Source organism: Hordeum vulgare, chromosome 3H (genome assembly GCF_904849725.1).
Source record: "Hordeum vulgare subsp. vulgare chromosome 3H, MorexV3_pseudomolecules_assembly, whole genome shotgun sequence".
NCBI lineage: Eukaryota > Viridiplantae > Streptophyta > Magnoliopsida > Poales > Poaceae > Hordeum > Hordeum vulgare.
This window is the reverse complement of record NC_058520.1, coordinates 52,953,877-53,098,055: the sequence shown is the minus strand read 5'-3', so window position 1 is coordinate 53,098,055 and position 144,179 is coordinate 52,953,877.

Below are 144,179 nucleotides of genomic sequence, written 5' to 3'. Positions count from 1 at the left end.
TTTCTGTTTAAGTTTTGTGTTGTGAAGTTTTCAAGTTTTGGGTGATGTTCTCATGGACAAAGGGATAAAGAGTGGAAAGAGCTCGAGTTTGGGGATTCCCAAGGCACCCCAAGACAAATTCAAGGACACCAAAAAGCCTAAGCTTGGGGATGCCCCGAGAAGGCATCCCCTCTTTCGTCTTCAATCCATCGGTAACATTACTTGGAGTTATATTTTTATTCACCACATGATATGTGTTTTGCTTGGAGCGTCTTGTATCATATGCATCTTTTCTTTTTGTTGTGTCACAATCATCCTTGCTACACACCTTTTGAGAGAGACATGCACTCATCGTGATTTTGCTAGAATACTCTTGATCTTCACTTATATCTTTTTGAGAGTGATCTCTCTGAGTAACTTGCTAATTGGCTTGTGCTATGAAAGCAGACCCAAAGGTGATAGGAATCCAAAGAGGATACAATAAAACTTCCATCTTCATGTGCATTATTAGAAAGAGAAGTTTAATTCCTCTCAAATAATTTTGAGATATGGATTTGGTGATACTAAGAGTCAGTTTAGTAGGGTGTTGTGAATCTAGAAATACTTGTGTTTAAGTTAGTGATTCCCGTAACATGCACGTATGGTGAACCGCTATGTTAGGAAGTCATAGCATAATTGATCTATTGATTGTCATCCTTTGTGTTGCGGTCGGGATCGCGCGATGGTTAACACCTACCAACCCTTCCCTTAGGAATATGGGTTTAGCACTTTGTTTCGATTACTAATAAAAACTTTCGCAATAAGTATGTGAGTTCTTCATGACTAATGTGAGTCCATGGTATAGATGCACTATCACCTTCCACCATTGCTAGCCTCTCTAGTGCCGCGCAACTTTCGTCGGTGCACAAACCCACCATATGCGTTCCTCAAAACAACCACCATACCTACCTACTATGGCATATTCATAGCCATTCCGAGATATATTGCCATGCAACTCCCATAGTTCCATCTAATGACTTGTGTCGTCACTTTCATATTGCCATTGCATGATCGTAAGATAGCTAGCGAGTCATACGCCAAGCTAGATCGTTGCACATCCCGGTACATTGTCGGAGGCATTTCCTATAAGAGTCATCATTGTTCTAAGCATTGAGCTTTGAGTAAATTAAAGTGTGATGATCATCATTCTTAGAGCATTGTCCCATGTGAGGAAATAAAAAAAGAGGCCAAAGTTGCCCACAAAAAAAATATGGAAAGAGGCCAAAGAGCTTAAACAAAAAAAAGAGAGAAAAAGAGAGAAGGGACAATGCTACTATCTTATTCCACACTTGTGCTTTATAATAGCACCATGTTCTTCATGATTGAGAGTTCTTGATTTGTCACCACCGTATGCTAGTGGGAATCTTCGTTATATAACTTGGCTTCTATGTTCCAATGATGGGCTTCCTCAAAATTGCCATAGGTCTTCGTGAGCAAGCAAGTTGGATGCACACCCACTAGTTCTTCTTTTGAGCTTTCACATACTTCTAGCTCTAAGTGCATCCATTGCATGGTAATACCTACTCTTTCACATTGATATCTATTAATGGGCATCTCCATAGCCCTTTGATACGCCGATTTGATGTGACCATCTCCTCCCTTTTTCTCTCACAACCTCCACCACACTCTATTCCACCCATAGTGCTATATCCATGGCTCACGCTCATGTATTGCGTGAAAGTTGAAAAAGGTTTGAGAAAGTAAGAGTGCGAAAACAATTACCTGGCCAATACTGGGGTTGTGCATGATTTAAATTAGTTGTCTGGGGATGATGGAGAATAGCCAGACTATATGATTTTGTAGGGATAACTTTCTTTGGCCTTGTTATTTCGAAAGTTCATGATTACCTTGCTAGTTTGCTTGAAGTATTATTGTTTTCATGCCAATAGCAAACTATTGTTTTGAATCTTACGGATATGAACATTCATGTCACATGAAAGAAGTTACAAAGGACAAACATGCTAGGTAGCATTCCACATCAAAAATTCAGTCTTTATCACTTCCCTATTCGAGGACGAGCAGGAGTTAAGCTTGGGGATGCTTGATACGTCTCCAACGTATCTATAATTTTTGATGGTTCCATGCTATTATCTTGTCAAACTTTGGATGTTTTGTATGCCTTTTATATCTTTTTGGGACTAACTTATTAACTCAGTGCCAAGTGCCAGTTCCTGTTTTTCCGTGTTTTTGACCCTTTTCAGAAGAGAATATTGAACGGAGTCCAAACGGAATAAAACTTCTGAAAATATTTTTTCCGAAACAGAAGATACGCACGGGGCGTGAGAACCAAGGCAGAGGCCACCAGGGGAGGCCACAAGCCCCCTAGGCGCGGCCAGGGGGGTCGCTCCTAGCAGGCTTGTGGGCCCCCTGTAGCTCGTCTGCCCTACCTCATCCGCCTATAAATTCCCAAAAAATCCAAAACCACGGGAGAGATCCACGAAAATACTTTTCCGCTGTCGCAAGCTTCTGTCTCCGCAAGATCCCATCCGGGGCACATTCCGGGGTCCTGCCGGAGGGGGGATTCGGATACAGAGTGCTTCTTCATCAACACCATTGCCTCTCCGATTGTGGGGACCCCGACTAGCAAGTCGAGTTCGCCATGCCCAGTGACCCCAAGGATCAATGTTCACTGAACACAGATACTGAATAATAAAGTCTTACATCCAAGTACCGATTTATTACATCAAATGACCAGAAGGTCGGGTTCAAGAGCAAGGCCTAAAGCCAAATAAAGGGATACATCGAGTAGCGGAAACTCGTAAGGGCTAAGCAGTGCCCATGCCATCAAGCCTACACCGACAGGCATTCTGACTCGGAAGCGTCCTAGATCGCAGGTTCGTCTCCGACGGCGTACTCATTGCCAAACTCCGGTCCTTCCATGTCTGGTCAATAACATAACCAGTGGCAAGCCAATGAGTACTTTGAATGTACTCGCAAACAGCCCATGACATAAATGGTAATAAATAACAGTGACATTATCTTGAGTGGAATGCAATGCGGTGGTATGATCATGTATATGCAACAAATTAAAGAACTACTTTTGAAGAACAAGTTACAGATATCAATATATCTGACAAGGGTTGAACACACCGGGTTCACCCTATTTGCCAAGTCATCGGACTTGTCATAACCTCAGTGTATTAATGAGGGATAAACCATCCGGGTTTACCCTATATCTCAAGTCACCGAACTTGATCATATTATTGACATTATCATGATTATAACAGCACCTTTTTAACACCACGCCCACACGCTTGGTTTATGGGGAAACTCAGGACGTAGTTTAAGCAGCACCACCCAACTGTCCTTGATCGTGGACATGGCTATTCGAATAGTTTACACTCTGCAGAGGTAGTACGCTGGACCCACGAGAAATGGAATACTTCCGTGTCATCCATGACTCGCGGTATATCACATATACCCGAGGTAAGTATCCGATCATCATCTTTCCCCTGACGATGCTAGACAAAGAGATCCACTCGATTGGTACCCAGCCCACATGTTGTACGTCTTACGAGCACCGACTTTGGACTGTACCAACCATGCAGGGACCAACGCTGTGCATGGAACTCATAATAATGGCATAGTCGTCCTACCTGGCACGACCCCATCACGAGAGTGACACCGATCACTCCCGCCACTAGTAATGTGGCTCTTTGCTAGCACCGACCAGAGAAATCAACAAAGCCCCATCCCATAAAGGGGTATCGTGGTCGTACTGGGTAAGGTTGGGACGGTCAACACATCATAAATCTAATCCATTTCCGAAACCATAGTCACACCAAAATCACCGGTGCATCACTTCACCAAAAGTGATCACCAACTCATCATCACCCTCGGGCATTAGTGGCACCCGACGGGGTTTTCATAAACTCTTTGTTTATCTCATCATTATGCTCATGATAATATGCCTTAACATTACTTGTCAACATGATAATATCATGACCCTCACGGGGTAGGGTCAAGCTCAATGCAGTGATTATACTCTACTAGTCAACATGACAGTAGCATGGTCCTCGTAGATGGTAGGATCAAGCTCATCATATTTGCGCTCCGAGGAGCCATGTGATTATCACTACTATAATGCAAGGGCTTCGAAGAAGCCTTCGGTACCATCACATCAATGATGAACCGGCATCGTGATTACATGCAACGGAAAATACTTGCTATTCTAGCATGCATCATTTTCTTTACTTAAGTCATGGCAAAAGGGCTTCTTGCCTTGTTCAGCTAGGTATCCGGGGTCTTCGGGGTCTTCCGCTCCGGATCCTCCGTCACTCGGTAACTCTACCGTCGAGAAAGGAATGGATAAATACTAGCTTTTACTAAAACAGTTCACGAAGTGCTTTTAAAAATGTTGCAAGGCTTGAATAAATTCAGGTTATTATTTTGAAAAATGTTCCCTACTGTTTTATTAGCTTAGTTTATTTATTTAAAAGCAAACAGAAGCAAACAAGTGCTTTTTAATATCATTTTATTATACCAAAATAGTTTCTGTTATTGATAAATGTCAACTATTACAGAATCAAATACTACTCATTTTTAGAAAAATACTGGTGGAAGAATTATATTTTTCTACTGGCTAAATCTTTTTATAAAAATCATTTAGTTTCAGGATTAAAAGAAAAAGGAAAAAGGCCAGGGAAACAGATCCAGTCGGCCCAGCCAGCAGGCCTGGACACCAGACGCGCGTGGGCCAGGTTCAAACCTGACCTGCGGGCCCCTGGGGTCAGCGTCAGCAGCTGCGCGCGCTGGCTGCCCCAGGACACCGACAGGTGGGCTCCACCTGTCGGGTCCTTCTCCTACCTCTGGCCAGAGAGGTGGAGATGGACGCCGGCGAGGCTGCCGTTTTCCTCAGGCCTAGCTAGGAACGGGAACGGGTTCCTCGTGCCTCCGCCTACCTGCTCGTGGTCGGGATGTCACCGGAGGTGGTCTGGATCGCCAACGACGAGGTGCTCGTGGCGAAAGGGTTTCGGGGTCGTGTTGAACTAGGGGCTAGAGGTGTGGATTTGCTCGGGAGAGTTAGGGGAAACGTTCCTGGTGTCGAGGGGAGTGTAATGAGAGGTCGGGCAGCGCAGGAGCCGACATGTAGCCGGAGATCGACTGGAGCTCCGAGGCGGAGGGGCCTCGGTCGATCTCAAGCACCGGGGCTCTGCGAGCTCGATTGGGCGGTTAGGGAGAGTCTACTGGTCGTGCTGAAGCTTCTTGGATGGTGCTGGAGTGCCGGGGGGGCTCTATTTATAGGCCAACGACGGTGACCCGACTCGGGCATGCCGGTGACTCATCGTGGCACGCGTGCAAGCACAGTGAGGTGCTGGCCACGAAACCATGGGTTCGGGACGTGGTTTAGGGCCTCCTGGTGCAACGGCCGCAGAGGGAGAGCGAGTGGGGACGAGCTGCAGCGACCGTGCATGCTTGGCCGCGTCGGGCGCGCACGAGTACGCGTCGCCTGAGCGCTTGCGCGAGGGGGAGAGGGTCCCTGGGGTAGCTTTGCACTGAGGGGCTGTCGGGGGTGTGCTTGGACACAACTGGGGAGGCTGGGACCGGCCGGAGCGTCGGCCCCTTGCGAGTGGCTCTCTGCAGCGCCCCCAGAGTGCAGTTTTGGCATGCCACGGCATGCTGGCTCGCTCTGGGGCAAGTGGGACGTGTCCTCCATGTCCTGGGTGTTGCTGGGAGTGAGCCTAGCTGTTGTGGTTTAGTGGGAGCTCGAGCTGGTCAAGGGAGCAAGGAACACTAGTGTTGCCAGTACTGTCCTGCAGCTCAAATTGGATTTCTTGTCACTTGTGCTTGGAGTTGGGGAGGGGCTGGTTGACTGGGTGCTCAGGGTGTTCTGGTGCTCTAACCCACCAAGTTTGGGGCCTTGACATTGGGTAAAACAGTGGCTAGGAAGGTTTTTACCTTCCTGTTAGTAGGTGTTCGACAGTGACTTGGGGTGCTTCCACTCCATCACTGTAAATGAAACTTAACAGGTTTGGTCTAGGGGTAAAAACATGGGGTTCTACTAAATATGAGCTCCATTGAACACGTTTGGCTTTGCAAACTTGAAAATGTCTCTAAATGACCAGTATTGTCCTTTACAAAGGAAGTGTGGCCAAATAGAGTCTCACAAATCCCATTTTTGGTGTGGAGTCCTCAATTGGGGTGTTAAACACCTGTGCAAAGTTTCAGCTACATTGGACAAACTTTGCAATGTAGAGTTGTTCCAACTCTACTCTGGACAGAGAGGGTTTTGGGCTCTCTAAGTGCACTTACCCACCATGGAACAAGGTGAGATTTTAGGTGAGCACCTAATATGGCTTGGGAGGGCTCGTGTAATTTTATGGGAATTTACTGAGATACTTTCCTTTGGAAACATCTCCAAAAGCTAAAACAGACAGAAATGGTTTTCAGGGTTTTACTCAAATAATATTAATATAAAATAGGGTTGAAAATCTTATGTATGGAAAATATATGTCCTTCTGAGCTTCCATGAATTTACTCAAAATTTTCTAAGGCAGGAGAGTAATTTTCCTTGTGGAAATATCATTACTGGCCTTAGAAATAGACATAGATATAAAATAGGAAAATAATATTATAAATCACTAAATAGTGTTTTTAATGAATGAAAATTATATTAGGATCAGATCACCAACTTTAGTTGAAAGTACCACTTGGCTTCATGAGCTAGTAGTGTATCCCATCATGATGAAGGTGATCTTGATGTAAAGGAAAAAGGGTTTTTGATGATAGCAAAATAATAAGTTTTTCATGGGTTGAGACATCAAACAAGCAAGCATACACTCAAACAAGGGTTGACATTGCACTCACGACATTATTTGGAAAAGTTTTAACAAGCTCTGATTTTTGAAATACAGAAAACTTGGGGTGGAAAACAGAGTGTGACAGACCTATCCCCCTTACAAGAATCTCGTCCCCGAGATTCCTAAGCTAAGCGTTAAACAGCTCGGGAAATTCTGATCGGAGATAGTCTTCACGTTCCCATGTGGCTTCTGCTTCGGTATGGTTGCTCCACTGAACCTTGAAAAACTTGATGGTGCGGCTTCTGGTGCAACGCTCTGCTTCGTCCAAAATGCGGATCGGCCTGTCGCGGTAGGTAAGATCTGGTTGAAGGTCAATAGCTTGATGATCAATGTCCTTCTAAAGATCGGGACAGTTCGGCACTTCCAAACACTTCCTGAGCTGTGACACGTGAAATACGTTGTGCACACCCGAAAGTTCAGGAGGTAGCTCCAACTGATAAGCTACTTCCCCGCGCCTTGCCGTGATCTTGAAGGGTCCAATGAACCTTGGAGCTAGCTTCCCCTTGACATGGAAACGCTTGGTCCCCTTGAGAGGCGTGACTCGCAAGTACACTTGGTCTCCGGGAACAACTCCACGTTTCTGCGGCAAGGGTCCGCATAGCTCTTCTGCCTTGACTTAGCTGCCTCCAAGTTCTCTCGGACAAGCTGGACCTTGTCCCCTGCTTCCTGCAGTGCTTGTGGTCCGAAAACTAGCCCTTCACCGGTTTCGGACCAATTGAGCGGGGTGCGGCATTTCCGCCCGTATAATGCTTCGAATGGGGCCATTTGAAGACTGGACTGGTAGCTGTTGTTGTAGGAGAACTCGGCAAATGGTAGGCAGTCTTCCCACTTGGCACTGTGGGCCAAAACACAAGCGCGGAGCATGTCCTCAAGTATCTGGTTCACCCTCTCGGTCTGTCTGCCCGTCTGCGGGTGGAAAGCCGTACTGAAGGAGAGTTTGGTTCCGAGAGCTTCTTGAAACTTCTTCCAGAATCTTGAGGTGAATTGCATGCCGCGGTCAGACACAATCTCTTTGGGGACTCCATGGAGACTCGCCACCCGGTGAATGTACAGACTCGCCAGCTGGCTGCCGTCGTAAGTGGTGTTAACGGGGATGAAATGGGCCACTTTGGTCAAATGATCAACTATGACCCAAATGGAGTTATGACCCTTATTCGACCGGGCAACCCGGTGATGAAGTCCATGCCGACTATATCCCACTTCCATTCTGGCACTTGAAGAGGTTGTAGCAATCCAGCGGGTCGTTGGTGTTCAGCCTTGACTCGCTCACATACATCGCATTTAGCAACATAGGAGCCAATTTCCCTCTTCATGCCATGCCACCAGAATCGTTCTCGGATGTATTGGTACATCTTGGTACCACCCGGATGGATAGAGTACGGTGTGTCATGTGCCTCTTGTAGGATCAAGTCCTTAAGTTTGGCCTTGTTGGGTACGCATAAGCGCTTCCCGTACCATAATACTCCTTGCTCAACAATTGAGAATCCTAGGGCTTTGCCTTCTCGCACCTTCCTCTTGAGGCCTTTGATACTCTTGTGCCCCTTCTGGGCTTCCTTGATGTCGTCTGCCAGAGTAGTCTTGACTTTGAGGTTGGCCAGGTACCCTGGTTCGACTATCTCAAGTCCTAAACCCTCCATCTCTTCATAAAAGGCGGGTAACCTTTCCTTGAGCGCGACGTTCAAGGAGCCTGCCTTCCGGCTCACGGCATCGGCTACCACGTTCGCCTTGCCGGGATGATACTGAATGCTGAGGTCGTAATCCTTGATTAACTCAAGCCATCACCGCTGGCTCATGTTCAACTCTCTCTGGGTGAAGATATACTTCAGACTTTTGTGGTATGTATATATCTCGCATCGCTTTCCCAGAAGGTAATGTCGCCACGTCTTTACAGCATGCACTACCGCTGCTAGCTCGAGATCATGGGTGGCGTAGTTCTCCTCATGCGGTCACCGTTGCCGTGACAAGTACGCCACGACCCTGCCATCTTGCATCCGGACTCCATCGAGCCCGGTTCCCGAGGCATCACAATATATCACAAATCCCTTGTTGATGTCTGGGGTAGCCAATACCAGAGCGGTAGTTAGCCTCTTCTTCAACTCCTCGAAGCTTGCTTCACACGCCGGTGTCCACTCGAACTTCCGGCCTTTCTTCAAGAGCTGAGTCATAGGTCGAGCGATGCTGGAGAATCCCTCGACAAACTTGCGGTAGTATCCTGCGAGCCCGAGGAAACTCCTAACATCCTTCACGTCCTTGGGTGATTCCCAGTTGGTTACTGTAGAAATCTTGGACTGACCCATGGCTAAACCGCGTGCCGTCAGGGTATGACCCAGAAATCCAACTTCGTTCAGCCAGAACTGACACTTGCTGAATTTGGCATAAAGTTGGTGCTCTCGAAGCTTTCCCAGAACTAGCCTCAGGTGTTGCTCATGCTCTTCTTCGGACTTGGAGAAGATTAGTATGTCATCGATGAACACGACGACAAACTTGTCCAAATATTCCATGAAGACCTTGTTCATGAGGTACATGAAGTAGGCTGGGGCATTTGTCAAACCGAAGGGCATGACCGTGCATTCATACAGACCGTACCGGGTCACGAATGCAGTCTTGGGTATATCTTCTGGTCGGATCTTCAACTGGTAGTATCCCGATCGGAGATCGATCTTGGAAAATACCCTGGCCCCGTTTAACTGGTCAAACAGGTCTTCGATCTTGGGGAGCGGGTACTTGTTCTTAATCGTTACTTCATTAACGGAACGGTAGTCGACGCAGAGTCGAATGGTACCATCCTTCTTTGAAACAAACAGAACATGTGATCCCCAAGGTGACGCACTCGGACGAATGAACCCTTTCCTGAGTTGCTCATCCAGTTGTTTCTTCAGCTCTGCCAACTCCTCGGAACCCATCCTGTAAGGCTTTTTATAAATAGGCCTCGATCCGGGCATAAGCTCAATGATGAACTCAATGTCTCGGTCAGGAGGCATTCCGGGTAGCTCGTCAGGAAAGACGTCCGGGTATTCACACACTATAGGCACTCGATCTAGCTCTACCTCGGAGAGATTGCTGACTCGAGGTGCGTGAGCCGATACTGGTTCGGAGACGAACTTGACCTTGACCCCTTGGTTGCTTATCATGGTGATGGCTCTGTTGGCGCAGTCCAAAAGACTCTGGTGCTTGGCCAACCAATCCATACCAAGGATTACTTCCACACCTTGTGATTTAAGCACAATGAGGTCTGCCAAGAAACTCGTCCCACTGATAACTATCTCGACCCTTCTACACCCTAGGTTGGTCCTTAATACTGCTCCCGGGGTTTGGATTGCCATCTGTCCGTGGAGTAAAGTAGGTTTTAAACCGCATTTCTCCGCAAACCCTTGAGTAACAAAAGAATGCGAAGCACCATAATCAAACAACACTGTTGCTGGAGTTGAGTTGACGAGGAACGTACCCAGAATGCAGTCCGGGTCTTCCTCTGCTTCTTCTGCAGTGATGTGATTGATCCGGCCCCTACCATTGAACTGTTGGTTGCGGGGGGCCTGGATCCTCCCTGGTGCACCTTGACCGGGGTTGGGTGCATTGGGACGCGGTGCGTCGGGCTTCTTGTTGGGGCACTGCCTGGAATAATGCCCAGTCTGACCACACCCAAAGCAAGTGACTTGCCCTGGAGGGTTGGTCTTGACTCCACCGTTGTTCGGCGGTTTGACTACTGGCTTGACTTGCTGCTGGGGCTGATAATTCTGGCGGAACACCGGGTACTTGTACTATTGCTGCTGAAAGTTGGGTCTTGCACGTGCTGACTGCCACGGTCTTGGTCTTGCATTACCGGGTCCTCCACTGCCTATCAGCTTGCGCTTGCGGGTGTCGTCCATTGCATGACGCTTGTCTTCCAGCATAAGCGCCTTGTTAACCAACTCGTTGAAAGTCTGGCAGTCGCAAACCACCAGCTGGTATTGCAGGGACTGTTGTAACCCTTCCATGAAGCGTTCCACTTTAGCAGCCTCAGTGTTAACATCTTCAGGTGCGTACCTTGACAGGAGATTAAACTTCTGTAGGTACTCCTTAACAGTTCCACTGCCCTGCCTTAAGGCTCGGAATTCCCGCTTCTAAATGGTCATCAGTCCAGGCGGAATGTGAGCCGCGCGGAATCCTTCCTTGAACATCTCCCACGTGATGACTTGTCCTGCCCGCATGATCTGGAACCCATCCCACCATGCCCTGGCGGTGCCTCCGAGACAGTGAGAAGCATAAAGGACCTTCTCATGATCATCGGTGCACTTAACCAGCGCAAGGAGGTCCTCAATGGTGCGAATCCAGTCATCGACGTCCAGGGGTTCAGTCGACTCCGTGAATATGGGGGGCGTAGTCCGCATGAACTCAGAAAGAGTAGAGCGACCACCGCCATACTCATTCCGCGGCGGGTTGTCCACCAGGACTTGGGTCAGCTGCTGGATAGCGGGATTACTGGCTTGACGCTCCTCCCGAAGAGCTTGAAGAAACTGAGCCATCGTCAAGTTCTCAGGAGGAGGTGGTGGCGGAAGGTCTCTAGGCTGCTCGTGCTGACCTCCAGCGTGAGCTTCTCCTTTGGTTCCCTGCGGCGTCCCTGAGGAGCCGGTGCCGGGGTTGCCGAAGGTGCTGTTGCGGGTTGCGTTCACCATCCTGTCATAGAAACAGACAGGTCAAAATGCCACCTAGCTCGGGAGTACAAGGATTTCCTCCTAGTAAGAGGGGGTCCAATACGTGCATGTGCCAAGTTTTTAAAACCAAAGTTTTTAACAAACTGGAAATTGCATTCATGACAACTAGGTGACGTAGTCACTTACAGACTGCCCAAGGCAATAGGTGACTTACATCAAGCACACATGCGCAAATTAAAAACGGATACAAGGATACCCTATACTCGGGTACTCCAATTGCCTACGCTAAAACCTACGCGACGGACTGCTTGGTCTCAAAGGCGGACTCAACAGGATCTTCATCTTCATAAACATCCTCTTCCTTTATAGGAGTGGAAGAAAGAATCCGCACGTCTCGGCGTCTCTTGGGCGAGGCGGCGAAGATCTCAGTGTACTCTTCCGCTGTCAGGCGGCGACTCTAAAGAGGGACTGCCTGGATGGGTAACACACCACCCCTAGTGGCAACAGCTGCCCTCCCTTCAGATGCGCTTGCCTTCTTTACTTTGCGGTTCTGCATCTTCTCAATGTGGAGTAGACCTTTGACTAGGTGCTCCTCTTGGCGAAGCTTGACTGATTCCTTAACCAGGAAGTGTGTCAGGGTGTCTGACGAGAGACTGAAGTAGGTCTGAAACCTCAGTGGCATCCCATCCTCCGTGGCTAGGGTGAGTGTCCAGCTCCCATCCACTCCTTCCTTAATGAAAGGTAGATGACCAGTGAAAGGATCATTAGCCATCTCAGGGAGGATGCGGCGGAGTTGTACGAGCACCTCTCGTGCAGCTGTCTCCATTGACAACATCAGCTCTCCCATCTGTGGTCCTTCAAAGAACCAACTAGACGGGGAGTCATTAGCCTTCACTATCACGTCCACGTGATATTCCTTGGTGTCGGCGTTGACCCAGTGCTCGTGGTAGAGGAAGATGGGCGTGCGTCGTACGTGGCACTTCTCGAGACAATCCACCAAGAGTAGTGGAAAGTCGGTCTCCAGAAGCGTCTCAGGTATGGCAGCCATCTACAAGGTATAGGAGAGAAGTCAGAAGGTTTGCATGTGCAAGAGTCTTGTGCAAGGCTGGCGTCCTAACGTTTTCAGCTAACGTCCATGCTATCTAAGGCTTCCTATAGTCAGGATGGCTCTGATACCAGTTCTGTGGAGACCCCGACTAGCAAGTCGAGTTCGCCGTGCCCAGTGACCCCAAGGATCAATGTTCACTGAACACAGATACTGAATAATAAAGTCTTACATCCAAGTACCGATTTATTACATCAAATGACCAGAAGGTCGGGTTCAAGAGCAAGGCCTAAAGCCAAATAAAGGGATACATCGAGTAGCGGAAACTCGTAAGGGCTAAGCGGTGCCCATGCCATCAAGCCTACACCGAAAGGCATTCTGACTCGGAAGCGTCCTAGATCGCAGGTTCGTCTCCGACGGCGTACTCATCACCAAACTCCGGTCCTTCCATGTCTGGTCAATAACATAACCAGTGGCAAGCCAATGAGTACTTTGAATGTACTCGCAAACAGCCCATGACATAAATGGTAATGAATAACAGTGACATTATCTTGAGTGGAATGCGATGCGGTGGTATGATCATGTATATGCAACAAATGAAAGAACTACTTTTGAAGAACAGGTTACAGATATCAATATATCTGACAAGGGTTGAACACACTGGGTTCACCCTATTTGCCAAGTCATCGGACTTGTCATAACCTCAGTGTATTAATGAGGGCTAAACCATCCGGGTTTACCCTATATGTCAAGTCACCGAACTTGATCATATTATTGAGATTATCATGATTATAACAACACCTTTTTAACACCACGCACACACGCTTGGTTTATGCGGAAACTCAGGACGTAGTTTAAGCAGCACCACCCAATTGTCCTTGACCGTGGACACGGCTATTCAAATAGTTTACACTCTGCAGAGGTAGTACGCTGGACCCACGATAAACGGAATACTTCCGTGTCATCCACGACTCGCGGTATATCACATATACCCGAGGTAAGTATCCGATCATCATCTTTCCCCTGACGATACTAGACAAAGAGATCCACTCGATTGGTACCCAGCCCACATGTTGTACGTCTTACGAGCACCGACTATGGACTGTATCAACCATGCAGGGACCAACGGTGTGCCTGGAACTCATAATAATGGCATAGTCGTCCTACCTGGCATGACCCCATCACGAGAGTGACACCGATCACTCCCGCCACTAGTAATGTGGCTCTTTGCTAGCACCAACCAGAGTAATCAACAAAGCCCCGTCCCATAAAGGGGTATCGTGGTCGTACTGGGTAAGGTTGGGACGGTGGACACATCATAAATCTAATCCATTTCCGAAATCATACTCACACCAAAATCACTGGTGCATCACTTCACCAAAAGTGATCACCAACTCATCATCACCCTCGGGAATTAGTGGCACCCGACGGGGTTTTCATAAACTCTTTATTTATCTCATCATTATGCTCATGATAATATGCCTTAACATTACTTGTCAACATGATAATATCATGACCCTCACGGGGTAGGGTCAAGCTCAATGCAGTGATTATACTCTACTAGTCAACATGACAGTAGCATGGTCCTCGTAGATGGTAGGATCAAGCTCATCATATTTGCGCTCCGAGGAGCCATGTGAATATCACTACTATAATGCAAGGGCTTCGAAGAAGCCTTCGGTACCATCACATCAATGATGAACCGACATCGTGATTACATGCAACGGAAAATACTTGCTATTCTAGCATGCATCATTTTCTTTACTTAAGTCATGGCAAAAGGGCTGCTTGCCTTGGTCAGCTAGGTATCCGGGGTCTTCGGGGTCTTCCGCTCCGGATCCTCCGTCACTCGGTAACTCTACCGTCGAGAAAGGATTAGATATATACTAGCTTTTACTAAAACAGTTCACAAAGAGCTTTTAAAAATGTCGCAAGGCTTGAATAAATTCAGGTTATTATTTTGAAAAATGTTCCCTACTGTTTTATTAGCTAAGCATATTTATTTAAAAGAAAACAGAAGCAAACAAGTGCTTTTTAATATCATTTTATTATACCAAAACAGTTTGTGTTATTGATAAATGTCAACTATTACAGAATCAAATACGACTCATTTTTAGAAAAATACTGGTGGAAGAATTATATTTTTCTACTGGCTAAATCTTTTTATAAAAATCATTTAGTTTCAGGATTAAAAGAAAAAGGAAAAAGGCCAGGGAAACAGATCCAGTCGGCCCAGCAAGCACGCCTGGCCACCACGCGCGCGCTGGCCAGGTTCAAACCTGACATTCGGGCCCCTGGGGTCAGCGTCAGCGGCTGCGCGCGTTGGCTGCCCCAGGACACCGACAGGTGGGCTCCACCTATCGGGTCCTTCTCCTACCTCTGGCCAGAGAGGTGGAGATGGAAGCCGGCGAGGCTGCCGTTGTCCTCGGGCCTAGCTAGGAACGGGAACGGGTACCTCGTGCCTCCGCCTACCTGCTCGTGGTCGGGATGTCACCGGAGGTGGTCTGGGTCGCCGGCGACGAGGTGCTCGTGGCGGAAGGGATTTGGGGTCGTGTTGAACTAGGGGCTAGAGGTGTGGATTTGCTCGGGAGAGTTAGGGGAAATGTTTCTGGTGTTGAGGGGAGTGTAATGAGAGGTCGGGCAGCGCAGGAGCCGACGTGTAGCCGGAGATCGACCGGAGCTCCGAGGCGGAGGGGCCTCGGTCGATCTCGAGCACCGGGCTCTGCGAGTGCAATTGGGCGGTTAGGGAGTGTCTACTGGTCGTGCTGAAGCTGCTTGGAGGGTGCTGGAGTGCCGGGGGGGTCTATTTATAGGTCAATGACGGTGACCCGACTCGGGCACGCCGGTGACTCACCGTGGCACGCGTGCAAGCACAGTGAGGTGCTGGCCGCGAAACCATGGGTTCGGGACGTGGTTTAGGGCCTCCTAGTGCAACGGCCACAGAGGGAGAGCGAGTGGGGACGAGTTGCAGCGACCGTGCATGCTCGGCCGCGTCGGGCGCGCACGGGCACGCGTCGCCTGAGCTCTTGCGCGAGGGGGAGAGGGTCCCTGGGGTAGCTTTGCACTGAGGGGCAGTCGGGGGTGTCCTTGGACACAACTGGGGAGGCTGGGACCGGCGAAAGCGTCGGCCCCTTGTGGGTGGCTCTCTGCAGCACGCCCAGAGCGCAGTTTTGGCATGCCACGGCATGCTGTCTCACTCTGGGGCACTTGGGATGTGTCCTCCATGTCCTGGGTGTTGCTGGGAGTGAGCCTAGCCGTTGTGGTTTAGTGGGAGCTCGAGCTGGTCAAGGGAGCAAGGAACACTAGTGTTGCCAGTACTGTCCTGCAGCTCAAATTGGAGTTCTTGTCACTTGTTCTTGGAGTTGGGGAGGGGTTGGTTGACTGGGTGCTCAGGGTGTTCTGGTGCTCTAACCCACCAAGTTTGGGGCCTTGACATTGGGTAAAACAGTGGCTAGGAAGGTTTTTACCTTCCTGTCAGTAGGTGTTGGACAGTGACTTGGGGTGCTTCCACTCCATCACTGTAAATGAAACTTAGCATGTTTGGTCTAGGGGTAAAAACATGGGGTTCTACCAAATATGAGCTCCATTGAACAAGTTTGGCTTTGCAAACTTGAAAATGTCTCTAAATGACCAGTACTGTCCTTTACAAAGGAAGTGTGGCCAAACAGAGTCTCACAAATCCCATTTTTGGTGTGGAGTCCTCAATTGGGGTGTTAAACACCTCTGTAAAGTTTCAGCTACATTGGAGAAACTTTGCAATGTATAGTTGTTCCAACTCTACTCTGGATAGAGAGGGTTTTGGTCTCTCTAAGTGCACTTACCCACCTTGGAACAAGGTGAGATTTTAGGTGAGCGCCTAATATGGCTTGGGAGGGCTCCTGTAATTTTATGGGAATTTACTGAGATACTTTCCTTTGGAAACATCTCCAAAAGCTAAAACAGACAGAAATGGTTTTCAGGGTTTTACTCAAATAATATTAATATAAAATAGGGTTGAAAATCTTATGTATGGAAAATATATGTCCTTCTGAGCTTCCGTGAATTTACTCAGAATTTTCTAAGGCAGGAAAGTAATTTCCCTTGTGGAAATATCATTACTGGCCTTAGAAATAGACATAGATATAAACTAGGAAAATAATATTTTAAATCACTAAATAGTGTTTTTAATGAATGAAAATGATATTAGGATCAGATCACCAACTTTAGTTGAAAGTACCACTTGGCTTCATGAGCTAGTAGTGTATCCCATCATGATGAAGGTGATCTTGATGTAAAGGAAAAGGGGTTTCTGATGAGAGCAAAATAATAAGTTTTTCATGGGTTGAGACATCAAACAAGCAAGCATACACTCAAACAAGGGTTGACATTGCACTCACAACATTATTTGGAAAAGTTTTAACAAGCTCTGATTTTTGAAATACAGAAAACTTGGGGTGGAAATCAGGGTGTGACACCGATGATGCGTCAATAGTTCGCCATAAACCTTCGGGTCCATAGCTAGTAGCTAGATGGGTTATTCTCTCTCTTGGATCTTCAGTACAAAATTCTCCGTGATCTTCATGTAGATCTATCCGATGTAATCTTCTTTTGCGGTGTGTTTGTCGAGATCCGATGAATTGTGGATTTATGATCAGATTATCTATGAATCTTATTTGAGTTTCTTCTGATCTCTTATATGCATGATTTCATATCCTTGTAATTCTCTTCAAGTTGTGGGTTTTGTTTGGCCAACTTGATAAATCATTCTTGCAATGGGAGAAGTGCTTGGTTTTGGGTTCATACCGTGCAGTGACCTCACCCAGTGACAGAAGGGGTAGCAAGGCACGCATCGTGTTGTTGCCATCCAGGGTAAAAAGATGGGGTTTATATCTATTGCATGAATTTATCCCTCTACATCATGTCATCTTGCTTAACGCGTTACTCTGTTCGTCATGAACTCAATACACTAGATGCATGATGGATAGCGGTCGATGTGTGGAGTAATAGTAGTAGATGCAGAAAGTATCGGTCTACTTGTCCCGGACGTGATGCCTATATGTATGATCATTGCCTTAGATATCGTCATAACTTTGCGCGGTTCTATCAATTGCTCGACAGTAATTTGTTCGCCCACCGTAATATTTGCTATTTTGAGAGAAGACTCTAGTGAACACTATGGCCCCGGGTCTACTTCACATCATATTTTCAGCCTTACACTTTTACTTCGTTGCACTTTCCGCCTTCAAATCTCACTTTGCAATCAATCTTGAAGGGATTGACAACCCCTTTATAGCGTTGGGTGCAAGCTCGTTTGTGTTTGCGCAGGTACTCTGGACACTTGGCTTGATTCTCCAACTGGATTGATACCTTGGTTCTCAAACTGAGGGAAATACTTACTGCTACTGTGCTGCATCACCCTTTCCTCTTCAAGGGAAAAACCAATGCAAGCTCAAGAGGTAACAGTTCTCTCCAATCTTGTGCTTCAATGGTTAGTCCTTGTGAGCTGCCCTACATGATCAAGGCATCTATGAAATTCTCTTGCTATTACTATGCTCGGTTTGTTGGGATCCGATGGATTATGAGATTATATTCAGATTGTTATGATGTATATATTTGATTGTCCTTTTATATTATGTCCCTTAGTGATTCATGCATGTTCTCCGTTGCTATTTATTGCTTTGGCCGAGTAGTAGATTGTAACTCCATGAGGGAGCGTTATGCATGATTGTGGGTTCATGCCCCTCGATGTCTAGCTTGAGTGACAGAAACATGAGACTAGGGGATGTGTTGTTTCCACCAGGAAGAAAACAACGGTGCTTGTGACCGCGGTTGCAAGGATTGTTTTCCTTACACATAGTTCGTTAAGGCAGTTGTGTGTTGCTTTGAGTTTACACTTCGGGTGGGGCTCGCAACTTAATACCGACGAGATGTTCTGGATAGATATCTCAAGGTGGATGATTAGTAAGTAGATGCTGATGAATAAACGGTCTACTTGTCTTGGCGTAATGTCCATTACTATTGAACCTCTAACTATCAAGTATCATAATTAGCATTGCGGTGCGTTCATAATTCTGTCAATTTCCCAACTGTAGTTTGTTTACCTAAGCACAGTTGTTTATTGTCTTTTGGGAGAGAGACATCACTAGTGAACATCATGTGACTCCGGCCCATATCACCATCATTGTTTACACCTCCATCATTTACTGCTTTCATTTACTTTCCCGTTGCAATCACTATTACTATTCCACTTGTGTTTTGATCCTTTGCAAACTAGAAGGCCGAAGAGATTGACAACCTCTTTGTATTCGTTGGGAGCAAAGTTATTTGTGTGTGTCCAGGACCACGTCTTCTGCTAGTGCTAGGGTGGGAGACACCTACTTGTTGATCCTAGGAGTCCTCCTGGTTCAATAAACCTTACAGTCACCGTATAAGGGAAAACTTGGTGCTGACTACATCTTAACCTTCCACTTGGGGTAACCAACGAGGAGCAAGAAGTATATACATCATCTCGTCATCACATGCCCATAGTAATATCATAATAAATATTTTCAGTAGGTTCAATAGGTTGGGATACAACCTTTTCCACTTCCATTCGAGTGGAAGATGCCTCGAACAAGACACTCAAAGGGTGACCATCCATACTAACAAGCAATAGTAAATTTCAGCACGTACTGAAAATGTTTCCTTACCAATTTCCACTTACCAAAGGCGCTTCACTACCCGGCAACGGCACCATAAAAGAGTCTTGATGACCCACAAGTACAGGGGATCAATTGTAGTCCTTTTGATAAATAAGAGTGTCAAACCCAACAAGCACCAGAAGGAAATGATAAGCATTTTCAGCAAGGTTATTCTCTAAAGTGCTATGAGTAGCAATGATAAATAGTTTGGTAGCAAGATAATTCATAACAAGTGACAAGTAAAAATAGTAACAAGTATGTAGCAAGATAACCCAATCATTTTTATAGCAAAGGACGTACCTGAAAGTACTCTTATATGAACCAAGCACGCGCGAGGACACATGGTGTCGTGGTTTTATCACGGCATATGTCCTCGTGCAAGGACTTAGGTGTGAGGCCATCACACTATATGGCGGCTTGAGAGGGGTTGGTAGGAATCAAGAGATGCGGGTTTACCCAGGTTCGCCCCCTCCGATGGAGGTAAAAGCCTACGTCATGCTTGTGTTTCATTGATGAAGATGATGATCTTGATCACAAGGGTGCGGAATCGCTACCTCCAATCTCGAGGGTGTCTAATTTGTCTAGCTCTAATGACTTGAACCTATCCCTCTTAGCGTGCCTTACCCCTCCTTATATAGCTGGAAGGGGTAGCTTTACATGTAGAGTCCTACTAGGGGTAGGACTAGGACTAGTCTCTCTTGAATCCTAATCTGGGTCTTATTTCCTTTGCGAGTCGGCCCTCCCATGAGCCACCTTTTGGGCCGTTGGATCTTTGTCGTTTGTCTGAGTCACCTGCGGGGTCATGTATGAGCCGCCCGCCAGGTCACTGATGAGTCGCCAGTGAGTCTCCAAGTCCCAGCCGGGTTACACCACGGGGTATATCCCCGACATTAGCCCCCAGGTTAATTTGAATTTATTCATGGTAAGCTCCTGAAACAGGAATAACAAATATGTTAAGGGACCAACTTGCTCCATTGGCCGGCTTGATTTAATGAAGTGGCTCCTTGAAAATCTGGGTTTCTTCGAGTTGTCTACACAATCATCTTGCAGGTACGTGTCCTTTGCAATAAAATACATATGGCATTGAGTCACCCTCCAATGCTTTGGATTGATGAAAATATTAGACTTAAAATATCCTTCTAGTGCTGATACAGCTTTGAATACTTCCGGCTTGAGGATGTTTAGAGCTTGTCAAGTTGCGTCATCGAAGTTGTCAGGTTATGATTGATAATGTCGGGTCATGATTGTTGGTAATGCCTGGTCAAAAAAACTTAACTCCAATTGACTTGATCAAATTATTGGGATTAAAGAAGTCTATGATGTTGAGCCGGCCTTTCAATGCTTCAACTAGATAAAAATATGTTGAGCCGGTCTGGCAATTGACATCTTGAAAGTGCTCTTCAATTTTTTTTTATTCATATTACCTGTAGCCCCCAAGTTCCAAGTTTATCAGTTCGGGACGACTTGGTGGTTTGCAATAATATCTTTAACCATGTAGCCCCCAAGTGTCAGGTTGTCTTGCTTGCAGCAACCTCAGACTTGTAACTGTCTTATTATTTATAAAGCTTCAGCTCGTGTAGCACTCAATGGTCGGCTCATTAGTATGTGATGGATCGGGTCTTCAATTTGGAATTTATAATCTGTTTGAACATCTTAATACTGTAGCCCGCAAATGTTGGGTTGTCTTGCCTGCAGCTACCTACGACTTCAGAAATTTTGATCTGAGTAGTGTAGCCCCCAAGTGCCGAGTTGATTGCTTGCGGTGACTCGGGACTTACATGTTCTTCTCCTTAGAAAATAAAACATCATATGATGTAGCCCCCAAGGACCGGGTCATTATAAAAATGATGAGCAGGTTCTTCCTTGAATCCATACTTGAATGAAGAGTGACCTGTAGCCCCCAAGGGCTGGCTTATCTCTTTGAGATAGCCGGATTTGCTGATCATGTGATGAGTTGAAAAGCAATTTGTATTATCCCCCAAGTGTCATGGTGCATGCTTGCAGCGACATGGGACTTTCATACTTTGATGTAATCATGATTTGACTTATATAGCCCCCAAGTGTCGGGTCGTGTGCCTGAAGCAACTCGGGACTTTTCCTTCCATTGTACAATAAAATCATATCCACTCTACGAACCGATGATGCCTTTGCAATGAAATAAATCCTTGATCATGGTTGCAATGTAACCCGACAAATATATGTCTGAGAAATCCATAAGTGTTGGAGTTTACTACAGATCACAAGTTGAAGAAATCCAAGAGCCGGTCAATTAGACGACCCGGCATTATTTGCGATGGGGTGGCTCTTCGGAAATAATCAATTCTTCCGAGTTGACTTAAAAAACTCCAATCATTTAATATTGGTTATGATAAACCATGATGAAGATCCAACCACATTGGCTATCAAAGATCTAATTGCTCCTGCAGAAGTTTATGGTTTGACACGGTTTGAAGACCCACATGATATGTATGTATGATGCATGATGCAATTCAAGATGATGCATGTATATGATAAAATAGTGTCGGTTTTTTGAGAAAAGATATCACCATATAAGGCATCAAATTATTTTTAATAGGCCGGCTCAATGCGTCACGACGAGTAGACGGGCTTGCAAGGCTCTAGTCATACCCGGAGTTAGGTTTGTGCAATAACCTTTGTAATTTAGACCGGCGGATCACGCTCAAGTCAGGCTTCACTGAAGCAGGTTCTATGAACCCATGGTTTATCTATTTTCCATATGTCGGCTCTCACACGACACCTCAATGTTTTAATGTTGACAAGCTCAGGGTCCGCACTGGATTGACTCGCCAAGAGTACACAGGGCTAATAGGGGGAGTCACAAAGGCATACACTCGAGTATAACCATTGTAAAGTGATACGTCTCCAACGTATCTATAATTTTTTATGGTTTCATGCTATTATCTTGTCAAACTTTGGATGTTTTGCATGCCTTTTATATAATTTCTAGGACTAACTTATTAACACAATGCCAAGTGTCAGTTCCTGTTTTTTCCATGTTTTTGACCCCTTTCAGAGGAAATTTTGAAACGGAGTCCAAACGGAAGAAAATCCCCGAAAAGATTTTTTTCTCGAACGAAAGAAGATCAGAGAACTTGGAAGCCAAGCCAGAAGAGCCCCAGGGGCCCCACAAGCCCCCACCCCGCGGCCAGGGGGCGCGCCATCCAGGCTTGTGGGCCCCCTGGAGGTCCCCTAACCTAAATCTTGCGCCTATATATTCCCAAATATTCCAAAAAAATCAATAGACAATCGCAATTACTTTCCCGCCGCCGCAAGCTTCTCTCTCCGCAAGATCCCATCTAGGGCACGTCCTGGTGCCCTGCCGGAGGGGTGATTCGGACACGGAGGGCTTCTTCATCAACACCATGACCTCTTCGATGATGCGTGAGTAGTTCACCATAGACCTACGGGTCCATAGCTAGTAACTAGATGGCTTCTTCTCTCTCTTGGATCTTCAATACAAAGTTCTCCATCATCTTCATGGAGATCTATCCGATGTAATCTTCTTTTGCGGTGTGTTTGTCGAGATCCGATGAATTGTGGATTTATGATCAGATTATCTATGAATCTTATTTAAGTTTCTTATTATCTCTCTTATGCATGATTTCATATCCTTGTAATTCTCTTCGAGTTGTGGGTTTTGTTTGGCCAACTAGATCTATGATTCTTGCAATGGGAGAAGTGCTTGGTTTTGGGTTCATACCGTGCGGTGACCTTACCCAGTGACAGAAGGGGTAGCGAGGCACGTATCGTGCTGTTGCCATCAAGGGTAAAAAGATGGGGTTTTCATCATTGGTTTGAGATTATCCCTCTACATCATGTCATCTTTCTTAAAGCGTTACTCTATTCGTCATGAACTCAATACACTAGATGCATGCTGGATAGCGGTCGATGTGTGGAGTAATAGTAGTAGATGCAGAAAGTATCGGTCTACTTGTCTCGGACGTGATGCCTATGTGCTAGATCATTGCCTTAGATATCGTCGTGACTTTGCGCGGTTCTATCAATTGCTCGCCAGTAATTTGTTCACCCACCATGATATTTGCTATTATGAGAGAAGCCTCCAGTGAACACTATGGCCCCGAGGGTCTACTCCACACCATATTTTCAGCCTTACACTTTTTACTTTGTTGCACTTTCCGCCTTCATATCTCACTTTGCAACCAATCTTGAAGGGATTGTCAACCCCTTTGAAGCGTTAGGTGCAAGCTTCTTTGTGTTTGCGTAGGTACTTTGGACTTGACGAGGCTCTCCTTCTGGATCGATACCTTGGTTCTCAAACTGAGGGATATACTTACTGCTCCTGTGCTGCATCACCCTTTCCTCTTCAAGGGAAAAACCGACGCAAACCAGAGAAGTAACAAGAAGAATTCCTAAGCGCCAGGGAAGGACTTTTGTTGCCGCAGCAGAAGAATTTCTGGCGCCGTTGCCGGGGAGGAAGATCAAGTCAAGAACTCATCCACGTAGGTGTCGCAAACTCATCTCTAGAATTTACTTTGTTTGCCAGTTGCCTCTCGTTTTCCTCTACCCCACTTCACAAGTTTGCCTTTTTCGTTTGCCTTTTCGTTCGCCCTTTTCTTTCGCTTGCTTTTTGTTCTCTTGTGTGCTTTGTGCCTTCAATATGCTTGCATCTTCGCTTGCTGAAAATCTAGTGATATGGATCCACATCCACTTCTAATCCTTTAAGAGATCCAATTATGTTGATCCAATTGCTAGTGAGTTGAGTGCACTTGACTATCTTTATGGAGTTTTGCTTGAGATGCGTGAATCTAAAAATTGTGAGGAAGAAATTTATGAAGTGATTCACGAGGGCTCCTTGGATGAAAAGCATGATTGCAATGGTTTCACTATAAATTCTATTAGTGACAATCATGCTAAAAAATGCAAAACCCTAAGCTTGGGGATGCTAGTTTTGCTATGACCACTACTTGTTGCAATAATCATGATTGGGGTGATGATTTTTCTTACGATCTTGAAAATTTGTTCAAGCCTCATGATGAATATGATATTTGCAATTTTATTGAAAGTGGGTTTGGAGAAGTCATGACTTTAGATGATAATCCCACTATTTTTGAAGAGCGTCAACTTTGCACGCATGTGGATCATGAAAAGACTATCCTATGTGATAGCTATATTGTTGAATTTGAATATGATCCCACATGTAATGAGAGAGGAAAATATTGTGGTAGAAACTTTCATATCACTAAATCACCTCTCGTGATGTTGAGATTGCTCTTGTCTCTTTCTTCTTCCTTGCATATGGCAGTTATTGGTTGTCTTGACAATTTGTTTTCCTATAAAATGTCTATGCGTGGGAAGTATGTTAGACATAGATGTGATTTTCACATGCTTTATGATGCTCTCGTTGTGCTTCAATTCTTGTCTTTTGTGTGAGCATCATTGAATTATCAATGCCTAGCTAAGGGCGTTAAACAATAGCGCTTGTTGGGAGGCAACCCAATGAATTTATCTTTTTTCTTTCTGTTGTGTTGCATCCACACCATCACAATTCTGTTGTGATTGTGTTTTTTGTGTTTCTTTTTGTGTTTGAGCCTAGCAAAACCTTTATGACTAGTCTTGGTAATGGTTGTTTGATCCTGCTGGAAAAAGACAGAAACTTTTTGCTCACGAGATGATTTTTTATTTTTATTCAGAAAGAGATTTTGAGTTGATTCTTTTTGCTGCTGGTTGATATGCTTTTTTCCCAGGCCGTAGTAATGTTTCAGATTTTCTGAGGTACCAGAAGTATACGAAGTATGCAGATTGCTACAGACTGGTCTGTTTTTGACAGATTCTGTTTTTTGTTGAGTTGGTTGCTTGTTTCGATGAAACTATGGTTAGTATCGGGGGGTACTAGCCATGGAAAAGTGAGAATAGAGTAGCCCAACACCAATATAAATGGAATTCAAGTTTGCTCCAGTACCAAAAGAAGTGGTAGTTTGTTTTCTTGTACTAACGTTATCACGAGTTTCTGTTTAAGTTTTGTGTTGTGAAGTTTTCAAGTTTTGGGTGATGTTCTCATGGACGATGAGATAAGGAGTGGAAATAGCTCAAGCTTGGGTATGCGCAAGCCATCCCAAGCAAAATTCAAGGACACCAAAAATTCTAAGCTTGGGGGTGCCCCGGGAAGGCATCCCCTCTTTCGTCTTCAATCCATCGGTAACATTACTTGGAGCTATATTTTTATTCACCACATGTTATGTGTTTTTCTTGGAGCGTATTGTATCTTAGGAGTCTTTTCTTTTTGTTATGTCACAATCATCCTTGCTGCACACCTTTTTGAGAGAGAGAGACATGCACTCATCGTGATTTTGCTAGAATGCTCATAGTGCTTTACTTATATCTTTTGAGCTAGATACTTTTTGCTCTTGTGCTTCACTTATATCTTTAGAGCACGGCGGTGCGTGATTTGGTAGTTGGCTTATGCTATGAAAGTAGTCCCAAATGTGCTAGGTACCCAAAGAGGATGCAGAAACCTCCATCTTCATATGCATTGAATAGAAAGAGAAGTTTTTATTCCTCTCAATTAGTTTTGAGACGTGGATTCGGTAATATTGAGAGTTATGTTAGTAGGGTGTTGTGAATCTAGAGATACTTGTGTTGGAGTTAGTGATTCCCGTAGCATGCACGTATGGTGAACCGCTATGTTAGGAAGTCGGAGCATAATTGATCTAATGATTGTCATCCTTTGTGTTGAGGTCGGGATCGCGCGATGGTTTACACCTACCAACCCTTCCCCTCGGAGTATGCGTTTAGCACTTTGTTTCGATTACTAATAAAAACTTCCGCAATAAGTATATGAGTTCTTCATGACTAATGTGAGCCCATGGTATAGATGCACTTTCACCTTCCACCATTGCTAGCCTCTCTAGTGCCGCGCAATTCTCTCCGGTGCACAAACCCACCAAATTCCTTCCTCAAAATAGCCACCATACCTACCTACTATGGCATTATCATAGCCATTCCGAGATATATTGCCATGCAATTCCCACCGTTCCATCTCATGACTTGTGCCGTCACTCTCATATTGCCATTGCATGATCATACTAGATCGTTGCACATCCCGGTACACTGCCGGAGGCATTTCCTATGGAGTCATCATCATTGTGATCTTTGAGCTTTGAGTAACTAAAAAGTGTGATGATCATCATTATTAGAGCATTGTCCAATGTGAGGAAATAAAAAAAAAGAGGCCAAAGAGCCCAAAAAAAAAGAGGCCTAAGAGCCCAAATAAAAAAATGAGAGAAAAAGAGAGAAGGGACAATGCTACTATCTTTTTTCACACTTGTGCTTCATGTTAGCACCATGTTCTTCATGATTGAGAGCTTCTTATTTTGTCACTACCATATGCTAGTGGGAATCTTCGTTTTATAACTTGGCTTGTATATTCCAATGATGGGCTTCCTCAAAATTGCCCTAGGTCTTCGTGAGCAAGCAAGTTGGATGCACACCCACTAGTTTTCCTCTTGAGCTTTCACATACTTATAGCTCTAGTGCATCTCTTGTATGGCAATCCCTACTCATTCACATTGATATCTATTAATGGGCATCTTCATAGCCTATTGATACGCCAAGTCAGTGTGACCATCTCCTCCTTTTTGTCTCACAACCACCACCACACTCTATTCCACCTATAGTGTTATATCCATGGCTCACGCTCATGTATTGCGTGATAGTTATAAAAAGTTTGAGAAAGTAAGAGTGCGAAAACAATTACTTGGCCAATTCCGGGGTTGTGCATGATTTACATTAGTTGTGTGAGGATGATGGATTATAGCCAGACTATATGATTTTGTAGGGATAACTTTCTTTGGCCTTGTTATTTTGAAAGTTCATGATTACTTTCCTAGTTTGCTTGAAGTATTATTGTTTTCATGTCAATAGCAAACTATTGTTTTGAATCTTACGGATCTGAACATTCATTCCACGTGAAAGAAGTTGCAAAGGACAACTATGCTAGGTAGCATTCCACATAAAAAATGCATTCTTTATCACTTCCCTACTCGAGGACGAGCAGGAGTTAAGCTTGGGGATGCTTGATACGTCTCCAACATATCTATAATTTTTTATGGTTTCATGCTATTATCTTGTCAAACTTTGGATGTTTTGCATGTCTTTTATATAATTTCTGGGACTAACTTATTAACTCAGTGCCAAGTGCCAGTTCCTGTTTTTTCCATGTTTTTGACCCCTTTCAGAGGAGATTTTGAAACAGAGTCCAAACGGAAGAAAATCGACGAAAAGATTTTTTTCTGGAACGGAAGAAGATCGGAGAACTTGTGAGTGAAGCGAGAAGAGCCCCAGGGGCCCCACAAGCCCCCACCCCGCGGCCAGGGGGGCGCCATCCAGGCTTGTGGCCCCCCTGGAGGTCCCCTGACCTAGATCTTGCGCCTATATATTCCCAAATATTCCCCAAAAAATCAACAGATGATCACAATTACTTTTCCGCCGCCGCAAGCTTCTCTCTCCGCAAGATCCCATCTGGGGCACGTCCTGGTGCCCTGCCGGAGGGGGGATTCGGACACGGAGGGCTTCTTCATCAACACCATGACCTCTCCGATGATGCGTGAGTAGTTCACCATAGACCTACGGGTCCATAGCTAGTAACTATATGGCTTATTCTCTCTCTTGGATCTTCAATACAAAGTTCTCCATGATCTTCATGGAGATCTATCCGATGTAATCTTCTTTTGCAGTGTGTTTGTCGAGATCCGATGAATTGTGGATTTATGATCAGATTATCTATGAATCTTATTTGAGTTTCTTCTCATCTCTCTTATGCATGATTTCATTTCCTTGTAATTCTCTTCGAGTTGTGGGTTTTGTTTGGCCAACTAGATCTATGATTCTTGCAATGGGAGAAGTGCTTGGTTTTGCGTTCATACCGTGTGGTGACCTCACCCAGTGACAGAAGGGGTAGCGAGGCACGTATCGTGTTATACGTCTCCATCGTATCTACTTTTCCAAACTCTTTTGCCCTTGTTTTGGACTCTAATTTGCATGATTTGAATGGAACTAACCTGGACTCACGCTGTTTTCAGCAGAATTGCCTTGGTGTTATTTTTGTGCAGAAATCAAAGTTCTCCAAACGTCCTGAAAATTTATGGGGAGTAGTTTTGGAAAATAAGAAAAATATTGTTGGAAATATGCCCTAGAGGCAATAATAATCAGTTATTACTATATTCCTTTGTTCATGATAATCGTTTATTATCCATACTATAATTGCATTGATTGGAAACACGGTGCATGTGTGGATACATAGACAAAACACTGTCCCTAGTAAGCCTCTAGTTGACTAGATCATTGATCAAAGATGGTTAAGGTTTCCTGACCATAGGCAAGTGTTGTCACTTGATAACGGGATCACATCATTAGGAGAATCATGTGATGGACTAGACCGAAACTAATAGACGTAGCATGTTGATCGTGTCATTTTGTTGCTATTGTTTTCTGTGTGTCAAGTATTTGTTCCTATGACCATGAGATCATATAACTCACTGACACCGGAGGAATACTTTGTGTGTATCAAACGTCGCAACGTAACTGGGTGACTATAAAGATGCTCTACAGGTATCTCCGAAGGTGTTCGTTGAGTTAGTATGGATCGAGACTGGGATTTGTCACTCCGTGTGACACACAGGTATCTCGGGGCCCACTCGGTAATACAACATCACGCACAAGCCTTGCAAGCAATGTGACTTAGTGTAAGTTGCGGGATCTTGTATTACGGAACGAGTAAAGATACTTGCTGGTAAACGAGATTGAGATAGGTATGCGGATACTGACGATCCAATCTCGGGCAAGTAACATACCGAAGGACAAAGGGAATGACATACGAGATTATATGAATCCTTGGCACTGAGGTTCAAACGATAAGATCTTCATAGAATATGTAGGATCCAATATGGTCAGCCAGGTCCCGCTATTGGATATTGACCGAGGAGTCACTCGGGTCATGTCTACATAGTTCTCGAACCCGCAGGGTCTGCACACTTAAGGTTCGACGTTGTTTTATGCGTATTTGAGTTATATGGTTGGTTACCGAATGTTGTTCGGAGTCCCGGATGAGATCACGGACATCACGAGGGTTTCCGGAATGGTCCGGAAACGAAGATTGATATATAGGATGACCTCATTTGATTACCGGAAGGTTTTCGGAGTTACCGGGAATGTACTGGAATGACGAATGGGTTCCGGGTGTTCACCGGGGGGGCAACCCACCCCGTGGAAGCCCATAGGCCTTGGGGTGGCGCACCAGCCCTTGGTGGGCTGGTGGGACAGCCCGAGAAGGCCCTATGCGCCAAGGATAGAAAATTAAAGAGAAAAGAGAAAAAAAGAGGTGGGAAAGGAGAGAAGGACTCCACTTTCCAATCCTAGTTGGACTAGGATTGGAGGAGGACTCCTCCTCCCTTGGTGGCGCATCCCTTGGGGCTCCTTGAGCCTCAAGGCAAGCCTCCCCTCCCTCCTCCTATATATATGGAGCAATTAGGGCTGATTTGAGACAACTTTTTCAAGGCAGCCCGACCACATACCTCCATGGTTTTACCTCTAGATCGCGTTTCTGCGGAGCTCGGGCGGAGCCCTGCCGAGATTAGATCACCACCAACCTCCGGAGCGCTGTCACGCTTCCGGAGAACTCATCTACCTATCTGTCTCTCTTGCTGGATCAAGAAGGCCGAGATCATCATCGAGCTGTACGTGTGCTGAACGCGGAGGTGCCGTCCGTTCGGCACTAGATCGTGGGACGGATCGCGGGACGGTTCGTGGGACGGTTCGCAGGGCGGATCGAGGGACGTGAGGACGTTCCACTACATCAACCGCGTTCACTAACGCTTCTGCTGTGCGATCTACAAGGGTACGTAGATCGGAAATCCCCTCTCGTAGATGAACATCATCATGATAGGTCTTCATGCGCGTAGGAAAATATTTGTTTCCCATGCGACGTTCCCCAACAGTGGTATCAGAGCTAGGTTCATGCGTAGATGTCTTCTCGAGTAGAACACAAAAGTTTTTGTGGGCGGTGATGTGCGTTTTTCTTCCCTCATTAGTCTTTTCTTGATTCCGCGGTATTGTTGGATCGAAGCGACTCGGACCGACATTACTCGTACGCTTACGGGAGACTGGTTTCATCGCTACGAGTAACTCCGTTGCTCAAAGATGACCAGCGTGTGTCGGTTTCTCCAACTTTAGTTGAATCAGATTTGATCGAGGAGGTCCTTGGATAAGGTTAAATAGCAATTCATATATCTCCGTTGTGGTGTTTTCGTAAGTAAGATGCGATCCTACTAGATACCCATGGTCACCACGTAAAACATGCAACAACAAATTAGAGGACGTCTAACTTGTTTTTGCAGGGTATGCATGTGATGTGATATGGCCAACGACGTGATGTGATATATTGGATGTATGAGATGATCATGTTGTAATAGTTAATATCGACTTGCACGTCGATGGTACGGCAACCGACAGGAGCCATAGAGTTGTCTTTAAACTAACGTTTGTGCTTGTAGATGCGTTTACTATATTGCTAGGACGTAGCTTTAGTAGTAATAGCATGAGTAGCACGACAACCCCGATGGCGACACGTTGATGGAGATCATGATGATGGAGATCATGGTGTGATGCCAGTGACAAGAAGATCGTGCCGGTGCTTTGGTGATGGAGATCAAGAAGCACATGATGATGGCCATATCATGTCATTTATGAATTGCATGTGATGTTAATCCTTTATGCACCTTATCTTGCTTAGTACGACGGTAGCATTATGAGGTGATCTCTCACTAAAATTTCAAGACAAAATTGTGTTCTCCCCGACTGTGCACCATTGCGACAGTTCTTTGTTTCGAGACACCACGTGATGATCGGGTGTGATAGACTCAACGTTCACATACAACGGGTGCAAAACAGTTGCACACACGGAACACTCGGGTTAAGCTTGACGAGCCTAGCATGTGCAGACATGGCCTCAGAACACATGAGACCGAAAGGTCGAGCATGAATCGTATAGTTGATATGATTAGCATAGAGATGCTTACCGCTGAAACTATTCTCGACTCACGTGATGATCGGACTTGAGATAGTGGATTTGGATCATGTACCACTCAAATGACTAGAGAGATGTACTTTTTGAGTGGGAGTTCTTAAGCAATATGATAAATTGAACTAATTGTCATGAACATAGTCTAATGGTCTTTGCGAATTACGATGTAGCTTGCGCTATAGCTCTACTATTTTTATATGTTCCTAGAGAAAATTTAGTTGAAAGTTGATAGTAGCAAACTTTGCAAACTGAGTCTGTAAAACTGAGGATTGTCCTCGTTGCTTCGCAGAAGGCTTATGTCCTCAATGCACCACTCGGTGTGCTGCACCTCGAGCGTCGTCTGTAGATGTTGTGAACATCCGACATACACGTTTCTGAAGACTACACGATAGTTCAGTACAAAATATTTAATGGCTTAGAAGCAAGGCACTGAAGACGTTTTTGAAACGTCACGGAACATAAGAGATGTTCTAAAGAGATGAAATTGTGATTTCATGCTTGTGCCCTTGTTAAGAGGTATGAGACCTCCGACAAGATTCTTTGTCCACGAAGTAAAGGAGAAAATCTCAATCGTTGAGCATGTGCTCAGATTATCTGAGTACGACAATCGCTTGAATCAAGTGGGAGTTGACCTTCGAGATAAGATAGTGATGGTTCTCCAAAGTCACTGCTACCAAGCTGTGAGAGCTTCGTGATGAACTATAACATATCAACGATAGATACAATGATCCTTGAGCGATTTGCGATGTTTGACGCTGCGAAAGTAGAAATCAAGAAGGAGCATCAATAGTTGATGGTTAGTAAAACCACTAAGTTTCGAGAAAGGCAAGGGCTAGAAGGGATACTTCTGAAACGGCAAAGCAGTTGCTGCACTAATGAAGAGACCCCAGATTAAACCCAAGCCCGGGACTAAGTGCTTCTGTTATGAGGGGAACGGTCACTGAGGCGGAGCAACTCTAGATACTTGGTACATAAGAAGGCTGGCAAAAGTCGAAAGAAGTATATTTGATATACATGATGTTGATGTGTACTTTACTAGTACTCCTAGTAGCCCGAGGGTATTGGATACCGGTTCGGTTGCTAAGTGATTAGTAACACGAAATGAAAGCTACGACATAAACGGAGACTAGCTAAAGGCGAGGTGACGATACATGTTGGAAGTGTTTCCAAGGTTGATATGATCAAACGTCACACACTCCCTCTACCATCGGGACTGGTGTTAAACCTAAATGATTGTTATTTGGTGCTTGCGTTAAGCATGAACATGATTGGATCATGTTTATTGCAATACGATTATTCATTTAAAGAGAATAATGGTTACTCTATTTGCTTGAATAATCACCTTCAATGGTTTATTGAATCTCGATCGTAGTGTTACACATGTTCATGATATTGGTGCCAAAAGATACGAGGTAATGATGATAGTACCACTTACTTGTGGCACTGCCGCTTGAGTCATGTTGGTATAAATTGCATGAAGAGGCTCCATGTTGATGGATCTTTATACTCACTTGATTTTGAATCACTAGTGACATGCAAATCATACCACATGACCAAGTCCTTGTTTTCATTGAGATGAAACAAGATAGTAACTTGTTGGAAGTGATACATTTTGATGTATGCAGTCCAATGGGTGTTGAGGCACGCAGTGGATATCATTATGTTCTTACTTCAATGACGATTTGAGTAGATACAAGAGTATTTACTTAATGAATCACAAGTCTGAAATATTGAAAAGTTCAATTCTGTTTCAGGAGTGAAGTTCGTCGTAACAAGAGGATAAACAGTCTACGATATGATCATAGAAATGAATATCTGAGTTACGTGTTTTGGTACGCAATTAAGACAATGTGGAAATTGTTTTGTAGTTCATGCCACCTGGAACATCATAGTGTGATGATGTGTGTGAACGTCATAGCCACGCACTATTTGGTATGGTGCATGCTATGATGTCTCTTATCGAATTACCACTATCGTTTATGGGTTATGCATTAGAGACATCCGCATTCGCTTTAAATAGGGCACCGCGTATTTCCGTTGAGATGACACAGTATAGACTGAGGTTTAGAGAAATCTAAACTATCGTTTCTTGAAAGTTTGGGGCTTCGATACTTATGTGAAAAACTTTCAGTCTGATAAGCTCGAACCCAAAGCGGATAAATGCATCTTCATAGGATATCCAAAGCAGTTGGGTACATCTCCTATCTCAGATCCGAAAGCAAAGTGTTTGTTTCTAGAAACGGATCCTTTCTCGAGGAAAGGTTTCTCTCGAAAGAATTGAGTGGGAGGGTGGTAGAACTTGATGAGGTTATTGAACCATCACTTCAACCAGTGTGTAGCAGGGTGCAGGAAGTTGTTCATGTGGCGCCTACACCAATTGAAGTGAAAGCTGATGATGGTGATCATCGAGCATCAGATCAAGTTACTACAAACCTCGTAGGTTGACAAGGTCGCGTACTACTGCAAAGTGGTACGGTAACCCTGTCTTGGAGGTCATGTTGTTGAGCAACAGTGAACCTACGAGTTATGAAGAAAGCAATGGTGGGCCCGAATTCCGACAAATGGCTGGAAGCCATGAAATCCAAGAGAAGATCCATGTATGAAAACAAAGTGTAGACTTTGGAAGAACTACTTGATGGTCATAAGACTATTGAGTAAAGATGGATCTTTAAAAGGAAGACAGACGATGATGGTGATAAGTCACTATTAAGAAAAGCTCGACTTGTCGCAAAGATGTTTCCGACAAGATCAAACAGTTGACTATGATGAGACTTTCTCACTCGTAGCGATGCTAAAAGTCTGTTAGAATTATGTTAGTAGTTGTTGCGTTATTTATGAAATATTGCACATAGGATGTCAAAACATTGTTTCCTCGACGGTTTCCTTGAGCAAACATTGTATGTGATACAACCAGGAGGTTTTGTCGATCCTAAAGATACTAACAAGTATGCGAGCTCCAGCGATCCTTCATTGGACTGGTGCAAGCATCTCGGAGTTGGAATATACACTTTGATGAGATGATCAAAGATTTTGGGTTTGTACAAGGTTTATGAGAAACTTGTATTTCCAAAGAAGTGAGTGGGAGCACTATAGAATTTCTGATAAGTATATGTGGTTGACATATTGTGGATCAGAAGTAATGTAGAATTTCTGTAAAGCATACAAGGTTGTTTGAAAGGAGTTTTTCAAAGGAATTCCTGGATTGAGCTACTTGAACGTTGAGCATCAAGATCTATGGAGATAGATCGAAACGCTTGATAGCAGTTTCAACAAGATGCATGCCTTGACCAATCTTTGAAGGAGTTCAAAACAGATCAGCAAAGAAGGAGTTCTTGGTTGTGTTGTAAGGTGTGAATTTGAGTAAGACTCAAAACCCGACCCCGGCAGAATAAAGAGAATAGACGAAGGTCGTCTTCTATGCCTTGGCCGTAGAATCTAAAGTATGCCATGCTGAGTACCGCACCTGATGTGTGCCTTGCAGCAAGTCTGTTAAGAGGTACACAGAGTGATCCAGGATTGAATCACTAGCAGCGGTCAAAATTTATCCTTAGTAACTGATGGACTAAGGAATTTTTCTCGATTATGGAGGTGGTTAAAGAGTTCGTCGTAAAGGGTTACGTCGATGCAAGCTTTGACACTAATCCGAATAACTATGAGTAGTGAAACGGATTCGTATAGTAGAGTAGATATTTGTAGTATTTCTGAATAGCACATAGTAGCAGCATCTATAAGATGACATAAAGATTTGTAAAGAACACACGAATCTGAAAGTTTCAGAACCGTTGACTGAAACCTCTCTCACGAGCAAGACGTGATCAGACCCCATAACTATATGGGTGTTGGATTCGTTGGAATCACATGGTGATGTGAACTAGATTATTGACTCTACTGCAAGTGGGAGACTGTTGGAAATATGCCCTAGAGGCAATAATAATTAGTTATTATTATATTTCTTTGTTCATGATAATCGTTTATTATCCATACTATAATTGTATTGATTGGAAACACAGTGCATGTGTGCATACATAGACAAAACATTGTCCCTAGTAAGCCTCTAGTTGACTAGCTCGTTGATCAAAGATGGTCAAGGTTTCCTGACCATAGGCAAGTGTTGTCACTTGATAACGGGATCACATCACTAGGAGAATCATGTGATGGACTAGACCCAAACTAATAGACGTAGCATGTTGATCGTGTCATTTTGTTGCTACTATTTTCTGCGTGTCAAGTATTTGTTCCTATGACCATGAGATCATATAACTCACTGACACCGGAGGAATACTTTGTGTGTATCAAACGTTGCAACATAACTGGGTGACTATAAAGATGCTCTACAGGTATCTCCGAAGGTGTTCGTTGAGTTAGTATGGATCGAGACTGGGATTTGTCACTCCGTTTGACGGACAGGTACCTCGGGGCCCACTCGGTAATACAACATCACACACAAGCCTTGCAAGCAATGTGACTTAGTGTAAGTTGCGGGATCTTGTATTACGGAACGAGTAAAGAGACTTGCCGGTAAACGAGATTGAAATAGGTATGCGGATACTGACGATCCAATCTCGGGCAAGTAACATACCGAAGGACAAAGGGAATGACATACGAGATTATATGAATCCTTGGCACTGAGGTTCAAATGATAAGATCTTCCTAGAATATGTAGGATCCAATATGGGCATCCAGGTCCCGCTATTGGATATTGACCGAGGAGTCACTCGGGTCATGTCTACATAGTTCTCGAACCCGCAGGGTCTGCACACTTAAGGTTCGACGTTGTTTTATGCGTATTTGAGTTATATGGTTGGTTACCGAATGTTGTTCGGAGTCCCGGATGAGATCACGGACATCACGAGGGTTTCCGGAATGGTATGGAAAAGAAGATTGATATATAGGATGACCTCATTTGATTACCGGAAGGTTTTCGGAGTTACCGGGAATGTACCGGGAATGACGAATGGGTTCCGGGTGTTCACCGGGGGGGGCAACCCACCCCGGGGAAGCCCATAGGCCTTGTGGTGGCGCACCAGCCCTTGGTGGGCTGGTGGGACAGCCCAAGAAGGCCCTATTCTCCAAGGATAGAAAATCAAAGAGAAAAGAAAAAAAAGAGGTGGGAAAGGAGAGAAGGACTCCACTTTCCAATCCTAGTTGGACTAGGATTGGAGGAGGACTCCTCCTCCCTTCGTGGCGCAGCCCTTGGGGCTCCTTGAGCCTCAAGGCAAGCCTCCCCTCCCTCCTCCTATATATATGGAGCAATTAGGGATGATTTGAGACAACTTTTTCAAGGCAGCCCGACCACATACCTCCACGGTTTTACCTCTAGATCGCGTTTCTGCGGGGCTCGGGCGGAGCCCTGCCGAGATTAGATCACCACCAACCTCCGGAGCGCCGTCACGCTGCCGGAGAACTCGTCTACCTCTCTGTCTCTCTTGCTGGATCAAGAAGGCCGAGATCATCGTCGAGCTGTACGTGTGCTAAACGCGGAGGTGCCGTCCGTTCGGCACTAGATCGAGGGACGGATCGCGGGACGGTTCGTGGGACGGTTCGCGGGGCGGATCGAGGGACGTGAGGACGTTCCACTACATCAACTGCGTTCACTAACGCTTCTGCTGTGCGATCTACAAGGGTACGTAGATCGGAAATCCCCTCTCGTAGATGAACATCACCATGATAGGTCTTCGTGCGCGTAGGAAATTTTTTGTTTCCCATGCGACGTTCCCCAACAAATATATGCGCCAAGTTCCACCTGATGGGGTGGGCCAGTGGGCCACCAGCCTTGGCTCCGCCACCACCCCCTGGTGGCGGTGGGCAGGCTTGTGGGGCCCACACGGCTCTGCCGCCCCCAATCTCAGGTCTATAAGATCCCTTTTGTCCCAAGAAAATTAAAAAGAGAAGTTTTTGTCGCGTTTTCGATACGGAGGCGTCGCCACCATTTGATCTTCATCTGGAGGGCAGATCTGGAGTCCGTCTTGGGCTCCGGAGAGGGGAAATCATCGCCATCGTCATCATCAACCTTCTTCCCTCTCCAATTCCATGAAGCTCTTCGTCGTTCTTGAGTAATATATTCATAGGCTCGTTCGGCGGTGATGAGTAGGATGAGATCTATCATGTAATCGAGTTAGTTTTGATGGGGATTGATCCCTAGTATCCACTTTGTTCTGAGATTGATGTTGCTACTACTTTGCCATGCTTAATGCTTGTCAGTAGGGCCCGAGTGCCATGATTTCATATCTGAAATTATTATGTTGTCACCAATATATGTGTGTTTTATATCCGATCTTGCAAGTTATAGTTACCTACTATGTGTTATGATCCGGCAACCCCGGAGTGACAATAACCGGAACCACTCCCGGTGATGACCATAGTTTGAGGAGTTCATGTGTTCACCAAGTGCTAATGCGTTGGTCTGGTTCTTTATTAAAAGGAGAACCTTAATATCCCGTAGTTTCCTTTTGGACCCCGCTGCCACGGGAGGGATGGACAATAGATGTCATGCAAGTTCTTTTCCCTAAGCACGTATGACGACACACGGAATGCATGCCTACATCACATTGATGAACGGGAGCTAGCCACATATCTCTCAGTGTTATAGCTGTTGCATGATGAATATCATCCAATCAAATCACCGACCCATTGCCTACGAGTTTGTCCTACTGCTGCTGTTACTACTGTTGCTGCTGCTGCTGTTACTTGTCTTGCTCTTCTGCTACTATTGCTACTACTGTCGCTTGCTATTGTTGCTACTTGCTACTGCTGTCACTACTGTTGTTCCTTGCCACTACTATTGCTCGTTGAAAAGGACGTGGATGTCGCCTAGAGGGGGGGTGAATAGGCGCTTTAAAATAATTAAGGTTTAGGCTTGAACAAATGCGGAATAAAACTAACGTTTAATATGTCAAGCACAAAACCTCAAACAACTAGGCTCACCTATGTGCACCAACAACTTATGGTTAGCAAGATAAACAACTAAGTGATAGCAAGATATATGACAAGTGACAATATGGCTATCACAAAGTAAAGTGCATAAGTAAAGGGTTCGGGTAAGAGATAACCGGGGTACGTGGAGACGATGATGTATCCCGAAGTTCACACCCTTGCGGATGCTAATCTCCGTTGGAGCGGTGTGGAGGCACAATGCTCCCCAAGATGCCACTAAGGCCACCGTAATCTCCTCACGCCCTCGCACAATGCAAGATGCCGTGATTCCACTAAGGGACCCTTGAGGGCGGTCACCGAACCCGTACAAATGGCAAACCTTGGGGGCGGTCACCGAACCCGTACACGTGGCAACCCTTGGGGGCGGTTACCGGTACCCGTACAAATAGCTCGGGGCAATCTCCACAACCTAATTGGAGACCCCGACGCTTGCTCGGAGCTTCACACCACAATGATTGAGCTCCGAGACACCACCAAGCTTCTAGCACGCCAAAGCATCCACGAAGAACAATATCTAGGGTACTAAGTACCAAAGGTAGTAAGCTTCTCAACTTCTCACTTCCATGTATCATCATGGAGAACTCAAACCGATGCAACTAATGCAATGGCAAGAACACACGAAGTGGTCAAGTCCCTCACACTCAAATCCCTCCACAGCAACAAAAGCTATGGAGAAATATGAGAGGAAGAACAAGGCGCTCACAAAGAACTCCAAGATCTAGATCCAAGGGGTGTTGGTGAACGTCGCAAGGGAAACAAAAAATTTCCTACGCGCACGAAGACCTATCATGGTGATGTCCATCTACGAGAGGGGATGAGTGATCTACGTACCCTTGTAGATCGTACAGCAGAAGCGTTAGAGAACGCGGTTGATGTAGTGGAACGTCCTCACGTCCCTCGATCCGCCCCGCGAACAATCCCGCGATCAGTCCCACGATCTAGTACCGAACGGACGGCACCTCCGCGTTCAGCACACGTACAGCTTGACGGTGATCTCGGCCTTCTTGATCCAGCAAGAGAGACGTAGAGGTAGAAGAGTTCTCCGGCAGCGTGACGGCGCTCCGGAGGTTGGTGATGATCTTGTCTCAGCAGGGCTCCGCCCGAGCTCCGCAAAAACGCGATCTAGAGGAAAAACTATGGAGGTATGTGGTCGGGCAGCCGTGAGAAAGTCGTCTCAAATCAGCCCTAAAACCTCCGTATATATAGGTGGGAGGGAGGGGAGGAGGCAGCCTCAAAACCTAAAGGTTTGGCCGAAATTGGAGGTGGAGGAGTCCTACTCCAATCCTACTTGGAGTAGGATTCCACCTTCCCACTTGGAAACTCTTTCCACCTTGTGTTTTTTCCTTCTCAAACCTTATGGGCCTTAGTGGGAACTTATTCCAGCCCACTAGGGGATGGTTTATCTCTTCCCATAGCCCATGAGACCCCTTGGGGCGTGACACCCCTCCCGATGGTCCCCGGCACCCCTCCCGGCACTCCCGGTACACTACCGATGAGCCCGAAACTTTTCCGGTAATGCATGAAAACCTTCCGGTAACCAAATGAGGTCATCCTATATATCAATCTTCGTTTCCGGACCATTCCGGAAACCCTCGTGACGTCCGTGATCTCATACGGAACTCCGAACAACATTCGGTAACCAACCATATAACTCAAATACGCATAAAACAACGTCGAACCTTAAGTGTGCAGACCCTGCGGGTTCGAGAACTATGTAGACATGACCCGAGAGACTCCTCGGTCAATATCCAATAGTGGGACCTGGATGCCCATATTGGATCCTACATATTCTACGAAGATCTTATCGTTTGAACCTCAGTGCCAAGGATTCATATAATCCCGTATGTCATTCCCTTTGTCCTTCGGTATGTTACTTGCCCGAGATTCGATCGTCAGTATCCGTATACCTATTTCAATCTCGTTTACTGGCAAGTCTCTTTACTCGTTCCGTAATACAAGATCCCGCAACTTACAATAAGTTACATTGCTTGCAAGGCTTGTGTGTGTGATGTTGTATTACCGAGTGGGCCCCGAGATACCTCTCCGTCACACGGAGTGACAAATCCCAGTCTTGATCCATACTAACTCAACTAACACCTTCGGAGATACCTATAGAGCATCTTTATAGTCACCCAGTTACGTTGCGACGTTTGATACACACAAAGCATTCCTCCGGTGTCAGTGAGTTATATGATCTCATGGTCATAGGAATAAATACTTGACACGCAGAAAACAGTAGCAACAAAATGACACGATCAACATGCTACGTCTATTAGTTTGGGTCTAGTCCATCACATGATTCTCCTAATGATGTGATCTCGTTATCAAGTGACAACACTTGCCTATGGCCAGGAAACCTTGACCATCTTTGAACAACGAGCTAGTCAACTAGAGGCTTACTAGGGACAGTGTTTTGTCTATGTATCCACACAAGTATTGTGTTTCCAATCAATACAATTATAGCATGGATAATAAATGATTATCATGAACTAAGAAATATAATAATAACTAATTTATTATTGCCTCTAGGGCATATTTCCAACAGTCTCCCACTTGCACTAGAGTCAATAATCTAGTTCACATCACCATGTGATTCCAACGAATCCAACACCCATATAGTTATGGGGTCTGATCACGTCTTGCTCGTGAGAGAGGTTTTAGTCAACGGTTCTGAAACTTTCAGATCCGTGCGTTCTTTACAAATCTTTATGTCATCTTATAGATGCTGCTACTATATGCTATTCGGAAATGCTCCAAACATCTACTCTACCATACGAATCCGTTTCACTACTCATAGTTATTCGGATTAGTGTCAAAGCTTACATCGACGTAACCCTTTACGACGAACTCTTCAACCACCTCCATAATCAAGAAAAATTCCTTAGTCCATTAGTTACTAAGGATAAATTTTGACCGCTGCTAGTGATTCAATCATGGATCACTCTCTGTACCTCTCAACATACTTTGAGTCAAGGCACACATCAGGTGCGGTACATAGCATGGCATACTTTAGATTCTACGGCTAAGGCATAGAAGACGACCTTCGTCTATTCTCTTTATTCTGCCGGGGTCGGGTTTTGAGTCTTACTCAAATTCACACCTCACAACGCAACCAAGAACTCCTTCTTTGCTGACCTATTTTGAACTCCTTTCAAAAACTTGTCAAGCCATGTATCTTGTTGAAACTTCCGTTAAGCGCTTTTCGATCTATCTCCATAGATCTTTGATGCTCAACGTTCAAGTAGCGTAATCCAGGTACTCCTTTGAAAACTTCTTTCAAAACAACCTTGTATGCTTTACAGAAATTCTACATTACTTCTGATCCACAATATGTCAACCACATATACCTATCAGAAATTCTATAGTGCTCCCACTCACTTCTTTGGAAATACAAGTTTCTCATAAACCTTGTACAAACCCAAAATCCTTGATCATCTCATCAAAGTGTATATTCCAACTCCGAGATGCTTGCACCAGTCCATTGAAGGATCACTGGAGCTTGCATACTTGCTAGTATCTTTTAGGATCGACAAAACCTTCTGGTTGTATCACATACAATGTTTGCTCAAGGAAACCGTCGAGTAAACAATGTTTTGACATCCTACGTGCAATATTTCATAAATAATGCATCAACAACTAACATAATTCTAACAGACCTTTAGCATCGCTATGAGTGAGAAAGTCTCATCATAGTCAACTGTTTGATCTTGTCGAAAACATCTTTGCGACAAGTCGAGCTTTTCTTAATAGTGACTTATCACCATCATCGTCTGTCTTCTTTTAAAGATCCATCTTTACTCAATAGTCCTATGACCATCAAGTAGTTCTTCCAAAGTCTACACTTTGGTTTCATACATGGATCCTCTCTCGGATTTCGTGGCTTCCAGCCATTTGTCGGAACCCGGGCCCACCATCGCTTTCTCCATAACTCGTAGGTTCACTGTTGCTCAACAACATGACCTCCAAGACAGGGTTACCGTACTACTCTGCAGCAGTACGCGACCTTGTCGACCTACGAGGTTTGTAGTAACTTGATTCGAAGCTCAATGATCATCATCATCAGCTTCCACTTCAATTGGTGTAGGCGCTACATGAACAACTTCTTGCGCCCTGCTACACACTGGTTGAAGTGATGGTTCAATAACCTCATCAAGTTCTACTACCCTCCCACTCAATTCTTTCGAGAGAAACCTTTCCTCGAGAAAGGATCCGTTTCTAGAAACAAACACTTTGCTTTCGGATCTGAGATAGGAGATGTACCCAACTGTTTTGGATATCCTATGAAGATGCATTTATCCGCTTTGGGTTCGAGCTTATCAGACTGAAACTTTTTCACATAAGTGTCGAAACCCCAAACTTTCAAGAAACGACAGTTTAGATTTCTCTAAACCTCAGTCTATACTGTGTCATCTCAACGGAAATACGCGGTGCCCTATTTAAAGTGAGTGCGGTTGTCTCTAATGCATAACCCATAAACGATAGTGGTAATTCGATAAGAGACATCATAGTATGTATTATACCAAATAGTGCGTGGCTATGATGTTCAGACACATCATCACACTATGATGTTCCAGGTGGCATGAACTGCGAAATAACTTCCACATTGTCTTAACTGCGTACCAAAACTCGTAACTCAGATATTCATTTCTATGATCATATCGTAGACAGTTTATCCTCTTGTTACGACGATCTTCACTCTGAAACAGAATTGAACTTTTCAATATTTCAGACTTGTGATTCATTAAGTAAATACTCTAGTATCTACTCAAATCGTCAGTGAAGTAAGAACATAATGATATCCACTGCGTGCCTCAGCACCCATTGGACTGCATACATCAAAATGTATCACTTCCAACAAGTTACTATCTTATTTCATCTCAATGAAAACAAGGCCTTGCTCATGTGGTATGATTTGCATGTCACTAGTGATTCGAAATCAGGTGAGTACAAAGATCCATCAGCATGGAGCCTCTTCATGCAATTTATACTAACATGACTCAAGCGGCAGTGCCACGAGTAAGTGGTACTATCATTATTAACTCGTATCTTTTGGCACCAATGTGTAACACTACAATCGAGATTCAATAAACCATTGAAGGTGATTATTCAAGCAAAATAGAGTAACCTTTATTCTCTTTGAATGAATAATCGTATTGCAACAAACACGATCCAATCATGTTCATGCTTAACGCAAGCACTAAATAACAATTATTTCGGTTTAACACCAATCCCGATGGTAGAGGGAGCGTGCGACGTTTGATCATATCAACCTTGGAAACACTTCCAACACGTATCGTCACCTCACCTTTAGCTAGTCTCCGTTTATGCCGTAGCTTTTATTTCGTGTTACTAATCACTTAGCAACCGAACCGGTATCCAATACCCTCATGCTACTAGGAGTACTAGTAAGGTACACATCAACATCATGTATATCAAATACACTTCTTTCGACTTTTGCCAGCCTTCTTATCTACCAAGTATCTAGAGTTGCTCCGCCTCAGTGACTGTTCCCCTCATTACAGAAGCACTTAGTCTTGGGTTTGGGTTTAGTCTTGGGTCTCTTCATTAGCGCAGCAACTGTTTTGCCGTTTCACGAAGTATCCCTTCTAGCCCTCGCCTTTCTTGAAACTTAGTGGTTTTTCAAACCATCAACTATTGATGCTCCTTCTTGATTTCTACTTTCGCAGTGTCAAACGTCGCGAATCTCTCAAAGATCATTGTATCTATCCTTGATATGTTATAGTTCATCACGAAGCTCTCAAAGCTTGGTGGCAGTGACTTTTGGAGAACCATCACTATCTCATCTGGAAGATTAGCTCCCACTTGATTCAAGTGATTGTCGTACTCAGACAATCTGAGCACACGCTCAACGATTGAGCTTTTCTCCTTTGCTTTGTGGTCAAAGAATTTTGTTGGAGGTCTCGTACCTTTTAACAAGGGCACAAGCATGAAATCACAATTTCATCTCTTTAGAACATCACTTATGTTCCGTGACGTTTAAAACGTTTTCGGTGCCTTGCTTCTAAGCCATTAAGTACTTTGCACTGAACTATCGTGTAGTCATCAGAAACGTGTATGTCGGATGTTCACAGCATCCACAGACGACGCTCGAGGTGCAGCACACCGAGTGGTGCATTAAGGACATAAGCCTTCTGCGCAGCAACGAGGACAATCCTCGGTTTTACAGACTCAGTCTGCAAAGTTTGCTACTATCAATTTTTCAACTAAATTTTCTCTAGGAACATAAAAAAAACAGTAGAGCTATAGCGCAAGCTACATCGTAATTCGCAAAGACCATTAGACTATGTTCATGACAATTAGTTCAATTAATCATATTACTTAAGAACTCCCACTCAAAAAGTACATCTCTCTAGTCATTTGAGTGGTACATGATCCAAATCCACTATCTCAAGTCCGATCATCACGTGAGTCGAGAATAGTTTCAGTGGTAAGCATCCCTATGCTAATCATATCAACTATACGATTCATGCTCGACCTTTCGGTCTCATGTGTTCCGAGTCCATGTCTGCACATGCTAGGCTCGTCAAGCTTAACCCGAGTGTTCTGCGTGTGCAACTGTTTTGCACCCGTTGTATGTGAACGTTGAGTCTATCACACCCGATCATCACGTGGTGTCTCGAAACGAAGAACTGTCGCAACGGTGCACAGTCGGGGAGAACACAACTTCGTCTTGAAATTTTAGTGAGAGATCACCTCATAATGCTACCGTCGTTCTAAGCAAAATAAGGTGCATAAAAGGATTAACATCACATGCAATTCATAAGTGACATGATATGGCCATCATCACGTGCTTCTTGATCTCCATCACCAAAGCACCGGCACGATCTTCTTGTCACCGGCGCCACACCATGATCATCCATCAACGTGTTGCCATCAGGGTTGTCGTGCTACTTATGCTATTACTACTAAAGCTACATCCTAGCAAAATAGTAAACGCATCTGCAAGCACAAACGTTAGTATAAAGACAACCCTATGGCTCCTGCCGGTTGCCGTACCATCGACGTGCAAGTCGATATTTCTATTACAACATGATCATCTCATACATCCAATATATCACATCACATCGTTGGCCATATCACATCACAATCATACCCTGCAAAAACAAGTTAGACGTCCTCTAATTTTGTTGTTGCATGTTTTACGTGGTGACCGAGGGTATCTAGTAGGATCGCATCTTACTTACGCAAACACCACAACGGAGATATATGAGTTGCTATTTAACCTCATCCAAGGACCTCCTCGGTCAAATCCGATTCAACTAAAGTTGGAGAAACAGTCACTTGCCAGTCATCTTTGAGCAAAGGGGGTTACTCGTAACGATGAAACCAGTCTCTCGTAAGCGTACGAGTAATGTCGGTCCAAGCCGCTTCAATCCAACAATACCGCGGAATCAAGAAAAGAATAAGGAGGGCAGCAAAACGCACATCACCGCCCACAAAAACTTTTGTGTTCTACTCGAGAAGACATCTACGCATGAACCTAGCTCATGATGCCACTGTTGGTGAACGTCGCAAGGGAAACAAAAAAATTCCTACGCGCACGAAGACCTATCATGGTGATGTCCATCTACGAGAGGGGATGAGTGATCTACGTACCCTTGTAGATCGTACAGCAGAAGCGTTAGAGAACGCGGTTGATGTAGTGGAACGTCCTCACGTCCCTCGATCCGCACCGCGAACAATCCCGCGATCAGTCCCACGATCTAGTACCGAACGGACGGCACCTCCGCGTTCAGCACACGTACAGCTTGACGATGATCTCGGCCTTCTTGATCCAGCAAGAGAGACGGAGAGGTAGAAGAGTTCTCCGGCAGCGTGACGGCGCTCCGGAGGTTGGTGATGATCTTGTCTCAGCAGGGCTCCGCCCGAGCTCCGCAGAAACGCGATCTAGAGGAAAAACTATGGAGGTATGTGGTCGGGCAGCCGTGAGAAAGTCGTCTCAAATCAGCCCTAAAACCTCCGTATATATAGGTGGGAGGGAGGGGAGGAGGCAGCCTCAAAACCTAAAGGTTTGGCCGAAATTGGAGGTGGAGGAGTCCTACTCCAATCCTACTTGGAGTAGGATTCCACCTTCCCACTTGGAAACTCTTTCCACCTTGTGTTTTTTCCTTCTCAAACCTTATGGGCCTTAGTGGGAACTTATTCCAGCCCACTAGGGGCTGGTTTATCTCTTCCCATAGCCCATGAGACCCCTTGGGGCGTGACACCCCTCCCGATGGTCCCCGGCACCCCTCCCGGCACTCCCGGTACACTACCGATGAGCCCGAAACTTTTCCGGTAATGCACGAAAACCTTCCGGTAACCAAATGAGGTCATCCTATATATCAATCTTCGTTTCCGGACCATTCCGGAAACCCTCGTGACGTCCGTGATCTCATCCGGGACTCCGAACAACATTCGGTAACCAACCATATAACTCAAATACGCATAAAACAACGTCGAACCTTAAGTGTGCAGACCCTGCGGGTTCGAGAACTATGTAGACATGACCCGAGAGACTCCTCGGTCAATATCCAATAGCGGGACCTGGATGCCCATATTGGATCCTACATATTCTACGAAGATCTTATCGTTTGAACCTCAGTGCCAAGGATTCATATAATCCCGTATGTCATTCCCTTTGTCCTTCGGTATGTTACTTGCCCGAGATTCGATCGTCAGTATCCGTATACCTATTTCAATCTCGTTTACTGGCAAGTCTCTTTACTCGTTCCGTAATACAAGATCCCGCAACTTACAATAAGTTACATTGCTTGCAAGGCTTGTGTGTGTGATGTTGTATTACCGAGTGGGCCCCGAGATACCTCTCCGTCACACGGAGTGACAAATCCCAGTCTTGATCCATACTAACTCAACTAACACCTTCGGAGATACCTGTAGAGCATCTTTATAGTCACCCAGTTACGTTGCGACGTTTGATACACACAAAGCATTCCTCCGGTGTCAGTGAGTTATATGATCTCATGGTCATAGGAATAAATACTTGACACGCAGAAAACAGTAGCAACAAAATGACACGATCAACATGCTACGTCTATTAGTTTGGGTCTAGTCCATCACATGATTCTCCTAATGATGTGATCTCGTTATCAAGTGACAACACTTGCCTATGGCCAGGAAACCTTGACCATCTTTGAACAACGAGCTAGTCAACTAGAGGCTTACTAGGGACAGTGTTTTGTCTATGTATCCACACAAGTATTGTGTTTCCAATCAATACAATTATAGCATGGATAATAAACGATTATCATGAACTAAGAAATATAATAATAACTAATTTATTATTGCCTCTAGGGCATATTTCCAACAAGGGGTTCCCCTCACATAGAGGAGAAAGTGATTGGTGGAGATGTGGATCTAGATCTCCTCTCTCTTTTCCCTTCAAGAACAAGCAAGAATCATTGGAGGGATTGAGAGTTAGCAAGCTCTAAGAATGTCAGCAATGGAGGTACAACAAGAGCTCAACGGATAGATAAGGCCAAGGGGGAAAAAGACCCCCTTTATATAGTGGGGGAAGGAATCAGAGCGTTACCCCCACTCTCTGCCCGAGCTCCAGCGGTACTACCACTGGCTGCATCGGTACTACCGCTCGCACTCCAGCGGTACTACCGCCAGCTAGCGGTACTACCGCTGGTTGCAGCGGTACTACCGCTGGCACTCCAACGGTACTACCGCTGGCCACAGCGGTACTACCGCTGGGCCCCTGGTAGTGCAAAGGCACTACCACCGCCAAGAAAGTCTTCGCAAAAAGGTCCGTCCATGAACAACCGCTAGGCAGGCGGTACTAAGCTCCTGGAGCGGTACTACCGCTGACCAGGGGCGGTACTACCGCCAGCCAGCGGTACTACTGCTAGGGCCAGCGGTACTACCGCCAACTCTAGCGGTACTACCGCTAGGTCCAGCGGTACTACCGCTCGCCACTGAAACAGCCATAACTTTCGCATACGAGCTCCGAATCGAGCAAACCCAAGCTTGTTGGATTCAGGACGACAAGAGCTATCCAAACAGCGAAAATGCCAATGATATAGAGATGTGAGTCCTCTATGAATGAAGAACCGGCAAAAACTCCAACATCGAAAACATCATAGTACATGCATATGGACTCCGTTTTCGATGAACTCGAGCTTGTCACGAAGATGACCATAAGCTCTAAAACTCACAAAGAGAAACACCAAACAAGAACCAAGAAGTATGATGCAAGGATGCAAATGGTTTGAGCTCTCAACGAACGATATGATCAAGCTACTCACTTGAGAGCCCCCCTTGACAGTACAGCAATCTATCCTAAACAGAAAACCTATCAAGGGCAAACCTATACCTTGCACCTCGTCCTCTTGAGCTAGATGATGATGATCTTGGCTTCCTCAAGATGGACCACCTTTCTTGATTGTGTTGGCTTGATGAAGACTAGTTGATTGCTCCCCCATACTCACTATGGGTGAGCCACTCTTTACCATATCTTCATAAGTCCATTGCCACCACAACGGACGGCAAGCTTCAAGCATGATATCTTCATGCTGATCCGCTTGAACTTGCACATCACAATCTTGATGACGATCACAACTTGACGTCATACTTCATGGGTTGTATGAGATCTTCCCTTTGACGCAAGCCCATGGAAACACACCTAACCCCCACATAGAACTCTCACGAAGACCATGGGTTAGTGCACAAATACGTAATGGACAATGCTTACCATACCATGGGATCACTTGATCCCTCTCGGTACATCTTGTACGCTTTGTGTGTTGATCATCTTGATTTGCTCTTTGTCTGAGATCTTGATCAACCATGTGTCTCTATGACCATTCTTTGGATAATACCTTGAATACCATCTTGGTCATCGACGTCATACTTCATGGGTTGTATGAGATCTTCCCTTTGACGCAAGCCCATGGAAACACACCTAACCCCCACATAGAACTCTCACGAAGACCATGGGTTAGTACACAAATACGTAATGGACAATGCTTACCATACCATGGGATCACTTGATCCCTCTCGGTACATCTTGTACGCTTTGTGTGTTGATCATCTTGATTTGCTCTTTGTCTGAGATCTTGATCAACCATGTGTCTCTATGACCATTCTTTGGATAATACCTTGAATACCATCTTGGTCATCATATAAACTCCTTGAACCCAACAGATGGACTTCAAGAAGTGCCTATGGACAAATCCTATAAATGTAACTTAAGGCAACCATTAGTCCATAGGAATTGTCATCAATTACCAAAACCACATATGGAGATATATGCTCTAACACTCGTTACACTGTTGTTACCTGCTACAATACTCTTTCGCTGGACGTTGACGGGAACTGACAATTTCCATCGATGGGCAACTTGGCGCCATTGATACAATCGTCAGGAATAGTCTGCCGTCAACAGATCGTTTCTCACACCGTTGTTATCATACTACTTTGTTGTTACTACTTTGCTTGCAGATACTAATCTTTCAGGTGTGGTAGAATCTGACACATTCAGCTGCTAATACTCGAGGGTATTCTCTCACCTCCTGCCTGGCTAACCAAGAAATTTGGGTCGAATACTCTACCCTCGAAAACTGTTGCGAACCCATGCGCTGGTGGGCCATCAACAACATTCTTCTAGTTCCGTTGCCAGGGAGTGCTAGAAGCATTCTTCTGGTGCCGTTGGAGGGGAAGGTTTGTTGTCATTATCATTCGTCTAGCCATCGCCAGAAATTGCAATCATCGTGTTGTTGCCATCAAGGGTAAAAAGATGGGGTTTTCATCATTGGTTTGAGATTATCCCTCTACATCATGTCATCTTGCTTAAAGCGTTACTCTGTTCGTCATGAACTCAATACACTAAATGCATGATGGATAGCGGTCGATGTGTGGAGAAATAATAGTAGATGCAGAAAGTATCGGTCTACTTGTCTCAGACGTGATGCCTATATGCTAGATCATTGCCTTAGATATCGTCATGACTTTGCGCGGTTCTATCAATTGCTCGACAGTAATTTGTTCACCCACCGTGATATTTGCTATTATGAGAGAAGTCTCTAGTGAACACTATGGCCCCTAGGGTCTACTCCACACCATATTTTCAGCCTTACACTTTTTACTTCGTTGCACTTCCCGCCTTCAGATCTACTTTGCAAACAATCTTGAAGGGATTGACAACCCCTTTGAAGCGTTGGGTGCAAGCTTGTTTGTGTTTGCGCAGGTACTTTGGACTTGACGAGGCCCTCCTTCTGGATCGATACATTGGTTCTCAAACTGAGGGAAATACTTACTGCTCCTGTGCTGCATCACCCTTTCCTCTTCAAGGGAAAAACCGACGCAAACCAGAGAAGTAACAAGAAGAATTCCTAAGCGCCAGGGAAGGACTTTTGTTGCCGCAGCATAAAGCGGTAATTTTTCACAAGCCAAGAGGGTAAGAAAGTTGAACTCAATGAGTTGGAAGCCCCCAAGTGACCTATGACCAGGGAAAAGCCAAGCATAGGATTGCAGAAGACAATGCTATTACTGCTAAACAACCTGGGGACTAATAGCCACCAAGTAAGCCGGCTTGATTCTCCAGAACATAAATTGGCGCCTATGTTTGAACCATGCATCATGGCAACTGGTCCTCTTTGGCTTATCAGCATCCATGTTTGAACGATCGTAACATGGAGCTCATCCTGTTTGATACTAATAGCGTCCATGTTTGAATGACCTCCTTACAGCGGCTCTTCCTCTTGGGCGGATTTTAAATCACCCACCGATGAGGCAGGGCACCCATGTTTGAAGGATCGCATCATGGCGGCTCATCCTCTTGGGCGACTTTAAATCTTTTCACCAATGAGGCAGCAGCCCCCGGGACCGGCTAAACTTTCCTGTATTGACCTGGGTTCTTGAATTATTCAGCCCAGTTGAATTTATCGAGCCATGTCTGTGTAGCCCCCGAGTATTAAGTCGACTCAAGGAGGTGGCTTGAGGGTCTCCATACTTGATTGTGACATAAGTCGGTATAATGTTGATGGTTGAACGATGGATTCTATCCAGACTGGAAACGACGTAGTGAACTGATGATCTTATGACGCTCATCAGATGTCTTTGGCAAATACCATGGCCAAATTGAGTGCATATATATCTTGGCCTATGCTTTATTCTCATGTAGTCCGGCTCTCGTGGCTCCTCCAGGGCCATTTTCCTTTTTCTTTGCCGCTTGCTTGGAATTGCCAGCTCAATGATGGTCGGCTCAAATTGTAGCTTCACAAGGGATGTTTCCTTCATGACAAACTATTTTGTTTTTTGATATGTTGAAGTAGATAGTGTTGCCAGGGTAACGGGTCAATGCATATATCCCTTGAGCAACCCAGCGTGAGTAGGAGTTGGTGCGTGTTTCGATGATGTTGTGTAAGACATGAATGTCATTTTTTTCCTTGCTCCAATGTTGTTGGGGAAGACGGGTTGCGAGGGCGGTTTTCGTGTGTCCGTTGGGCGGCTTGTGGAGGTGAGCACCGCACCGATATGTTGATGTACACCAGACGTGGGGGGCAGCGTCTTGCGCGCGTATATTGGGCGGCTCATATAGGCGAGCTCTACACCGATATGTTGATATAGATCGAACTGCGGGGGCGGCGACTTGCGCGCGACTGTTGGGCGGCTCATATAAGCGAGCACTGCACCGATATGTTGTTGGAGAACAGACCGTGGATACGGTGGCTTGTGCGCGTCCATTGTGCGGCTCGCATAACTGAGCATTGAATCGACACGTTCATGTAGTTGTGAGAGTTAGCTGCGGCGTTTGAAAACCATCATAGACGAAGAGTCGACCATGGCGTTGTAAGCCAGCGCGAATGGTGAGTCGGCCGCGTCACTTATAAGCCAGCGTGGACGGCGAGTTGGCCGCATCATTCATAAGCCGGTGCGGACGACGAGTTGGCCGCGTCATTCATAAGCCGGTGCGGGCGACGAGTCGGCCGCGTCATTTATAAGCTGACGCGGAAGGCGAGTTGATTAGGTCGTTGTAAGCCGTCTTGGTCGCGCGGACGTGAGAGTTGGCCGCGTCATTGTAAGTCGTCTTGGACGACGAGTCAGCCGCGTGGGGTTGATGTAGATCGTACCACGGGGGCGGCGGCTTGCACGCGTCTGTTGAAAGATGCGGCGTGGACGGATGCTGGCACATGATAATATTGTCGCGAGCTCCATATCCCTAATATTATATCACCTTTGAAGTGAGAACTTGTCATACGCAGGAAAAGATTGCAGACAAAGTAATTATTCTCAAAAATAAAAATCATACTGATAGAATAAATAAGACGGATAACACCTAGTATTTTTCATGGATGAACGTCAGATAGCTTCTGACATATTGAATATAGACCAGCCCGCGGCGACGGCGGCTCGTACGGGCGGGCGCGACCCCGGCGAGTTGATGTTGATGCGGGGGTCAGCCGCGGCATTATAAGCCATTGCGGACGCAGGAGTTGCCGCGGCGTTCGAGGCCTATGCGGATGAGAGAGTCGTCCGCAACATCGCAAGCCGGTGTGGTCGCACGAGCCGGCCGCGGCGTTGATGTGGACTGGGCCGAGAGGGCGGGGGCCGGGGCTTACGCGTGTGTCCGTCGAACAGCGTGGCACGAACGAACGCCACTACAAAATGATGTGTCCGCGGTATAGCGTCATTTTTGTTTGAAATAATTGCCCTGCATAAAAATATTACAAGAAAACAGAGCAGTTGTTCCATGATGAATTAATATATGAGAAAATAGAGTGGGAAAATAGCACTTGTATTTTTGCTGGGTTAATGCGATGCTGGTGCAGCCTCGGGTGTCATCTGTCGACTAGACCACGGAAACGGCGGCATGCATGCCTATTCACCGACTCGATCCGCCTTCTTTTCTTTTCTCCGTTCCTCGGCGCAACGCCCACCTCATCTTAAAAAAATAATGGCAGATTGCTTTGCAGGCCGACGGGACGCTCCTGTGTAACTTGCCGCATAGGGCCGGTCCATACATATTCTGGGTCCCAGGACGAGACGATAAAATGGGGTCCTTGTGGATAAATAAAAATTAAGAATATATTGTTTTTCGGAAGAAATTCAGTACATAGCATAGATTGATCGTCTAGAGAACTACTCCCTCCGTTTCAAAATTCTTGTCTTAGATTTGTCTACATATAAATGTATCTAATCACGTTTTAGTATTTTGATACATTCATTTCTAGACAAATCTAACAAGAATTTTGGGACGCAGGGAGTACATCATAATAATATGGAAACAATATAGTTCTATAAAAGAGCGCTCTTCTAAGTTGTACAAAAGAGACTATGATCTCGTTCTTTTAAGTATGAAAACTTGTCAAAACTGATAGCAACTTGAACATTTTATGTATTTTTCTCTTTCTTTTCTTATAGATAAACAATTTTTAGAACACATGTCATCAAATAATTGCAGAAAAACTGTCAATATATTAAGCAAACAAAAGCACCTGAGTATGGGCATATGGCTTGATGTCGAATTGTCGATGTAGTTTCCGAGATCTACAAGGCTGCAATACTCATTCCCCGTCCCCCTTCTCGTTGCTGGATCGAATGAAGGTTTGAAGAACAAGCCAACAAAAGAGTAAGAACTAGGAAGAAAAGAATTAAAGATGTCAGATGGAGAGGCGGGCTGTTTAACAAGAATGAAAAAAAAGTACTTGATTAGAAGAAGAAGGGAGACATGCCATCTTTGATGTGGTGATGCCTCAAACGTCTATTGATGGGCAACATTGAAGATGCAATGAGAGGTGATTGGGGAAGGGGATAGCACCATCGGTCTCCATTAATGAATGCAGGAGCACCACCTCGAATTTGGAAGTGCACGAGGGACGGCGCTGTTCTCTGGATTGGAGAATTTGGGGAGGATCCGAGGAGGCTAGGTTTTTTTTTAGGAGCCGAAGAGGCGAGGTGACTGGAGGAGATCGATGGAGTGTTGCAGCAGCCTAGCTAACCGGACATAGATTTTTTCCATCTGGGAGTGCTAGCTATGTGGTGGGCTTGGGCCTTTTTTCCCTCTTATTTTTTAACCTAAAGGAACAAATATCCTAATACGTAAACTGTACTACTACCTAGGAAGGGGCCCCTACCTTCCAAGGGCCCAGGGCGGTAGCCCCGTTGCCCCGGCCTATGGGCCGGCCCTGTTGCCGCATGTAGGCACAACCAAGCATATTCTTGAGTTAATTGCAAAAGATTATCACAATTCGAGCCGTATTCACAAATTGATGCCATCTTTCAATTTTTTTTAAATACGTATCAAGATACATGTCATATTTTACAGATCCTATATTTCTACGTATAGATGCTCTATCTGACACACATGACCCACCGGTCAGTATCTTACACGGAAAACCGGCCCGGACCGCTTCGATCCGGGAAAAACCGACTCTCTCTCTCCAGCTGGACCGGACAGGCAAAAAAACCTTCTCCTCCACACCTAGCCCACCCTGCTCCTCTCGGCCGCCCCGCCCCGCCCATCTCCGACCTGCAGCCGGCGGCCGACGAGCTCGCCGCGCTGGTCCGCTCCGGCCTGGCCTCCGCCTTCCGCCGCGTCGTGCAGGGACAACCGGGGTCCGACCGCGTCTTGGCCTGCCTCGTCGCCGCCTCGCTTCCCGCCGGCGCCCGCGCGGCGGACCTCGTCGCCCACGGCCGCCGCACAGAGGTGCCAGCCGTGCGCGGACATCTTCGCGCCGTCGACGACGGCAACGTCGGCCGCGGGCCGGTACTCGGAGTTGTTGGCGCTCGCCGCGGCTGATCTGGCGCAGAAGGGCGATGGCCTGCGGCCCGTACAGGAGCTGCCGCCTCCCACCGACACGCGGGGCCAGCGAGGACCGACGGACGTGGCCACATGCTCCACGGCGCTGGCGCAAAAATACTACCTGGCTGCCACCACATATCCAGGGAGGAGCGGCGCGCTGCGAGCCGAGGCGGAGGAGCGGAGTAGAGGCAGACGTCGCCGGACTGCGATGACACCGGGCGCCGACGCCGTCATCATCGCCGTAGCCGGAGCGAGCAGGCCAGGAGGAGCAGCCGGAGAGCGGCGGAGGCGCCGTCCGTCCCGTCGTCCTACGTCGTGTGCGAGAAGGAGCGGTAACTGGTTCGTTGGAGCTAGCGGTCTAAGAGGGGCGAGAGCATGGAGGTGGAGGCGGCGAGGTGCGAGTGCTGCGGCTTCACGGAGGAGTGCACGCCGGAGTACATCACGGCGGTGCGGGCCGAGTACCTGGGCCGGTGGGTCTGCGGGCTCTGCGCGGCGGCCGTGGGCGACGAGGTCCGCCGCGCGGGCGTCGACGGGCAGCGAGGCGGCGACGAGCAGCGCGGCGGCGGCGAGGCAGGCCAAGACGCGGCCGGACCCCGGTTGTCCCTGCGCGACGCGGCGGAAGGCGGAGGCCAGGCCGGCGAGGCCGGAGCGGACCAGCGCGGCGAGCTCGTCGGCCGCCGGCTGCAGGTCGGAGATGGACGGGGCGGGGCGGCCGAGGAGGAGCAGGGTGGGCTAGGTGTGGAGGAGAAGAAGTTTTTTTTTTTTGCCTTTCCGGTCCAGCTGGAGAGAGAGTCGTTTTTTCCGGATCGAAGCGGTCCGGGCCGGTTTTCTGTGTAAGAGACTGATCGGTGGATCATGTGTGTCAGAAAGAGCATCTATACATAGAAATACAGGATCTGCAAAATACGGCATGTATCTTGACACGTTTTTAAAAAAAAAATGAAAGATGACATCAACTTGTGAGTACGGTCCGAATTGTGGTAGTCTTTTGTAATTAACCCCATATTCTTGAATCTTGACTCGAAGAGCCGGCCAAGGGGCAACGCAGGCGGTCGGCTCACACATGCGCAGAAGCCAGCAAGGTGCAATGAAAAGCAGGGCGCGCGGAGGTGTGAGCCTCCCGGGGCAAAAGCACACAGAGGCACAGCGTGCATAGCTGGCCACAGAACAACACGTGGAGGCATGAACGACCGGGGCACGAGGCAAGACCAGTCCGGCGTGGTCGGGCGAAGACGGCCGGAGGCCAGGTCACAGGTTCGGCTGAGTCAGACGGGGCCAGCACGGCGTGATGTGCGTGGTGGCGTACAATTGAGCCTGTGTCCAGGTCCTGGCTGGCTTTGCAGCTCGGACGCGCGGTGGCAGAACAAGGCGAGCTCAGAGCGATGGATGGGTGTGCGCCTCGTGCGTGGATGGATGGATCTGTGGGTTGTGTATTTCTCTTATAAAATGCGCTAGGCTCCTATGCAGGGGGAAATTGGATGATTTGCCCTACTTTATTTGGGCATTAGATGATTTGGCCCATTTTACATATGATTAAATCATTTGGCCCACTTTTTATTTTTCTTTTGATGATTTGCCCTTTTCAATTACTGTAATCATTTTCGGATTTATATCTTTTTTTCACATGCGAAAAGACACAATTGCCCCTGTGGCTAAATTATAATTTGATACTGTACAAATCTACTCTTTACAAGGCTGTATCCAACCGAATCAACTAATTAACAGGAAACAAATCATATCCTTTCTTCATGTGGCTTTACACAACAGAACCAATTATATACTAACAAATCATAGATTGATTCTCTTGCTTTGGTCGTCATGTTCATGGCTAGAGGAGAGGTGGATCCACCGCCGACCGCCAAACCATCAACAACTGCGATGACCACCGGACAACGGGGTTTCACACAAATGGCCGCCGAGACAATTCCACAGACTGCCGGACATGGAGGCGCCTCTTGCGTCCATGGCTCACCACGATCTGCTCCAGATTGGTCAGTATATGATCTCCCCTCTCTCCCATCCCACCCCAAACACACATGGTGCCACACGGATCCAGAATTTGAATCTCTTGTCATGCTACACTTGTAGTAACCCCAGCAACTGCAAGACCATGATGGAAACATTTGCTATCAAGATTCAGCAGTATAAGGTTCTAAAATTATCCAAATCTTTGAACCATGTGGATGAATACTTGTAGGAGGATCATGAATGCAATGTTCATGGCTAGATGATACACCTAGTTTTACTGGAAAATGAAAAATCAAACAATATGTACTTGTTTCCTTACGTAACAGAATGACAGTCACAATGATGCCCTTATGTCCCCTCCATTACTAAAAATCTTTATTTGTTTTCCAAGTAGGTCTCAGTCGGTGGCTAAAAATGGTACATATGTATCAACTATGGAAGGAAGTGTTGATTGGTCCCAGATTGAGATAGCACCAATGAATGATGAAGAAATTGATGTTCCTATATCAGAAGAGAACATGTGCTCGGTGCTTGGCATCAATGATGAACCTGAGCATCGGAAAATTGTATCTGAAGCAGCTATGAAAGCCTATATTGCAGATGTTGATGCATGTGTGGCGGGGGAAGCACGAATTTCATGCACTAAAGAGGAAGGAGAAGGGCGTGGGAGGCGAGAGATGTAGGGGATCAAGAGTGGATTGAGAGCGCCGACTCTATCGCTCGCTGTGGGCTGCAAGGGGCGCAAAATCCTTATGTGGTGTGCTGCAGTCGTGCGATTGACAAAGCGCCCGTTCCCCTCTGTCTCCCCCTTTCTCTTCCCTCCAGTTGTGATTTGGCTGACGTGGAATGGCTTATAGATAGCTATGTTAGATCTATTATACTTGCTCTTATGAGGCGTGGTTGTCCTTTATCAGTTTATGTCTTTCCTAAAGTTGCTAAAAAAAGATGTCAATATTTGCTAAAAAATGTTACTGACAAAGTCTGAGATTGAATAGTGAACTGTTCCAAATGGGGAATTATTGAATTAAAGAAACTTGCCGAAAATTTTCCCCTTCCACGATATAAAGATTTTTTGCATTTTGGCTATTGAATAAGATCGAGATGTTTTTATTAGTATTTGTCTCATTGATTCTTATTTATATTTAGGGCATGTACTCGCAAGGGAGCAGCGACCTCACCTTCAATGGCACCACAATCAGGAAATGGTGACCCCGAGGCCAACTAGATAGTAGCTCGGTTACAACTACATCCATCTCTATTCGAAAATCTTACCTCCAGCATTGGAGCCACACTGATATTTCATTCTGAGCCCAACTTTGAGCCGGGATAAATTTCTTCATTTTACAGATTCTCTTTGTCAGATTACTCACATATGCATCCTTAGTTTGTTAATGATCTTATTATCCCCGTAATGAGGCAAATCCACTCAATATTTACTGTCCCAAAACAAAAGAAATAATAGATGAGAAATCATCGTCTCCAATTCTTGTGCCCTGGTGATTGCTTCGAATGGCTCACCCCTTGTTCCGCTCACGTTGTTGTTGTTCTTGTGCCAGTGCTGCTGCCACGGAGGACTGCTTTGGTTGGTTGATCAATTCATGGTTGATGTCTCTACCATCGAATCCACGTGGGGTTTGGGGGTAGGCGGCTTCGTGTCCTGTGTTATGCTCACACATTTCTGGCTCGGGTTTGCGGGTCGCGCGCGGGTGTGTGTAGATGATGATGATAAGGAGGAGGTTACTGAAAAACTGGAAGATGACTTCAACTGGAGGGACATGGATGACTGATCATGTGTGGCTGTAATGCACGCCCACAAAACCTACCGTTGCGGCACTGACCTCGATGGCGTGCCACTTCTTTTTGGCCCAACCCCAACATTTCCCTCATCACATACTGTAGATTCAAGGAAAATTTAAAAAAATTATGCATTCTATCTTCACTTCTTTGTGTGTATATGTTCTGACTATTAAGTTAACTCAGTTGGCGCTATAGAAAGTGTGCTCTCTATTCAGTTCACTAATAGTTTTTGTTCCTACCGTTAACACATATAATTCTTTTAAAGGGAAACATACCTATTGTTTTAATTAACCATGTATATATATAGCAATTTCTTCTAATTTTTTGTTCTTAACTACTGAAGGAGCCTTTTTTGTGGCACGTGCACACAATTTTCATATGTATAGGTATAGCTATAATGAACATACAATACTGAGAAAATTTTATTTTTTAGTTACATGATGACAATGTTAGAATCCTTACTATTTATAACTTTTGTATGCATGAAAGATGAAAAATCAATACAATAACTTTCCTGTTTTTGAGGTGTACTTTTTAAAACTGGTGGCATTGGGGAAATCATTATCAATGTTATTTTATGTCTTATCTGGTTAACATAGTGTTAGTTGAGAACCCATGATAAGAACAGTTACTTCCTGTCGAATTACTAGGCTAAATATGCTCTTTTTTGCAATTCAATGCTAATTCAATCAAATTACCAGCTTGAAAAGCTCATCAATGCTAATTCGACTGAGGTTGATTGGGAACGTTCCTTCTATTTGAATTTAATCTCTCACATGTCATATACCGCCAATGGCATTGTGCATGTTTGTTTTTCTGGCACTTCTGCTGAGATCTTACTATGCTCTGAACAACTGGCTATAACTGCATAAGAATAACTATTATGCTGAGAATAAATGTCCACATTATCCATATCCCAAATGTCTAGGCTGATTCCTGTTTTTTTCATTTTCATCTAATCTTCACCGACCAAATTTCTTGTATGGATATCACCAATTACTTTTCTGCGTAGAGATCAGAATTGGTGATTCATACATTGTAATTTGTAGCCTAATAGCTACATAAAAAAAATTCACTTCACTGATTCGGTTTAAGGTTTTCACTCAGACATACAGTGGTTAGTGATGTTAATCCATACATAGTCGTATTTGTATCTTGATGTTGCCATATCTTTCATTCAAGTCTTGTGAATCCATGTTGATTTCTAGACCCATAAAGTGATACGATGTTACATGAAGCTCTTCCTTTTGTTATTATCCTACGGGAGCCCGTGCAGTCCTAATGCCCTTGAGCCCAGATATGCACTTGCTTTTGGATCTTTAGTGCTTCCCTTTCTATGGTATTAAGAATATTGCCCGAAATGGCTCCATTTATTTCTTGGATAGAATAAGCTGTGAAAATAGAGAGAAAAGATGCAGATCTTTTCTTGAAGACCACAACATTGATGCCTTTTGTTGATCATTGGTCTCTAAATATTCTCACTTCCATGGTTTGAATACTGGTTTTGCTTTCGTCCTTTGCGCCATCGACACAACGGGTCATCTAGTATGGATGATGGATGGATGAGAAGTGATGACGACTTGATGAATATACTTCTTGCCCCTCGTTGGTTACCCCAAGTGGAAGGTGGAGATGTAGTCAGCAGCAAGTTTCCCTTACACGAAGACTGTAAGGTTTATCGAACTAGGAGGACTCCGAGGATCAACAAGTAGGTGTCCGCTGCCCTGGCACCAGCGGAAGACGTGGACCTGCACACACAACAAATAACTTTTCTCCCAACGAGTACAGAGAGGTTGTCAATCTCTCCGGCCTTGTAGTTTGCAAAGGGTCAAAACACAAGCGGGAATAGTGATAGTGATTGCAACAGAAAAGTAAATGAGAGCAGTTAATGATGGAGGTGTAAGCAATGGTGGTGATATGGACCTGAGTCACATGATGTTCATTAGTGATGTCTCTCTCCCAAAAGACGATAAAAAACTATGCTTGGGTAAACAAATTACAGTTGGGCAATTGACAGAATTATAAACGCACCGCAATGCTAATTATGCTACTTGAAAGTTAGAGGCTCAATAGTAATGGGCAGAATGCCAAGAAAAGTAGACCATTTATTAATCAGCATCTACTTACTAATCATCCACCTTGAGACATCTATCCAGAACATCTCGCTGGTATTAAGTTGCGAGCCCCACCCAAAGTGTAAACTCAAAACAACACACAACTGCATTAACGAACTATGCGTAAGGTAAACAATCTTTGCAACCGTGGTCACAAGCACCGTTGTTTTCTCCCTGGTGGCAACAACACATCCCCTAGTCTCATGTTTCTGTCACTCAAGCTAGACATCAGGGGGCATGAACCCACAATCATGCATAATGCTCCCTCTTGGAGTTACAATCTACTAGTCGGCCAAAGCAATAAAGAGAAACGGAGGACATGCATGAATCACTAAAGAACATAATATAAAAGGATAATCAAATATATAACTCATCACAATCTGAACATAATCTCATATTCCATCGGATCCCAGCAAACCGAGCATAGAAATAGCAGGAAAATTACGTAGATGCCTTGATCATGTAGGGCAGCTCACAAGGGCTAATCATGAAAGCACAAGATTGGAGAGAAGACATCGCATAGCTACTCGTCATGGACTCATGGTCCAAGGAGAACTACTCATGGCACGTCCAGGAAGCATCCATGGCGGTGGAGAAGCTCACGGAGGTCAATCCTCCCTCTGGCAGGGTGCCAGGAAGAGGTCTCCTAACGCTCCCGAGGCGCTGCGGCGGCGGAACAATGGAGAAATTCGTGATTCTGGATATCGTCCAAGGATTTTCGATCGGAGGGGTAAATATAGGCCAAAGGAGGGCATCAGAGGAGGTGGGGCCCACTGATGACCCACAAGTATAGGGGATCAATCGTAGTCCTTTCGATAAGTAAGAGTGTCGAATCCAACGAGGAGCAGAAGGATGTGACAAGTGGTTTTCAGCAAGGAAATATCTGCAAGCACTGAAATTATCGGTAACAAGTGATTGTGTGGTGAGATGATTCGTAGCAAGCAACAAGTAAGAAAAGTAGCAACGGTGCATCAAAGTGGTCCAATCCCTTTTGCAGCAAGGGACAAGCCTGGACAAAGTCTTATAGGAGGAAAAACGCTCCCGAGGACACACGGGAATTTTTGTCATGCTAGTTTCATCATGTTCATATGATTCGCGTTCGTTACTTTGATAGTTTGATATGTGGGTGGACCGGCGCTTGGGTACTGCCCTTACTTGGACAAGCATCCCATTTATGATTAACCCCTCTCGCAAGCATCCGCAACTATGAAATAAGAATTAAGACAAAGTCTAACCATAGCATTAAACTAGTGGATCCAAATCAACCCCTTACGAAGCAACACATAAACTAGGGTTTAAGCTTCTATCTCTCTAGCAACCCATCATCTACTTACTACTTCCCAATGCCTTCCTCTAGGCCCAAATAATGGTGAAGTGTTATGTAGTCGACATTCACATAACACCACTAGAGGAAAAACAACATACAACATATCAAAATACCGAACGAATACCAAATTCACATGACTATTATTAGCATGACTTAACCCATGTCCTCAGGAACAAAAGTAACTACTCACAAAGCATAATCATAATCATGATCAGAGGTGTAATGAGTAGCATCAAGGATCTGAACATAAACTCTTCCACCAAATAATCCAACTAGCATCAACTACAAAGAGTAATCAACACTACTAGCAACCTTACAAGTACCAATCGGAGTCGCGAGACGGAGATTGGTTATAAGGGATGAACTAGGCTTTGGAGGTGAGATGGTTCTGATGAAGATCTTGATGGTAACGAGCCCCCTCTGATGAGAGGAGTGTTGGTGATGACGATGGTGACGATTTCCCCCTCCAGGAGGGAAGTTTCCCCGGCAGGATCGCCCTGCCGGAGCTCTAGATTGGTTCTGCTCAAGTTCTGCCTCGTGGCAGCGTCGAAACCACGAAAAAGATCCCTCCTGTTGTTTTCCTGGACGAAACCCTCCATATAGCAAAAGAGGGGGCCAGTGGGCCAGTGGGCTGCCCACAAGCCCCCATGGCGCGGCCTGGGGGTGGTGGCTGCGTTGTGCAGGCTTGTGGGCACCCCGTGATGCCCCTCTGGCACTTCTTCGGCCTAGTATTTTTTATAAATTGGGAAAAAAAATCTCCGTTGATTTTCACGGCGTTTGGAGTTGCGCAGAATAGTTATCTCAACTTTGCTCCACTTTCAGGCCAGAATGCCAGTTGCCGGTATTCTCCCTCTTCATGTAAACCTTGCAAAATAAGAGAGAAAAGACATAAGAATAGTACCGTGAAGTGAAATAACAGCCAAAGAAGCGATAAATATCAACATGAAAACATGATGCAAAATGGACGTATCAACTCCCCCAAGCTTAGATCTCGCTTGTCCTCAAGCGAAAGCCGAGCTCAATCAATATGTCCACATGTTTAGGGAGAGAGGTGTCGACAAAACAAGATACGAACATGCATGCGTCATGATCATGATCAGAACAGCATACCAACATATAATCTCTCATGCTAAAGTGATAATTCCTTCACAAAGTAAAGCATGGATCAAGAACCTTACCGAGAAGTAACAACCGATAGCCTTTAGTCATTGAAGCAATTGCAATTTATCACAACATCAGAAAGAGTCAAATAAGAGCTTATAAAGAAAATCCACATACTCAATCATTCTTTCGTTCTCTACAATTGCTACAACTCACGTGGTACTCATGAGATCAAAGTTTCAGCTGGGCACAGAGAAAGATAGGGGCTTATAGTTTTGCCTCCCAACTGCTTACCTCAAGGGTAATGTCAACAATAATAATTCATGAATGCCTACCTCCAAGTTGACATATGAATATAGATCTTTCCCAAGCATGTGACGGTAGCCAAGATAAAGGCGGAATAAGGAATTGGTGAAGATCACCATGACTCTTTCAAGGGAAAAAAGTAAAGGTACAAGATAGGCCCTTCGCAGAGGGAAGCAGACGTTGTCATGCGCTTTTGGGGTTTGTATGCGTGTCCTCTTAGTGCGGGAACGTCACTTTATATTGCCTCCTGTGATAAAGAAATTTATTATGCAGTCTGTCGCTTTTATGTCTTCCTCATCACAGGTTCGTATAAAGCTTATTTTCCACACACTAATAGATCATACATATTAGAGAGCAGTTTTTATTGCTTGCACCGATGACAACTTGCTTGAGGGATCTTATTCAATCCATAGGTAGGTATGGTGGACACTCATGGCAAAACTGGTTTGAAGGTTTATGGATGCACAAGTAGTATCTCTACTTGGTGCGGGAGTTTTGGCTAATATGAGGTGGAAGCAATCGTCACATGCTAAGGGATCTCTAATCATATAACATTGTTCAGAGCCAAGCAAACACAATCCATTACGTTGTCTTCCTTGTCCAACATCTACTTCTAGGCATGCAATAGTTTGGTGAGTGTTCACAATCATAGATGCTGTCAGAGATGATATATTTATATGTGAACCTCTCCTTCCTTATCACTTCCTATTAATTGCAACAATGACCAAGGTCTACGTTTGCCTACCCTCAACAAGTTTCAATCCTCATTCTTTTTATATGTGAAGCCATCACTTCCCATAAGATCATTACATGATCTTTCATGCTTTTGTTCTATTCTCACTCTTTTGATCATGGCAAGAGGCAAAACCCTTCAACTAAGACACTCTTTATTATATGGCTCACGAGCAAGAATACATCAGGGGTGACACAAAGCAAAACTCAAGACTAAAACACTAAGACTTTTAAACTACTAGAGAAAAAGAAAACTGAAAAGGAAAACTAAAACAAAGGTAAAGGCAAAAGGATGTGATGGTGATACGATACCGGGGCAACTCCCCAAGCTTGGCAAAATCCAAGGGGATTTCCCATACCAATGCTCAGTTGTCTTCCTTTGGCGGTGATGGTGGAGTTGTTGCAACATGAGTTTGATTCTCCGTCTTCCAAGGAATAGGTGCTCCATCATGGAAAGATGACTGAGTCTTCGGAATCCTCAAATCTGCAGCCAACCTTATTGATTTAAATATATACTCATACTCACAGTTTTGGTTCTGCAGGTCATAGATCTGGCCCCGGAGTTGATCAACCCTGTCATAGAGCCTGGAGATATGCTTCCCAATGTCATTGGCATCAATCATGTGCTTGTTGGTGAACTCCGTGATCATCATATGGTTGGCGTTGAGTCCACGCTCCACCATCCCCTGGCACTTGAAGACTTGTTGCTCCATTGCTTCGAGCCTCGTCTCCATGCTTCCAATCTTCTTAGGCCCCTCAACATCATGGATGTGCAACATCCCCTCACGCATCTCGATAGATTGAGGGTGTTGCAGCACTTCTGTGAGGTAGGGATTGATGACCTTCTCGAAGATCTTTTCCTTAGGAGCTTTTGGGGAAGTCACGGTGATCTAGATCTGCAACAGAAACAGGCTCGAAACGAAAAACAGAGGAAATCTGCATGATGCAGGGGTCAGACCAAATGGAAGTATATATAATGATTTTTTCCAGGCCAGAAGGAGTCCCCTGCACGAAAACGGAGTCCGGGAGGCGCACGAGGTGGCCACAAGCCCTCACGGCGTGGCCAGGGGGTGGGCCCGCACCGTGCAGGCTTGTCGCCTCATCGCGCACTTTCCGGACTACTTCCAATTTTTGTATTTTTCAAAAATTCCAAAACAGAGAAAAATTCCTATTGGAAAAGTTTTGGACTCTGTTTTCTTACCGAATCTCATACCTCTTCATTTTGGGAGTCTGAAACAGGCTGATAAATGTCCCTTAGGTATTCTTCCGGAGTTATGGTATTGATGATATTGCTTTCAACATTTATGGGAGTACCTGAGATATAATGCTTGATTCTCTGCCCATTTACCACTCTCAGACAATCACCTTCCGTGTTGTTGATCTTGATAGCACCGGAACGATATACTTCCTCAACAACATAGGGACCTTCCCATTTAGAGAGAAGCTTGCCTGCAAAGAATCTTAAACGAGAGTTATATAGGAAGACATAATCACCTATGTTGAACTCACGCTTTTGTATCCTCTTATCATGCCACCTCTTAACCTTCTCTTTGAAGAGTTTGGCATTCTCATATGCCTGAGTTCTCCACTCATCAAATGATCTAATGTCAAATAACCTCTTCTCACCGGCAAGTTTGAAATCAAAGTTGAGCTCCTTGATTGCCCAATAAGCTTTATGCTCTAGCTCAAGAGGTAAATGACATGCTTTCCCATACACCATTTTGTACGGAGACATGCCCATGGGATTCTTATAGGCAGTTCTATAAGCCCATGGTGCATCATCGAGCTTCTTAGACCAATTCTTTCTAGACCTGTTGACAATCTTTTGCAGAATTCTATGGTTGACATCATACTTAGCAAGCATTTTACGGAAAGCACCATGAATGAAGTGTGAACCACCGTCGGTCATTAGATATCTAGGGACTCCAAATCTAGGGAAGATAACTTCTTTCAGCATCTTGATAGAGGTGTTGTGATCAGCACTACTAGTGGGGATAGCTTCTACCCACTTAGTGACGTAATCAACAACAACTAAGATGTGAGTATACCCGTTGGATTTGGGAAAAGGTCCCATATAATCAAAGCCCCAGACATCAAATGGTTCAATGACAAGTGAATAGTTCATAGGTATTTCCTGACGTTTGCTAATATAACCTATTCTTTGACATTCATCACAAGACAAGACAAACTTACGAGCATCCTTGAAGAGAGTGGGCCAATAGAAACCTGATCGCAATACCTTGTGTGCAGTTCTATCTCCCGCATGGTGTCCTCCGTAGGCCTTGGAGTGACACTTCTGTAGGATTTGTCCCTGTTCATGTTCAGGTACAGAACGTCTAATAACACCATCTACTCCTTCCTTATAAAGATGAGGATCATCCCAAAAGTAGTGTCTCAAGTCAAAGAAGAATTTCTTCTTTTGCTGATACGTGAAACCAGGTGGTATGTATTTAGCAACGATATAGTTTGCATAATCGGCATACCACGGTGCACTACATGAAGCATTGATGGCATTCAATTGCTCATCGGGAAAGCTATCATCAATAGGTTGTGGGTCATCAAGAACGTTCTCCAAACTAGACAAGTTATCCGCTACTGGGTTATCAGCACCCTTTCTGTCAACAACGTGTAGATCAAATTCTTGTAGCAAGAGGACCCATATGATAAGTCTAGGTTTAGCGTCCTTCTTCTCCATGAGGTACTTAATAGCAGCATGATCAATGTGAATAGTGACTTCGGAATCAACTATGTAAGACCTGAACTTTTCACATGCAAACACGACTGCTAAAAATTCCTTCTCCGTAGTAGCATAGTTTCTGTGGGCACTGTCTAGATTTTTACTAGCGTAGTGAATAACATTCAACTTCTTGTCAACTCTTTGCCCTAGAATAGCACCAATTGCATAATCACTAGCGTCACACATGATCTCAAAAGGTAAGTTCCAATCAGGTGGTTGAACAATAGGTGCAGTTATCAAAGTCCTCTTAAGTATTTCGAAGGCTTCCTCACAATCATCGTCAAAAACAAAAGGAATATCCTTTTGCAAGAGATTGGTAAGAGGCCTAGAAATCTTAGAGAAGTCTTTAATGGACCTTCTATAGAAACCAGCATGACCAAGGAAACTTCTTATACCTTTGATATCTATGGGGTATGGCATTTTCTCGAATGCATCAACCTTAGCCTTATCAAGTTCAATACCTCTTTCAGAAATTTTATGTCCTAAGACGATGCCTTCATTAACCATAAAGTGTCACTTCTCCCAATTCAAGACAAGATTGGTGTCTTTGCATATCTGTAAGACTCGATCAAGGTTGCTGAGGCAATCATCAAAGGAAGACCCGTAAACGGAAAAGTCAACCATGAAAACCTCGACAATCTTTTCACAAAAGTCAGAGAATATAGCCATCATACATCTTTGAAAGGTGGCAGGTGCATTACATAAGCCAAAAGGCATACATCTATAAGCAAAGGTACCGAAAGGGCAAGTGAAAGTGGTTTTCTCCTGATGAGATTGTGCAGCTAGTATTTGGGAGAAACCAGAATAACCGTCTAGAAAGGAGAAGTGTGTGTGTTTAGACAGCCTTTCTAGCATTTGGTTGATAAAAGGCAAAGGGTAATGATCTTTCCTAGTGGCCTTATTCAACTACCTAAAATCAATCACCATCCTATAGCCAGTAATAATCCTCTGTGGGATCAACTCATCCTTATCATTAGGGACATCGGTAATGCCTCCCTTCTTAGGAATGCAATGCACCGGACTCACCCAATCGCTATGAGCAACAGGATAGATAATACCCGCTTCTAGGAGATTTAGTATTTCTTTTCTCACTACTTCTTTCATCTTAGGATTCAATCTCCTTTGATGATCAGCAACTGGTTTGAATTCAGGATCAGTTTTGATCTTGTGCTGGCATAGAGTGGGACTAATGCCCTTAAGATCATCAAGAGTATATCCTATAGCAGCACGGTGCTTCCTCAGAGTTTTTAGTAGCTTCTTTTCTTCATGCTCTAAGAGGTTAGCACTAATAATGACAGGGTATGTCTCCTTTTCATCAAGATAGGCATACTTAAGAGTATCAGGCAACTGTTTAAGCTCGAACACAGGATCACCCTTTGTTGGGGGTGGATCCCCAAGAAGTTCAACATGCAAGTTATTCTTAAGGATAGGATATTGTTCTAAGACAACTCTATCTATTTCATCCCTTTCATCCATATGCATATCATTTTCATGCTCAAGCAAGTATTGCTCTAAGGGATCAGTAGGAGGCACAGCAATAGAGGCTAAGGCAATAGTTTCATCCCTACTAGGCAATTCCTTTTCATGAGGTTGTCTACCAAACTTAGAGAAACTTAACTCATGTGACACACCTTCAACGCCAACAGTGACAGTTTGCTTCTCACAATCAATATGAGCATTGACGGTATTGAGAAAAGGTCTGCCAAATATGATGGGACAAAAGCTATCTTGAGCGGTAGCAAGAACGAGGAAATCAGCAGGATACTTCGTTTTACCACACCAGACTTCAACATCCCTAACAATTCCCACACGGCAGATAGTATCTCTATTGGTAAGCTGAATAGTAACATCTATAGGTTCTATCTCAACAGGTGCAATCTCATCTTTGACTTCATCGTATAAGGATTGAGGTATTGCATTAACACTAGCACCCAAGTCACATAAACCATGATAACAATGATCTCCTATCTTAACAGAAACCACAGGCATGCCAACAACAGGCCTATGTTTGTCTCTAACGTGAGGTTTAGCAATTCTAGCAGCATCCTCACAAAAGTGAATATTATGTCCCTCAACTTCTTCAGACAGAAGATCTTTGATAATAGCAATGCCAGGTTCAACTCTAATTTTCTCAGGGGGTGTAGGTGTTCTAATATAGCCTCTACGTATCACAGTTGAAGCTTTGGAATGATCCTTTATCCTAACAGGGTGTCACACCCTGTTTTCCACCCCAAGTTTTCTGTATTTCAAAAATCAGAGCTTGTTAAAACTTTTCCAAATAATGTCGTGAGTGCAATGTCAACCCTTGTTTGAGTGTATGCTTGCTTGTTTGATGTCTCAACCCATGAAAAACTTATTATTTTGCTCTCATCAAAAACTCGTTTTCCTTTACATCAAGATCACCTTCATCATGATGGGATACACTACTAGCTCATGAAGCCAAGTGGTACTTTCAACTAAAGTTGGTGATCTGATCCTAATATCATTTTCATTCATTAAAAACACTATTTAGTGATTTAAATATTATTTTCCTATTTTATATCTATGTCTATTTCTAAGGCAAGTAATGATATTTCCACAAGGAAAATTACTTTTCTGCCTTAGAAAATTATGAGTAAATTCATGGAAGCTCAGAAGGACATATATTTTCCATACATAAGATTTTCAACCCTATTTTATATTAATATTATTTGAGTAAAACCCTGAAAACCATTTCTGTCTGTTTTAGCTTTTGGAGATGTTTCCAAAGGAAAGTATCTCAGTAAATTCCCATAAAATTACAGGAGCCCTCCCAAGCCATATTAGGTGCTCACCTAAAATCTCACCTTGTTCCAAGGTGGGTAAGTGCACTTAGAGAGCCCAAAACCCTCTCTGTCCAGAGTAGAGTTGGAACAACTCTACATTGCAAAGTTTCTCCAATGTAGCTGAAACTTTGCAGAGGTGTTTAACACCCCAATTGAGGACTCCACACCAAAAATTGGATTTGTGAGACTCTGTTTGGCAACACTTCCTTTGTAAAAGACAGTACTGGTCATTTAGAGACATTTTCAAGTTTGCAAAGCCAAACTTGTTCAATGGAGCTCATATTTGGTAGAACCCCATGTTTTTACCCCTAGAACAAACCTGTTAAGTTTCATTTACAGTGATGGAGTGGAAGCACCCCAAGTCACTGTCGAACAGCTATTGACAGGAAGGTAAAAACCTTCCTAGCCACTGTTTTACCCAATGTCAAGGCCCCAAACTTGGTGGGTTAGAGCACCAGAACACCCTAAGCACCCAGTCAACCAGCCCCTCCCCAACTCCAAGCACAAGTGACAAGAACTCCAATTTGAGCTGCAGGACGGTACTGGCAACACTAGTGTTCCTTGCTCCCTTGACCAGCTCGAGCTCCCACTAAACCACAACGGCTAGGCTCACTCCCAGCAACACCCAGGACATGGAGGACACGTCCCAAGTGCCCCAGAGCGAGCCAGCATGCCGTGGCATGCCAAAACTGCGCTCTGGGCGCGTTGCAGAGAGCCACCCGCAAGGGGCCGACGCTCCGGCCGGTCCCAGCCTCCCCAGTTGTGTCCAAGCACACCCCCGACAGCCCCTCAGTGCAAAGCTACCCAGGGACCCTCTCCCCCTCGCGCAAGATCTCAAGCGACGCATGCCCGTGCGCGCCCGACGCGGCCGAGCATGCACGGTCGCTGCAGCTCGTCCCCACTCGCTCTCCCTCTGCGGCCGTTGCACCAGGAGGCCCTAAACCACGTCCCGAACCCGTGGTTTCGCGGCCAGCACCTCACTGTGCTTGCACGCGTGCCACGGTGAGTCACCAGCGTGCCCGAGTCGGGTCACCGTCGTTGGCCTATAAATAGACCCCCCCGGCACTCCAGCACCCTCCAAGCAGCTTCAGCACGACCAGTAGACACTCCCTAACCGCCCAATCGAGCTCGCAGAGCCCCGATGCTCGAGATCGACCGAGGCCCCTCCGCCTCGGAGCTCCGATCGATCTCTGGCTACACGTCGGCTCCTGCGCTGCCCGACCTCTCATTACACTCCCCTCGACACCAGGAACGTTTCCCCTAACTCTCCCGAGCAAATCCTCACCTCTAGCCCCTAGTTCAACACGACCCCGAAACCCTTCCGCCCCGAGCACCTCGTCGCCGGCGACCCAGACCACCTCCGGTGACATCCCGACCACGAGCAGGTATGTGGAGGCACGAGGAACCCGTTCCCGTTCCTAGCTAGGCCTGAGGACAACGGCAGCCTCGCCGGCGTCCATCTCCACCTCTCCGGCCAGAGGTAGGAGAAGGACCCGACAGCTGGAGCCCACCTGTCGGTGTCCTGGGGTAGCTAGCGCGCGCAGCCGCTGACGCTGACCCCAGGGGCCCGCAGGTCAGGTTTGAACCTGGCACGCGCGCGCCTGGTGGCCAGGCCTGCTGGCTGGGCCTACTGGATCTGTTTCCCTGGCCTTTTTCCTTTTTCTTTTAATCCTGAAACTAAATGATTTTTATAAAAAGATTTAGCCAGTAGAAAAATATAATTCTTCCACCAGTATTTTTCTAAAAATGAGTAGTATTTGATTCTGTAATAGTTGACATTTATCAATAACAGAAACTATTTTGGTATAATAAAATGATATTAAAAAGCACTTGTTTGCTTCTGTTTGCTTTTAAATAAATATGCTTAGCTAATAAAACAGTAGGGAACATTTTTCAAAATAATAACCTGAATTTATTCAAGCCTTGCAACATTTTTTAAAAGCACTTTGTGAACTGTTTTAGTAAAAGCTAGTATTTATCTATTCCTTTCTCGACAGTAGAGTTACCGAGTGATGGAGGATCCGGAGCGGAAGACCTCGAAGACCCCGGATACCTAGCTGACCAAGGCAAGCATGCCCTTTTGCCATTACTTAAGTAAAGAAAATGATGCATGCTAGAATAGCAAGTATTTTCCGTTGCATGTAATCACGATGCCGGTTCATCATTAATGTGATGGTACCGAAGGCTTCTTCGAAGCCCTTGCATTATAGTAGTGATAATCACATGGCTCCTCGGAGCGCAAATATGATGAGCTTGATCCTACCATCTACGAGGACCATGCTACTGTCATGTTGATTAGTAGAGTATAAACACTGCGTTGAGCTTGACCCTACCCCGTGAGGGTCATGATATTATCATGTTGACAAGTAATGTTAAGGCATATTATCATGAGCATAATGATGAGATAAATAAAGAGTTTATGAAAACCCCTTCGGGTGCCACTAATGCCCGAGGGTGATGATGAGTTGGTGATCACTTTTGGTGAAGTGATGCACCGGTGATTTTGGTGTGAGTATGGTTTCAGAAATGGATTAGATTTATGATGTTTCGACCGTCCCAACCTTACCTAGTACGACCATGATACCCCTTTATGGGACGGGGTTTTGTTGATTACTCTGGTCGGTGCTAGCAAAGAGCCACATTACTAGTGGCGGGAGTGATCGGTGTCACTCTCGTGATGGGGTCGTGCCACGTAGGACGACTATGCCATTATTATGAGTTCCAGGCACACCGTTGGTCCCTGCATGGTTGATACAGTCCAGAGTCGGTTCTCGTAAGACGTACAACATGTGGGCTGGGTACCAATCGAGTGGATCTCTTTGTCTAGTATCGATAGGGCAAAGATGACGACTTACCTCGGGTATATGTGATATACCGCGAGTCGTGGATGACACGGAAGTATTCCGTTTTTCGTGGGTCCAGCGTACTACTTGTGCAGAGTGTAAACTATTCGAATAGCCGTGTCCACGGTCAAGGACAGTTGGGTGGTGCTGCTTAAACTACGTCATGAGTTTCCGCATAAACCAAGCGTGTGTGTGTGGTGTTAAAAAGGTGTTCTTATAATCATGATAATCTCAATAATATGATCAAGTTCGGTGACTTGACATATAGGGTAAACCCGGATGGTTTAGCCCTCATTAATACACTGAGGTTATGACAAGTCCGATGAATTGGTAAATAGGGTGAACCCGGTGTGTTCAACCCTTGTCAGATATATTGATATCTGTAACCTGTTCTTCAAAAGTAGTTCTTTAATTTGTTGCATATACATGATCATACCACCGCATCGCATTCCACTCAAGATAATGTCACTGTTATTCATTACCATTTATGTCATGGGTTGTTTGTGAGTACATTCAAAATACTCATTGGCTTGCCACTGGTTATGTTATTGACCAGACATGGAAGGACCGGAGTTTGGCCATGAGTACGCCGTCGGAGACGAACCTGCGATCTAGGACGCTTCCGAGTCAGAATGCCTGTCGGTGTAGGCTTGATGGCATGGGCACCGCTTAGCCCTTACGAGTTTCCGCTACTCGATGTATCCCTTTATTTGGCTTTAGGCCTTGCTCTTGAACCTGACCTTCTGGTCATTTGATGTAATAAATCGGTACTTGGATGTAAGACTCTATTATTCAGTATCTGTGTTCAGTGAACATTGATCCTTGGGGTCACTGGGCACGGCGAACTCGACTTGCTAGTCGGGGTCCCCACAGAACTGGTATCAGAGCCATCCTGACTACAGGAAGCATTAGATATCATGGACGTTAGCCGAAAACGTTAGGGCGCCAGCCTTGCACAAGACTCTTGCACATGCAAACCTTCTGACTTCTCTCCTATGCCTTGTAGATGGCTGCCGTACCTGAGACGCTTCTGGAAACTGGCTTTCCACTACTCCTGGTGGATTGTCTCGAGAAGTGCCACGTACGACGCACGCCCATCTTCCTCTACCACGAGCACTGGGTTAACGCCGATACCAAGGAATATCACGTGGACGTGATAGTGAAGGCTAATGACTCCCCGTCTAGTTGGTTCTTTGAAGGACCACAGATGGGAGAGCCGATGTTGGCAGTGGAGATAGCTGCACGAGAGGCGCTCGTACAACTCCGCAGCATCCTCCCTGAGATGGCTAATGAGCCTGTCACTCGTCATCTACCTTTCATTAATGAAGGAGTGGATGGGAGTTGGACACTCACCCCAGCCACGGAGGATGGGATGCCACTAAGGTTTCAGACCTACTTCAGTCTCTCGTGAGACACCCTGACACACTTCCTGGTTAAGGAATCAGTCAAGCTTCGCCAAGATCTGCACCTAGTCAAAGGCCTGCTCCACACTGAGAAGATGCAGAACCGCAAAGTAAAGAAGGCAATCGCATCTGAAGGGAGGGCAGTTGTTGCCACTAGGGGTGGTGTGTTACCCATCCAGGCAGTCCCTCTTCAGAGTCGCCGCCTGAAAGCGGAAGAGTACACTGAGATCTTCGCCGCCTCGCCCAAGAGACGCTGAGACGTGCGGATTCTTTCTTCCACTCCTATAAAGGAAGAGGATGTTGATGAAGATGAAGATCCTATTGAGTTCGCCTTTGAGACCGAGCAGTCCGCCGCGTAGGTTTTAGCTTAGGCAATCGGAGTACCGGAGTATAGGGTATCCTTGTATCCGTTTTTAATTTGCACATGTGTGCTTGATGTAAGTCAGCTATTGCCTTGGGCAGTCTGTAAGCGACTACGTCACCTAGTTGTCATGAATGCAATTTCCAGTTTGTCAAAAACTTTGGTTTTAAAAACTTGGCACATGCACGTATTGGACCCCCTCTTACTAGGAGAAAATCCTTGTACTCCCGAGCTAGGTGGCATTTTGACCTGTCTGTTTCTATGACAGGATGGTGAACGCAACCCGCAACAGCACCTTCGGCAACCCCGGCGCCGGCTCCTCAGGGACGCTGCAGGGAACCGAAGGAGAAGCTCACGCTGGAGGTCACCACGAGCAGCCTAGAGACCTTCCGCCACCACCTCCTCCTGAGAACATGACGATGGCTCAGTTTCTTCAAGCTCTTCGGGAGGAGCGTCAAGCCAGCAATGCCGCTATCCAGCAGCTGACCCAAGTCCTGGTGGACAACCTGCCGCGGAATGAGTATGGCGGTGGTCGCTCTACTCTTTCTGAGTTCATGCGGACTACGCCCCCCATATTCACGGAGTCGACTGAACCCCTCGATGCCGATGACTGGATTCGCACCATTGAGGACCTCCTTGCGCTGGTCAAGTGCACCGATGATCATGAGAAGGTCCTTTATGTTTCTCACTGTCTCGGAGGCACCGCCAGGGCATGGTGGGATGGGTTCCAGATCATGCGGGCAGGGCAAGTCATCACGTGGGAGATGTTCAAGGAAGGATTCCGCGCGGCTCACATTCCGCCTGGACTGATGACCATTAAGAAGCGGGAATTCCGAGCCTTAAGGCAGGGCAGTGGAACTGTTAAGGAGTACCTGCAGAAGTTTAACCTCCTGTCAAGGTACGCACCTGAAGATGTTAACACTGAGGCCGCTAAGCTGGAACGCTTCATGGAAGGGTTACAGCAGTCCCTGGAATACCAGCTGGTGGTTTGCGACTGCCAGACATTCAGCGAGTTGGTTAACAAGGTGCTTATGCTGGAAGACAAGCGTCGTACAATGGACGACACCCGCAAGCGCAAGCTGATAGGCAGTGGAGGACCTGGTAATGCAAGACCAAGACCGTGGCAGTCAGCACCTGCAAGACCCAACTTTCAGCAGCAACAGTACAAGTACCCGGTGTTCCGCCAGAATTATCAGCCCCAGCAGCAAGTCAAGCCAGTAGTCAAACCGCCGAACAACGATGGAGTCAAGACCAACCCTCCAGGGCAAGTCACCTGCTTTGGGTGTGGTCAGACTGGGCATTATTCCAGGCAGTGCCCCAAAAAGAAGCCCGACGCACCGCGTCCCAATGCACCCAACCCCGGTCAAGGTGCACCAGGGAGGAACCAGGCCCCCCACAACCAACAGTTCAATGGTAGGGGCCGGATCAATCACATCACTGCAGAAGAAGCACAGGAAGACCTGGACTGCATTCTGGGTACATTCCTCGTCAACTCAACTCCAGCAACAGTGTTGTTTGATTGTTCACATTCTTTTGTTACTCAAGGGTTTGCGGAGAAATGCGGTTTAAAACCTACTTTACTCCGCGGACAGATGGCAATCCAAACCCCGGGAGCAGTATTAAGGACCAACCTAGGGTGTAGAAGGGTCGAGATAGTTATCAATGGGACGAGTTTCTTGGCAGACCTCATTGTGCTTAAATCACAAGGTGTGGAAGTAATCCTCGGTATGGATTGGTTGGCCAAGCACCAGAGTCTTTTGGACTGCGCCAATAGAGCCATCACCAGGATAAGCAACCAAGGGGTCAAGGTCAAGTTCGTCTCCGAACCAGTATCAGCTCACGCACCTCGAGTCAACAGTCTCTCCGAGGTAGAGCTAGATCGAGTACCTATAGTTTGTGAATACCCGGACGTCTTTCCTCACGAGCTGCCCGGAATGCCTCCTGGCCAAGACATTGAGTTCATCATTGAGCTTATGCCCGGATCGAGGCCTATTTATAAAAAGCCTTACAGGATGGGTTCCGAGGAGTTGGCAGAGCTGAAGAAACAGCTTGATGAGCAACTCAGGAAAGGTTTCATTCGTCCGAGTGCGTCACCTTGGGGATCACCTGTTCTGTTTGTTTCAAAGAAGGATGGTACCATTCGACTCTGCGTCGACTACCGTTCCCTTAATGAAGTAACGATTAAGAACAAGTACCCGCTCCCCAAGATCGAAGACCTGTTTGACCAGTTAAACGGGGCCAGGGTATTTTCCAAGATCGATCTCCAATCGGGGTACTACCAGTTGAAGATCCGACCAGAAGATATACCCAAGACTGCATTCGTGACCCGGTACGGTCTGTATGAATGCACGGTCATGCCCTTCGGTTTGACAAATGCCCCGGCCTACTTCATGTACCTCATGAACAAGGTCTTCATGGAATATTTGGACAAGTTTGTCGTCGTGTTCATCGATGACATACTAATATTCTCCAAGTCCGAAGAAGAGCATGAGCAACACCTTAGGCTAGTTCTGGGAAAGCTTCGAGAGCACCAACTTTACGCCAAATTCAGCAAGTGTCAGTTCTGGCTGAACGAAGTTGGATTTCTGGGTCATACCCTGACGGCACGCGGTTTAGCCGTGGATCAGTCCAAGATTTCTACAGTGACCAACTGGGAATCACCCAAGGACGTGAAGGATGTCAGGAGTTTCCTCGGGCTCGCAGGATACTACCGCAAGTTTGTCGAGGGATTCTCCAGCATCGCTCGACCTATGACTCAGCTCTTGAAGAAAGGCCGGAAGTTCGAGTGGACACCGGCGTGTGAAGCAAGCTTCGAGGAGTTGAAGAAGAGGCTAATTACCGCTCCGGTATTGGCTACCCCAGACATCAACAAGGGATTTGTGATATATTGTGATGCCTCGGGAACCGGGCTCGATGGAGTCCTGATGAAAGATGGCAGGGTCATGGCGTACTTGTCACGGCAACTGCGAACGCATGAGGAGAACTACGCCACCCATGATATCGAGCTAGCAGCGGTAGTGCATGCTCTGAAGACGTGGCGACATTACCTTCTGGAAAAGCGATGCGAGATATATACAGACCACAAAAGTCTGAAGTATATCTTCACCCAGAGAGAGTTGAACATGAGACAACGGAGATGGCTTGAGTTAATCAAGGATTACGACCTCAGCATTCAGTATCATCCCGGCAAGGCGAACGTGGTAGCCGATGCCCTGAGCCGGAAGGCAGGCTCCTTGAACATCGCGCTCAAGGAAAGGTTACCCGCCTTGTATGAAGAGATGGATGGTTTAGAACTTGAGATAGTCGAACCAGGGTACCTGGCCAACCTCGAAGTTAAGCCTACTCTAGCAGACGACATCAAGGAAGCCCAGAAGGGGCACAAGAGTATCGAAGGCCTCAAGAGGAAGGTGCGAGAAGGCAAAGCCCCAGGATTCTCGATTGATGAGCAAGGAGTATTATGGTACGGGAAGCGCTTATGCGTACGCAACAAGGCCGAACTTAAGGACTTGATCCTACAAGAGGCACATGACACACCGTACTCTATCCATCCGGGTGGTACCAAGATGTACCAAGACATCCGAGAACGATTCTGGTGGCATGGCATGAAGAGGGAAATTGGCTCCTATGTCGCTAAATGCGATGTATGTCAGGGAGTCAAGGATAAACACCGATGACCCGCTGGATTGCTACAACCTCTTCAAGTGCCAGAATGGAAGTGGGATATATTCGGCATGGACTTCATCACCGGGTTGCCCCGGTCGAATAAGGGTCATCACTCCATTTGGGTCATAGTTGATCATTTGACCAAAGTGGCCCATTTCATCCCCGTTAACAACACTTACGACGGCAGCCAGCTGGCCAGTCTGTACATTCATCGGGTGGTGAGTCTCCATGGAGTCCCCAAAGAGATTGTGTCCGACCGCGGCACGCAATTCACCTCAAGATTATGGAAGAAGTTTCAAGAAGCTCTCGGAACCAAACTCTCCTTCAGTACGGCTTTCCACCCGCAAACGGGCGGACAAACCGAGAGGGTGAACCAGATACTTGAGGACATGCTCCGCGCTTGTGTTTTGGCCCACGGTGCCAAGTGGGAAGACTGCCTACCATTTGCTGACTTCTCCTACAACAACAACTACCAGTCCAGTCTTCAAATGGCCCCATTCCAAGCATTATACGGGCGGAAATGCCGCACCCCGCTCAATTGGTCCGAAACCGGTGAAGGGCTAGTTTTCGGACCAGAAGCACTGCAGGAAGAAGGGGACAAGGTCCAGCTTGTCCGAGAGAACTTGGAGGCAGCTAAGTCAAGGCAGAAGAGCTATGCGGACCCTCGCCGCAGAAATGTGGAGTTTGTTCCCGGAGACCAAGTGTACTTGCGAGTCACGCCTCTCAAGGGGACCAAGCGTTTCCATGTCAAGGGAAGCTAGCTCCAAGGTTCATTGGACCCTTCAATATCACGGCAAGGCGCGGGGAAGTAGCTTATCAGTTGGAGCTACCTCCAGAACTTTCGGGTGTGCACAATGTATTTCACGTGTCACAGCTCAGGAAGTGTTTGCAAGTGCTGAACCGTCCCGATCTTTACAAGGACATTGATCATCAAGCTATTGACCTTCAACGAGATCTTACCTACCGCGAGAGGCCGATCCGCATTTTGGACGAAGCAGAGCGTTGCACCAGAAGCCGCACCATCAAGTTTTTCAAGGTTCAGTAGAGCAACCATACCGAAGCAGAAGCCACATGGGAACGTGAAGACTATCTCCGATCAGAATTTCCCGAGCTGCTTAACTCTTAGCTTAGGAATCTCGGGGACGAGATTCTTGTAAGGGGATAGGTCTGTCACACCCTGTTTTCCACCCCAAGTTTTCTTTATTTCAAAAATCAGAGCTTGTTAAAACTTTTCCAAATAATGTCGTGAGTGCAATGTCAACCCTTGTTTGAGTGTATGCTTGCTTGTTTGATGTCTCAACCCATGAAAAACTTATTATTTTGCTCTCATAAAAAACCCTTTTTCCTTTACATCAAGATCACCTTCATCATGATGGGATACACTACTAGCTCATGAAGCCAAGTGATACTTTGAACTAAAGTTGGTGATCTGATCCTAATATCATTTTCATTCATTAAAAACACTATTTAGTGATTTAAAATATTATTTTCCTATTTTATATCTATGTCTATTTCTAAGGCCAGTAATGATATTTCCACAAGGAAAATTACTTTCCTGCCTTAGAAAATTCTGAGTAAATTCATGGAAGCTCAGAAGGACATATATTTTCCATACATAAGATTTTCAACCCTATTTTATATTAATATTATTTGAGTAAAACCCTGAAAACCATTTCTGTCTGTTTTAGCTTTTGGAGATGTTTCCAAAGGAAAGTATCTCAGTAAATTCCCATAAAATTACAGGAGCCCTCCCAAGCCATATTAGGCGCTCACCTAAAATCTCACCTTGTTCCAAGGTGGGTAAGTGCACTTAGAGAGCCCAAAACCCTCTCTGTCCAGAGTAGAGTTGGAACAACTCTACATTGCAAAGTTTCTCCAATGTAGATGAAACTTTGCAGAGGTGTTTAACACCCCAATTGAGAACTCCACACCAAAATGGGATTTGTGAGACTCTGTTTGGCCACACTTCCTTTGTAAAGGACAGTACTGGTCATTTAGAGACATTTTCAAGTTTGCAAAGCCAAACTTGTTCAATGGAGCTCATATTTGGTAGAACCCCATGTTTTTACCCCTAGAACAAACCTGTTAAGTTTCATTTACAGTGATGGAGTGGAAGCACCCCAAGTCACTGTCGAACAACTACTGACAGGAAGGTAAAACCCTTCCTAGCCACTGTTTTACCCAATGTCAAGGCCCCAAACTTGGTGGGTTAGAGCACCAGAACACCCTAAGCACCCAGTCAACCAGCCCCTCCCCAACTCCAAGCACAAGTGACAAGAACTCCAATTTGAGCTGCAGGACGGTACTGGCAACACTAGTGTTCCTTGCTCCCTTGACCAGCTCGAGCTCCCACTAAACCACAACGGCTAGGCTCACTCCCAGCAACACCCAGGACATGGAGGACACGTCCCAAGTGCCCCAGAGCGAGCCAGCATGCCGTGGCATGCCAAAACTGCGCTCTGGGCGCGTTGCAGAGAGCCACCCGCAAGGGGCCGACGCTCCGGCCGGTCCCAGCCTCCCCAGTTGTGTCCAAGCACACCCCCGACAGCCCCTCAGTGCAAAGCTACCCCAGTGCCCGTGCGCGCCCGACGCGGCCGAGCATGCACGGTCGCTGCAGCTCGTCCCCACTCGCTCTCCCTCTGCGGCCGTTGCACCAGGAGGCCCTAAACCACGTCCTGAACCCATGGTTTCGCGGCTAGCACCTCACTGTGCTTGCACGCGTGCCACGGTGAGTCACCGGCGTGCCCGAGTCGGGTCACCGTCGTTGGCCTACAAATAGACCCCCCCCGGCACTCCAGCACCTTCCAAGCAGCTTCAGCACCACCAGTAGACACTCCCTAACCGCCCAATCGAGCTCGCAGAGCCCCGGTGCTCGAGATCGACCGAGGCCCCTCCGCCTCGGAGCTCCGGTCGATCTCCGGCTACACGTCGGCTCCTGCGCTGCCCGACCTCTCATTACAGTCCACTCGACGCCAAGAACGTTTCCCCTAACTCTCCCGAGCAAATCAACACCTCTAGCCCCTAGTTCAACACGACCCCGAAACCCTTCCGCCACGAGCACCTCGTCGCCGGCGACCCAGACCACATCCGGTGACATCCCGACCACGAGCAGGTAGGCGGAGGCACGAGGAACCCGTTCCCGTTCCTAGCTAGGCCTGAGGACAACGGCAGCCTCGCCGGCGTCCATCTCCACCTCTCTGGCCTGAGGTAGGAGAAGGACCCGACAGGTGGAGCCCACCTGTCAGTGTCATGGGGCAGCCAGCGCGTGCAGCTACTGACGCTGACCCCCGGGGCCCGCAGGTCAGGTTTGAACCTGGCCCGCGCGCGCCTGGTCGCCAGGCCTGCTGGCTGGGCCGACTGGATCTGTTTCCCTGGCCTTTTTCCTTTTTCTTTTAAGCCTGAAACTAAATGATTTTTATAAAAAGATTTAGCCAGTAGAAAAATATAATTCTTCCACCAGTATTTTTCTAAAAATGAGTAGTATTTGATTCTGTAATAGTTGACATTTATCAATAACAGAAACTATTTTGGTATAATAAAATGATATTAAAAAGCACTTGTTTGCTTCTGTTTGCTTTTAAATAAATATGCTTAGCTAATAAAACAGTAGGGAACATTTTTCAAAATAATAACCTGAATTTATTCAAGCCTTGCAACACTTTTTAAAAGCACTTTGTGAACTGTTTTAGTAAAAGCTAGTATTTATCTATTCCTTTCTCGACGGTAGAGTTACCGAGTGACGGAGGATCCGGAGCGGAAGACCTCGAAGCCCCGGATACCTAGCTGACCAAGGCAAGCATGCCCTTTTGCCATGACTTAAGTAAATAAAATGTTGCATGCTAGAATAGCAAGTATTTTCCGCTGCATGTAATCACGATGCCGGTTCATCATTGATGTGATGGTACCGAAGGCTTCTTCGAAGCCCTTGCATTATAGTAGTGATAATCACATGGCTCCTCGGAGCGCAAATATGATGAGCTTGATCCTACCATCTACGAGGACCATGCTACTATCATGTTGACTAGTAGAGTATAAACACTGCATTGAGCTTGACCCTACCCCGTGAGGGTCATGATATTATCATGTTGACAAGTAATGTTAAGACATATTATCATGAGCATAATGATGAGATAAATAAAGAGTTTATGAAAACCCCGTCGGGTGCCACTAATGCGCGAGGGTGATGATGAGTTGGTGATCACTTTTGGTGAAGTGATGCACCGGTGATTTTGGTGTGAGTATGGTTTCGGAAATGGATTAGATTTATGATGTGTCGACCGTCCCAACCTTACCCAGTACGACCATGATACCCCTTTATGGGACGGGGCTTTGTTGATTACTCTAGTCGGTGCTAGCAAAGAGCCACATTACTAGTGGTGGGAGTGATCGGTGTCACTCTCGTGATGGGGTCGTGCCAGGTAGGACGACTATGCCATTATTATGAGTTCCAGGCACACCGTTGGTCCCTGCATGGTTGATACAGTCCAGAGTCGGTGCTCGTAAGATGTACAACATGTGGGCTGGGTACCAATCGAGTGGATCTCTTTGTCTAGTATCGACAGGGGAAAGATGACGATCAGATACTTACCTCGGGTATATGTGATATATCGCGATTCGTGGATGACACGGAAGTATTCCGTTTCTCGTGGGTCCAGCGTACTACCTGTGCAGAGTGTAAACTATTCGAATAGCCGTGTCCACGGTCAAGGACAGTTGGGTGGTGCTGCTTAAACTATGTCCTAAGTTTCCGCATAAACCAAGCGTGTGTGCGTGGTGTTAAAAAGGTGTTTTTATAATCATGATAATCTCAATAATATGATCAAGTTCGGTGACTTGACATATAGGGTAAACCCGGATGGTTTAGCCCTCATTAATACACTGAGGTTATGACAAGTCCGATGACTTGGTAAATAGGGTGAACCCGGTGTGTTCAACCCTTGTCAGATATATTGATATCTGTAACCTGTTCTTCAAAAGTAGTTCTTTAACTTGTTGCGTATACATGATCATACCACCGCATGGCATTCTACTCAAGATAATGTCACTGTTATTCATTACCATTTATGTCATGGGCTGTTTGCGAGTACATTCAAAGTACTCATTGGCTTGCCACTGGTTATGTTATTGACCAGACATGGAAGGACCGGAGTTTGGCGATGAGTACGCCGTCGGAGACGAACCTGCGATCTAGGACGCTTCCGAGTCAAAATGCCTGTCGGTGTAGGCTTGATGGCATGGGCACCGCTTAGCCCTTACGAGTTTCCACTACTCGATGTATCCCTTTATTTGGCTTTAGGACTTGCTCTTGAACCCGACCTTCTGGTCATTTGATGTAATAAATCGGTACTTGGATGTAAGACTCACGATGTACTAAATGCATAGGATAAAACTTTTGATGAAATTCCAATTTCAACCGATTGTAGTCCCATGATCCAGTATCATCACATAGGCTATACCATGTCAACGCCTTATCCTTCAAAGATAAAGGAAAGACCTCCTTCTTGACCTCATCCTCGGGCACACCTGCAAGCTTAAATAAACCACAAACTTCATCCACATAGATCAGATGCAAGTCTGGATGTGATGTTCCATCTCCTATAAAAGGATTAGCCAGCAGTTTCTCAAGCATACCCGAAGGAAATTCAAAGAAAATATTTTCAGTAGGTGCAGCAACTTGAGGAGCAACTATTTGTGCTTCCGTTCGAGGTGAAGATACACCGAACAAGCCCCTCAAAGGATTAGTATCCATAGTGACAAGTGACAATAAATTTCAGCACACTATATGAATGTTTCCTTACCAAGTTCCACTTACCAAAGGCGCTTCACTCCCCGGCAACGGCGCCAGAAAAGAGTTTTGATGACCCACAAGTATAGGGGATCCATTGTAGTCCTTTCGGTAAGTAAGAGTGTCAAACCCAATGAGGAGCAGAAGGATCTGACAAGTGGTTTTCAGCAAGAAAATATCTGCAAGCTCTGAAATTATCGGTAACAACTGATTGTGTGGTGAGATGATTCGTAGCAAGCAACAAGTAACAAAAGTAGCAACGGTGCAGCAAAGTGGCCCAATCCCTTTTGTAGCAAGGTACAAGCCTGGACAAAGTCTTATAAGAGGAAAAACGCTCCCAAGGACACACGGGAATTTCTCTCATGCTAGTTTCATCATGTTCATATGATTCGCGTTCGTTACTTTGATAGTTTGATATGTGGGTGGACCGGCGCTTGGGTACTGCCCTTACTTGGACAAGCATCCCACTTATGATTAACCCCACTCGCAAGCATCCGCAACTACGAAAGAAGAATTAAGACAAAGTCTAACCATAGCATTAAACTAGTGGATCCAAATCAGCCCCTTACGAAGCAACACATAAACTAGGGTTTAAGCTTCTGTCAATCTAGCAACCCATCATCTACTTACTACTTCCCAATGCCTTCCTCTAGGCCCAAATAATGGTGAAGTGTTATGTAGTCGGCGTTCACATAACACCACTAGAGGAAAAACAACATACAACATATCAAAATACCGAACGAATACCAAATTCACATGACTATTATTAGCATGACTTAACCCATGTCCTCAGGAACAAAAGTAACTACTCACAAAGCATAATCATAATCATGATCAGAGGTGTAATGAGTAGCATCAAGGATCTGAACATAAACTCTTCCACCAAATAATCCAACTAGCATCAACTACAAAGAGTAATCAACACTACTAGCAACCTTACAAGTACCAATCAGAGTCGCGAGACGGAGATTGGTTACAAGTGATGAACTAGGGTTTGGAGATGAGATGGTGCTGATGAAGATGTTGATGGTGACGAGCCCCCTTCGATGAGAGAAGTGTTGGTGATGACGATGGAGACGATTTCCCCCTCCGGGAGGGAAGTTTCCCCGACACGATCGCCCTGCCGGAGCTCTAGATTGGTTCTGCTCAAGTTCCGCCTCGTGGTGGCGGCGAAACCACGAAAAAGCTCCCTCCTGATTTTTTTCCTGGACGAAACCCTCCATATAGCAAAAGAGGGGGCTAGTGGGCCAGTGGGCTGCCCACAAGCCCCCATGGCGCGGCCTGGGGGGTGGCCGCGCTGTGCAGGCTTGTGGGCACCCCCTGGTGCCCCTCCGGCACTTCTTCGGCCCAGTATTTTTTATAAATTGGGAAAAAATCTTCGTTGATTTTCACGGCGTTTCGAGTTGCGTAGAATAGGTATCTCAACTTTGCTCCACTTTCAGGCCAGAATTCCAGTTGCCGGTATTCTCCTATTCATGTAAACCTTGCAAAATAAGAGAGAAAAGGCATAAGAATAGTACCGTGAAGTGAAATAACAGCCAAAGAAGCGATAAATATCAACATGAAAACATGATGCAAAATGGACGTATCACCCACCTAGGCGGCCTGTGGGCGCGGCCAGGGGCCAGGCCATGCAAGGTAGCCACCTGGGCAGCCCCTGGCTCCCCTCTAGACCATCTTTGTGATCTGGAAGCTTCCGTCACGCTGATTTTTATATATTTTTCTCGGGGTTTTTAGGGCGCTGGAAATTTGGGTAAAAGCCCATGCAAAAAAGACATCGGCAGACAGCAACTGGCACTGGGTGCACTGAGTTAGTAGATTAGTCCAAATATGTGTAAAAAGATATAAAAGTGTAGCAAAACATATAACAATGTCACCCAAAAGATAATGGAACAACCAGAAATTATAGATATGTTTGGGACGTATCAACATCCCTAAGCTTAATTCCTGCTCGTCCTCGAGTAGGTAAATGATAACACAATAATTTCTGTGGTGACATGCTAACACACATATAACAACTTCAAAGTAAAGCAAGTAAGTTATGTAATTCAAGTCAAGACAATAACAAGCAAGAGTCTATATTTAGTATTGGGTTTAGCAAAGTAATAACATAAAGGTGTAAGAGCTCTCGCTGTCCGTGACTCGAATGTCTCCAAATGGTGTTTGCATGCAAGAAGTGGGAGATGGGTTTAGAGAATAAAAATATTTTTTTAATTGAGAACTCAATCTACTAAACCTCACACTTGGTCTCCTTCAGAATCTTATTTTGACTCATCCCCAGACCACTAGTCAGGCACAAGTCAAAATGATCCTCTCCCTTTAGACTTTGAGCACTATGTTGGCACTTAGGATGGCAAATAGAATAATGATGGGGAAGGAAGAAAAAAAGGTGTGAAAGGTTCACATCAATGAGGACAACCATAGGCGAGAGAAAGCCAAATGATAGATATGATGTGAGGAGTAGGGATTGCCATGCAACGGATGCACATATGAGCTAAGGTAAGCTATCCAATGGAACTAGTGGGGGTGCATCCAACTTGCTTGCTCATGAAGACCTAGAGTTCATTTGAGGAGGCTCATCATTGGAATAGACAAGCCAAGTTCTATAGTGTAAGGGTCCCCACATAGTTATGCATGAATAATAATCTCTATGGAGTACAAATATAACAATGGAGTACGAGTGTGGATCTTTCAAAAGGAATAGTAGTGTTTCCCCCTTCTCTCTTTTTATTTATTTTTTCTTTCTCTTTCTTTTTATTATTTTATTTTTTGTGCCCTCTTTGGCTCTTTCTATTTATCTCTCGTTGTCCTCTTTGGGATCTTTTCATTTGTCCTCTTTGGGATCTTTTAATTTGCCTTCTTTGGGATCTTTTCCTCACTTAAGGGCAACACTCTATGTTTTCCAAGAATAGAAAGAAGACATTCACACTTTATAAGAAGTACTCAACATAAAGACAAATGAAAACTGTCATGATGTACGCAACTGTATGCCTCTCCAGTGTAGCAGGATATGCAATGAAACTGGTGCATCATGTAGCAATAATAAGGGCAAGGCCCAACTACCATGCATCTCCTCGATCAAGCAAAAGCATGTATGACATGAAGATCAAGTCATGAGATGGTGGATGTTGCATGGCAATGTATTTTGGAAAGGCTATGGAAATGCCTCAATAGGTAGGTATGGTGGCTGTTTTGAGGAAATATATAATGAGGCTTATTATGACAGAGTGTATCATGCCAAGGGTTTGGATGCACCGGTGAAGTTTGCAACAACTCTCAAGATGAGAAAGGGCAATGCACGGTACCGAAGAGGCTAGCAAAATATGGATGGTGGAAGTGCCAACAATCGAATACTCGCATTAGTCCGAAGAACTCATACACTTATTATTGGTAACTCTCTATCTAGTTAGGAGATTCACAAAGAGACAAGTACCCTGAGGAGGAGTGCTTGGGGGTTTGGTTATCCTTGCGAATCCTCGACCCATGGTAACATGAGGGTACTCTATATATTCCAACCCCTCCAGAGGTTAGCGATCAATCTAGTAGCTAGAGTTCTGAACTTTTTTTTAGTTTTTGAAAAACACACGGATTTCCCAAAATACGACACCTATTACTAATAGTCTCAAGCTCTTGGCACCAATAGTCCAAACATTACTCAAATCAATAACTCAAAACAATTGCAAGTTACTACTATACTTAAATAGCAACCTCAATTACCTACTCATGCAAGACACACAACTCAGTGCAACAAGCCAACTCTCTAAACAAGATAAGGATGATAACTCAAGAGAGTTCCAAAATCAACCTAAATAAAAGCTCTTAAAAAGATATAGCATGAAAACTAAGAGCTAAGCATGACAACAACTAAGTAAAGCTAGAGAACACACAAAAAAGATAAGCATGAAAACCTATGTTGTGTTCTATGGTGGATTGGAGTGTGTTTCTCTCCCAAACAAGGAAGGCTAGGTTCCGACTTGTTATGAACAAAAATAAAAACTAAAACAAACTAAAAAGTAAAGAGCGGGACGCTCCAAGCATAGCACATAACATATGAAGTGATCAAAATATAGCATGGAGATGGACGAATTGATGAATGTTGATAGTGAAGGGGATACACGGGAGCATCCCCAAGCTTAGATGATTGAGTCTCCTTAAATATTTATTGGGGTACATGGGGGAATCCCCAAGCTTGAGCGCTTGACACTCCTAGATCTTCTTTCATCATCTTCCATCGCATCCTTGAAAACTCCCTTCATATGAAACTCATCATAAGCTTATTAGAGTGGTTAGTACCCATGATAAAATAATTCATTACCTACTCAAAATAAAGATTTTTATGAAAATATACTGTTCCTCATGATTGCCAAAAGGTTTTTTCAAAGGAAAAGCAATCTTAAGATTTGCAAAATGATGAAAACGCAAAACGTGGCAGAATCTATGAAAAAGAGAACAGCAGGTAGTAAATATTTTTTATGGGCACTTATGAAACTCAAATAAAAAACTCAGAACATATGCCAGAAAGAACATTATATAGAGCATATTTTCAAAATATTCATATCAAAAAGATGATCTGGTGATTTTTGGAGAATTTTTCCGTCAAGCAGAGATAATCTGTTTCTGGACACCATGTCACAAGTTTTGAAATTTCTTGCAATCGGAGGCTAAAACTTGGCACAAAGCTTGAAAAATAAAGATACAATGATGTTGCTACAGTAGTAACAAGCATCAAGACCACTAAAACTGAAAGTAAAAACAAATTGGGTTGCCTCCCAGCAAGCGCTTTCTTTTATGCCTTTGAGCTAGGCATGATGCAAAAAAGATCAAGTATTATCAACTCCATAAGAATAACTTGCCCAAATAACGGACTCATAAGGTAACTTAATCTTCTTTCAAGGAAAGTGTTTCATTCCCTTTTTAATGGGAAATTGGAATCTAATGGTCCCTTCTTTCATGTCAATGATAGCACCAGCGGTGCGGAGAAAAGGACACCCCAAAATAATTGGACATGAGGGATCAGACTCAATGTCCATAATAAGAAAATTAATGGGCACATAATTATCATTGACAACAATAAGAACATCATCAATTCTCCCAAAAGGTTTCTTTACGGAAGAATCAACAAGATGAATACCAAAAGAACATTGATCAAAAGGTTTCAAATCAAGCATATCATACATTCTTTTGGGCATAACGGAGGCACTAGCTCCAACATCACATAAATTAAAGCAAGGGATATTATTCAATTTAATCTTGACCATAGGATCCCAACCATCTTCTAGTTTCCTAGGAATAGAAGTCTCTAGCTTGAGCTTCTCCTCCCTAGCTTTGATAAGAGCATTGGTAATATGCTCGGTGTAGGAAATATTGAGTGTACTAGTGTGGGAGTCTTTAACCATTCTTTGCAAAAAAGTGATCACTTCGGAAAGATTACAATTGTCAAAATCAAGATTACTACCATTAATTAGAGTGGTAGTGATGTCATCTAAGCTCATTCTTTTGGTAGTCTCTAAATTCAAAGGACCTTCTTGTCCTATAGTTGAGGTATTAGCATCACCATTAATAGGTCCATTGGGACTAGGGTGCGATGGGTCCTAAAAGTTTTGAGATCCTCTACAACTTGTATAGTAGCAATGGTAGTATGTGTAGGAAGTCTCTTAATCCTATCTTCCTCTTCTTTTTCTCTAGCCCATCTATCTTTAAGTTTGGCTGGCATTCTTATGTTCTCATTAATTTGGACTTGGATAGCATTCATGGGTGTGGTTTTGCTTTCCTCAAGGGGGAAGTTCTAATTTTAAGCATCTCTACATCATGAGCTATGTTGTACACCTTCAAAGAGAGACTATCTAATTTTTCTAATTTCTCTTATACACTCTTGTTGAAGGCTTTTTGAGAAGTGATAAAGTCTTTAAGCATGCTCTCTAATTCAGAAGTGGAGCTTTTGGTGCTAGGATAATTGTTGTTGTTCCCATAGTTGTTGGATGGGAACGGTCTAGGATTGCTACCAAAATTACTCCTATAAGCATTATTATTGAAGTTGTTCCTAGAGATAAAATTAACATCAAATTGCTCTCTTTCTCGAGCAACCAAAGAATTCAAAGGAACATCATGAGGATTAATAGGAGCTTGCTTAGTGAGTAAAGTCATGATCATGTCAACCTTATCATTAAGGGAGGAGATCTCCTCAACAGAGTTTACCTTCCTACCTGTTAGAGCTCTCTCGGTGTGCCATTGAGAATAATTTGTCACCATCTCATCCAATATCTTTGTGGCAGCACCAAGTGTAGTTGACATAAAGGTTCCTCCCGTGGCCGAGTCTAACAGATTCCGCGAGGTAAAGTTCAATCCTGCATAGAAAGTTTGTATAACCATCCAAGTAGTCAAACCATGTGTAGGGCAATTCTTAACAAGAGATTTCATACGTTCCCAAGCTTGAGCAACGTGTTCATTATCCAGTTGCCTAAAATTCATAATGTTACTTCTTAACTTGATAATCTTAGCAGGTGGGTAATACTTCCCAATGAAAGCATCTTTGCACTTATCCCAAGAATCTATGATATTCCTAGGCAAAGATTGAAGCCACACTTTAGCTCCTCCTCTCAACGGGAAAGGAAAAAGCATAAGTTTAACAATATCACCATCTACTTCTTTATATTTATGCATATCACAAAGCTCAACAAAATTATTCAAGTGGAACCCATAGCAGCAGCAACAAGCAAGAACAAAGCAAATAATTTTTTTTGTGGTTTTTGGTATAAGACTAAAGCAAAAACTAGAAAGCAAACTAACAAGACTAAAAAGCAAAGGTAAAAGATAGCATGCAACTCCCCTATCTTGAAGACTGAAGTCCCCGGCAACGGCGCCAGAAACTTGCTTGATGACGAGTTGATGAATATACTTCTCGCCCCTCGTTGGTTACCCCAAGTGGAAAGTGGAGATGTAGTCAGCAACAAGTTTCCCTTACACGAAGACTATAAGGTTTATCAAACCAGGAGGACTCCGAGGATCAACAAGTAAGTGTCCGCTGCCCTGGTGCTAGCAGAAGACGTCGACCTCACAACAAATAACTTTGCTCAAAACGAGTACAAAGAGGTTGTCATTCTCTCCGGCCCTGTAGTTTGCAAAGGATCAAAACACAAGCGGGAATAGTGATAGTGATTGCAACGAAAAAGTAAATGAGAGCAGTAAATGATGGATGTGTAAGCAATGGTGGTGATATGGACCTGAGTCACATGATGTTCACTAGTGATGTCTCTCTCCCAAAAGACGATAAAGAACTATGCTTGGGTGAACAAATTACAGCTGGGCAATTGACAAAATTATAAACGCAGCGCAATGCTAATTATGCTAGTTGAAAGTTAGACGCTCAATAGTAATGGGTGGTATGCCAAGACAAGTAGACCGTTTATTCATCAGCATCTACTTACTAATCATCCACCTTTGGATATCTATCGAGAACATCTCACTCGTATTAAGTTGCGAGCCCCACCCAAAGTGTAAACTCAAAGCAACGGACAACTGCATTAACGAACTATGCGTAAGGTAAACAATCCTTGCAACCGTGGTCACAAGCACCATTGTTTTCTCCCTGGTGGCAACAACACATCCCCTAGTCTCATGTTTGTGTCACTCAAGCTAGACATTAGGGGGAATGAACCCACAATCATGCATAATGCTCCCTCTTGAAGTTACATTCTACTACTCGGCCAAAGCAATAAAGAGCAATGGAGAACACGCATGAATCACTAAAGAACATAATATAAAAGGATAATCAAATATATAACTCATCACAATGTGAACATAATCTCATAATCCATCGTATCCCATCAAATCGAGCATAGCAATAGCAGGAAAATTACATAGATGCCTTGATCATGTAGGGCAACTCACAAGGGCTAATCATGGAAGCACAAGATTGGAGAGAAGACATCACATAGCTACTGGTCATGGACTCATGGTCCAAGGAGGACTACTCACGACATGTTCGGGAAGCGTCCATGGCAGTGGAGAAGCGCCCGGAGGTCAATCCTCCCTCCGGCAGGGTGCCGGGAAGAGGTCTCATGACGTCCCGATCTCGGAAGCGCTGCGGCGGCGGAACGATGGAGAAATTCGCGATTCTGGATATCGTCCAAGGGTTTCCGATCGGAGGGGTAAATATAGGCCAAAGGAGGGAGTCAGAGGAGGTGGGGGCCACCCAGGCGGCTTGTGGGCGCAGCCAGGGGTCAGGCCGCGCAGGGTGGCCGCCTGGGCAGCCCCTGTCTCCCCTCTGTCCCATCTTCGGTGATCTGGAAGCTTCCATCACGCTGATTTATATATATTTTTCTCGAGATTTTTGGGCCTCTGGAAATTTGGGTAAAAGCCCCTGCAAAAAAGACATCAGCAGACAGAAACTGGCATTGGGTGCACTGAGTTAGTAGGTTAGTCCAAATATGTGTAAAAAGATATAAAAGTGTAGCAAAACATATAACAATGTCACCCAAAAGATCATGGAATAAACAAAAATTATAGATACATTTGGGACGTATCAGCAAGCCGGTCTCCTAGGTTGAGCTCATCCACATGTGTTAACAACCTCTTGTTTCTCTACTCCTCGTGAGTGTGACGCCCCGGTAAATTAAGCTACATTAAACCCCTGCTAATGGTGCCACGTCACCGGGATTACTGTTGGGAGTCTCGTGTAGTTTTGAACCGATTCAAATTAAAATTAGAAATAAAATCAAAACAATAAAAGTTTTCGGATCTTAAGATAAACAAATGTCGGGAGAGATATAAAGATTCTCTAATTATTTATAAAGTGAACATGGATTTATAAAATTATTGTAGTCTCTATATAATTAAAACACCAAGCTATTTGGAAAATAAAAAAAGAGGAAAAAAATGCAAGAAAACCCCCTGGCCCAACTGGGCCTAGTGGCCCAGCCGGCCAGTCCACCAACCACCCGCACGCAACCCTAACCAACCCCTAACCCTCGTTTCCCTGTCGCCGCCACTCCCACGTCCCTCCCCGCCACCAGACGAGGGGAACGTTCCTCTCGACCCACCTACCCCTCGCCACCAACCCCCGCACCGACCCCCATCCCCACGAGGCCCCTGCATCTCGTGCCCCTCCCTCCCTGCTCGCAACCCTCTCCCAACCCGAGCACCTCTCCCCTTTCTCTCGGTTCCCCCCCCCCACGTCGGTCCCGCTCCCCCCAGATCCCCCGAGCCCCTGGCGCCAGTTATCCCGCGACCGAGCCTCTCGCTCGTCGCCCCTGGCCTCCGCTCCCCCCACCTCGATCTCCCTCCCTCCTTCTCACATCGGCCTCGCCCCTCTCCCCGTCGCCCCCAGGGCTTGCTCGCCCCTGGCCTCGATCTGCTCCCTCCACCCCGCTCGCCCCTGCTCCTTCCTCATCCCCATCACCGCGCCCCCTCTCCCGGATCTCGTCCCCCACCGACTCCAGGTCCGACGGCCCCTTCATCCTCCAGATCCACCGCCGCGACACCTCTGCCTCCACTCGCGAGCGCCTCCTCCCTGGCGACCGGAGCCCCGATGCCGACGCCTCCCCGACGACCCCGCCGGGCCCTCCTACACCGCCGACCCCCGCACCATCGACGGTCACCGCCACCTCGGGCTCCTCCTCGCCGGCACCGCACCACCGGCCTCCTCGTCATCCTCCACAACGGCCGACCCCGAGCCTCGCCGCCCCGTTCCCCGGCAACGCCGGTGAGCCCTTTTACGGGCTCCTCCCACCCTCTCCATCCATTTTCCGCCCCGTTTCCATTCCGGAAGTTAGTTTCTCGTTCCGGCGCCGTTGAGGTCTCGTAGGTGTAGTGGAGATTGCCCCCTTCCTCTCTATTGAGAGATGAGCAAAGAGATGCGAGAGAGAGTTAAGATAGAAAGAGGGAGCTATAAATGAAAATCGTGTATTTGTGTATGTATGTAGGTATTAGATACATGTATGTATTTTGTATGTATGTTATATTATGTATGTATACATGTTTGTAGAGGAAAGAAAAAGAAAAAGAAGAATATATATATGTTTTTATTAATAAGATAAATAAATGAATAATTAGTTAGTTAATTAAATGGATAATTGAGTAATTAGAATAATTAGAGTATGAAACGTGGGCCCCCCACTAAATTAATTTGATTAATTACTATTTAATCTTAATTAAAAACTTGTGCCTATGACGCATGGGACCCACTCGTCAATTGACGAGTCAACTGTTGATGTCAGCATGACATCATGCTGAGGTCATATTAGCATTTTAATAATTATTTAAATCTGTTTTTAATTCCTAATTATTGAATAAAACTTTAAAAATTAATATAAAATAATCCGTAAGTCAGATCAAAATATTTTCAACATGAAAGTTGATCAGCACAACGAGACAAACCCGGATACACGGTCCATTCATCTGTCACGCGTCCCTAGCATAGCAAACATGGAACATTTTCATCATTTTCCATCTGACCGGTAGTAGCCCGAGACCCGGAAAATATCGTCAGATATTCTTCCGACCCGTCTATGACGAATGTTGTTGCGTTTGCTCATGTCTAGCCTGCATCTTGCAATGTCATGCATTGTGTTGCACCATTGCTATTATTTATTCTTCCTTCCCCCTCTTCTTACCGGTAGACCCCGAGACTGACGTTGCTGCCGGGTGCATCTACGACCCTGTCGATCAGTCCTTTGTCGTAGAGCAGCAAGCCAAGCAAACCCCCCACCCCTTGATCATTCCTATATCGCCTATGTCTTTGTCCCTACTGCTTGCATTATTATTTTGCAACTGTTGTAGTTAGCTCCTATATCTGACGCATAGCTTGTTTTTGATGAACTGCTACTTTCAGTACTGTACCTTTAATCTACTTAGTATAGGTGGAGTAGTCATCCCTTCTGACCCCGTAGTCGAGTTGCCCCGCTTGCTTTCAAATCTCGATCCTTGATCGACGAGCCAGACTCGACACAGCACATACAGCCCCCTTCGTTGTACGATGCTACACAGATACTATCGGGTACCGAGGAAAACACCTCGCTAAGTACTCCTGATGATATCTCTGTAGTATAACTAGTCGGTCGTGGTTATCGAGGGTGATTCCTCTTTCACCATTCCCTACGACACCTTTGTCGTGCAACCCCTCAAGTGTGGGACCCCTGAGGGTGATTCCTCTAAGCTCACCTTGACGGATACATCGTTCCAAATCCAACGAGGGTGATACCTCGGATTCCCCCCGATGTTACAACCACACAGTTACTCGACCATGTTACTGGGATCTTTGTGTTGGAATTATGCCCTAGAGGCAATAATAAATATAGTTATTATTATAATTCCTGTATCAAGATAATCATTTATTATCCATGCTATAATTGTATTGAATGAAGACTCATTTACATGTGTGGATACATAGACAAAACACCGTCCCAGATTCCAACAAATGGCTGGAAGCCATGGAGTCCGAGATAGGATCCATGTATGAGAACAAAGTGTGGACTTTGGAGGTACTGCCTGAGGGCCGCAAGGCCATTCAGAACAAATGGATCTTTAAGAGGAAGACGGATGCTGACGGTAATGTGACCGTTTATAAAGCTCGACTTGTGGCAAAGGGTTTTTCACAAGTTCAAGGAGTTGACTACGATGAGACTTTCTCACCCGTAGCGATGCTTAAATCCGTCAGAATCATGTTAGCAATAGCTGCATTTTTCGATTATGAAATCTGGCAGATGGATGTCAAAACGGCGTTCCTTAACGGTTTCCTTAAGGAAGAGTTGTATATGATACAACCCGAAGGTTTTGTCGATCCTAAGAATGCTAACAAGGTGTGCAAGCTCCAGCGATCCATTTATGGACTAGTGCAAGCATCTCGGAGTTGGAACAAACAGATTTGACCGAGGAGGTCCTTGGATGAGGTTAAATAGCAACTCATATATCTCCGTTGTGGTGTTTGCGTAAGTAAGATGCGATCCTACTAGATACCCATGGTCACCACGTAAAACATGCAACAACAAAATTATAGGACGTCTAACTTGTTTTTGCAGGGTATGCTTGTGATGTGATATGTCCAATGATGTGATGTGATATATTGGATGTATGAGATGATCATGTTGTAATAGAAATATCGACTTGCACGTCGATGGTACGGCAACCGGCAGGAGCCATAGGGTTGTCTTTATACTAACGTGTGTGCTTGCAGATGCGTTTACTATTTTGCTAGGATGTAGCTTTAGCAGTAATAGCATGAGTAGCACGACAACCCCGATGGCAACACGTTGATGGAGATCATGGTGTGGCGCCGGTGACAAGAAGATCGTGCCGGTGCTTTGGTGATGGAGATCAAGAAGCACGTGATGATGGCCATATCATGTCACTTATGAATTGCATGTGATGTTAATCCTTTTATGCACCTTATTTTGCTTAGAACGACGGTAGCATTATGAGGTGATCTCTCACTAAGATTTCAAGACGAAATTGTGTTCTCCCCGACTGTGCACCGTTGCTACAGTTCGTCGTTCCGAGACACCACGTGATGATCGGGTGTGATAGACTCAACGTTCACATACAACGGGTGCAAAACAGTTGCGCACGCGGAACACTCGGGTTAAGCTTGTCGAGCCTAGCATGTGCAGACATGGCCTCGGAACACATGAGACCGAAAGGTCGATCATGAATCATATAGATGATATGATTAGCATAGGGATGCTTATCACTGAAACTATACTCAACTCATGTGATGATCGGACTTGAGCTAGTGTAAGTGGATCATGAACCACTCAAATGACTAGAGAGATGTACTTTTTGAGTGGGAGTTTAGCGAATAATTTGATTAAGTTAAACTCTAATTATCTTGAACATAGTCTAAGTCCACTTTGAATATATTTGTGTTCTAGATCATGGCTCACGCGACAGTCATCCTGAATTTTAATACGTTCCTAGAGAAAGCTAAGTTGAAAGATGATGGAAGCAACTTTGTAGACTGGGCTCGTAATCTTAAGCTAATCTTACAAGCTGGGAAGAAGGATTATGTCCTTAATGCTGCATTAGGAGATGAACCACCCGCTACGGCTGATCAGGATGTTAAGAACGCTTGGTTAGCACGTAAGGAGGACTACTCAATAGTTCAATGTGCAATCTTGTATGGCTTAGAACCGGGACTTCAACGTCGCTTTGAGCGTCATGGAGCATTTGAGATGTTCCAGGAGTTGGAGTTTATCTTTCAGAAGAACACCCGGATCGAGAGGTATGAGACCTCCGATAAATTCTATGCTTGCAAGATGGAGGAAAACTCATCTGTCAGTGAACATGTGCTCAAAATGTCTGGGTACTCAAACCGTCTAGCTGAGCTGGGGATTGAACTCCCGCAAGAAGCTATCACTGACAGAATCCTTCAATCACTGCCGCCAAGCTATAAAGGCTTTGTTGAACTACAACATGCAAGGGATGAACAAGTCTCCCGGCGAGTTGTTTGCGATGCTGAAAGTCGCAGAGTATGAACTCCGTAAAGAGCATCAAGTGTTGATGGTGAATAAGACCACTAGTTTCAAGAGAAACGGCAAAGGCAAGAAGGGCAATTAGAAGAAGAGCGGCAAGCCTGTTGCCAATCCGACGAAGAAACCCAAAGCTGGACCTAAGCCGGAAACGGAGTGTTACTATTGCAAGGGTATGGGTCACTGGAAGCGCAATTGCCCCAAGTATCTGGCAGATAAGAAGGCGGGCAAAGAAAAATCAGGTATATTTGATATACATGTTATTGATGTGTACTTAACCGGCTTTCGTAGTAGTGCATGGGTATTCGATACCAGTTCTGTTGCTCATATTTGCAACTCGAAACAGGAACTGCGGAATAGGCGAAGGCTGGCAAAAGATGAAGTGACGATGCGCGTAGGAAATGGTTTCAAGGTTGATGCAATCGCCGTCGGCACAGTGTCACTTCAGTTACCGTCAGGATTAGTGATGAACTTAAATCATTGTTATTTAGTGCCTGCGTTGAGCATGAACATTATATCTGGATCTTGTTTATTGCGAGACGGTTACTCTTTTAAGTCAGAGAATAATGGTTGTTCTATTTCTATGAGTAACATCTTTTATGGTCATGCACCGAATGTGAGCGGATTGTTCATATTGAATCTTGATAACGATACGCATATACATAACATTGAGACCAAAAGAGTTAGAGTTAACAATGATAGCGCCATATTTTTGTGGCACTGCCGCTTAGGTCATATTGGTGTAAAGCGCATGAAGAAACTCCATGCTGATGGACTTTTGGAGTCACTTGACTTTGATTCACTTGACACGTGCGAACCATGCCTCATGGGCAAGATGACCAAGACTCCGTTCTCAGGAACAATGGAGCGTGCAAGTGACTTGTTGGAAATCATACATACCGATGTGTGTGGTCCGATGAGCGTGGAGGCACGCGGCGGATATCGTTATTTTCTCACCTTCACTGACGATTTAAGTAGATATGGTTATGTCTACTTAATGAAGCACAAGTCTAAAACATTTGAAAAGTTCAAGCAATTTCAGAGTGAAGTGGAAAATCATCGTAACAAGAAGATCAAGTTCCTACGGTCTGATCGTGGGGGTGAATATCTGAGTTTCGAGTTTGGTGCTCACTTAAGACAATGTGGAATTGTTTCACACTTAACACCGCCTGGAACACCACAGCGTAATGGTGTGTCCGAACGTCGTAATCGTACTCTATTAGAGATGGTGCGATCTATGATGTCTCTTACTGATTTGCCGTTATCATTTTGGGCCTATGCATTAGAAACAGCTGCATTCACTTTAAATAGGGCACCATCAAAATCCGTTGAGACGACACCATACGAACTGTGGTATGGCAAGAGGCCAAAGTTGTCGTTTCTTAAAGTTTGGGGATGTGATGCTTATGTCAAAAAGCTTCAGCCTGAAAAGCTGGAACCCAAAGCGGAAAAGTGCGTCTTCATAGGTTACCCAGAAGAGACAGTTGGGTACACCTTCTATCTCAAATCCGAGGGCAAAGTGTTTGTTGCTAAAAACGGAGCTTTTCTCGAGAAGGAGTTTCTCTCGAGAGAATTGAGTGGGAGGAAGATAGAACTTGACGAGGTTGTCGAACCTCTCATCCCTCTGGATGGTGGCGCAGGGCAAGGGGAAACCTCTGTCATTGCGACGCCGGTTGAGGAGGAAGTTAATGATGATGATCATGAAACTCCAGTTCAAGTTTCTGTTGAACCACGCAGGTCGACGAGACCACGTGCTGCTCCAGAGTGGTACGGTAATCCCGTCGTATCAATCATGTTGTTAGACAACAATGAACCAGCGAATTATGAAGAAGCAATGGTGGGCCCAGATTCCAACAAATGGCTGGAAGCCATGAAGTCCGAGATAGGATCCATGTATGAGAACAAAGTGTGGAATTTGGAGGTACTGCCTGAGGGCCGCAAGGCCATTCAGAACAAATGGATCTTTAAGAGGAAGACGGACGCTGACGGTAATGTGACCGTTTATAAAGCTCGACTTGTGGCAAAGGGTTTTTCACAAGTTCAAGGAGTTGACTACTATGAGACTTTCTCACCCGTAGCGATGCTTAAATCCGTCAGAATCATGTTAGCAATAGCTGCATTTTTCGATTATGAAATCTGGCAGATGGATGTCAAAATGGCGTTCCTTAACGGTTTCCTTAAGGAAGAGTTGTATATGATACAACCCGAAGGTTTTGTCGATCCTAAGAATGCTAACAAGGTGTGCAAGCTCCAGCGATCCATTTATGGACTGGTGCAAGCATCTCGGAGTTGGAACAAACGCTTTGATGAGGTGATCAAAGCATTTGGGTTTATACAAGTGGTTGGAGAATCTTGTATTTACAAGAAAGTGAGTGGGAGCTCTGTGGCGTTTCTAATATTATATGTGGATGACATATTACTGATTGGAAACAACGTAGAGTTTTTAGAGAGCATAAAGGATTACTTGAATAAAAGTTTCTCTATGAAGGACCTAGGAGAAGCTGCTTACATTCTAGGCATTAAGATCTATAGGGATAGATCAAAACGCCTGATAGGACTTTCACAAAGCACATACCTTGATAAAGTTTTGAAGAGGTTCAAAATGGAACTGTCCAAGAAAGGGTTCTTGCCAGTTCTACAAGGTGCGAGATTGAGTAAGACTCAGTGCCCAGCAACTGATGAAGATAGAGAGCATATGCGCTCCGTCCCCTATGCTTCAGCCATAGGTTCTATCATGTATGCGATGCTGTGCACTAGACCGGATGTTAGCCTGGCCATAAGTATGGCAGGTAGGTTCCAGAGTAATCCAGGAGTGGATCATTGGACAACGGTCAAGAATATCCTGAAGTACCTGAAAAGGACTAAGAAGATGTTTCTCGTGTATGGAGGTGACGAAGAGCTCGCCGTAAAAGGTTACGTCGATGCAAGCTTTGACACAGATCCGGATGACTCTAAGTCGCAAACCGGATACGTATTTATTCTTAATGGGGGTGCAGTAAGCTGGTGCAGTTCCAAGCAAAGCGTCGTAGCAGATTCTACATGTGAAGTGGAGTACATGGCTGCCTCGGAGGCGGCTAAGGAGGGTGTCTGGATGAAGCAGTTCATGACGGATCTTGGAGTGGTGCCAAGCGCACTGAATCCAATAACCTTGCTCTATGACAACACTGGTGCCATTGCCTTAGCAAAGGAACCACGGTTTCACAAGAAGACCAGACACATCAAATGACGCTTCATCCTCATCCGCGACTACGTCGAGGGAGAGGACGTGAATATATGCAAAGTGCACATGGATCTGAATGTAGCGGACCCGCTGACTAAACCTCTTCCACGGCCAAAGCATGATCAACACCAGAACTGTATGGGTGTTAGATTTATTACAATGTAATTCACATGGTGATGTGAGGGTTAGATTATTGACTCTAGTGCAAGTGGGAGACTGTTGGAATTATGCCCTAGAGGCAATAATAAATATAGTTATTATTATAATTCCTGTATCAAGATAATCGTTTATTATCCATGCTATAATTGTATTGAATGAAGACTCATTTACATGTGTGCATACATAGACAAAACACCGTCCCTAGCAAGCCTCTAGTTGGCTAGCCAGTTGATCAAAGATAGTCAGTGTCTTCTGATTATGAATAAGGTGTTGTTGCTTGATAACTGGATCACGTCATTAGGAGAATCACGTGATGGACTAGACCCAAACTAATAGACGTAGCATGTTGATCGTGTCATTTTGTTGCTACTGTTTTCTGTGTGTCAAGTATTTATTCCTATGACCATGAGATCATATAACTCACTGACACCGGAGGAATGCTTTGTGTGTATCAAACATCGCAACGTAACTGGGTGACTATAAAGATGCTCTACAGGTATCTCCGAAGGTGTTAGTTGAGTTAGTATGGATCAAGACTGGGATTTGTCACTCCGTGTGAACGGAGAGGTATCTCGGGGCCCACTCGGTAATACAACATCACACACAAGCCTTGCAAGCAATGTAACTTAGTGTAAGTTGCGGGATCTTGTATTACGGAACGAGTAAAGAGACTTGCCGGTAAACGAGATTGAAATAGGTATACGGATACTGACGATCGAATCTCGGGCAAGTAACATACCGAAGGACAAAGGGAATGACATACGGGATTATATGAATCCTTGGCACTGAGGTTCAAACGATAAGATCTTCGTAGAATATGTAGGATCCAATATGGGCATCCAGGTCCCGCTATTGGATATTGACCAAGGAGTCTCTCGGGTCATGTCTACATAGTTCTCGAACCCGCAGGGTCTGCACACTTAAGGTTCGACGTTGTTTTATGCGTATTTGAGTTATATGGTTGGTTACCGAATGTTGTTCGGAGTCCCGGATGATATCACGGACGTCACGAGGGTTTCCGGAATAGTCCGGAAATGAAGATTGATATATAGGATGACCTCATTTAATTACCGGAAGGTTTTCGAAGTTACCGGGAATGTACCGGGAATGATGAATGGGTTTCGGGAGTTCACCGGGGGGGCAACCCACCCCGGGGAAGCCCATAGGCCTTGAGGGTGGCACACCAGCCCTTAGTGGGCTGGTGGGACAGCCCAAAAGGGCTCTATGCGCCAAGAAGAGAAAATCAAGAGAAAAGAAAAAAAAGGGAGGAGGTGGGAAGGAAGGGGGACTCCCTCCCACCAAACCAAGTCCAACTCGGTTTGGGGGGGGAGTCCTCCCCCCTTGGACTCGGCCGACCCCCTTGGGGCTCCTTGAGCCCCAAGGCAAGGTCCCCTCCCTCCCACCTATATATACGGAGGTTTTAGGGCTGATTTGAGACGACTTTTTCCACGGCAGCCCGACCACATACCTCCACGTTCCACTACATCAACCGCGTTCACTAACGCTTCTGCTGTACGATCTACAAGGGTACGTAGATCACTCATCCCCTCTCGTAGATGGACATCACCATGATAGGTCTTCGTGCGCGTAGGAAAATTTTTGTTTCCCATGCGACGTTCCCCAACACTTTGGTGATTAGATGTTAGACGGGTGGATTCCCGCGAGATTGTGTTGATGGCCTAATTAAAATGATAATGTATTTGGGTATTTGATTTGGGTTGGTCGGAGACCTTTTCGCACTAACCGGCTACGCAGGAAGAATTATGGGTACTCGGCGTCGCGGTATCAGCCGAACCTTTTCAGATGTCAGCAACGTAGCGGCACGTGCCCGAGTGGTCCCGAGATGTATCGCGCTTGTGATTAAGGGATGTAGGACTGACGTCGGTCATTTCATGCAGGAGCGCAAAGGGGAACTGGGCCCATGAACCCTTTGTGCTTAGGATTTAGACCGGCGGGCTGGCCTCTCTGTTCAGTCTTAGGTGGGGCTGCGACGTGTCGATATTCCGAGGCCGGGAGGACCTAGAAAAGTGTGTCCGGCCAGAGTGTTATCGACCATGACGGGACATGTGGTGCACCCCTGCAGGGATGAAAATTAACTATTCGGATAGCCGTGTCCACGGTTACAGGACGACTTGGAGTTGTGCCTTGATCTTATACAACTAAAATTGTTACTTAACTGGAAGTAGTTGCCTCGGGATTGTTTCCTCGCAGGGAGTCGAGGGAGGATCTCTGGGCGTGACCTCACTTTAATAATGCTGCAACAATATGACTATTATTTGTGTTACCTTGTTCTACTCTCATCTTTTGCTGTAAGACCCTGAAGATGCTAGTCTTCGATAGGACTAGGCCTTCTCTCTATTCTCGCATTGCTGCAGTCAGTCCACATATAACCCCCCCCCCCCTTTGATACTGATGCATACTTAGCTTAGCTCTGATGTAAGACTTGCGAGTACTTGGGATGAGTACTCACCGTTCATTTGCTCCCCCTTTGTTCCCTTGATCCGTTGCTGCGACCAGATGATGAAGCCCAGGAGTGGAGTTTCGTGTCGATGACTGCCCTCCCGATGGTGTCTTCTTCTTGGAGGCCGCTGAAGATAGGAGTAGTTTAGGAGGTTCCCAGGCAGGAGGCCTCGCCTCGTTCGATCGTGTTTCTTTTGTGCTAGCCTTCTCTAAGGCACCCCATGTTTTATGTTTGTACTCAGATATTGTTGCTTCCGTTGACTCGTGTTTTTGTCGAGCTTCTCTATTCTAGCCCTCGAGGCCACTGGCTTGTAATATGATGCTTGTATTATTTTATTTGTGTCTAGAGTTGGGTTGTGATATCTTCCCGTGAGTCCTTGGGTTTGATCGTATGCATTTGCGTGTATGATTAGCGTATGATTAAACCGAGGGCGTCACAAGTTGGTATCAGAGACGACTGCTTGTAGGTAGCCCCCTTTCCAACTCCTTGGCCGAAGTTGAGTCTAGTGTTTGAAAAACTTTACTAACACCGATGTTGTGGCTTACGGGCTCACATCTCAATTGGGTGGTATTAGTATCTTTTACTCCTTTCCTATACTCTGGGTTCTACTCTCTTTTCTCTTTCGGGTTAAAGATTTTCTAACTCTAACATTAGGTTCTCGTAAATACCTCCTCCTGAAGAATCCTGCAATTCCAGATGATGACTTGATCCATCAAAAGGCTACGATGATACTCTCCGATGTTTCTCTCGAGAACTTCTGCCCATCGCTCTTGTGATTTCCCTTCCTCCGTCAACCCCTATGGATGACGACATACAAATGTCGTCCATACTTTCTTTTCCAATTGCTCTTGTTTTACAAGATGCAAAGAATTATCTTACCGGGAATCCGTCCGTCATCAGTTGTCATGGGTTTCGAAAGTTCTTCGAACTGATATTTGATCTTCCGGAATCCTCCGTAGCCTATTGCTTTTGACCTTTCTCACCTACTTGTGTTATGGTTAATTCCATATGTCTAGCAGCATTCATTAAAATCCTTTGTGATTTTCCTCTGTTCTTACTGATTCAACCTCTGTGTGAATGAACACAATCATCTGTTGATATTCATAAATTATCTTCCGGCTCAGACGTCCTTCTAGACAGAGCTGGTTCTCAACAAATCAACTTTGATTGATTGCCCATCTAATTCTAATCAGCTTATTCATCCTTCATTGGAGCCTCTGAATCTGATACACCAATCTGGAAATTATAAATTCCTTTGGCATTTAAGTATTGGTATTTTTCAGATGTTCTATTTACCCGATGCATTGCATCCTATATCCCTATGATTGAGTATCGATACTCACATCAGATCTTTGTGGACTGCCAGACTCTTTCTGGGTTATTATCCGACGACATCTTTTGCTTTCGAAAATTCTTGTGATTGCTTCCCCTGACACATGATGCCATTGGTAAGTTGTGTCTCCTCCCTCTGATAAATTCTATCCTATACTTTTTTCGGCCATGCGTTGTTGTCAAACATGTGTTAATTACTCTTGCAGTGTATGGTATATGTTCCTAAGATGCCCCTATGGGTTGAACCTATGCCTTACTAAATCAACATGACCTGAAGAGTTTTCACGAGTCTTTCTCTTCTGGTGTTTTTGCCGAATGTTCTTTCAAAGCTACAACCTGATCAAAGGCGAGGAATAAATGGCAGGTGATGCATTGATGAAGTGGGAGTCGACCTTGAACTTTGTGTTCATGCCCATGGAAACGACGTTGGTCTTACCATAGAAACTTCTTGTATCGTTAATCATTCATTCTGTGGTTTAAATCTGGTATCTGTGATCTTGTCCTTTACATTCATGGTTCCGACCATGTTTTCCTACCTTGGTTTCATTCTCAAACAAGTTAAAGTACTTGTCTTCTTCAGATCAACACACCGGTCCAAACCTTAAAGTTGATCTACCTTCGAGTATTATTCCTTGTAGCTCGAGGATATCGCGGAGCTATGAAACTTCTTGTGAGCTCCTCATCAACTATGATATTTTCCTTAATTCCAGTTGCCTCCTTGTTAACGAGTTTGAGTTGTTGGACACGCGAGTACAGCGATAACTGAATCGAGTATGCATTGCGATTCAACTACTTTTAGCAATATTCCTTGTTAACGAGTTTGTACTCGATCATGTCGTTCCAAGCTGTTAAGCTACATCATCATCGTCATGTTGGAGCTCAGCCATGCTATCTATACCCTTCATCCCTGGAACACAACTCCAACTGTGCGTTAAGCTTGCATCGAGCTTTCCACATCATGTTGGTGGTCCTGAAAGGCCATCTCAATTCTAAGCTAGCAGTCTTAACTGTGTTCCGGCAACCTGTAGCTTCACCATTCCCTTGCTTGATGTCGTCGTTGATCGAATACATCTTCGTGAAGTTCTCGACAATTGTGTCGTGATCATCGTCAGCATTTCAAGCTCTTGCAGGGTATCAATCGAATGCATGATGAGAAATGTCATCCTTGCCCCTCGATGAATTGTGTTTTCATCAACAACCTTTTTGCCTCCCCGCCAACACAAACATGTTCGTGTTTCGTGTTGTCCCTTAAGTTCCTTGCTTTTCATCTTATGTTATCTTCTACCTTGAAGTATTACTATCTTTTCTGTCAACAATGTTGTGAGGGTTGCACGCCTCTTAAAAATTCTTGATATAGCAATACTTCTCGCCATCATCATTCATTTCTTGGTTCCGTGTTGTGTCAAACCGGAATACCAACAAGTGAACTCTGATGTGTGATTCCAATACTTCTGTCAACCCTATTGCCTTGAGGTTAACAACTGATAGTTTCCTCCTTGGTGTGTTGGGTGTTGACTTATCATTTTAGCATTGGTTGTGCTACTCAATCCGTATTTCTGAGTGCACCCTTGGACCAATGTTTAATTGTTGTTGTTCCCTCGAGCATACGACATTATACCATTTGTTTTGACAAATTCTATCTCCATAATATTATAAGTTTGGAAATTCATCCCTGTCAAAATCCTGAGGGATTGTTGCTGAGCCCGTCGGCCGCACCCTCAAACTCTCCATGGTTCGTGATGAAGCTTTTGAAAGCACTATCTTTGTGCCTAACTCATGAAGGATATGTTGGGTAGAAGAAGTGCATTTCCCAAAGTTTACTTGCACTCTTTTCGCCGTGAATATGTGAAAGTTTTGTTCTGCTTTCTCTGGGACCATACCAAATCATTCACGCATGCGCGAAGTGTTATATGTTTGGAAGATTTGTTATATTCACGTCATATAACTTCTCTTAGCACGCCAATCCACTGACTGGTTTGATCAAGGAAAAGAAGTTTCTTCATAAGAGCTAATCGAGGCTTACACAAGGGCCTTGATATCCTTGATGAGGGTTCTCAAATCAGAACTCAGTTGCATTTTGGTGTAAGAATTCTTTGTGGGCACGAATGTCTTGACATTGTGTTCATATGTCTTACAATCGAACTCATGATTCAAGAATTTCTTGTGTAGCTCATATCATGAGAATCTTGTATCTTCATCTTTTCTTCTCATGTATCTTGAGCCTGAGGTATCCTAACACCAATCAGGTCTGAATCTCGGGCAGATATGATGGTTGGAACATTTCCCAATAATTATAGCTTTGGTCTTTAGGTAAATTAGTACGGTGCTGTCTTTCCAAGGCATCGGGCCGAAGGACCTATTGATATAAATTCTTCCATGCGTAAGGTTAGACATTCTATCCGGTGGAAAACTATATGACTTATTTCATAAGTTGTTCCTCATGGATCCTCTTTGTGTACCCATTGGTCCGACCTTTATGTGGTGACCATGTCGATGCTACCCCGAAGCACGGATGTGGTACTACAAATTTCAACAGGAACATTGTAAGCGCAATGCTAAATTGTTCTTGATCAATTATCCGAACCACGTGGTATGGGTAAACATCTTGATTCTTCTTGCCTCTTTATCAAAATGGTTATGTACTTGATGACCTATCATGTATACCATACTCTATGTTTTCCTCGGGAATGATATACTTTAATACGTGTGTGTGTGAACACAATTTCCTTCCCATTGGTATCTTTGACCTTTCTTGTGGAATTATCGGTATACAACTCTGTCGGTAAGACCCTGTTACTATTGTGGATAACATTCCGGTAGCCGCCGGTGGATGAGAACCTTGCCTATTGGTCTGCCTCGTTTCAACGAGCAGGAAAATGGTTCTAGTCGTCCCCCGCCCTTGGTACCGACGTGGTTTCCAACATAACTAACAGGTTATCCTCTGACATGTTGATACGTCTCCGTCGTATCTATAATTTTTGATTTTTTCATGCCAATATTCTACAACTTTCGTATACTTTTGGCGACTTTTTATACTATTTTTGGGACTAACATATTGGTCCAGTGCCCAGTGCCAGTTCCTGTTTGTTGCATGTTTTTTGTTTCGCAGAATATCCATAACAAACGAAGTCCAAACGTAATAAAAAATTATGGGGATTTTGTTTTGGAATATTTATGATTTTTGGGAAGAAGAATCAACGCGAGGCGATGCACGGATGGCCTACAAGCCCTGTAGCCGCCATCAGGAGGTACGTCGGCGGCTGGCAGGCTTGTGGCCACTCCTTAAAGCAGTTGGAGCCCTTCTTTCGCCGCAAAAAAGATAATATCCGTAAGAAAACCATGTTAAAATTTCAGCCCAATCGGAGTTACGGATCTCCGGGAATTTAAGAAACGGTGAAACCCAGAATCTGGGAGCGCAGAAACAGAAGGACACGGAGAGAGAGAGATCCAATCTCGGAGGGGCTCTCGCCCCTCCGCCGCCATGGAGACCATGGACCAGAGGGGAAACCCTTCTCCCATCTAGGTAGGAGGTCAAGGAAGAAGAAGAAGGAGGGGGCTCTCTCCCCCTCTCTCCCGGCTGCGCCGGAACGCCGCCCGGGACATCATCGTGTGACGGCGATCTACACCAACACCTTTGTCATCTTCACCAACATCTCCATCATATTCCCCCATCTATATTCAGCGGTTCACTCTTCCGCAACCCGCTGTACCCTCTACTTGAACATGGTGCTTTATGCTACATATTATTATCCAATGATGCGTTGCTATCCTATGATGTCTGAGTAGATTATCGTTGTCCTATCGGTGATTGAGGAATTGCTATGATTGGTTTAATTTGCTTTTGGTTATGTTGTTGTCCTTTGGTGCCCATCATATGATCGCGCGCGTGGATCACACCATAGGGTTAGTTGTATGTTGATAGGACTATGTATTGGCAGGCTAGAATGACAGAAGCTTCAAACCTAGCATAGAAATTGATGCATATGGGATTGAATTGGGACCAATATATCTTATTGCTATGGTTGGGTTTTACCTTAATGAACGTTAGTAGTTGCGGAAGCTTGCTAATAGTTCCAATCATAAGTGCATAGAATTCCAAGTAAGGGATGACATGCTAGCAGAGGCCTCTCCCACATGATACTTGTTATCGATCTAGTAACGTAGTCAATTGCTTAGGGACAATTCCGCAACTCCTACCACCACTTTTCCACACTCGTTAGACACTCGTAGTTGTTTCTTTATCTAATCAGCCCCTAGTTTTATTTGCGTGCTCTTTACTTTCTTGCAAGCCTATCATATCCCTCCTTCAAAGTACTTCTAGTTTCATACTTGTTCTAGGTAAAGAGAACGTAAAGTGTGCGTAGAGTTGTATTGGTGGTCGATAGAACTTGAGGGAATATTTGTCCTACCTTTAGCTCCTCGTTGGGTTCGACACTCTTACTTATCGAAAAAGGCTACAATTGATCCCCTATACTTGTGGGTTATCACATGTCTTGCTACCAAGACCGTATAATATGTCACCACTCTGCCTACTCTCGGCCCACATGGTGGACCCATAACCCAAAGTTCCACAGGATTGAAACCTGACTCTACTGTACACCCTTGACTCCAAGGTATCCTTTTACACTTGGCTTCGTATGGAATTCCGGAGCCACCGTTCAATGGACCAATCACTCTTCGGTCTGGATATTATCCAACGTACTGAAGATCAAGTCCGCATCATTCATGAGAATCTGAAGGCTGCTCAGTCTCGTCAGAAGAGTTAGTATTACCGTCATCATCAAGATATGGTCTATCAACCTCGCGAAAATGCTTATCTTCGCGTCACACCAATGAGAGGTGCACATCGTTTTGGGATCAAGGGCAAGTTAGCTCCTTGCTATATTGGTCCTTTCACTGTTCTCGAAAAGCGTGGAAAAGTGGCTTATCAATTGGAACTGCCGGCGAACCTTTCTCAGGTTCACGATGTCTTCCATGTGTCCCAGCTCCGATGCTGCTTCAAGGATCATATTCGAGCAGTGGATCACGATATGCTTGAGCTGCAACAAGACCTTTCTTACAAAGAACATCCGGTCCGCATTTTCGACCAAGCTGAACGTCAGACTCATCGCAAAGTCACCAAGTTCCTTAAAATGCAGTGGTCAAATCATTCTGAAGATGATGCCACTTGGGAACGCAAGGATCATCTTTGTGATGAATACCCCGAGCTCTTTCCTTCTATCTCTTAATTCTCGGGAGGAGAATTCTTGTTAGTAGGGGAGAGTTGTGATGCCCCGGTAAATTAAGCTACAGTAAACCCCTGCTAATGGTGCCACATCACCGGGATTACTGTTGGGAGTCTCGCGTAGTTTCGAAGCGATCCGAATTCAAATTAGAAATAAAATCAAAACAATAAAAGTTTTTGGATCTTAAGATAAACAAATGTCGGGAGAGATATAAAGATTCCCTAATGATTTATAAAGTGAACATGGCATTTATAAAATTATTGCAGTCTCTATATAATTAAAACAACAAGCTATTTAGAAACTAAAAAAAGAGAGAAAAAAACGCAAGAAAACCCCGTGGCCCAACTGGGCCTAGTGGCCTAGCCGGCGAGGCCACCAACCACCCGCATGCAACCCTAACCGACCCCTTCCCCTTGTTTCCCTGTCGCCGCCACTCCCACGTCCCTCCCCGCCACCAGACGAGGGGAACGTTTCTCTCGACCCACCTACCCCTCGCCACCAACCACCGCAACCACCGCACCGACCCCCATCCCCACGAGGCCCCTGCCTCTCGTGGCCCTCCCTCCCCGCTCGCAACCCTCTCCCAGCCTGAGCACCTATCCCCTCTCTCTCTCGGTTCTCTCCCTCCCACGTCGGTCCCGCTCCCCCCAGATCCCGCGAGCCCGTGGCGCCAGTTATCCCGCGACCGAGCCTCCCGCTCGTCGCCCTGGCCCCCGCTCCCCCACCACGATCTCCCTCCCTCCTTCTCCCGTCGGCCTCGCCCCTCTCCCCGTCGCCCCCAGGGCTCGCTCGCCCCTAGCCTCGATCTGCCCCCTCCACCCCGTGAGCCCCTGCTCCTTCCTCATCCCCATCACCGCACCCCCTCGCCCGGATCCCGTCCCCCACCGGCTACAGGTCCGGCGACCCCTTCATCCTCCAGATCCACCGTCGCGGCACCTCTGCCTCCACTCGCAAGCGCCTCCTCCCCTGGCGACCGGAGCCCCGATGCCGGCGCCTCCCCAACGACCCCGCCGACCACCACCATCGCCAGGCCCTCCTGCAGCGCCGACCCCCGCGCCACCAACGGTCACCGCCACCTCGGGCTCCTCCTCGTCGGCACCGCACCACCGGCCTCCTCGTCATCCTCCACAACGGCAGACCCCGAGACTCGCCGCCCCGTTCCCCGGCAACGCCGTGAGCCCTTTTACGGGCTCCTCCCACCCTCTCCTTCCGTTTTCCGCCCCGGTTCCGTTCCGGAAGTTAGTTCTCGTTCGGGTGTCGTTGAGGTCTCGTAGGTCTAGTGAAGATTGCCCCTTCCTCTCTGTTGAGAGATGAGCACACAGATGCCACACACAGTTAAGATAGAAACAGGGAGATAAAAATGAAAATCTTGTATTTGTGTACATATGTAGGTATTAGATACATGTATGTATTTTGTATGTATGTTATATTATGTATGTATACATGTTTGTAGAGGAAAGAAAAAAGAAAAAGAAATATATATATATATATATATATTTATTAATAAGATAAATAAATGAATAATTAGTTATATTAATTAATTAAATGAATAATTAAGTAATTAGAATATGACACTGGGTCCCCCAGTAAATTAATTTGATTAATTACTATTTAATCTTAATTAAAAACTTGTGCCTATGACGCATGGGACCCACTGGTCAGTTGACCAGTCAACTGCTGATGTGAGCATAACATCATGCTAAGGTCATATTAGCATTTTAATAATTATTTAAATCTGTTTTTAATTTCTAATTATTGAATAAAACTTTAAAAAATTATATAAAATAACCCGTAAGTGAGATCAAAATATTTTCAACATGAAAGTTGATCAACAGAACGAGACGAACCCGGATACACGGTCCATTCGTGTGTCACGCGTCCCTAGCATAGAAAACATGGAACATTTCCATCGTTTTCCATCTGACCGGTAGTAGCCCGAGACCCGGAAAATATGGTGAGATATTCTTCCGACCCGTCTATGACGGATGTTGCTGCGTTAGCTCATGTCTAGCCTGCATCTTGGCATGTCATGCATTGTGTTGCACCGTTGCTATTATTATTTTTTTCTTCCCCCTCTTCTTACCGGTAGACCCCGAGACTGACGTTGCTGCCGGGTGCATCTACGACCCTGTCGATCAGTCCTTTGTCGCAGAGCAGCAAGGCAAGGAAACCCCCCCCCCTTGATCATTCCTATATCGCCTATGTCTTTCTCCCTACTGCTTGCATTAGTATTTTTCTATTGTTGTAGTTAGATCCTATATCTGATGCATAGCCTATTTTTGATGAACTTCTACTTTCAGTATTGTACCTTTAATCTGCTTAGTATATGTGGAGCAGTCATCCCTTCTGACCCCGTAGTCCAGTTGCCCCGCTTGCTTTCAAATCTCGATCCCTGATCGACGAGCCAGACCCGACACAGCACAGACACCCCCCTTAGTTGTACGACGCTACAGAGATACTATCGGGTACTGAGGGTGACACCTCGCTAAGTACTCCTGATGATATCTCTGTAGTATAGCTAGTCGGTCGTGGTTATCGAGGGTGATTCCTCTTTCACCATTCCCGGCAACGCCTCTGTCGTGCAACCCCTCAAGTGTGGGACCCCCGAGGGTGATTCCTCTAAGCCCACCTTGACGGATACTTCGTTCGGAATCCAACGAGGGTGATACCTCAAATTCCCCCCGATGTTACAACCACACAGTTACTCGACCATGTTACTGGGATCTTTGGTGATTAGATGTTAGACAGGTGGATTCCCGCGAGATTGTGTTGATGGCCTAATTAAAATGATAATGGATTTGGGTATTTGATCTGGGTTGGTTGGAGACCTTTTCGCACTAACCAGCTATGCGGGAAGAATTATGGGTACTCGGCGTCGCGGTATCAGCCGAAGCTTTTCAGATGTCAGCAACGTAGCGGCGCGCGCCCGAGTGGTCCCGAGATGCATCGGGCTTGTGATTAAGGGATGCTACGACCGACGTCGGCCGCCCACGCATCGTGCAGGAGCGTGAAGGGGGACTGGGCCCATGAACCCTTTGTGCTTAGGATTTAGACCGGCGGGCTGGCCTCTCTGTTGAGTCTTAGGTGGGGCTGCGACGTGTCGATATTCCGAGGCTGGACAGGACCCAGAAAAGTGTGTCCGGCCAGAGTGTTATCGAGCGTGACGGGACATGTGGTGCACCCCTGGAGGGATGAAAATTAACTATTCGGGTAGCCGTGTCCACGATTACAGGACGACTTGGAGTTGTGCCCTCATCTTATACAACTACAATTGTTACTTAACTAGAAGTAGTTGCCTCGGGATTGCTTCCTGGCAGGGAGTCGAGGGAGGATCTCTGGGCATGACCTCACTTTAATAATGCTGCAACAATATGGCTATTATTTGTGTTACCTTGTTCTACTCTCGTCTTTTGCTGCAAGACCCTCAAGATGCTAGTTTTCGATAGGACTAGGCCTTCTCTCTATTCTCGCATTGCTGCAGTCAGTCCACATATAACCACCCCCCTTTGATACTGATGCATACTTAGCTTAGCTCTGATGTAAGACTTGCGAGTACTTTGGATGAGTACTCACCGTTGCTTTGCTCCCCCTTTGTTCCCTTGATTCGTTGCTGCGACCAGATGATGAATCCTAGGATGGAGTTTCCTGTCGATGACTACCCTCCCGATGGTGTCTTCTTCTTGGAGGCCGCTGAAGATAGGAGTAGTTTAGGAGGTTCCCAGGCAGGAGGCCTCGCCTCGTTCGATCGTGTTTCTTTTGTGCTAGCCTTCTCTAAGGCACCCCATGTTTTATGTCTGTACTCAGATATTGTTGCTTCCGTTGACTCGTGTTTTTATCAAGCTTATGTATTCTAGCCCTCAAGGCCCCTGGCTTGTAATATGAAGCTTGTATTATTATTTCGGGGGCTGCTACACATCCACCGGCGGATGTTTAGTAAACATCCGCCACCTCAACGGCCATTGGATGTATCGGTGCAGCCGTCCGATCTACGTCCCCGTATCCAATAGTTCCTGAAACACAGGTCGAGTTGCAGAAACAATAGCCGCGTTGCGAAAACAATGATCGTGCTTCAAAAAAATCCTGAAACAACGATCGCGTTGCAAAAAAATAATTTACGTAACTCCTGAGACAGCGGACCATGTTGCAGAAATGTTGTAGGCCAGTTGTGAAGTTGCCCGACGGCGGAGGGCGACGCCCAGGCCGTCGGCGGAGGGCCATGGGGCAGGCCGACGGGGCGGGGCCATGGCGCGGGGCGGCGGAGGGCGAGGTCGCCGGGGCCGCAGCAGGCCGGCGGCGGCGAGGTCGTCGGGGCCGCAGCAGGCCAACGGCGGAGGGGCGACGGGACCGCAGCAGGCCGGCGGCGGCGAGGTCAGCGCAGCCGCAGCAGGCCGGTGGCGGCGAGGTCGTCGGGGCCGCAGCAGGCCGACGTCGGAGGGGCGACGGGGCCGCAGCAGGCCGGCGGCGGCAAGGTCGTCGGGGCCGAGGCGGAGGCGAAGGCACGTACTAGGTAGTTTTTTGAAACACCTGCCCAGTTTTTGAAACACCGATGCAGTTTCGAGATTCAACGGACGAGCAGGGCGACGGATGGATCAGGCGGATCGGTCGGTGGAAGATAATCTTTTCCCTTATTTTATTTGTGTCTAGAGTTGTGTTGTGATATCTTTTCGTGAGTCCTTGGCTTTGATCGTACGCATTTACGTGTATGATTAGCGTACGATTAAACCGAGGACGTTAGAGTGAGATAAGGGAACCTTGTGCTAATTCATTTGATAAGTAATTCTAGTATTGGGCCTCCTGTAATATGTACTACTAGTAGTAGTTTCGTTGTTTTCCAAAGCCAGTAACTTCCTATCAGACCTAGGGTGCCACCCCATAATATTTGTTTCTTGGACCACACTACGGAGCAGCGTCGCATTTGTGGCTTCCGGTGCGGCGGCCCAGCTAATGGAACATTAGTATGCATGCAAAATTAGTACTCCCTAGATGCATACTCATTACTTTAAACAGCTTGGACATGCAGCGACAAATCTCCTTTCTTTATCATGCATGCATGCAATGACGTCATCAAGATTTCCTTCGATGTTTGAAATTCAAAAAGTTTTATCTACAAAACCGTTTATTCAATTAATGATCCGCTTTCACCACTGACTTTTTCGCGACGAGATCTTCAAAACTAGCTCCCATGTCGATATGTTTCGATAACTTTCGTTTTCTTCGGTACTTACCAGATTACTATCACTTACTTGTCATATTATTTGTTACATAGTTCTCACATTAAATCAACTTGGTTATCAGGTTTATGAATGTTGATATACCCCACTAAAAAACTTAATTCATTATACTTGTGCCGCTTTATGCGTTTACTTGCTTGTTATTAGTGTTTTAATACCCACTTTTTAGCTTCACATAACATTGCAATGCTTAAAAAATATAAAAGTATTGTCCTGATAACTATGTATAACTTTTGTGACAACTATACATCCATAAGATGGCAACTAGGAACGACGAAAAAAAATCAACGAAACATGTCAACATGGGATCTTATTTTAAAGGTCTCATCGAGACGAACCTAACACTGAAAGCGGATCTTGAATAAAATTATTAATCTATGAAATAAATCATTTTTAAAATTCGAAAAAGCATTTAATGCGATGATGTAAACATGAGGTAGAAGATTTTTGCATGCACATGGGGCTGCGGAAGCCGCTGCATGAAAAAGTTGTGATGGGGCGCTTCTCTTTATAATTTCCCTTGTTTCTTTTAATCTGATTCGTAGTTGGATTCCTCAAATCCTGTCGCTAGCTAATCAAGAAGCCCACTTTATTAGCAGCGGCAGATGTGATATGGAGGATATTTGTTTGACTGCCGCGAGCCGCGAGGCGAGGCTGTGCTTCCGAGTCCGTATTGATTTGTGATGCACATCCATGTACTGTTGTTGGGGCTGCCGTTGGGTTAATCACACGTGGTATGTAGTAGTTTCTCCTTTTGGACTTTGCCTTCGGTAGGTCACGACCGCACGACTGACTAACCGTCATTCGCTTGATTTGGAAATTGCTTGAGGGATTTCTAATCTTGCGGGTTTCCTCAAGGGCAGCCGTGACCCGGACTTCGCAGCTGCTGCCTAATTTGATGTGATAGATCTCCCATAGCTCATGTATGCTGCCGCTGTAGGCAACTTTGACTCTGATCTGATTTTTTCCTGTGTTGAAACTTTTTCAATCTCAACGAACGAACTCCGTGTCGATGCAAATCCCTCTCGCCGGGTCTTCTTCATCCAGTCAAACGTGAATTTCTCGATCACTGGAGAGCTTCCTCCAAGAACATAATATTACCGTGCGCTGGCCCCATGGTGGACGTCAAATGCCATGGTTTTATCACGGCATATGTCCTTGTAAAAGGACCTAGGTGTGAGGCCATCGCACTATGTGGCGGCTCGAGTGGGGTTGGTCGGAATCAGGAGACGCGGGTTTAACCAGGTTCGGCCCCTCCGATGGAGGTAAAAGCCTATGTTCTGCTTGTGTTTCATTGATGAAGATGATGATTGATTATAAGGGTGCAGAATCGCTACCTCTAATCTCGATGGTGTCTAATATGTCTATCTCTAATGGCTTGAACCTATCCCTCTTGGGACGCCTTACCCCTCTTTATATAGGTGGAAGGGGTAGGTTTACATGTAGAATCCTAATCCGGGTCTTGTTTCCTTTGTGAGGGAGTCTTTCCTTTCCTCGGGCCTTCTCTGTGAGTCGTCCCTCCCATGGGTCGCCTTTTGGACCATTGGGTCTTTGCCGTTTGTCTAAGTCGCCCGCGGGTCATGTATGAGCCGCTCGCCAGGTCACTGATGAGTTGCCAGTGAGTCTCCAAGTCCAAGCCGGGCCATACTTCAAGCCGGGTTACACCGCGGGGTATATCCCCGACACATGTGAACTTGTGTCTAGTCATGTTCATCATGTTGAGTTGATTCATGTTTGTTACTTTGATAATTTGATATGTGGATGTACCAGTGCTAAGGTGATGTTCTTACTTGAACAAGCAACTCACTTATGATTACCCCCTCTTGCAAGCATTCACAACTACGAATGAAGAATTGAGATAAACCTAACCATAACATGAAATGCGTGAATCCAAATCAGCCCCTTATGAAGCAACACATCAATTGGGGTTTGATATTATGTCGATCTCGCAACCCGTCATCTACTTGTTACTCCACAATGCATTCCCTTAGGCCCATAACATGGTGAAATATCGTGTAGCCGACGTTCAGACGACACCACTAAGATAAGCAACAACATATACATCATTAAAATATCGAACGAATACGAACTTCACATGATTACGTATAACAAGACTTCTCCTATGTCCTCAAGAACAATAGTAACTACTCACACCTCATCAACATGTTCAAGATGAGAGGTATAATAATGGTGATCAAGGATTTGAACATAATATCTTCCACCAAGTAAACCAACAAGAATCAACTATAAGATGTAATCAACACTACTAGTAACCCATGGGTACCTGATACGTCTCAAACGTATCTATAATTTTTGATGGTTTCATGCTATTATCTTGTCATCTTTGGATGTTTTATGTACCTTTTATATCTTTTTTAGGACTAACTTATTAATTCAGTGCCAAGTGTCAGTTCCTGTTTTTTCTGTCTTTTTGGCTCTTTTCAGATATGATTTTGGAACTGAGTCCAAACGGAATAAAATCACCGACATAAATTTTTCCAGAACGGAAGAAGATCACGGGGCTTGAGGGCCAAGGCAGGAGAGCTACAGGGGACCACAAGCCCTGTAGCCGCCACCAGGGGGCGGCGGCTACCAGGCTTGTGGCCTCCCTGGCGCCCCCCTGACCTAGCTCCTTCGCCTATATATTCCCTAAAATACAGAAAAAAATAGGGGAATCCACGAAAACACTTTTCCGCCGCCGAAGCTTCCGTTTCCGCGATATCTCATCTGGAGACCCTTCCCGGTGCCCTGCCAGAGGGGACTTTGGAGTTGGAGGGCTTCTACATCAACATCATCGCCCCTCCAATGACTCGTCAGTAGTTCACTTCAGACCTACGGGTCTGTAGTTAGTAGCTAGATGGCTTCTTCTCTCTCTTGGATCTTCAATACAAAGTTCTACATGATCTTCATGGAGATCTATCCGATGTAATCCTCTTTGGCGGTGTGTTTGTCGAGATCCGATGAATTGTGAATTTGTGATCAGATTATCTATGATATATATTTGAGTCTTTGCTGATTTCTTATATGCATGATTTGATATCCTTGTAAGTCCCTCCGAGTCTTGGGTTTTGTTTGGCCAACTAGATCTATGATTCTTGCAATGGGAGAAGTGCTTTGTTTTTGGGTTCATACCGTGTGGTGACCTTTCCGAGTGACAGAAGGGGCAGCAAGGCACGCATCGTGTTGTTGCCATCAAGGGTAACAAGATGGGCTCTTATCGTAGATATGAGATTGTCCATCTACATCATGTAATCTTGCTTAAGGTGTTACTCTGTTCTTTTGGACTTAATACACTAGATGCATGCTGGATAGCGGTCGACGTGTCGAGTAATAGTAGTAGATGCAGAAAGTATCGGTCTAATTGTTTTGGACGTGATGCCTATAGATATAATCATTGCCATAGATAACGTCACGACTTTGCACGGTTCTATCAATTGCTCGGCAGTAATTTGTTCACCCACCATCTACTTGCTTTCATGAGAGAAGCCACTAGTGAACACTACAACCCCCAGGTCTATTCACACCTATCGTTTCCACTTTTGTTTTTTACTTTGCTTTGTTACTTTGTTGCTTTCAGTTCTCACTTGGCAAACAATCTATAAGGGATTGACAACCCCTTCATAGCGTTGGGTGCAAGCTCTTTGTGTTTGTGCAGGTACTTGTGATAATCCTTCACTGGATCGATACCTTGGTTCTCAAAACTGAGGGAAATACTTACCGCCGCTGTGCTACATCACCCTTTTCCGCTTCGAGGGAACACCAACGCATGGCTCCAAGGCCACAGGGGAATCCTTTGCATATTTGCCAAGGAAGTCCCTAAAGGCGTAGCCGTAGCAGAAGGATTCATGGTGCCGTTGCTGAGGAGTATCAAGACAAGAATAGTCTCCCGTCAGCACGTGTTTCTCGCGCTGTTGGAAGGTCTTTTGTTGCAGTAGCAGAAGTATTTCTGGCGCCGTTGCCAGGGAAGGAGAGATCTATCCAAGTAGGTGTCACAAACTCATCTCTTGCATTCACCTTTTTTGCCAGTTGCCTCTCGTTTTCCTCTCCCCCACTTCACATTTGTCGTTTTCATTTGCCTTTCTCCTTTGCCATTTTCTTTTGCCTTTTTTCGTTTGTCTTTTTCGTTCGCCCTTTTCTCTCGCTTGCTTTCTGTTCGCTTGTGTCCCATGTGCCTTCAATATGCTTGAATCTTCGCTTGCTGAAAATCTATTGATATGGATCCTCATCCACTAGCTAATCTCTTTAAGAGATCCACTTATGTGGAACAAATTGCTAGTGAGTTGAGTGCACTTGACTTTCTCTATGGAGTTTTGCTTGAGATGCGTGAATCTGAAAATTCTGATGAAGAAATTCATGAAGTGATTCACGAGGGCTCCTTGGATGAAAAGCATGATTGCAATGGTTTCACTATAAATTCTATTAGTGACAATCATGCTAAAATTATGCCAAACCCTAAGCTTGGGGATGATAGTCTTGCTATGACCACTACTTGTTGCAAAGATCATGATTGGGGTGATGATTTTTCTTTTGATCTTGATAATTCGTTCAAGCCTCAAGATGAATATGATATTTGCAATATTATTGAAAGTGGGTTTGGAGAAGTCATGACTTTAGATGATAATCCCACTATTTTTGAAGAGCGTCAACTTTGCATGCATGTGAATCATGAAAAGAATATCCTATGGGATAGCTATATTGTTGAATTTAAATATGATCCCACATGTAATTGCTATTAGAGAGGAAAATATTTTGGTAGAAACTTTCATGTTACCAAATTACCTCTCGTTATGTTGAGATTGGTATTGTCTCTTTCTTCTTCCTTGCATTTGATAACTATTGGTTGTCTTGCCAATTTGTTTCCCTATAAAATGCCTATGCATAGGAAGTATGCTAGACTTATATGTGATCTTTACATGCTTTATGACGCTCTCGTTGTGCTTCAATTCTTGTCTTTTGTGTGAGCATCATTGAATTATCAATGGCTAGCTAAGGGCGTTAAACAATAGCGCTTGTTGGGAGGCAACCCAACGAATCTATCCTTTTACTTTATGTCTTGTGTTTTCCACACTTTCATAATTCTGTTATGATTGTGTTTTTTGTGTTTCTTTTTGCGTTTGTGCCAAGCAAAACCGTTATGATTAGTCTTGGGGATGATCGTTTGGTCATGCTGTGAAAGACAGAAACTTTCTGCTCACGAAAATAATTTTCATTTTTTTTCTGTAAGAGATTTGGAGTTGATTCTTTTTGTTGCTGATTGCTACGCAAATTCGTCAGACTGCCGTAATTTTTCAGAATTTTGAAGTATCATAAGTATATGAAGTATACAGATTTCTACAGACTAGTCTGGTGTTAACAGATTCTGTTTTTGTTGAGTTGGTTGCTTATTTTGATGAAACTATGGATAGTATCGGGGGTATTAGCCATGGAAGATTGAAAATAAAGTAACCCAACATCAACATAAGTAGAATTTAAGTTTTCTACAGTACCTAAGGAAGTGGTGGTTTGCTTTCTTATACTAATGTTATCACGAGTTTCTGTTTAAGTTTCGTGTTGTGAAGTTTTCAAGTTTTGGGTGAAGTTCTTATGGACAATGAGATAAAGAGTGGCAAGAGCTCAAGCTTGAGGATGCCCAAGGCACCCCAAGAGATTCAAGGATGCCGTAAAAGCCTAAGCTTGGGGATGCCCCGGGAAGGCATCCCCTCTTTTGTCTTCAATCCATCGGTAACGTTACTTGGGGTTATATTTTTATTCACCACATGTTATGTGTTTTGCTTGGAGCGTCTTGTATCGTCGTAGGAGTCTTTTATTTTTGTTGTGTCACAATCATCCTTGCTGCACACCTATAGAGAGAGACATGCACTCACCGTGATTTTGTCGAGCTTCACTTATATCCTTTGGTAGACAATTCAGCTCACATGTGCTTCACTTATATCTTTTGAGCTAGTTGATTTTGCTCTATGTGCTTCACATATATCTTTTAGAGCACGACGGTGCGTGGCTTAGTAGTTGATCTATGCTTTGAAAGTAGTCTCAAAAGGGGTAGTTATCTAAAGGGATATGAAAACTTCCACCTTCATGTGCATTGAATAGTTAAAGAAGTTTGATTCATCTCAATTAGTTTTGAGTTGTGGTTGTGGTAATATTGAAGTTATGCTAGTAAGGTGTTGTGGATCTAGAAATACTTGTGTTGAAGTTAGTGATTCCCGTAGCATGCACGTATGGTGAACCGCTATGTGATGAAGTCTGAGCATGATTAGTCTATAGATTGTCATCCTTTGTGTGGCGGTTGGGATTGCGCGATAGTTTATACCTACCAACCCTTCCCCTAGGAGTATGCGTTTAATGCTTTGTTTCGATTACTACTAAAACTTTTGCAACAAGTATATGAGTTCTTCATGACTAATGTTGAGTTCATGGTTTAGATGCACTTTCACCTTCCACCACCACTATCTTCTTAGTGCCGTGCAACTTTCGCCGGTGCACAAAAACCACCATTAGCCTCCCTCAAAACAGCCACCATACCTACCTACTATGACTTTTTCAAAGTCATTCCGAGATATATTGCCATGCAACTACCACCATGACATGTGCCACCACTTCTACATTGCCATTGCATGATCTGTAACGACTAAGATGCGGTCCTTTCCGATCAGGGGATCGAGGCCCCGAATTGGAAAGGAGCGCATCTAAGCGTCTCGCAAACAAGGTATCATTGCACATACATAATATCAACAGAATGACAATAAGGGGTTCAATTGCCATCTCATAAATATATGAGAGTACATCACGCATACAATCAAAGTAGTTCCGCTACGGACTACAAAACAAGGGAAATGGCTATGCTACCCTGCCTGTTGGCCCGCGATCACGACCATGCCTCAATCTTCTGGATAGTTCACGTACAGGCGGTCGTTCTCCTCGTCGTACTGCCACGCCAGCTGCGTGCCGTCGGGATCACCTGTCTCTGGGGTACCTGAACCTGTTGGTGTTGTGAAGAAATCTGTGAGCCACGGGGACTCCGCAATCTATGACCTCGGTGCGAGAACTAGTCAAGTTATTAGGTTGGATAGGTGGAGTATTTAGGTTGCAGCATCCTGAACACCTACCTACGTCAATCATAACCCCACCATGTTCCCGATCGAAGAGAGATCTTCGAGGGGACAGTCACGGTTACGCACACAGTTGGCAATTTTATTAGCTTATGTTTAAGTTATCTATTACCGGATGTTAACAAAATATTCCAAGTTGCCACATAACAGCGGGCACGGCTTTCCGAAAGATTAAACCCTGCAGGGGTGCTCCAACTAGTCCATGACAAACGTACACAGGCCGCAAAGTAATCCTCTATCATGAATATCGTGATCTCGTCGGATTTCTTAGAGGAAAACCTAAACTCTGGGAAGAACCAAAGCTTCATCGGGATTCCTATACGCAAGATATATCGCTAAGGTAAGACAAGACTAGCAGGACCTCCCGATGTGTCGACGACCCTGATAAGAGCGGCGTATCTCAGTCTCAGGACACGCCGGATAAGCGAAGCGTACAGTGGACAGAGAAATCTCCCTAGTTGCCCCGGGATGGCCCCGCACGGTGCTCTAGTTTGGACCAACACTCATGAGGAGTATTGGCCCGGGTTGTTGATTAAATTCCTCGGGTAGGCCATTCCCTATGCAGTTTATTATTAAGTGATTAGAAAATTAACACCAAAGTTGGATCCTGTCGGACAAGTCTTAACACTACGCGATTTATCGAGGGGATCCCCATAACAACCCCGAACGTGTTAGGAGCGATCAATATGGAATCAAACACCGGTAGCCGGTAACTATGGCGGCAATAACGGAACAAAGCACCTGGCAAAAGGCTAGGCCTTCCGTTATTTACCAAGTATATAGGTGCATTAATTAAATAACAGAATTTAAGATAATGATATCAAGCTCATGTTATCACATGAGGCAAAGCACATGCATCTAGCAACGCTAACATTAGTAGCTGAGCAAAGCCTGCTTAGCCATTCAAGTTTTCTAGGAAGGGATCAGTGTTTGGGTTCATGGCATATCAAGAGGCAAATATTTCAGTGGTAGGCAGCGAGCATATGACAAGGAAACGTAATATAGCATAACAAGTCTAGAGATGGTATCAAGGTCATATCATCTTGCCTGTGATATCCACAGCTTGGAATGGTTCGTGTTCGTCCTGCACGTACTCTCCCGAATCCACGTACTCGTTCTCCAATCCTGGTGCTACCCAACATAAGAATAACATCCAATGAACAACAGCACCTCAAGATGCAACAATCACATGATGGATGAGATGAATATGAGCATGCATCACTATTTCTATCACTAGCGCAAGCATAAGGAGTAAATACATGTTCCTGGACAGAACTACATGCTAACCTATTTTTACATGCATGAGAATGACATGATCAGATGCGTCTCGAGAAAACGATGCAAAAGCATATAAAGAACATTACAATCGGAGCAACGGACCAACGGGAATCAACGAAACAAGATATGAAGCCCTACGTGACAAAATCATCACCACATACTCAAATGGAAAAACTCTGGTATTTCTAGGTTTCCAAGACAAAAAACAAACCATCATGGATGGGGTGGAGCAAAGAAGAACACCACATCATCAACTAAGCACTCACAAGCATCAAAATGACAAAACTACACAATCTGCCATAAACTGCATCATAGCACTTTGTGAGCTACATGCAAAGCACCTACAGCCACCCAAATATGACAAATAATATATGTGGCTGTAGCTATCCAATAATACTACAAGTACAAGCAAGAATCACACAAAAAGGAATTAAACACATAAAGTTTCAAGGCTGCAAACTGGCCCAAAAATATTCGTTTTCACGGACTTAGTGAAAATTCCAGAATCTCACTTTCTGTCTATGCTCTGAAGCATTTTGACAGCAGCCAAAATAATAAGTACAGGACTCCAAATGGCATGAAATTTTACAGGGTGCTAGAAAAACATATCAGCTCCAACTTTCCTGTTTAAAGCTAAGGCTAGATCACAACACATTGACCTGCACAACCCCATGAATAGGAGAAGAAAAACATAAACAGATTCTCAGACTTAGTGAAAATCTCAGATCTTCACTAATCTGGAATTTCAGCCACATGCCTACTTTGGATGGGCACAACTTGCACATATGGATTCCTAATCATGAATTGAAACCAACATGTGGTAGAGGGGTCACCCTCTACTACCACAACCAAGAATCAAACACAAAGGCTCACCACAACTCATGGAACCAAGCTCTAAACATAGAAGAAAAATGAAATATGTCATCTCCAGAAAATGTTCCAATGGCAAAACTAAGTTCACCAATGGATTCCTTTGGAGATTCTACCCCAAAATCATATATAATATCTATGCACTTACTTGGAACAAGTGACCACAAACTAGGAAGGAAAAACAACATAGATCCCAACATAGTGAATAGTGCTACATCACATGTGCAAAATCACTAGAGCTACCTACACAAGCATGTACACATGATCACAACATCAAGGGGGTTACATGAGGGGTATACCTCATGTCTATGTGCTTTGCACATCACCACATCATCTCTAGCAACAAGCACAACAAATAAAATAACTCCTATACTAACAAGAGAGTATGCACACCCTCAGATATGGGCATGTGATGGTGCACACTCTCACATGCACCACAAGGGACACCTCTTAGTGCCTTGACACCCTCGAGGTACACACCACACATGAATCTACACATGCTTAACTAACAAACTCCACCTACACATGCTAATCATAGCTAGCAACCTAGTGCATCAAATACACACTTAATACATGTGGTGAGGGGGAGGCATCCACACACATAATCACACTCCACTAAATCTATAAGATGCACTACACAAGACAACTAGTGCATCCACATAATAACACACTAATCTTGCCAACCTGCAAGTGTAAAACTCCCTACACTTGCTCTACTTATATGCATCTACACACACAAGACAATGCATCACATAGATCATAAGCTAGCTACAACTACTACACAAACTTGCTGGACTGGGAGAAGGAAGGAAAAAAATAAACCTATAAGCACAATTCACTACAAGGCTACAGAACAGGAGCTGCACATATTTCCGAAACAGCAAAGGGAACAGATAAAGGAAACAAGGGACAGGAAAAATAAAAGGGGGGTGCTGGGGTCGAACCCCAGACGTGATGGATCTGCCCTGTGGTGCAAACCACCGTGCTAGCACCATGTACTCGACAGAAACAGAGATACACAGCAAGGAAACCTACTCTGTTGCGCAAGCCACTGTGCCGAAATATATGCAAAAAAAGGGGGAGGCTTCCCCTGGGATCAAACCCACCACCTCAGGAATACAAACGCGGAGACATACCACTGCGCTACGGATCAGGAGTCTGACAGAGAACGAGTCTGAAACAAAGAGAACTAACGCGAGCACTTGGTGCTCTGCACAGCGCACAGGGTCGCCGTCGACAGGGAGGTCGCCGTGCTCTCTGCCGCTGTTGTTGCACCAAGAGGGGAAACGCACCTCTGCTACTGCATGTCTGCTACCCACATCTACCGCGGGCACGCACCAAGCTACTGCATCGCCATCTGACAGCATTGGATAAACACACACCACCACATATGCTGCTGATCTACTACGAACAGAGAGGCCGACGAACACCACGGCGGATCTGGGCCGATCTAAGGAGCATCGGGTTCGTGGCGTCGGCGATCTCCTAGTCGACGGTGAGGACGCCCCACGACCTCACCGAGGACGAAAATGGGGCACGGGCACCATCCCCGTGCCCCTAGACATGGCCGCCGGCGCTGCTCGACGGAGAAGGCAAGGTAGATGGCGGTGAGGGGTTCTCTCTCTCTGCTCCTACTCTACAGAGAACTTACCAGGGAGAGGGAGGAGAGATGGGGAAATGAGACAGGTGGCGGCGGCGGATGGGAGGGAAACCCTACGAGATGGAGAGGGCACGGACACCAAGATAAATAGGGGCCTCGACGTTAGTGCCTCACGGCGCTTGCGTCTCTCTCTGGTTCGACTGACGGAAAGAAGCGCTGGAGGAAGGAACGACGTCAGGGAGGAAGAAAGGTGTCGTGCGTGGGCTCGTGCCCGCACGAGAGGGAGTACAGATGGGCCGGCGTGTGGGAGTGAGCCCACACGTGGCGCTACTTAGAGGAAACACTCCCTGGACTCTTTCCTTTTACAGAAAATAACAGGGAGTAAAACAAAAGCACAAGGAAAACTACAAGTGCTAAAAATAAAATGGCACTTGTCGTGGACATGTAAAATCAAGTCCTAATTAATAAAAATGAGAACAAGAATTTAGGAACAAGTATTTATTTTACAAAACAGCCATGGCTTGATCTGTTTTGTAATTTATGCACCTTAAAACACCCACTCAAAACCAGCAATACACTTCTCTCATCCACCACAAATCAAACCTAACCCATGAGCATTTTTAAAAGGGGAAAGGAAGGAGTGCATATTGACATAGAGAAGAATTAGAGAGAGAGAGGGAGAATGGTTTTGAGACCTAAGCATATACTCCCACACAAGCTATACATCACATGCACAACAACACAAGGCACCACATGGAATCATATGACCACATTGCAACAACAAGAACACATGGCATGACATGGAATGCATGCATGCAAAGGAAGAGAAAAAATAATAAGGGGCACATGAAATCATACATGCAAAAGGACTCTCTCATATCAAAGTCAAGGTGGTCCCACATGGAAGGTTACAAAAAGGGAAAGCTTTACACTTGGGGCATTACAAACTATCCCACACTACAAAAAAGATCTCGCCCCGAGATCTACGCCTGAAAGAACTCCGGAAATTGAGAACGGAGGTGATCCTCAAGTTCCCAAGTAGCCTGTTTATCGGAATGGTGTGACCACTGCACTTTGAGCAATTTGACGGTCTTGTTGCGGGTCTTGCGCTGAGTCGCATCGAGAACCGCAACTGGATGCTCACGATAAGAAAGGTCAGGCTGAAGGTCGATGTCTTGAAGATGAACAGTGCGCTCGGGGGTCTTGAAGCACCTCCGAAGCTGAGAAACATGGAACACATCATGGACATTTGCAAAGGTTGACGGAAGCTCGAGCTGGTACGCAAGGTCGCCTCTCTTGCCAACCACTCTGAACGGACCAACGAAACGAGGCGCAAGCTTGCCTTTGATGCCAAAGTGTTGGATACCCTTCATAGGCGACACCTTGAGATAGACGAAGTCATCAAGCTCATAAGACATTTCATGGTGCTTGCTATCATAATAGCTCTTCTGGCGGGACTGGGCTACTCTGAGGTTGTCGCAAATGACTTGACACATCTCCTCAGCTTCTTCTATCAAATCATTCCCAAGGATCTGACACTTGCCGGTCTCGGACCAGTTGAGCGGCGTATGGCACTTCCTGCCACAGAGAATTTCAAACGGAGCCTTGCGAGAACTAGCTTGATAACTGTTGTTATACGAGAACTCCGCGAAAGGCAGACAATCTTCCCACTTCATGCCAAAAGGGATAACACTGGTTCTTAGCATATCCTCAAGAACTTGATTCACTCTCTCCACTTGACCACTAGTCTGAGGATGGAACGCTGTGCTGAAGCGGATCTTCGTGCCCATAGCAGACTGAAAAGAGTCCCAGAACTTGGAAGTGAAGATACTTCCGCGATCCGAAGAGATCATCATAGGCACACCGTGCAAGGACACAATCCTGGAGGTGTACAACTCTGCCAGCTGAGCTGCTGAAATGGATTCCTTGACTGGTAGAAAATGAGCCACTTTATTCAACTTGTCGATGAAGACGAAGATGGCATCATTACCCTTCTTGGACTTCGGAAACCCGGTGACGAAATCCATCTCAATGTGATCGAACTTCCACTCGGGAATCGGCAATGGATGCAAAAGACCCGCTGGATGTTGATGCTCTGCTTTCACCCTTCGACATACATCACATTCATTTATGAACTGAGCAATCTCACGTTTCATACGAGTCCACCAGAAGGTCTGTTTCAAGTCATGGTACATTTTGGAGCTACCAAGATGAATAGAGAGCGGAGAGTTATGAGCTTCCTCCATGATTACCTTCCTGAGATCACCTTTCGGGACGACAAGGAGATCCTCGAAGAACAACGTGTCTCTGGCATCAACAGTGAATCACTTATACTTGGGAAGACTCTTTCCCATGCCAATCTTGACCTTCTTCACCATAGCGTCAAGAAGATGTGCTGCTCGGACCTGATCTTCCAAGGTAGGAGAGATCTGAAGGTTTGCAAGAAATCTTTGAGGTACTAGCTGAAGGTTGAGCTTCCTGAAAGATTCACAAAGACCAGGCTGGAGAGGTTGCAGAATCAGACTATTGCAATATGCCTTCCTTCTCAAAGCATCCGCCACGACATTAGCTTTGCCTGGCATGTACTCAACACTCGGATTAAAATCCTAGAGCATTTCCACCCAACGTGTTTGCCGAAGATTCAAGTTAGGCTGAGTGAAGATGTACTTGAGACTCTTGTGATTGGTGAAAACTTCAACCTTACGTTCCAACAAAAGGTGTCTCCAAATCATCAGAGCGTGTACCACGGCTCCTAGCTCGAGATCATGCACATGATAGTTCTTCTCCGTTGGCTTCAACTGCGTGGAGGTATAAGCAACCACCTTCTTATCTTGCATCAGGACTGCACCAAGACCCTGGAGAGAAGCGTCGTAGAAGACCTGGTAAGACTTGGAATCATCCGGAGGAACCAAGACTGGAGTGGAGGTAAGCTTCTATTTGAGTGTGTCAAAGGCCAACTGACACTCTAGAGACCAAGCATACTTAACACCCTTCTGAAGAAGACTTGAGAGCGGCCTGGCAATCTTGGAGAAGTTCTCAACGAACCTTCTGCAATAGCCAGCAAGCCCGAGAAAGCTTCGAAGCTGCTTCACATTCTGCGGAGGCTCCCATTCAACAATGGCCTGAACCTTGGACGGATCAACTTTAATGCCCTCGGCGGAGATAATGTGCCCAAGATAAACCACTTCTTTCAGCCAGAACTTGCACTTGGAATACTTGGCATACAGCTTGTACTCTCTCAGCTTATCAAGCACCAATCTGAGATGTTCTTCATGTTCTTCCTCAGTTTCAGAAAAGACCAGAATGTCATCGAGATAGAGCAAGACAAATTCATTCTTGAACGAAGAGAATATGTAGTTCATCAATCGATAGAATGTCGGAGGAGCATTTTCCAGACCAAAAGACATGACCGGATACTCATACGAGCCAAAACTAGTCCTGAAGGCAGTCTTCAGAATATCTTCCTCGCGAATGCGAATTTGATGATAGCCCATTCTGAGATCAAGCTTGGAGAAGATCTTAGCACCTTTCAACTGTTCGAACAACTCAGTTATGTTCGGAAGTGGATATTTGTTCCTGATTGTCTTCTTATTCAATGGACGGTAATCGACACACAGCCGGTCCGTGCCATCCTTCTTCTTGACAAACACAACACCACAGCCCCACGGAGACGAGCTCGGTCTGATCAAACCCAAACGCTCCTGCTCATCGAGTTGCCTCTTAAGTTCCTTCAATTCTTCTGGACCCAACTTGTACGGTCATTTGCACACGGGCTCTGTGTCTGGCTCTAGCTCAATCACAAACTCAACTTCTCTATGCGGAGGCATGCCTGGCAGCTCTTCAAGAAACACATCTTCATATTCGCAGACCACTGGGACTTGCGAAATAGGATTGATCTCACCCTTTTCATTCAAAGAGAACACACGGATTGTATCATCGCGCGCCGCGAATATAATCACGTCCTCCGAAGAGTGGGTAAGCTTCACTTCTTTCTCTTCACAATGAATTGATGCCTTGTTCATGGCCAGCCAGTCCATACCAAGAATCAAGTCAATGTCGGAATTGCCCAAGACATACGGAGAAGCCAGAAAAGAATAGCTTCCTATCTCGACATTGACATCAGGAACTCTACAATTAGACCTCATCTGAGCACCCAGAGAAACAACACCCAAAGGTCTATGCAAACTTGTCGAGGGAAAATCATGCTTGATGAAAAATGACTTTGACAGAAAGCAATGTGAAGCACCAGAATCGAACAAGACTTTAGCAGGAAAATCATTGACTGAAAGATTACCCATGATCACATCAGAGGAGTTGTCTGCTTCAGCTGCGTTCACCATGTTGACTCGAGCTGATCTAGGGTCGAACTTGACAAGAGCGTTTCTTGGAGGTTTGCCTAGAGGAGGACGCGACAGTCGGAGCTGAGAAGTACACTTGTTGGCATAGTGACCCTTCTGCCCACACTTGTGTCAAGTCACCTCTGCTGGCTGCCGGTACTGAGTCTGAGGAGGCCTTTGCTTCTGGTGCTGGAATCTCTGCTGGAAGACAGGGTTGGGTGGGTGGGAAGAACCACGACCACCGGAGTGCTTGAGATGCTGCGAGTGCCGAGGAGGAGGAGGAGACACCCAGAACTTCTGTTGCTTCTGAACCACCTGAGTCGAGGAAGAGCTGGAATCTCTGAAGCGCTTCTTAGAATTCTCCACCCTGAGCAAGGCTGCCTCTGCTCTGAGAGCTAGGTTGTAGAACTTGTCGAACTCCTCGGGATCGTGCAAGGCAAGAGATAACTGCAAATCTTCTTTCAAGCCACCTCTGAACTAATAAATCTTGCTCTTCTGATCCGGGATATCCTGCTGCGTGTAACGGGCTAGCTCGTGGAACTCAACATTGTACTTGTACACGGAATTGCCACCCTGCTTTAAACGCCTGAACTTCTCACGCATCTCCTCCACAAAGCTGGAAGGAATGTAGTGGGACTTGAAGTCATGACAGAACTCATCCCAAGAAATCACCCTAGTGCCTGTGGAGTCCTTCAGCTGCTGCCACCATATAGAAGCCTGCCCCTTCAATTGGAATGTTGCAAATTTGACGAAATCCTCAGGACGCACATTGCTACACTCGGAATGCTTGTTCATATCACGGATCCAGTCCTCTGCATCAAATGGTTGGTCGCAAGAAGTGAAAGTCTTTGGCTGGTTCGACAGGAACTGACTCAGACTAGCAAACTGATTGCCACCATGCTGGAAATTGCCTTGCTACTGACTGGCTCTCTCTTGCAACAACTGTAGCAGCATCTGGGTGTTTGCATTAGTAGCAACCATCACCGCTTGCCAGGCCTCTGCAGGAGGAGGAGGCGGCAGAGGAGGATTCTGTCATGGTTTTGTCACGGCAGATGTCCTCGTGAAAGTACTTAGTGTTGGATCCATCGCACCTTGATGGCGACTCAAAGGGGTTGAACGGGAGCGAGATAGAGATTTACCCAGGTTCGGCCCCTCGAGAGGAGGTAAAAGCCTACGTCATGCTTTGTGTTGTATTGATGGTGTTTCGATTACAAGGAGGGCGTAACTCGCCTGACCTAGCACTCAATGATTTCTAACCTCCCCTCTCCTTCCCCGGGACTCGCCTTTATATACAGGTCAAGCCCTTAGGGTTTACAAGAGTCCTTACCATCATGCAAGTCATGATTCTTTCTATCTCTAAGTCGTCGTGCTTTCCAAGACTTAAAGGTCTTCCCAATGATTGATTCTCCACGAGGATCCTGAACCGCCGTCTAGCTCCTGGGCTCACAGGCCAAAGCTTGAATCGCCAAAGGATGAGTCGCCCACTTGATGACCCAGCCCAACTATGGCGTATCACACAACAGATAATATCCCCAACAGATTCTCCGGAGGAGGAGGTGGCGGCGGCATATCCTCACGCCCTGGGTTCTGACGAGTTGGTGGAGCCATCCTGAAGACGGACAACATATTAGCCCATAGAATAAATTGAAGATATTGCTGAATCAAAAGACACGAATATCTGGACAGGAAAAAAGCAATTGCATTCGAACAAAATAGTAAGAATGTTTCCTCAAAGTGACGGTCGACAAAATTCCGATTAAGACCACTGCAAACAAGTATGAGCTAGAACTGCTCGGAACAAACATATGATCGAGATTTCATCCGATATCTTCGTGGATAAGATCGCACGGGCTCGAATTTACAGCAGCCATCCTGTGCAACGCAGTGCACATGACATACGAAGTATCCCCGAGTTGTAGCGAGCTACAAGGACACTTTAAGACACAACGAGAACCGCTGTAAGACGACCGTCAACAAACGTACCCACTGAACATCGAATCCCAACCTCAATCATGCATCTGTAGGAAGATAGCCCTATAAGATACTACTTGATATCCCACCTATGAATTCCCGAAATAAGTGGTCATGCAATCTGGTACACGGATACAAGGAGTAATATCACACAACTCCTATACTAACCCGTCACCTGTATCACATCCGTCAACACACAACGAGCATCTCGGACCTTCATCTACAACAGACCCTCGTGATCACAACGATACTAAGTATGGCAGTACTCCCGAACAATCTGCACCAGTACTCGGGACATCGGGGTTATCTCGCCACTACCAGTATTGAAGCAATAACGAACATCCTTCGTTCTTAGATAATCAGAAATTTGAATGATGGCGATGTGCGCAAGAATCCCGTGGAGCTCAATTCCCCGGAAGAAATCAAAGAAGACAGCAGGCACCAAGATAGGACTCCGTCACATCGAAATCATATAGATTTCACAAATACCCGCGTGATCCTAAAAAAATTGAGCGAGAAGAGGAGTAGAATTAAAGTTTTCCTAAGACGGGAACCTCACCAGAGCATGGAAGAGGAGAAAAAAGAATCCTACTCTCCGATATAACTAAGACTCAAAACATTTTACTAGACTCGACTCGGCCAAGTACGATCACACAAAGGCTCCTATGGTCGTATGGCTCTGATTGCCAACTTGTAACGACTAAGATGCGGTCCTTTCCGATCTGGGGATCGAGGCCCCGAATTGGAAAGGAGCGCATCTAAGCATCTCGCAAACAAGGTATCATTGCACATACATAATATCAACAGAATGACAATAAGGGGTTCAATTGCCATCTCATAAATATATCAGAGTATATGACGCATACAATCAAAGTAGTTCCGCTACGGACTACAAAACAAGGGAATTGGCTATGCTACCCTCCGTGCTGGCCCGCGATCACGACCACGCCTCAATCTTCTGGATAGTTCACGTACAGGTGGTCGTTCTCCTCATCGTACTGCCATGCCAGCTGCGTGCCGTCGGGATCACCTGTCTCTGGGGTACCTGAACCTGTTGGTGTTGTGAAGAAATCTGTGAGCCACGGGGACTCAGCAATCTATGACCTCGGTGCGAGAACTAGTCAAGTTATTAGGTTGGATAGGTGGAGTATTTAGGTTGCAGCATCCTGAACACCTACCTACGTCAATCATAACCCCACCATGTTCCCGATCGAAGAGAGATCTTCGAGTGGACAGTCACGGTTACGCACACAGTTGGAAATTTTATTAGCTTATGTTTAAGTTATCTACCGGATGTTAACAAAATATTCCAAATTGCCACATAACCGCGGGCACGGCTTTCCGAAATATTAAACCCTGCAGGGGTGCTCCAACTAGTCCATCACAAACGTACACAGGCCGCAAAGTAATCCTCTATCACGAATCTCGTGATCTCGTCGGATTCCTTAGAGGAAAACCTCAACTCTCGGGAGAACCAAAGCTTCATCGGGATTCCTATACGCAAGATATATTGCTAAGGTAAGAGAAGACTAGCAGGACCTCCCGACGTGTCGACGACCCTGATAAGAGCCGCGTATCTCAGTCTCACGACATGCCGGATAAGCGAAGCGTACAGTGGCCAGAGAAATCTCCCGAGTTGTCTCAGGATGGCCCCGCACGGTGCTCTAGTTTGGACCAACACTCATGAGCAGCACTGGCCCGGGTTGTTGATTAAATTCCTTGGGTAGGCCATTCCCTATGCAGTTTATTATTAAGTGATTAGCAAATTAACACCAAAGTTGGGTCCTGCCGGACAAGTCTTAACACTACGTAATTTATCGATGGGATCCCCATAACAACCCCGAACGTGTTAGGAGCGATCAATATGGGATCAAACACCGGTAGCCGGTAACTATGGCGGCAATAACGGAACAAAGCACCCGGAAAAAGGCTACGCCTTCCGTTATTTACCAAGTATATAGGTGCATTAATTAAATAACAGAATTTAAGATAATGATATCAAGCTCATGTTATCACATGAGGCAAAGCACCTGCATCTAGCAACGCTAACATTAGTAGCTGAGCAAAGCCTACTTAGCCTTTCAAGTTTGCTAGGAAGGGATCAGTGTTCGGATTCATGGCATATCAAGAGGCAAATATTTTAGTGGTAGGCAGCGAGCATATGACAAGGAAACGTAATCTAGCATAACAAGTCTAGAGATGGAATCAAGGTCATGTCATCTTGCGTGTGATATCCCCAGCTTGGAATGGTTCTTGTTTGTCCTGCACGTACTCTCCCGAATCCACGTACTCATTCTCTGATCCCGGTGCTACCCAACATAAGAATAACATCCAATGAACAACAGCACCTCAAGATGCACCAATCACATGATGCATGAGATGAATATGAGCATGCATCACTATTTCTATCACTAGCACAAGCATAAGGAGTAAATACATGTTCCTGACAGAACTGCATGCTAACCTATTTTGATATGCATGAGAATACATGATCATATGCGTCTCGAGAAAACGATGCAAAATCATATAAAGAACATTACAATCGAAGCTATGGACCAACGGGAATCAAAGAAATAAGATATGAAGCCCTACGTGACAAAATCATCACCACACACTCAAATGGCACAACTCTGGTATTTACAGGTTGCCAAGACATAAAACAAACCATCATGGATGGGGTGGAGCAAAGAAGAGCACCACATCATCAACTAAGCACTCACAAACATCAAAATGACAAAACTACACAATCTGCCATAAACTGCATCATAGCACTTTGTGAGCTACATGCAAAGCACCTACAGCCACCCAAATATGACAAATAACATACGTGGCTGTAGCTATCCAAGAATACTACAAGCAAAAGCAAGAATCACACAAAAAGGAATTAAACACAGAAAGTTACAAGGCTGCAAACTTGCCCAAAAATATCCGTTTTTAGGGACTTAGTGAAAATTCCAGATTCTCACTTTCTGTCTATGCTCTGAAGCATTTTGACAGCAGCCAAAACAATATCTACTGGACTCCAAATGGCATGAAATTTTACAGGGAGCTAGAAAAACATACTAGCTCCAACTTTCTAGTTGAAAGCTAAGGCTAGATCACAACACATTGACCTGCACAACCTCATCAACAGGAGAAGAAAAAAATAAACAGATTCTCAGACTTAGTGAAAATCTCACTAATCTGGAATTTCAGCCACATGCCTACTTTGGATGGGCACAACTTGCACATATGGATTCCTAATCATGAATTGAGACCAACATGTGGTAGAGGCGGTCACCCTCTACTACCACAACCAAGAATCAAACACAAAGGCTCACCACAACTCATGGAACCAAGCTCTAAACATAGAAGAAAAATGAAATATGTCATCTCCAGTAAATGTTCCAATGGCAAAACTAAGTTCACCAATGAATTCCTTGGTATATTCTACCCCAAAATCATATATAATATCTATGCACTTACTTGGAGCAAGTAACCACAAACTAGGAAGGACAAACAACATAGATCCCAACATAGTGAATAGTGCTACATCACATGTGCAAAATCACTAGAGCTACCTACACAAGCATGTACACATGATCACAACATCAAGGGGGTTACATGAGGGGTAGACCTCATGTCTATGTGATTTGCACATCACCACATCATCTCTAGCAACAAGCACAACAGATAAAATAACTCCTATACTAACAAGAGAGTATGCACACCCTCACATATGGGCATGTGATGGTGCACACTCTCACATGCACCACAAGGGACACCTCTTGGTGCCTTTACACCCTCAAGGTACACACCACACATGAATCTACACATGCTTAACTAACAAACTCCACCTACACATGCTAATCATAGCTAGCAACCTAGTGCATCACATACACACTTAATACATGTGGTGAGGGGGAGGCATCCACACACATAATCACACTCCACTAAATCTATAAGATGCACTACACAAGACAACTAGTGCATCCACATAATAACACACTAATCTTGCCAACCTGCAAGTGTAAAACTCCCTACACTTGCTCTACTTATATGCATCTACACACACAAGACAATGCATCACATAGATCATAAGCTAGCTACAACTACTACACAAACTTGCTGGACTGGGAGAAGGAAGGAAAAAAATAAACCTATAAGCACAATTCACTACAAGGCTACAGAACAGGAGCTGCACATATTTCCGAAACAGCAAAGGGAACAGATAAAGGAAACAAGGGACAGGAAAAATAAAAGGGGGGTGCTGGGGTCGAACCCCAGACGTGATGGATCTGCCCTGTGGTGCAAACCACCGTGCTAGCACCATGTACTCGACAGAAACAGAGATACACAGCAAGGAAACCTACTCTGTTGCGCAAGCCACTGTGCCGAAATATATGCAAAAAAAGGGGGAGGCTTCCCCTGGGATCAAACCCACCACCTCAGGAATACAAACGCGGAGACATACCACTGCGCTACGGATCAGGAGTCTGACAGAGAACGAGTCTGAAACAAAGAGAACTAACGCGAGCACTTGGTGCTCTGCACAGCGCACAGGGTCGCCGTCGACAGGGAGGTTGCCGTGCTCTCTGCCGCTGTTGTTGCACCAAGAGGGGAAACGCACCTCTGCTACTGCATGTCTGCTACCCACATCTACCGCGGGCACGCACCAAGCTAGTGCATCGCCATCTGACAGCATTGGATAAACACACACCACCACATATGCTGCTGATCTACTACGAACAGAGAGGCCGACGAACACCACGGCGGATCTGGGCCGATCTAAGGAGCATCGGGTTCGTGGCGTCGGCGATCTCCTAGTCGACGGTGAGGACGCCCCACGACCTCACCGAGGACGAAAATGGGGCACGGGCACCATCCCCGTGCCCCTAGACATGGCCGCCGGCGCTGCTCGACGGAGAAGGAAAGGTAGACGGCGGTGAGGGGTTCTCTCTCTCTGCTCCTACTCTACAGAGAACTTACCAGGGAGAGGGAGGAGAGATGGGGAAATGAGACAGGTGGCGGTGGCGGATGGGAGGGAAACCCTACGAGATGGAGAGGGCACGGACACCAAGATAAATAGGGGCCTCGACGTTAGTGCCTCACGGCGCTTGCGTCTCTCTCTGGTTCGACTGACGGAAAGAAGCGCTGGAGGAAGGAACAACGTCAGGGAGGAAGAAAGGTGCCGTGCGTGGGCTCGTGCCCGCACGAGAGGGAGTACAGATGGGCCGGCGTGTGGGAGTGAGCCCACACGTGGCGCTACTTAGAGGAAACACTCCCTGGACTCTTTCCTTTTACAGAAAATAACAGGGAGTAAAACAAAAGCACAAGGAAAACTACAAGTGCTAAAAATAAAATGGCACTTGTCGTGGACATGTAAAATCAAGTCCTAATTAATAAAAATGAGAACAAGAATTTAGGAACAAGTATTTATTTTACAAAACAGCCATGGCTTGATCTGTTTTGTAATTTATGCACCTTAAAACACCCACTCAAAACCAGCAATACACTTCTCTCATCCACCACAAATCAAACCTAACCCATGAGCATTTTTAAAAGGGGAAAGGAAGGAGTGCATATTGACATAGAGAAGAATTAGAGAGAGAGAGGGAGAATGGTTTTGAGACCTAAGCATATACTCCCACACAAGCTATACATCACATGCACAACAACACAAGGCACCACATGGAATCATATGACCACATTGCAACAACAAGAACACATGGCATGACATGGAATGCATGCATGCAAAGGAAGAGAAAAAATAATAAGGGGCACATGAAATCATACATGCAAAAGGACTCTCTCATATGAAAGTCAAGGTGGTCCCACATGGAAGGTTACAAAAAGGGAAAGTTTTACACTTGGGGCATTACAAACTATCCCACACTACAAAAAAGATCTCGCCCCGAGATCTACGCCTGAAAGAACTCCGGAAATTGAGAACGGAGGTGATCCTTAAGTTCCCAAGTAGCCTGTTTATCGGAATGGTGTGACCACTGCACTTTGAGCAATTTGACGGTCTTGTTGCGGGTCTTGCGCTGAGTCGCATCGAGAACCGCAACTGGATGCTCACGATAAGAAAGGTCAGGCTGAAGGTCGATGTCTTGAAGATGAACAGTGCGCTCGGGGGTCTTGAAGCACCTCCGAAGCTGAGAAACATGGAACACATCATGGACATTTGCAAAGGTTGACGGAAGCTCGAGCTGGTACGCAAGGTCGCCTCTCTTGCCAACCACTCTGAACGGACCAACGAAACGAGGCGCAAGCTTGCCTTTGATGCCCAAGTGTTGGATACCCTTCATAGGCGACACCTTGAGATAGACGAAGTCATCAAGCTCATAAGACATTTCATGGTGCTTGCTATCATAATAGCTCTTCTGGCGGGACTGGGCTACTCTGAGGTTGTCGCAAATGACTTGACACATCTCCTCAGCTTCTTCTATCAAATCATTCCCAAGGATCTGACACTTGCCGGTCTCGGACCAGTTGAGCGGCGTATGGCACTTCCTGCCACAAAGAATTTCAAACGGAGCCTTGCAAGAACTAGCTTGATAACTGTTGTTATACGAGAACTCCGCGAAAGGCAGACAATCTTCCCACTTCATGCCAAAAGGGATAACACTGGTTCTTAGCATATCCTCAAGAACTTGATTCACTCTCTCCACTTGACCACTAGTCTGAGGATGGAACGCTGTGCTGAAGCGGATCTTCGTGCCCATAGCAGACTGAAAAGAGTCCCAGAACTTGGAAGTGAAGATACTTCCGCGATCCGAAGAGATCATCATAGGCACACCGTGCAAGGACACAATCCTGGAGGTGTACAACTCTGCCAGCTGAGCTGCTGAAATGGATTCCTTGACTGGTAGAAAATGAGCCACTTTATTCAACTTGTCGATGAAGACAAAGATGGCATCATTACCCTTCTTGGACTTCGGAAACCCGGTGACGAAATCCATCTCAATGTGATCGAACTTCCACTCGGGAATTGGCAATGGATGCAAAAGACCCGCTGGATGTTGATGCTCTGCTTTCACCCTTCGACATACATCACATTCATTTATGAACTGAGCAATCTCACGTTTCATACGAGTCCACCAGAAGGTCTGTTTCAAGTCATGGTACATTTTGGAGCTACCAAGATGAATAGAGAGCAGAGAGTTATGAGCTTCCTCCATGATTACCTTCCTGAGATCACCTTTCGGGACGACAAGGCGATCCTCGAAGAACAACGTGTCTCTGGCATCAACAGTGAATCACTTATACTTGGGAAGACTCTTTCCCATGCCAATCTTGACCTTCTTCACCATAGCGTCAAGAAGATGTGCTGCTCGGACCTGATCTTCCAAGGTAGGAGAGATCTGAAGGTTTGCAAGAAATCTTTGAGGTACTAGCTGAAGGTTGAGCTTCCTGAAAGATTCACAAAGACCAGGCTGGAGAGGTTGCAGAATCAGACTATTGCAATATGCCTTCCTTCTCAAAGCATCCGCCACGACATTAGCTTTGCCTGGCATGTACTCAACACTCGGATTAAAATCCTAGAGCATTTACACCCAACGTGTTTGCCGAAGATTCAAGTTAGGCTGAGTGAAGATGTACTTGAGACTCTTGTGATTGGTGAAAACTTCAACCTTACGTTCCAACAAAAGGTGTCTCCAAATCATGAGAGCGTGTACCACGGCTCCTAGCTCGAGATCATGCACATGATAGTTCTTCTCCGTTGGCTTCAACTGCGTGGAGGTATAAGCAACCACCTTCTTATCTTGCATCAAGACTGCACCAAGACCCTGGAGAGAAGCGTCGTAGAAGACCTGGTAAGACTTGGAATCATCCGGAGGAACCAAGACTGGAGTGGAGGTAAGCTTCTATTTGAGTGTGTCAAAGGCCAACTGACACTCTAGAGACCAAGCATACTTAACACCCTTCTGAAGAAGACTTGAGAGCGGCCTGGCAATCTTGGAGAAGTTCTCAACGAACCTTCTGCAATAGCCAGCAAGCCCGAGAAAGCTTCGAAGCTGCTTCACATTCTGCGGAGGCTCCCATTCAACAATGGCCTGAACCTTGGACGGATCAACTTTAATGCCCTCGGCGGAGATAATGTGCCCAAGATAAACCACTTCTTTCAGCCAGAACTCGCACTTGGAATACTTGGCATACAGCTTGTACTCTCTCAGCTTATCAAGCACCAATCTGAGATGTTCTTCATGTTCTTCCTCAGTTTCAGAAAAGACCAGAATGTCATCGAGATAGAGCAAGACAAATTCATTCTTGAACGAAGAGAATATGTAGTTCATCAATCGATAGAATGTCGGAGGAGCATTTGCCAGACCAAAAGACATGACCGGATACTCATACGAGCCAAAACTAGTCCTGAAGGCAGTCTTCAGAATATCTTCCTCGCGAATGCGAATTTGATGATAGCCCATTCTGAGATCAAGCTTGGAGAAGATCTTAGCACCTTTCAACTGTTCGAACAACTCAGTTATGTTCGGAAGTGGATATTTGTTCCTGATTGTCATCTTTTGATATTTTATGTACCTTTTATATCTTTTTTGGGAGAAACTTATTAATTCAGTGCAAAGTGCCAGTTCTTGTTTTTTCTGTGTTTTTGGCTCTTTTCAGATATGATTTTGGAACAAAGTCCAAACGGAATAAAATCTCTGAAATAAATTTTTCCAGAACGGAAGAAGATCAAGGGACTTGAGGGCCAAGGCAGGAGAGCTACAGGGGGACCACAAGCCCTGTAGCCGCCATCAGGGGGTGGCAGTTACCAGGCTTGTGGCCTCCCTGGCGCCCCCCTGACCTTGCTCCTTCGCCTATATATTCCCTAAAATACAGAAAAAATAGGGGAATCCACGAAAACACTTTTCTGCCGTTGCAAGCTTCCGTTTCCGCGAGATCTCATCTCGAGACCCTTCCCGGTGCCCTGCCGGAGGGGACTTTGGAGTTGGAGGGTTCTACATCAACATCATCGCCCCTCCAATGACTCGTGAGTAGTTCACTTCAGACCTACGGGTCCATAGTTAGTAGCTAGATGGCTTCTTCTCTCTCTTGGATCTTCAATACAAAGTTCTCCATGATCTTCATGGAGATCTATCCGATGTGATCCTCTTTGGCGGTGTGTTTGTCGAGATCCGATGAATTGTGGTTTTGTGATCAGATTATCTATGATATATATTTGAGTCTTTGCTGATTTCTTATATGCATGATTTGATATCCTTGTAAGTCTCTCTGGGTCTTGGGTTTTGTTTGGCCAACTAGATCTATGATTCTTGCAATGGGAGAAGTGCTTGGTTTTGGGTTCATACCGTGTGGTGACCTTTTCGAGTGACAGAGGGGCAGCAAGGCACGCATCGTGTTGTTGCCATCAAGGGTAACAAGATGGGCTTTTATCGTAGATATGAGATTGTCCATCCACAACATGTCATATTGCTTAAGGCGTTACTCTGTTCTTTTGGACTTAATACACTAGATGCATGCTGGATAGCGGTCGACGTGTGGAGTAATAGTAGTAGATGCAGAAAGTATCGGTCTACTTGTTTTGGACGTGATGCCTATAGATATAATCATTGCCATAGATAACGTCACGACTTTGCGCGGTTCTATCAATTGCTCGACAGTAATATGTTCACCCACCGTCTACTTGCTTTCATGAGAGAAGCCACTAGTGAACACTAAGGCCCCCGGGTCTATTCACACCTATCATTTCCACTTTCGCTTTTACTTTGCTTTGTTACTTTGTTGCTTTCAGTTCTCACTTGGCAAACAATCTATAAGGGATTGACAACCCCTTCATAGCGTTGGGTGCAAGCTCTTTGTGTTTGTGCACGTACTTGTGATAATCCTTCACTGGATCGATACCTTGGTTCTCAAAACTGAGGGAAATACTTACCGCCGCTGTGCTACATCACCCTTTCCGCTTCGAGGGAACACCAACGCAAGGCTCCAAGGCCACGGGGGAATCCTTTGCATATTTGCCAGGGAAGTCCCTAAAGGCGTAGCCGTAGCAGAAGGATTCCTGGTGCCGTTGCTGAGGAGTATCAAGACAAGAAGGTCTTTTGTTGCAGTAGCAGTACCAATCTAAGGTTTTGAGACAAAGATTGAATACAAGAGATGAAGAAGGGTTTGGGATGAGATGGTGCTGATGAAGATTGGTCCTCCCATGAAGGGAAGTCCCGACATAATCTCTCTATCGGAGAGAGAAAAGGCATCTCCCCAGGTTTCCGCCTCGAGGGTGTCGCTTCGTCTCGAAAGTATCCTTATGAATTTTTCTAGGGTAATACACACCATATAGGAGAAGAGGGGGTCAAGAGACCTGTTGGGTGATACGTCACTGTCATGTCTATAATTTTTATTGTTCCATGCCAATATCCTACAATTTCCATATACTTTTGGCAACACTTTATATTATTTTTTGGACTAACTTACTTGTCTAGTGCAAGTGCGAGTTCTTGTTTTTTGTGTGTGTTTTTTGTTTCGCAGAAATTCCATATCAAACGGAGTCCAAACGCGATAAAAATTTACGGAGATTTTTTTGGGATATATGTGAATTTTGGGAAGAAGAATCAATGCCACAAAATTCCCAAGGCTCTCGCAAGGCAATAGGGCGCGTCCAGGGGGCGTGGCCGCGCCCAGATTCCTTGTGGCTGATATCTACTGTGCAACTTTATTCTTGTAGACTCGTGTTGGGCCTCCAAGCGCAGAGTTTTTTTAGGACACTAGCAAATTTCTCTGAAGTGGATGACCTGAGGTTTATCAATCGTAGGATGAAGACGGTCTCTCTCAAAGAACCCTCTGATACTTCTCCATCGTATCTATAATTTTTGATTGTTTCATGCCAATATTATACAACTTTCACATACTTTTGGCAACTTTTTATATGATTTATGCGACTAACCTATTGATCTAGTGCCCAGTGACAGTTCCTATTTTTTACATGTTTTTGGTATCGCATAAAATCCATATCAAACAAAGTCCAAACGTGATAAAAATTTACGGAGAATTATTTTGGAATTTATGTGATTTTTGGGAGGTGGAATCAACGCAAACGGGGCGCACAGAGCCCACCGCCCACCAGGACGTGCCACAAGCCCCAGGCACGCCCTGGTGTCTTGTGCCCTCCTCAAACGTCGGTTGGAGCCCTTATTCTGGCACAAGAAAGATAATTTATGGAAAAAACCCGTGTAAACATTTCAACGCAATCGGAGTTACGGATCTCCGAGAATTTAAGAAACCGTGAAGGGCCAGATCTGGGAAGCGCGAAATAGAAGAGAACAGAGAGGGAGATCCAATCTTGGAGGGGCTCCCGCCCCTCCACCGCCATGGGGGCCATGGACCAAAAAGGGAACTCTCCTCCCATCTAGGGGGAGGCCAAGGAAGGAGAAGAAGGAGGTGGGCTCTCTCCCCCTCTCTCCCGGTGGCACCGGAGTGCCGCCGGGGCTAGGATCGTGACATCGATCTACATCAACAACCATGCTACCGTCAACACCAACTTTCTCCCCCTCTATGCAGTGGTGTAACACCCCTTCTCCCCGCTGTAATATCTGTTGGGGAACGTTACATGGGAAACAAAAAATTTCCTACGCGCACGAAGTCCTATCATGGTGATGTCCATCTACGAGAGGGGATTTCTGATCTACGTACCCTTGTAGATCGCACAGCAGAAGCGTTAAGAAACGCGGTTGACGTAGTGGAACGTCCTCACGTCCCTCGATCCACCCCGCGATCCGTCCCACGAACCGTCCCGCGATCCGTCCCACGATTCCGCTCCAATCTAGTGCCGAACGGGCGGCACCTCCGCGTTCAGCACACGTACAGCTCGACGATGATCTCGGCCTTCTTGATCCAGCAAGAGAGATGGAGAGGTAGATGAGTTCTCTGGCAGCGTGACGGCGCTCCGGAGGTTGGTGGTGATCTAATCTCAGCAGGGCTCCGCCCGAGCTCCGCAGAAACGCGATCTAGAGGAAAAACCGTGGAGGTATGTGGTCGGGCTGCCGTGGCAAAAGTTGTCTCAAATCAGCCCTAATACCCCAGTATATATAGGAGGGAGGGAGAGGGAAGAGGCAGCCTCAAACCCTCAAGGTTTGGC